This window comes from Barbus barbus (genome assembly GCF_936440315.1).
Source record: "Barbus barbus genome assembly, chromosome: 12".
NCBI classification, from domain to species: domain Eukaryota; kingdom Metazoa; phylum Chordata; class Actinopteri; order Cypriniformes; family Cyprinidae; genus Barbus; species Barbus barbus.
The window spans coordinates 2682122-2826300 of NC_136740.1; the positions used below are offsets into that span (position 1 = coordinate 2682122).

The 144179-nt window shown below is 38.1% G+C and overlaps 5 protein-coding genes across 6 annotated transcripts; 2 read left to right on the plus strand and 3 right to left on the minus strand.

Annotated features, from left to right (window-relative positions):
• Positions 1-22908: 22908 nt before the first annotated feature.
• Positions 22909-48160, minus strand: ube3d (ubiquitin protein ligase E3D). Of its 2 annotated transcripts, none has more exons than XM_079430450.1 (10): positions 47959-48160; positions 46372-46574; positions 45111-45201; positions 44775-44988; positions 42920-42995; positions 39898-40000; positions 39707-39815; positions 37111-37280; positions 31719-31857; positions 22909-23550 (listed from the first exon to the last, which is right to left on the minus strand). In XM_079430450.1, exons 1-10 carry the CDS (start codon positions 48033-48035, stop codon positions 23530-23532), a joined length of 1203 nt encoding a protein of 400 aa, XP_079286576.1. In that variant the 5' UTR covers positions 48036-48160; the 3' UTR covers positions 22909-23529. The 2 variants fall into 2 exon arrangements, with proteins under 2 accessions (XP_079286576.1, XP_079286577.1); XM_079430451.1 differs by having other exon boundaries at positions 42920-42992; positions 47959-48157.
• A 631-nt stretch (positions 48161-48791) lies between these two features.
• Positions 48792-72768, plus strand: LOC306878235 (replication protein A 32 kDa subunit-like). Its single transcript, XM_079430452.1, has 9 exons — positions 48792-48953; positions 49043-49125; positions 51251-51352; positions 58175-58288; positions 59947-60021; positions 60398-60514; positions 68018-68137; positions 68436-68530; positions 70958-72768. The coding sequence occupies exons 1-9, from the start codon at positions 48941-48943 to the stop codon at positions 71043-71045; spliced, it is 807 nt and encodes a 268-aa protein (XP_079286578.1). The 5' UTR covers positions 48792-48940; the 3' UTR covers positions 71046-72768.
• LOC306878233 (protein THEMIS2-like) lies at positions 71127-84882 on the minus strand. The gene is made up of 6 exons (XM_079430449.1): positions 84527-84882; positions 77251-77391; positions 76285-76710; positions 72745-73910; positions 71626-71740; positions 71127-71507 (listed from the first exon to the last, which is right to left on the minus strand). Exons 1-6 carry the CDS (start codon positions 84624-84626, stop codon positions 71419-71421), a joined length of 2037 nt encoding a protein of 678 aa, XP_079286575.1. The 5' UTR covers positions 84627-84882; the 3' UTR covers positions 71127-71418.
• A 195-nt stretch (positions 84883-85077) lies between these two features.
• Positions 85078-96958, plus strand: LOC306877590 (nuclear inhibitor of protein phosphatase 1-like). Its single transcript, XM_079429439.1, has 7 exons — positions 85078-85220; positions 85491-85551; positions 90796-90949; positions 91030-91247; positions 94649-94793; positions 95503-95567; positions 95651-96958. Exons 1-7 carry the CDS (start codon positions 85171-85173, stop codon positions 96002-96004), a joined length of 1047 nt encoding a protein of 348 aa, XP_079285565.1. The 5' UTR covers positions 85078-85170; the 3' UTR covers positions 96005-96958.
• Positions 96959-100916: 3958 nt separating this feature from the next.
• Positions 100917-112889, minus strand: cyp4t8 (cytochrome P450, family 4, subfamily T, polypeptide 8). The gene is made up of 12 exons (XM_079430527.1): positions 112652-112889; positions 111856-112000; positions 111716-111760; positions 111423-111550; positions 110360-110484; positions 110127-110281; positions 107460-107566; positions 107132-107322; positions 104765-104898; positions 104115-104179; positions 103143-103225; positions 100917-101854 (listed from the first exon to the last, which is right to left on the minus strand). The coding sequence occupies exons 1-12, from the start codon at positions 112835-112837 to the stop codon at positions 101677-101679; spliced, it is 1542 nt and encodes a 513-aa protein (XP_079286653.1). The 5' UTR covers positions 112838-112889; the 3' UTR covers positions 100917-101676.
• Positions 112890-144179: the final 31290 nt, after the last annotated feature.

Here is a 144179-nt window from a genome sequence, read left to right on the forward strand (position 1 = left end):
TAAGCTGAATTTTTAGCATCATTACTCCAGTCTTCACAGTGTCACATTATCCTTCAGGAATTATTCTAATATTCTGATTTGCTGCTTAAAATTATTATTATTATTATTGTTATTATTGTTGAAAACAGTTGATTATAATTTTTCAGGTGTCTTTGATGAATAGAATGTTCAGAAGAACAACATTTATCTGAAATAGAAATCTTAACATTAAATGTCTTTATCATAAATTATGTTCAATTTAAGCATCCTTGCTAAATAAAGCACCCACCCCCCACCTGCCCACAAAAATTAATAAATAAATAAATTAGTGAGCATGTTGATAGGCTTATTAATAACTATATTATTACATTAGCAATCACCAATATTGCCCACGTGATTTTATAAAAAAGATGCACACATGCTTTGCATGTATTATCATACAATAAAAAAACAACATTTTATATCTGAAAAAGTAAATTATTATCGTTAAGCTCATTATATCATAACATGTTTGAGCAGGTATTTGCAAGCAGAGTAGGCTATTTCACAGTAAAGTTTGGTCTAGACTTTCATTAAAAAAACATTACTTTTATATAATTGTTTATAGAACATATATCCTCACATCGTGCAGGATGTTGCACTCGATTTCACACATTTTAGTCTGGAGTTATAGTTTGGGAAAAGTCCAACTAGTAAATGCGTTCAAGTTTATGTCACAACAACAACATTATCTAATGCCAATAAGAAAGATTACTTGGTATAAAAGATCTCCTCCGCTGGCTCCAGCTGCATGTTCTGTATGTGAGGCTGACCTTCTATCACTGCATGATGGCGCCGGTGTGCATGGCTGGCCGTCTGGTACCTGGTTTATTTGTTTTTATTTTGTTTGTCTCACTTCTGGTCAAGGACGCAACTGCCATTTTGGTTTATGATCGTCTCACGCTGATTAACATAAAAAAAATCCTGTGGATATACAGTTTGAGCAAGATCATGGAAGACCATGCTCACCCCTTCCTCCAGTCCTGTCCGAGGTGCCGCCGGCCCTGTGTCGGCTTCCCTGGCCTCTTTTGCCAAAAAAGCGTCGAAGAAGATGTGGAAAATGAGGTGGGCTTTCTGTCAAACTTAAGGCTAAACTGCTGTTGGCGTCGACCGACTTCAATCACCATGGTTCCAAAGGCGAGTGAGCCTATCATCGATTAGTTTATCAGCGTTCTCTGGAGCTGGCATATGCTTGGATTCGTCCAATTGCATTGGAAATCTCCACAGAACATCCTATACACCCTCCACTGAACATTCTATCCGCAGAACATCGTTGGATGTTCTATTTGTGACTGAGACGTGGCAATCCTCTGGCGATCTAAATCCTTTTGATGACCTGGCTCCCTTGGACTGTAAATTCATTAACTCTCCGCGGGTTTCGGGCAGGGGCGGAGGATAGCCTCAATTTTTAAAAACAGCTTGCTCTGGCGACCTGTAGAGTTTGAACACTTCTCTAGTTTTGAATTGCAAGCCTTTAAATTGGATTTGGTGGAACCAGTGTTGTGTGTGCTGGTTTATCAGCCACCCAAATTCAATAAAGACTTCATCCATGACTTTTCTGAACTGTTAGGGGACATTTTATTGAATTTGACAAGTTTTTAATTGTGTGGGATTTTAATATTCATGTGTGCTGTCCAGCTGACCCCCTGGTGAAAGACTTTTTGAATCTTATTGACTCTTGAACAGTCTTTAAAGGTTCCTACATATGAATATGGACATACATTGGATTTAGTTTTATCTTATGGTATTTCTTTGGGCTATGTGAATGTTTGTGATGCAACTTTTTCTGATCACAATCCAGTTATTTTTGGGGTTTCTCTCCCATGTTGGTCTGTTAGATCTTGCCCATCGTCACGTTTTTGTCGTATGTTGAACTCTAGTGTTAATAGTGAGTTTTCTAGGGCATTTTTGAAACATCATAATATTTCTACCACCGAAAATCCTCCATTATATCTAGATCCTGAGCCTGTACTGAGTTATTTTAACTCTGGTTGTTCAACTATTGTAGACTCTATTGCACCTTTGAAGGTGAAACGTGTAAAAACTAAGGCAGAGCCCTGGTTTAATGATACTACACGAGCTCTTAGACAAACAGAAGAGCAGAGCATAAATGGTGAAAGGACAGGCTCCAGGTGTCTTTTGAAATTTTGAGGGACTCTTTGCATTCCTACCAAAAAGCAGTTAAGGCAGCGAAGGCAAAGTACTTCTCTGCTATTATCGAAAATAACTGTCATAGATCCAGAGTATTGTTTAATACTATCAATTTTGTTATTAATCCATCAAATAGCATTGGACCTGAGATTTAAATGGAGGCTTGTGAGAATTTTATGAGTTTTTTTTTGTCAAAGATTGAAAATATTAGATCTCAAATACCTCCTGTAGCTGGTGATCCCTCTGGTCCTTCTTGTTGCCCTGCTGTGTTTCATCGGTTTGAACTTCTTCAACTTTCTACCTTGGCTAAAATAGTTGATCAACTGAAGCCATCGGATTCCCCTCTTGATGTTGTTCCATCAAAACTGATCAAACAAACTTTTGAGGTAGTTGGGCCTAGCATTTTATCTATAATATATAGCTGCCTTGCATCAGGGATTGTTCCTGCATCTTTCAAGCATGCTGTAGTACAACCTTTAATTAAAAATACTAAATTGAATCCAATGGATTACGCAAATTACAGACCTATTTCAAAACTGCCTTTTCTGTCAAAGGTGTTGGAGAAAGCTGTCCTTATTCAATTGCAGTCTTTTTTTAATAAGAATTCTTTATTTGAAGTTTTCCAGTCAGGGTTTAGGGAGCATCATAGTACAGAGTCTGCACTTTTGAAAGTTCTCAATGATATTCTGCTAGCAGTAGACTCTGGTCATACTGCAATTTTGGTGTTAATTGACCTCAGTGCAGCTTTTGACACCATAGACCATGAAATTCTTATTGCTCGACTTGAACGGGTGGCAGGGATTCATGGTACTGTTTTAAACTGGTTTAAGTCCTATCTAACCAATAGGAGCTTTTCAGTTACCCTGGGGAAATTTTCATCATCATTGACCTCTCTTACATGTGGGATCCCACAAGGATCTATTTTGGGACCTATTTTGTTTTCATTGTATATGCTGCCAATTGGATCTATTTTTAGTAAACACGGCATATCGTTTCATTGTTATGCTGATTATACGCAGATTTATGTACCTGTAAAGAAGGAAGGCAACTTTTTAGAACCCCTTCTTGCATGCTTAAAGGACTTGAAAACATGATTGGCTGTGAATTTGCTGCACCTAAATGAAAGTAAAACTGAAACTATTGTTTTTGCACCCTCCAGTGCATCTGGGTCTATTAATATTGATTTAGGCCCGTTATCTATCTATGGTAAATCCATGGTAAAAAAAAATGTAGGTGTAATTTTTGATGATGCCTTGAAATTTGACAAACAGATCAATAGTGTTGTTCGATCTGGCTTTTTTCAACTAAGAACACTGGCAAAAATTAAGCGTTTTTATGCGAGTGATGCATGCTTTTGTGTCTTCTTGACTGGACTACTGTAATTCCCTGTATGTAGGGATTAGTCAGTCCACCCTGACTAAGTGTTGTGTTTTGGGCTGCACCAATGAACATATAGGAGCTCCATAGACTCACTCCATCCGAGCCGCTAAGGACACTGTGGTTAAGCTTAATTTTTGAAAAAATCAATAAAGTCATGCCAATCATTTTACACCGGACTGCCTCACAAACAAGGGTCATTTCAACGCTGGATTTTCGCAAAGTCTGATTCTGAAAGAGGGATCAGTACCAACGCTTCGTGCACCAACGTCAGCTCCAGATAAAGTAAGTGCTTCATATTTTGTTTTCAGTGATCACTCAAATTCCAGTGACATGATTACGTACAGCATTATCGGACAACATAGTAGAACATCATCACTGGAATTAATAAGCAACAGGCAGGACCAATATAATTTTTATATTATTTTATATTCTCTTTAAACACATTGTTCTGTTACATGTTCTTACATAATTTCAGCCGAATATTATAATTGATAATTAGATGTGTTTATTACCTGTCTAGCGATGTTTATGTTGAAATATACTAAAAACGGTCTGTCTTTTCAAATGTCATTATATCTCGTGTCATTATATTTATCGAGTTGACTCGTGTGGTTTATGTTTCACGCTTCAGAAATGTGACATTATTTCCGGTAAGGGAGCATAGTGAGCGCCGATGCTCCCTAGTTTTTGCAGTGCATTGTGGGATTTTTCTGGGAGCGAACGTTCCAGTGCACTGGAAGGATTTTGCGATTGAGACAGCCCTTAAAATGGCTGACTCCCTGATCAGTGCCCTGACTACTGAACAAGGGAGCTGATTGAGATGCACCCTAACTGTTTTCACCGATGTTGCCTTCACATGCTACCAGAACGATCGTAAATGGAAATGTGGTAGTTAAAAATAGCATATGAAAGCAATGTGAGTCGATCGCTTGAGAGTTTCTGACAGTTTCAGTGCGTGAGATTGTTGTGTGTTGCCAGTGTGCTGGCGGGAGCATTAGCTTTTGAAGCTCCGCCCTCTTCTGAAAAGGGGAGCACCAGCTCATTTGCATTTAAAGGGATAAAAACGGCATGTTTTGGCTCATACCCTAAAAGTGGCAACTTAAGCTATAAAAAATGATCTGTGGGATATTTTGAGCTAAAACTTCACATACACTCTAGGGATGTCAGAGACTTATTTTACATCTTGTAAAAAGGTCCCCTTTAAGTCTCCCAGAAAATGTCCAAATTTGAGAAAATGATGACAGGATGGTCATTTTAGTTGAACAAGTCCAATAAAATGCTTTAGCAGTAAATTCCCATGCCACGCTGATCTAGGGACCAATAAAACGAGGGGCTCCAAAATGGTTTGCAATATAATCTTGTTAGGATGCTTTTAAGTGGGACTCGCACTGACTGTGATGGAGTGTGTAGTGCACGCCTGAGCTGTGGCATTACGACTAATGGCTTCTCTCACAATAAATCATGAGCTGGACTCATTCATTACTTTGCACTTGTTCAAGGTCATGCTGTATTGAGAAAATGGATATCACTCTCTCAAATCCTCATTCATTTGTCATTGGATTTGAAGAAGAGACAATCAGCATCACTTCGCTCAAGCTCTTTACTTTTAACCCTATAAAGCCGACTGTGTCATGTGTGATACGCATAGGCCTCAAAATGATTGGCATGATCAAAACTTTGCTGTTAAGCCTGTTGCACACAATCTACTGCATGCCTTCTGTCGTCTGATTAATAGTTTAGACTGTTTTATCAAGTAAAAGCTCTTTTAGTATAATTGTACAAACATCCACCTTCAGCTTGTGCTTCACGAGTCTGTTTCCTGTCAAATCTTTACTGATTTTATAAAGTAAACGTATAACTTTGATAGAGTTAGTAATATTTCCAGATGAACACTTACTGGACTACTGAAGCAGCTTTGCTTTACTTGATTATCTAGATATAATTTTTTTGAAAAATCATGTTCAAATGTAATTATCAAGACAAATATAGATATAGAGTGTTGACTGGACGTGTAAGCATCTGCTATACTTTTTATAAAGATCTCATTGATTTACATTACAAGCATCAGAATGTCTTCATATAAATATCAGCATCTGCAGCAAATTGTGTATTTTCAAATTGCAAATTGTAACACTATCATATGAGCCATAAAAGCAAATATGATGTATTAAAAATATGACACATTTTTTTTTTTTTATTCAATTATTGAAATAAATTGTGAGCGAATCTCCATTTTAAATCAGTGGATGTTATCTATTCAGACAGCAAAGCTGCTCACTGGGGTTTGAAAAACAGCTTCTGTCTTTTAATACTTTGACATAACATCTCTTCGGTTGATAAAACCTGTATCTAATTCCCTGTCCAGTTTGCACAGCTTGACATGTTGATGTTTTAAAGTGTTCTGGGTCTGTAGGTCTCTGACAGGCATGCGTTTGAGCAGGTGAGCCAATCCCTGGATTACAGCTTCATGCATTTTGAGCGTGTTTTGATATGGTTACAATCACACTGCCCTGCTTCGTAAATTGCTTCTCTTCAACACGTGTCTTGTAATTTACCTCCATCCTGTGTGGCACAAAATAGTCTTTACTGAAGTGGTTCATTCTGTACTCTCTGATGTTAGAAACACATTCATAAACATGAATTTTACATGTTAGCAACTAGTCTTTGTGCTGAAACTATAGATAATATTATAAAGAGGTGACTCACTGCTGGCAAAATGGACTTTTAATAAAATGGGAATAATTGGTGAACATGATAGAGATAACAGAGAAAAAGGATTTTTGCCAAAAACTTCAACACACACCGCCCCTCTGTCAATCCGGATGTGGGAAAACAAAACAAGTTCGATCTGTAGTTTTTCAAAGCACTGGGGCTGTCAAATATCCAACTGGATGACACAAAATGGCATGTTCTTACAAATAAGTGGGCAGATCTGTGTGCAGGTAACTCAGAGAAGGAGCAGGCCTACACATTGTTCTGGTTGAAAATCAGCAGACTCAATATCTCAGAAAAAAAATACAAAATACCTTTACATCTTTGTACCTTATTTACCCTTAAACAGTGCACGTCAATACTTTAAATGTACATTTTAGTAGCCTACCTCAAGTGTACATATTATTATCAAAATAGTACAGATTAGTACATTTTGAAAGGGTACTGCACCAGTGACAGCTTTTGTACCTTTTTTTACATAGAAAACAGAGAAAAGTGTAACATAGAAAAGTTCACAAGCCATGTAAAAAGCCATTATAATTATCTTGGAATTAGAATGACCAGCCCAATCTCACGACAATTCGTACATATTTTACGAGGTGGCTAATTTTGCCAAATCGTACGTATTTTATGAGTTGCACAATTCGTATGAATTGGTAAGAATGACCCACTAACCCCGTCCCTAAACCTACCCTTCACTGGGGTCTAGACAAATCGTACAAACTCGTACGAGTGAGGTCGTATGAATTCGTACGAATTAGTCACCTCGTAAAATACGTACAAAATGGTCATGAGATAGCATTGGAATTACTAGTAGAATCATACTTGAAGTCAGATAATAGGAGGACAGCTCACAAAAATAGTTGCACCGAGAGAAAATGAGTGCCTACATGATTATATAACCTGATTATAGATGATCTGTTATTGGATATACTCAACCTCAACTAAAATTATTATTATTTATAATAAAACTTTACCTAAACTTCATTGTAATAATAATTGCAATGTCTTTGAAAGAATGATCTTTTCCTGAAAATGCTTTGCTCACACAGAGCATAACAACTTTCCCCCTAAAAACAAATATATTTTGTACTTTTATGGATTTTTTCCTCCTTGCTTCACTTGTGTTCGTGGTCAAAAATGACTGATCTGCAAAAAACCCCCCCAAAAAACTGTTTTTAGAGATTTTTATTTATTTTTTGGAACTGATTGATCGTAGGTGATTAAGCCGGCATTTAACCGGATTTTACCGGCACTTCTTTTTTTCCACTTCAAGCACTGGTTGGGACTAACACATTACAAGTAATGCGAGTTACATAATCAGATTACTCTTTCCAAGTGAGTAGTAAAGTAACACATTACTTTTAAATTTACAAGACAATATCTGAGTTACTTTTTCAAATATGTTACGCAAGTTACTTGTTTCCCCATGTATTCACTAACACGTCACCTGTGTTGAGAGAAATTGTGACTAAGTTCAGAGGAAGAGGCACTTCCTTCAGCCTGGGGCTTATTCATTTCACTTTTGGGCCTTTACAGTTGCCAAAAAAATAACTGGCCCAGATAAGCAGCCCAGATCAGGTGACCAAAACTAACACAAAAGTCACGTAATGCATTGCTTTCCATAAAAAGTAATGCGATTACTTACTTTTTTGGAGTAACTCAATATTGTAATGCATTACTTTTAAAAGTTACTTTCCCCAACACTGCTCACTGATCTGGACTTATGCACCTGTTTTTAAGTGAAAAAAGCATTATTTGTCAATGGTTTTGGAAATATTCACTCAAAACCTGAGGTTGGTGATAATGTGGCATAATGAGAGATTTATATGAGATTTACAAGCTCATTTTTGACTGGGAACACCAAATTAGGTGAAAGATTTTCAGCACAGCACAAGGGTTAGCGTCTATCTCTATCCCAGAGTATTAAGAATATTAAGTCCTGCATCGATTCTGTCTTGCATGTATTGCATAGCAGATGAATTTGTATCATCAGCACTGGACACCACAAGGATAAACTGCACTTTATCTCTGTGTTTGGAAGCATATTTTGTGAATCAGATGCTGTTGTTTGTAATCCTTAATGCACCAGATCCCCTAGATGTGCCATTTTCAAAAACAGGCTGACATTTAAATGTCTATATAATACATATCTCATTAAATGATAAATCACCTTACTTGTGTCGTGCTGGCAAATTAAAATGGTCAAATTTGGACAGCCGCCCACACGCAAAAAGACCCTTGTTCTGCATGAACCACATAAGCTAAATGACACATTTTGGCTTCAAAATGACAAAATTGCTCCAAAAGGCAATGACTTTTGGGCCCTATTATGTTTGAATTGATAACTGTGGAACTTATCAAATGTAAATGTTTTTTTCTTTTTAATTCTAAATACATTTGGCTGAAAAAGGGGGACATCTTTACACAGTTTGTTGTGCATTCAGTGATTTTAATGCACAAAGAACAAATAACCAGTCAATGCAAAACAACCTGTTTAACTCTTGAGAAAGTGTGTAAATTGTAAAAATCTAAACTATGGACTAGGCAAGGCAAGGCAAGTTTATTTATAGAGCACATTTCATACACAGTGGTAATTCAAAGTGCAAATTAGCATTTAAAGCTACAGACACAGAAATGGCTCGTCCAAAGGAAAGCTCATTGTGGGATTGGCTCGTAGTGGCTGAAATTCTGCACCAAGGCTGAATTTTGGGAAAGAGAGTTCAGATACAGTACTAGCGACCACTTAGGCCTATATAAAAGCATCCAAAAAACAGCATGTCATGGGACCTTTAATGAGTGCTGTCTCTGTGCTGTGATGTGCTCGGTGTCACGAGTCCGGGTCCTGCGCTTCTCCCTGTCACCACAGGAGGCCGCCATCTCCCGTCCTCCCGGACTCATCTCCCGTAAACACATACACCTGTCACATCACACACACCTGTCCCACTCATTACACCCACAGCTGTTCCCCATTGCCACGCACTATTTAGTCTCCCCTCTCCCATCACTCTGCCTGGTTTCATTAGATGTAATTGTTATTTGTGATTTCATGTGTATGTGTGGTAAAGGTAGTTGTTTTGTTTTTTTGTGCCGTGTTGGCCTTTTTGTTTCTATTAAATACCCTCACCTGCATTTGGACCCAGACTCCGTCCTTTCCACGGCACCCTCACAGCGTACCGTGACACTCGGAAACCAGATTGAAAATAGTCCAGGTTTCCATTTGAGTTTAAGTAGATGTTCAGCTGATTTAAAAACTACCTTTTATGCAAAACGTAGTATGCAAAACTTCAGTAACTTTTCATGTTGTCCTCAGGGGGGAAAATGGAATAAGGAAAAACCATCTGATATGACTCCATTAATGTTCATGCAGAGCCAGTGTAATTTGTGCTTACAGAGAGCGGCCCATCTGAAGCTTGCTCTAATTAAACAGTGCATGCCGTCCTGTAACATGGAATGTAATATTGCTAAAGTGGCGTGAAACCTGAGTGTGCAGTATAGATAGCAGATGTGTGGCGCTCAACTGTAACACTTCCCTTCATCACGCTGCTGATAGAGCCAATTACTACTTCTCTGGTTACACTGCCTTTCTGAGTGGGGGGTAATTTTCATAAGTGCTTATTGATACATGTAATGAGTGACCTGACAAATTCACAGTCTCCTTTTTTGGCCAAAAAGGGCAAGAAAGCACCATAAAAGTAGTCCATATGACTCTTGCACCATTTCTGACATCATATGATGGCTTTGAGACAGACCCATTTTTAAGTCATTATTCACTGATTGTCACCCTCTATTTCGAAAGGTCTAAAACAGATTTTGCAATTGCATTCAGATTAAAAATGGTATGTAGACACCAGGTTTGACTTCATTGACATCTAAGCTGCGAAAAACATGATGCACCTGAAGAGCTGCAGCGAAGACAAAAAAAAAAAAAGCAAAGAATGTTCATTTTCAATAAATAATTGCTTTACACCCAGATTACTGATTTGTTTAAGAATTAATAATTTGGTTCCTTTAATGTTTCTCGCACATGCATTCTTCCACTAATGTGAACGGAGCACTGAATCTAGTGCAAAACATACAAGTCTGCAGGCTGATTCGATAACAAATGAGTCTTATGATTCGGTTCTTTATTAGTTTTTTGTTCCGTACTGCTGTTTAATTGAAAAGTCCAATTATTACTGAATAGCATTTATGCCACCACTAAAAATTCTGTATTATTCATATATTCACATATTCCAAATGTGTGTGTTTTTTTTAATAATAACAACATTTGGCAATTAAATTGTGTTATTTATTTTATTTTTTTTCAAATATTTATTCTTTTAAAGCACTAAAAGAATCATGGAACTGTTAACATCATTACGATTCAAGTGTCTTCAGATAGAAAGGGAAAGCTGTGATGGTTTTAATGGCCTGTTTTCTCTGTCCATTTATTTCCACTATTCTCCATTGGGCTGTTTTTCTCCCTCACCTTCAGCAGTTCTCTGTGTCGAGTGGATACGGGCCATTTTACATACAAAGAGGAAAGAAACAAAACCTTTCTTTGGCAAATGTGGCAGGTGAACGGTCTAATTAGGGAATGCAGCAGAAAGGGAGAGAAAGAAAAGAGAGCTAGAAGCAGCAATAAACTACAGAAGAATGGAGAGCAGAGGAAGACACATCTGCTGTGTGTTATATGCTTCATATATGCTTCAAAATAACAGAAAACTGCATTGAAATTCAAACGTGTTTAAAACCCAACTGAAGAACTATTAATGCAATGATGTGAGTGTACATCTAACACTAATAATTATTAATGATAATTTATTAAAAATATTTAATGTGTTTCATCTATGGAAGATTGTTTCTGCAATGGGATAATATAATAATAATAATATATATTCAAATATAGTAACTGAGTAATTGCAACTTCATACTGGAAACTTTGAATCCCGATTTCTAAAGTTAACAAGAGAATTGTATAGAGTTACTACAAATTAATTTTTAAACAAATTCAGTTAACACAGAAATTTGAGTTTAAATTACAAACAATATTAAGTTAATGTAATGATCAACATTATTATGTCAACAAAATGTCATGTTACATGTACTTACTATTATAATTACAATAAATTATGCATAATTACATGCAAGTAACCCTAAGTAGTTAATTACTATTACTCAGTACTTAAATGTATAATAACACTGTAACAAGGACACCTTAAAATGAAGTGTAACCAAATGTTTAATTAAATTATTAAATTAGATTTGAAATCCGGGGTGTTTTTCACTTAAAGAAATGGGAATTATAGGAATTATAGGAAATTTTAGGAATTATAAAATAAAAGCACAGGTGAGAAGAGCAGAATCTCTCAGTAAAGGCTCGGAAAATCATGACCGTGACAATAATGAAGCCCAAGAGAAGCAAAGACAACACTTTCAGTGTCTAGTCTGGAGATTCATTAATAACTTCATATTTGTTGGCAATGAAACCCACGTATATGCAGAAATACAGAAAGAGAGGGAGAAAACTAGCCCACGGCTACGGCTGAATCTTATTTGATTTCATGCAGAGATCTCATGAAATAATCAATTGAGTGAGATATTGCTGCCGAGTCCTCAGGCTCTGTGTTCAACACAAAACAACAGATAATTCAGTGCTGAACTATGGAGACAAACTCATTTTTCTGATGATATTAAATCACACACAGCCGCTCGCAGAAAGCATTCAGGCCCTTAACTATTTAGCTCATTTAATGAATTACAGATCCGCATGTGAATCTCTCTGAGATGTTTACATTTCAAAGCTAAAGCTCAGAAATTATTTTAATCTGATAGTAAATAAATCCAGATTTCATTTAATGTTTTGTATCATCACTGCTGTAGGAATTACGGTTTTCGTCTCTAAAGCATTTGCTGCTTTGCAAGCTGTTCAGGTGTGATTTTGCTGATTGGTCGATTGAGATGCTGTGTGTTTGAGATGATGGGGGTTTTGCTCATGTCTTGGTCTTGGAGCAGGCAGAAAGCCAGGAGGCCGGTGGCAGGAGTGTTTTTCTGGTTAAATTGGGCTATTTATCTTGGCCGTGTGGAGGCAAACGGATCGGCTCCTGCCTTACTGTCCATCTATCATTACCAGCTCCTGTGTGGAGGTCAGAACAGCATGCTGTATACTTCTACTGACCCCTTGAGTATTAAAGAGAGCATGATCTTTTTGGAAATCGATATACTATTATAATGCCGCAGGCATCCTGTATTATGGAAAAGCATCAATGCATGGAAGTCTGGGTGAATTACAGATGGGAGTTTTTGAGAAAAGCGTACCCGTTTATGCTCTTTAACATGCATACTAGAAAGGGTACATGAAATTATCATTTTAAGAAAATTGGGATGTCAATTCAACATATTAAATTATTTAAAAAACAATAAAACTGATATAAAAGAACATGGACGCACTACTGTTCAAAAGTCTGAGGTCTTTGCTTCATGCTCTGTGTGCAGCTAACAGGCTTGTTATAGCGCCTGCATATCATTGCTCTTTTATTGATTCTGATTGCTTCTATTGTCCTCATTTGTAAGTCGCTTTGGATAAAAGCGTCTAAATTACTAAATGTAAATGTCTATATATAGGAATGTTTTCAAAAGAAGTCAAGACTGCAAAAACAGTAAAAACAGTACAATTGTGAAATATTATTACAGTTCATATGAATTGTTTTCTATATGAATATGTGTTAAACTGTAATTTATTTCTGTGATCTGCAGCTGTATTTGCAGCATCATTACTCCAGTCACATGATCTTCAGAAATCATAATAATATACTGATTTATGATCAAGAAACATTTCTGATTATTATCAATGTTGAACACAGTTGTACTGCTTTTTTGTTCAGAGATCAGTTTGAAGGACTCTTGTATTATAACCCATTATAAAAATCACTCTTTCTGCAGGTATGTTTTATACATCAGCGCTAAACTTTGTGAATCATTATTTGATCTTTCTGCCCTGACAGCTCTTTCATTTTCTTTGTTAGTCATTTTCTCTGAATGCACCGTAGATACCCGAAAGACCTTTTACAGACAGATCATCAAAGAGTTGAAGCGCCCCAGCCTAAACGTTCTGCAAACTCATTCATATTTATTTACTGAAGTAAGAAATTGGAAAGTTCTCACTACGGTGCTTCTGCGACCCGACCAGGACGGGTTTAACTTCACCCCGCTTACTCTGCAGGTTTGTTTCATTACGATGTCTGTTAAAGAAAAACCCCTCAAACCACTGCATAACAAAGCTGGATTCACCGCAGACTCTGCCCGCAGGCTTGGCCATTCTGTAGGTTCAGCGGCGCAGCGGTGTGGAGCTCCTAATGAGACACGGGGGACTGGCGCTTAGAACCAGAACTTTCTCCGTCATGAGAGAGAAGAGCTGGAGACTCTCGTACAGGATTTGAGCAATGAACAGGACCGGCTGACAATGGTGCTGCTGGAAAGTGCAGTGTAAAAAGTCTAAATCTGAGCCATCTGCGCTGGGGAGCGATGTGATTTTGTAACACTCGACTCCAGAAGTAAGAACACAAGCTCTATTCCAAAGCCTAGTGAGCTGCCTATCTAGACAGCATGTTAAAGACCCCTAGACCCCTGACACCAAACTAAAACAACCAACAACATACAATAAAATCAAATGTCAGTAAGATTTGAATGTTTTTGCTCAGCAAGGCTGTATTTATTTGATCGAAAATACAATAAAAAACAGTACAATTGTGAAATATTATTACAATTCATAAGAAATATTTTCTGTGTGAATATGTGTTAAAATGTAATTTATTTCTGTGATCTGCAGCTGTATTTCCAGCATCATTACTCCAGTCTTCAGTGTCACATGATCCTTCAGAAATCATTCTAATATACTGATTTACTGATCAACAAACATTTCTCATTATTATCAATGTTGAAAACAGTCGTGCACCTTCATGTTTTTGTGGAAACTGTGATAGATTTTATTTTTCAGGATTCTTTGATGAATAAAAAGATCAAAGAAAAGCATTTATTTGTTATAGAAATCTTTTGTAACATTATAAATGGTGTTACTGTCAATTTAATGCATGCTTTGTTAAATAAAAGTATTAAAAGTATCATTATTTCTTTCACATACATTGCATATGTTTCATTTTGGTATTGTTTGCATGCAGTCAACATAGGATCACATATAATAGCACTGTTACAGCTGTTCCTCGCTGACTACCTTGCATGCTTGTTTGATTTTTTCATCAACTTAGCATGCTTGCATATGCCAAACTATTTTAATTTTAAGAAGACAAATCAATAAGAGGAACGGTTTATTTTCATGAAACAACAATCTGTTCGCAATTTAAAGAGGAGCAAGAAAATTTTAAAATAGAAGAAAAAAAAGCTAATATCTTTGCAGGATTGTGATGAAGATACTAATATGAATGTGCACATAGATGATGACAGATGAAGGGAAATTACTGCAATAAACATAAAATACACAAAACACAAATATTGCCTAAAATAGTCATTTTTAAATGTGAGTCTCAAATCTGATCATCAGGCTTTTGAGGAATGTTTATTTGTTCTTCTCTCAGTCATCATTGCATTGCATTATATGTTTTGATTATTTAAATTTCATGTAACATCTGCTTATGATCCTTTATTTGTCGTTGGGACTTTATGTCTTAAGAGACCCCTTTTAGCCTTTTGACATTTGCATATAATTCACAAACCTGGTCCCACATTCTACCTTTATATGGGTGCTAAATTGCCAATGGTTGTACCCCCACTGTAAAACGATGCTAAACAGATGCTGTTCTCTCCATGGGACTTCAAACACATTCCAAAGAGAAATAAATGACCCTCGATACCAGGCCTGGCTGACCAGTGGGCTACCCCACGATTATAAGACACATAACACACACACATAGAGACATTTCCTTTATTTAGACCATAACTAATCAGTTACAAAGGTATCTGGTATAGGCATGTGTTGTTTGTATTTTCCCTTATTAGCCTAGTGACCACTCGTTATATGTATTAGTAAGCTCTAAGCACTCATAATCAGGTGTATGAATGTATCTCTGGTTTAATATCTTTTAGATGTCTCTTTCTTGATATCAAAATAATCTGCTCTTTATTTCTCAATGATGTACACTATGTGATCGTGAAATGCATCATACGATTTTTACTGTACTGTGGGAAGAATTACACCGATCGAGCAGAACAGTCATAAATCATGCAAATGAGGTGTCAAGTGGGACAAAGAAACACTTTCCCACTGAAACTATGCGCCTTGTTATTGGTCAAACTAACTAAAATGGGTGTTACAGGGAAACCAGATAAAAGTCTTCTCTTTACTTTCGGTGCCCTGGAGACACACAGATCACCTTGGAAATCTCGCGACTCCCCTTTCGGGGGGAGTCCAAGCTTCTGGCAGTTTTAAGTCCAGTAACTTTGTCGATTCACTTCGGGCCAATCAACCCGTGGCTGGAATGACGAAGCGTTCACTCCTAAAGGAATTCATCAAGAATCTACGCATTATACATGCAGCAGGACACTTTACTCAGCATCAACAACCCAGTGCAAGTAACCGCTTGTTAACTATTAGATGCGCTTCTAGGCTTCGACCCCTTTTGATTAAGGTGATGTGATTCTCTGATGGTTCTTAACAGGTTGTGTTTAGCTGATGTGCAAATCCTGCCATTACACTCTGCTCTCTCTCTCTCTGTCTCCCTCTCTCTGTCTCTCTCTCTCTCTCTCTCTCTCTCTCCATGGCTTCCTTCCGTTGGCATCTATGTTTAATGCGTGTATGTTTGTGTCTTAGATGTTGCATGTTCCCCTGTAGTGTAGTTTAATAAACATCCATATGTATTCACACTTGGTTGTCTGTGTCTGCTGCTCACAGAAGGTCACTTTAACGTTCTGGTTTTGTTAAATGCTCTATGAGCGATGTAAGGAAATTATTTTTCGTGGCCAGAGAAATAATTTTCCTTAGAGTCAACAGACGATTAAAACGGTCCGTACTCCAGAAGAACAAATAATTTTATTGTACTATTAATGCTACAGTTAATTCATGAAGATGAATATATAATTGATAACAACCCGTTATGATTAATTATGTTCATCTCACTTTGAGCTAATTTGCTACACATGAAAGACATTATTATTGGAGATTTAGAGTGATGACTGATATTTATAAAATTTTATTTACGTAGTGTTTTTTTACCTCCTTGAATATGAGCTCCAAATTCTCACTATATCAAACTATATGAACCATAAAAGCCTGATGTATCAAATATTATACTGAACAAATATATATATACATATATATCTAAAGGTTCAATATATGGTCCAATTAAAAAGGTTTTACACTACTACCTCCTGCCAATAAGAGAGAAAAACAAATGCACTGTTATTTCTGAAACTAGTTGTTCTATGCAGAGATGTTCACACGAGCTGTCAGGTTTTTGGTTTAAATATGGTTATACACACTTTGTCAGAAGTGTAACACATCTGGTGGATGCATGTGAAAACCAGTGAAAACAGGAGTAAATAAGCCTGCTGTGGAAGCAGCAGTGATATTCAAAAGCATTCGTGAAGATTATATCACAATATACATTTACAGCAGAGTGCTGCAGGGATGATGTAATCCAAAACCCAGAAATGAGTTGCATTTGAACACTTCTAGTTCTCAGCCTCGTTGTGTTTATAATTGCGCTCTTGAAGCTATTCTAACTCAAACTTTCAGGAAAATGTTTTTAAATAAACTTTACTTTTAGGTTTTTACCTCGGTCGATTGTATTCAAAATTCATTTGTGAAGATTATCATGATAATAGTAATAACCTCGGTTACCTGAGATAAAGGAACGAGTACTGCATCTGCTAAGATGCTATGGGAAAAATGTTTTTTTTTCTCCTGAACTCAAACCTTTTTCAATAACGCAGTGTAACTGCATGGCCATTGGTTAGCAGCGGCTTGGCTTGGCAGCGGTGCTGCTCGAACCTATGGCCACGGACCAAAGCCCACCAGAATGGGCGGGGCCATCTGCCTATATAAGCGGGCGTTTCGCCATAGGATTCAGGTTACTTCGACTGAAGCGACTACTGAGTTGCGCAGCTGCATAGCACGGCTAGCAACGCAGTACTCGTTCCCATATCTGAGGGAACTGAGGTTACGTTAGTAACCGAGTACGTTCCCTATTGATACTCGTACTGTGTCTGCTAAGACGCTATGGGAACCAGTACAATCACGCCGTGTTATGGCAGAGGAACAACTACATATAGTATATGACCTTGCCTTAGGCATCTCAGGGCCCAAAGGGACAAGAATAGTAAACACTTTTCAAGATGAACGGGCTAAGCTCACAGAGGCCACGCCTGGCCTGAGTGATCATCCCAGAAGACTCACACAGCCTCGGCACCCCAGGGGCAGAGAGCGCACAAATAAATAATCTGTTGGGTTTGAGCGTGTTACGGCCAAACTGCTGCTCAGAAACGGTACGGAGTAAGCAGGTGCGTGTCAGCTATGCAGAAAGAACCCTAACTTGCAAGGCAGGGACATCCAGGTTATAAAACCTAGCAAATGTGGACGACGAGCCCAACCGGCCACTGCACAAATTTCCGCGATGGACACACCACTATACCACGCCCAGGAAAAGGCAACGCCTCTGGTTGAGTGGGCTCGTCCTCCAATGGGGCATTGTAGGCCCAAGGAAGAGTAGGCTAGCATAATAGCATGAACTATCCACTTAGAAAGTCTCTGCTTCGTGACCGGATGCCCTCTAGCGCGGCCACCAAAGCAAACAAAGTGCTGTTCCAGCTGCCTAAACGGGCGCCCGTTCTGCCTAAATTCTAGGCGCCCTGACGGGGCAGAGTAAATTCAACTCTTGTTCCTCCTCTGAGGGAGGAAGCGCAGAGAGTGTAATGATCTGTTCCCTGCATGGAGTGGAGAGCACCTTGAGTATATAACCATGCCTCGGTTTCAGGACAACTTTAGAGTCGCCAGGCCTGAACTCCATGCAAGTAGGGCTCATAGAGAGCGCATGTAAGTCTCCCATTCATTTGACTGATGCTAATGCTAGCAGCAGAGCGGTTTTCAATGACAGGGACCAAAGGTCAACAGAATGCAGCAGCTCAAAGGGAGAGCACTTCAGGGCCCTCAGAACAGTAGGCAGGTCTCACGTAGAGAGGTGGATTTAGCCTCGGCGGATTTAGCCGTTTTCTACATTTAGATTTAGAACTGCCCCACTATAGGGATATGAGAAGCTGCTATAGCTGCTACATTGACTTTAAGCGTGGATGGGGAGCGCCCTTTATCCAGCAGCTCTTGTAGGAAGGACAATATCACTGATACGTCCCAGACGGACGGGTCCTCGTCGCAGGTTAAGCACCAGGCGGAGAACACAGACCACTTAAGGGCATACAGGCATCATGCAGAAGGGGCTCTAGCCTGAAAAATAGTGTTGAGAACACACTGTGGGAGGCTTGCAGGCTCCCGTCGAGTAGCCACAGGGGCAGAGCCCACAGCTCGGGCTGGGGGTGCCATATTGTCCTGTTCGCCTGAGAGAGGAGATCCCACTTCAGGGGAATGGGCCACGGGGCTGCTAAGAGCAGCTGCGATAGCTTTGATAACCATTGCTTGTTTCTCCAGAGCAGGGCCACCAGGAGAACATTGCGTTCTTGTTTCCTGATTCGCCTGATTACCTGGGATCAGGGTGATCGGGGGAAAAGCGTAAAGAAGGAGGTTGGGCCAGTCGTGGGCCAGGACCTGTCCTTGGAATAATAGATTGGGCAATGAGAATTGCCACATTTTTTGAACCGTCTGCGGATGGAGCATCCAGCACAAAGAGGCGCCTCGAGGAAAGCCCTCCCTGCCGATATATTTACCTACAAGGCCCGACATACCGCCAGCATTTCCAGACAGTTGATGTGAAGACCTTCCTCCGCTTGCGACCAATGGCTGAAAGTCGGGTTTCCTTCTCACAGAGCTCCCCAACCTGTGTTGGAAGCATCTGTCAAAACCATCTTTCTCCTGCAGACCATTCCAGGGGGGTCAGGCTGTTACACAGGCCTGGTCTACCCTGACGAGCAGGCGTCCGTGACGCCACGCATGGGATGGAACCTGTGGTTTCAGCCAGTACTGAAGGGGGCGCATACGAGGTAAGCCCAACTGTAGCATTGGAGACGCTGCAGCCATAAGGCCCAGTATCTTCTGAAACGCCTTGAGGGGGCGAGAGGCTCCGAACTCGAAGGAAGCTGCGAGCTGCTGTCCTTTTTTAATTAATAATTTTTTTTTAATTTTTGTATAGTTTTGATGACTTTACTACATTCAAATATGTAGAAAATAGTCATAATAAATATCTAAAGTTTCTGGTAGTGTTAAAAAAAAAAATCTAATAATAAAAAAAACAATTACTGCAAACTAGTTCCCAGTGCATTTTGCAGGCGTATGTTGGAAGCAGTAAGTTTGGCTCCGGGCTGTTATTTGTCAAAAACACAAGTGCTGTCTGGACTAACTGTGTTACTCTGTGGAACTGAACACCCGTCCGGCTCCCGGCAGCCCCACAGACAGCAGCGGTGCTTTGATGGAGTGCAGTCTGCTGGCAAATGCAGTTTCCCCTAAATTAGGCGCCGAGTGAAGCGCTGCAGTGCATTTGTACAACCGCGCAGGAAAAGGCCAGGGTGACAGTGGTCAACCAAATATACAATAAACAGGACTGTAAATACGTTTTTATGCTATTCTGCACTGCTTTCCAAAATTACAATGAGATGTTCATGCATTCTTCTGACGTGTTTGAATGATGTGCAACACCTGGAATATAGTGCACTTGCAGAACGAGATTTGTAATAGATTCATGCTGCTTTTGTCTTTTTTTGGAACCTGATGATAAAAATCAGCATCCACCGTCAATTTGTTGAAAAAAGCAGCTCAGACATTATGGAAAAAATAATTCCTATTGTGTTCCTCAGTGTAATTTTAGTATTAAATAGATAAATTAATAGATTTTTAAATAAGATTTTGAGGTAACACTTTACAATAAGGTCTCATTTGTTAATTATTTGTAGATGCATCAACTATGAACTAATAATGAGCAATATATTTTTATAGCAGTTATTAACCTATTCATTCTTAATGTTAGTTTAATTTTTGTTTGTTCACAGAGCATTAAGCTAATGTTAAAAAGCAATTTTGTATTTGAATAATGTATTTGTGCATGTTGAGATTAATATGAAGTGAAGTGAAGTGACATTCAGCCAAGTATGGTGACCCATACTCGGAATTCGTGCTCTGCATTTAACCCATCCAACATGCACACACACACACAGCAGTGAACACACACACACACACACACACACAGCAGTGAACACACACACACCGTGAACATACACCCGGAGCAGTGGGCAGCCATTTTATGCTGCGGCGCCCGGGGAGCAGTTGGGGGTTCAGTGCCTTGCTCAAGGGCACCTCAGTCGTGGTATTGAGGGTGGAGAGAGCGCTGGACATTCCCTCCCCCCACCTACAATTCCTGCTGGCCGGAGACTCGAACCCACAACCTTTGGATCACGAGTCCAACTCTCTAACCATTAGGCCACGACTTCCCTTCGAACTAAACGAACTAAAACTAATAATAATAGTTCATGATAACTAATGTAGGTAACTAAAGTTTACAAATGGACCCTTATTGTAAATTATTACTGATTTTGAATTAGACTTTTTTTATTCCATTTTCTGTTTAATTGTGTTTATTAATATTATTATTTTTGTTAAGCTTTAGTTTTCAGATATTTTAATATTTCAGCTGAACACAAAAATGAGAAATGTTGCCTTGGCAATTATGTGAAATAAAATTAATTTATGTTTTTAATATTTCAGTTATTGTTTCTTTTATTTCAAGTGATGAGAATGGCTTACAATCTCTGTTCCAGTTAAAGCCAATCATGGATTGATATGTTCCCTGCTGTGTGCACGGGGCCACAGTCATGCTGGAATATAAAAGGGCCTTTCCTAAACTCTTCCCACAAAGTTTACAGCATGGCATTGTCTAAAATGTCTTGGCTTGCTCTTTGCTGAAGCATTAAGTTTCCCAGTCACTGAAAAACAGCCCCCTCCTCCACTAAACTTTACAGTTGTTGTCCTGATCGACTCACCAGTCAGACTGTCATACAGTGAAGTGTGATTCGAGTCCAGTGGTGTCTCACTACATCAGACGCTTGCCATTGTATTTGGTGAAGTGAGGCTGGCATGCAGCTGCTCAGCCATGGAAACCCATGAAGCTCTCGCCGCACAGTTTTTGTGCACATATTAACAGTTGAAATTAGGAGCTCTTCATCTATGGAACAGCAGAGCGTTGGTGACATTTACGCACCGTACGCCTCAGCACTCGGTGACTCCGCTCTGTGACTTTACATGGTTTTCTGCTTCGTGGCTGAGTTGCTAAAACACTACCATTTCTAATACCACTTACAGTTGACCGTGCAATATCTAGCTGGGATGAAATTCATTTCCATAATTCCCTGGGTGACATTTGATGCTATTTCATTTATATAACTGCATTTCTTTTTATCAGTTACTTTCTCTTCACCACCTGTGTTATTAATGATGTTTGTCAGCAAATGTAAAAGATACAAATCATGTTTAGTAGCGGTTAAATTTTCATAATAACCCTGGACGTTCAGTCCTAATAAAGTAATGGAATCATCTGAAAGACAGAGTGGCAGTTCAAATTCAACACTAGAGGGATGTGATTGATGCGATTTAGCTTTTTGAGGATAAAAGTTGCTCAGTTTCCTCATTGCAGTGTGTTCAACAGTGCAAATCAGATTTCATCCATCTCTCTTAAAACTGAAGGATCTACAGCACTTGAAAGAATATCTATCAACACAGGATTGAGAACTATGAAAGCATTCAAGAAGCATCAAGCCAAACTCTTCCATTAAGTTCCTGATATATCATCTTTAGTGTGTTTTTCAATAATTTGATCCACTCTGTTTATATTATGCTAGCGGTCCTAATAAAATGTCAAAGAAGAGTTTGTGCCATTTCTCCTACAATTAGTGTAGGCCTGTCACAGTTCACCAGCACATGTGCTTAATTAGCTTATCCATCCCTTCAGTGCCACAGCAGCCCTATGCAAAATATCACCTCACTGTACTTATAAATACACACACTCACCTCCCTTACACAGCATGATTTATCAACATCTGATGTTGGTTCTGGAACAACATTCCCATCAAACACAAAATCAACCCTACACCTACCTACTCGTACACTAACCCTCAGATGATCAGAGGGAAATCAGGCTGTATAAACAAAATTAATCAGGAATTAATTAATCATAAACTTCTATTTGAGTTTTTCAAAATATTTCTGACTCTAACTCCTCTAAAGCTTACAGACTAAATAGTAAATACACTTACTCTTGTGCTTACACGTGATCAGATCAACATTGTCCTCATCTTATGTTTGTTCTTAAGCCTGCATGTGGCAAAATATTTTTCTTTTTCTTCTTATTAACTCCTGCCTATATTATTTATTTGTAGCTCTCAAATTTGGGAATTTTAGAGTTTGAGCATTCAGATCAGGCCTCAAAATTCTTCACACTGCGTTAAAATGACAATTCATTAAAGGTTTTAGGGGGGAAATCCTTTCAAATGAATAACACCAGAAGATCTTATGCTGGTTTTAATATAAAGCAATGTAGATCACATTTGTGTGCGTTTCACACAAAGCGTAGGACCCTGATGACATGCAGACGTTTGTAAAGGTAAAGTGTGTTCCCACCTGTCATCATGATATGTGATGAAGCACAGTGAGCTCAGAGCATATTCAGGAAGATCTATGAATATATTTACTCAGTCACGTCTGGGAACACAGTGTTTCCCGACACTCACTGGATCGCACACTGCTACGAACTCATAAACTCTGGAGAATGCGCACTTTTCCTAAGACAGAAAGTGAACATGTTTTAAGAGTGCTTGGAATGACATTTAATGTGCTCGTAATGAAGCATGATGGGTAGTTGCACTTTTACAGGTTGCTAGACAACACCTGTCATCAAAACCCCAATTAGAAAGATATATAAGTCACTTCATTCTAATATCATGCAGACCTTGGTATACTGTAACCCCCCCCCTCTCCAAAAAAAAAAAAACACAACTCTTAAAGGTTTTATATATATATAAAAAAAAAATGTTTAATGTCTTGCATTTAATAGGTTTTCATATCTGACTTCACGTGTCGCTGCACTGTGATGATAACCTGCTCCTGTGCTTTCTGAGCTCAATGCATCACATCCGCATGTAGGCCACCTGTAGAGAGAGGATGAACAGACTGTGTTTAGATTTATTACTCTCGCAAAGTCTGCAGTAAATACTACAATATGTACACTGTGCAAAAAAACAGAGGATCTGTAGGACCTACTACACGCCAAAATATGAAGTATATGATATTAATATACAACTTAATGCATGAAATATTGCAGTGGAATGTTTTGCAAAATTGGTTTAAAAATGCAAAATAGTTATTTCCAAGATGACAGCAGGTCTAAACATACAACAATTAGTATACTACTTTCTTTCACTGCAATGCACTTCATTGTTTGACACAAAGGCTGACAATAACAAAGTATTTTTAATGCTTTCAAGAAGTCTGATTTTGGTTCACATACACTACCATTTAAAAGTTTAGGATCAGTAAGATTTTTAAAAATCTGCATTTGACCAAAAATACTGTAAAAACAGTAGGGGTGTCCCCGACTAAGGATTTTCTTGCCGATATTCAACTGATAGTCGAATCATGTTTTGGGGGCGGGGCAAAATACATTACCAGGAGTCAAGTCAGACATAATTATACTGATGTTAACACACAGGGAAGATGTGTAACGGACGCCTCGCAGATACAAACCGGGTAAATAATGTTTTGTGTTTTGATTAAAAGATAACATTAAAAGGTCAGCAAAACCCTAAGAATTCACAACATATTTTACATTAGTGCTCTCATTATACCGTTATGTATATGACAGTAGTTATTAATGAACTCTTTTTGTGGACGCGTTCTTCATGCAACGTGCAGAAACATGACAACTAAACTCAAAAAATTCACAGCGTTTTATTATAATAGTGTTCTCATCATAATGTTATGTATATGACAGTCTCAGTCACAGTTATTAATATTCTGCAATTGCTGTTTGTACTGCTCGAGCTGCGCGCTGAAGAGAAATTAATCACCGTACCACAATAAAGCACTTTACTGCAACACAACTCCACCAAATGCATCATATACGAGATAAATAATATCTAGGCGATATATAAACCGGCTGAAATGTTTAGAAATCACTTGTACCCTACCTGATCCAAAAAATCCAATCTTTCACTCTGCCTGTGTCAATTTGAGTCTCGTTAAAGATTTAAATCCTTTCTCCTCTGTCCGTCACGGATTATGGAAAGTGAAACTTAAATATATAGGGGTGGTTGGATTTACTCACACACGTTAAAATATTTATTTGAAGCTTCTTTCTTTTCAGATTCTTATTTATAGCATTATTTTAATAGGCTGTATATTAACTTATTGGGAGAAAACTGGTAGTTTTATGTGAAATCAAACATTTGAGGACCCCCATATAGCCAAAATGGCATGATCCTAACACCCCGCGAATATTCAACTGTGAGATTGGGAGTCGAATCAGGCTCCTCGTATCGAAGCATCGCATCATCGACTATTCGGGGTCACTCCTAAAAAACAGTAATATTGTGAAATATTATTACAGTTTAAAATAACTGATTCCTATTTCTACATGAATATATGTTAAAATGTAATTGATTGCAATGATCAAAGCTGAATTTTCAGCATTATCACATGATCTTTCAGAAATCTATTTTTGTGGAAACCGTGATACATTTAATTTTTCAGGATTCTTTGATGAACAAAGTTCAAAAGAACAGCATTTACTTGAAATAGAAATCTTTTGTAACATTATAAATGTCTTTACTGTCACTTTTGATCAATTAAATGTATCCTAGCTGAATCTTAGCATACATTTCTTTAATAAAAAAAATCTTACTGACCCCAAACTTCACCTCTCAGACATGTTTAATTTCAAAAACAGCAGCATTATCATGTCCAACTGCTGAAAAATGCTGTCTAATTCTGGGATCTTTTCATTTACAATAACAACCTGAAAATGAAAAAGTTAGCCACAAATGGCCACTTAACTTAGAAAGCATAATGTAAAAAATGTGGCAAACAGACAGGAGCGACATTTAACCAAATCAGCTTCATGCAGCCTTGAGTCCTGTGACAGTAGATGATAAACTCTGGCTCAAGGATTCGTCCCTGCTGTGGGTTTCTCACAGCCTTCAGCGAGCTTACTTCCATTAACTCATGCACAACATCAAATAGACTGACAAGCCGGCAGCATTTCAATTACATGCATCAGACTTACGGCTGAGTGGTCCTACATCAGTGTAACTGATATACCCTAGCGTTCAAAAGTGCACGATCAATATTTTTTCTTTTTTTTGGCAAGAAATTAAATACTTTTATTCAGCAAGGATGCACTACACTGCTCAAGAGTGACAGTAAAGACATTCATAATGTGACAAACGATTTCTACTTCCAATAGGCTAAACGCTGTTTTTTTAAACTTTCTATTCAGAGAATCCTAAAAAATAAAATGTATAACAGTTTCTAAAAAAAATATTTTGTAGCACAACTGTTTCCAGCATTGATAAAAATCAAAAATGTTTCTTGAGCAGCAAGAGTTTCTATTTTTTGCATATTTGTCACACTTGAATGATTCAGATCATCAAACTAATTTTAATATGAAACAAAGATAAGCAGAGTAAATACAAAATGCCCTTTTGAAATAATGATTTTATTTATTAAGGGAAAAAAGCTGTCCAAACCTGTCTGGTCCTATGTGAAAAAGTAATTCCCCCCTAAATCTAATAACTGGTTGTGCCACCCTTTGCAGCAACAACTGCAATCAAGCGTTTGTGATAACTGGCTATTAGTCTTTCACATCGCTGTGGGGGAATTTTGGCCCACTCTTCTTTGCAGAATTGTTTTAATTCAACCACATTGGAGGGTTTTCAAGCATGAAAGGACTGTTTAAGGTCATGCCACAGCGTATCAATCGGATTTAAGTCCGGACTTTCACTTGGCCACTTGCTGGTGTGTTTGGGATCATTGTCCTGCTGCATAACCCGAGTGCGCTTGAGCTTGAGGTCACAAACTGATGGCCGGAGATTCTGATATTTTCTGATAGAGTGCAGAATTCATGGTTCCATCAATTTTGGCAAGTCATCCAGTTCCTGAAGCTTCAAAGCAGCCCCAGACCATCACACTACCACCACCATGTTTGATTGTTGGTATGATGTTCTTTTTATGAAATGCTGTGTTGGTTTTACGCCAGATGTAATGGGTCATGATTGTTGAATCATGAACACCTACCTCACTTGCCTTAACTGAGGCAAGTGAGGCCTGCAGATGTTGTTCTGGGTTCTTTTATGACCTCCTGGATGAGTCGTCGTTGCGCTCTTGGAGTAATTTTGGTAGACTGGCCACTCCTGGGAAGGTCCGCCACTGTTCCAAGTTTTCTCCATATATGGATAATTGCTCTGACCGAGGTTTGCTGGAGTCCCAAAGCCTTAGAAATGGCTTTATAACCCTTTCCAGACTGATACATGTCAACTATTTTGTCTCTCATCTGTTCTTGAATTTCTTTAGATTGCGGCATGATGTGTTGCTCTTTAAGGATGCTTCACTTTGTCAGACAGGTTCTATTTAAGTGATTTCTTGATTCAACAGGTCTGGCATGACCTGTTCATGATTTAACAGTGAAAGTGAAGTGAAAGTGACGTGACATACGGCCAAGTATGGTGACCCATACTCGGAATTCGTTTAACCCATCCAAAGTACACACACACAGCAGTGAACACACACACACCGTGAACACACACCCGGAGCAGTGGGCAGCATTTATGCTGCGGCGCCCGGGGAGCAGTTGGGGGTTCGGTGCCTTGCTCAAGGGCAACTCAGTCATGGTATTGAGGGTGGAGAGAGCGCTGGACATTCACTCCCCCCACCTACAATCCCTGCCGGCCGGGGACTCGAACCCACAACTAGGGATGCACCGATACCGATACTGGTATCGGGTCGATACTGAGCTCATGTACTCGTACTCGTTAAAATGCCCCGATACTAAACTCCGATACCACGCATGTGATCAGTGCCATATTCGGACAAAGAAACACCAACAACAGAAAAACAGACAGCATAATGTAGTTATTAGAGATTAAGGATGTCTAAAAATGTACATGCAATGAATATAATGTTAAACATTCAGTATTAATGCCTGTATAGCTGATGTGAGCAAGCTGATAAGCAAAACACGCTGAGTGGATCCAGCGCGCGGCTATCAGATATCACTGGAAAGTTTGTACTTCGGTCGGAAATGTCAAAACGAGTAAGTAAAACAATGCACAAGTTACTTAACAGTAGGGAGAGAGAGCGATAGAGAGAGCGCGCGCGCGCACTTCTGTGGTGTGATCTTTATTGATGTTCGCTCAGCACGCATCATTTGAATTAAAACTAAATCGTAAATATATGACAACATATAGGGGCATTCATTCACTTTAAACATAATTTATTTTTAACCTTAAGCATTGAACACGAGTGAAACACAAGTGAAACTATCAGCCTGTGTGAAATGCGCTAGGCTGTTCTTACTTGTCCCTGTCATCTGCTCCGGTACACATAAGTGCGCGCGCTGTGCGTGTTTTCCTTGCTTCATGCGTGTTTCTGCAATTATATGGCTTTGAAATCTAAATCGCAGCATGTTTCAGATGAAAAATAAAAATTCTATATCTGAAAATGATTGATTTATAACGAGTGGTTCCCTGCATAATTACAGCAAAAAGCGTGGTTACAGCACTGAGCCGCTGCAATGGAGCAGCTCTAATGCTATTTAAGATGATGTACCATAGAGCAAATAAATAAATAAAAAATGAACAGTGAAAGTAACAAAAAATTGTAAATGATATTTTAATGGGCACAATTAAGTGTGAAAAATAACCGAAGGATATACAGTCAAACCAAAAATTATTCAGAGACCAGATATTATTATTATTATTTTTTTTTACTAGTGGGTGCAGGACACTATAGTTAATTTAAGTAACTGAGGATAGCAAAATAAAGTAAACTGTGACAAATTATACCCAAAAATTCTTCATACAGTGGACTATCAGTAAAATTTATGCAAAAGTGAGACCAAAAATTATTCAGACCAAGTAATGGAAAAAAAAAATTAAATTCAGGCTTTCATGAAGCTGGTTGACAGCATGCCCAGGAGACTACAGGCTGTCATTAAGGCTAAGGGTGGGCCGACAAAGTATTGATAGTTGTGTAAATATTGTCATACCAACAGCTGTCTGAATAATTTTGATTGATTGATAGAAAGGTATTATCAAGCTAAATTTGTTCTGACACAGTTTAACTTGGAGTTCTTGTAATATTTTATTAGCATTTTCTAAACTATAGCGAATAAAATGTGAGATGTTGAAGGTGTCTGAATATATTTTGGTTTGACAGTATCTATTTGATAAATGAAGTTAATCAACTAACATTTTACATACTCGTTTGTTTTCTTTACCCAATATTTAAAAAAATGTACAAATACAATAAAAGCATTGGTATCGGTACTCGGTATCGGCAAGTACCAAAAATTTAGGCATCGGTATCGGGCGAGTACTGGAAAAAGTGGTATCAGTGCATCCCTACCCACAAACTTTGGATTACGAGTCCAACTCTCTAACCATTAGGCCAGGAATGGGGAAATTAACAGGAGGGGGCAATTAATTTTTCACATAGGGCCAGGTAGGTTTGGAAAGCTTTTTCCCTTAATAAATTAAATCATCATTTAAAAAAATTATTTTTGTATTTGCATTATCTTTGTGTAATATTAAAATTTGTTTGATGATCTGAATCTTTTAAGGTGACAAATATGCAAAAAATGTAAAAAAAAAAAAAAGAGGAAGTGGGCAAAACTCTTTTCACAGCACTGTATAACATTTCTTTAAATTTGATGCAAACACTGTAACATATGAATGTCAATTCTGGCATCACTGCTAAAATGGGTCTCTATGCTCTGATCCTTTCAGATATGAGCTGTATCAACTTCCCACGAAACATTGGAAAACATCTATTCATGTAAACCTGATCAACGATAACCTTTTATATCTATATAGGTCAGTTGTTTGCATGTGTCTGCTTGCTCTCAGCACAACAAAGGCATTGAATGAACTGTATGCAGCATTCCCAGAGGCACGTGTACTTGACGATGCCTGTCTGCCATTTTATCATCAGAGCACTACAAAAATTGGCAGGATAAGTGATAGTTTTCCACTTGATGGAGAAAGTTCAATGCCTACAACAGCTACACAGAGCAAACACATGTTGCTAGCATGAGAAACAAGGTCAAAATAAACCACGGCAACAAAAGAAGTACCAAAAAAAAGTTTTTTTTTTTATGTAGCCCAAAGCTTTTGACTTGTAAATTTCCCTATAAATGACCTGAGATGAACAGGCTTACATTGTTGATTGAGTTGCTACCTTTGAGTGCTCCAAATTGTCCACTTATTAGGTTCTGTTTCAGTTAGAATGTGGTTGTTGATTTGTTTATTTATTTATTCATTGATACATACATATATACATACCCAGCAACCTTCCAAGGGAACATTATACACACACACACACACACACACACACACACACAAAGTTATATTTTAAAAATCCCAAACTCCACATGTACCACATAATTATTAATTAAATTTTGATGGCAGACTTGTTCCCTCAAAACTCATGTGTTACAGACCTTACAAAAAAATTCCCTTTTCCCAAAGAATTTCTGCTCACCTCTTGTAGATGTTTCCTCTTTATCAGCTTATTTTTCTCTTAAGAAGAATGTAAATGGGTCTAGATTCTTTCCCTGAAACTCTTCACAGTGAGGTGGGGGAAAAGACTGCCAGGCCACAGCCGTTTTGCTTCCTTAATTGGGAGCAAATATGCTGGAGAAACAACAAACACTGAGGCAAGTGTTTCAACCAGGCTATCTGCCTGATACCAATGCACATCTGCTTCAAAGAGATGCTTTATTTTGTGTTTATGTATTAGGCTATAGAAAAGCATTCTTCTTTTGCACTCAAAGGCATTTCAGTTTAAGCAATGCAGACAAGATCTACTGATGTCAGCTCAGCTGAAGGTGGGCAATTAAAAATACTGGCAAATGGGGTGATGGGTAGCAAAACTTTCAGAAAAAAACTATGAACAGTAATATATAGGAGGTAGTAAGAACAGCCTTGTTATCATCCATCCTTATTCTGCTGGATCTGTCTGCATCCTTTGTGCAAATCACCAGGTGATCCTGTCTATCCTCTTGACAGTGGCCATTATGGGGACAGCACTTGCTGGTTTAAGTCTTGCCTCATAGTGAGATAATTCAGAGTATTTTGGTAGGAAGAGATGTTTAAGTCACATCAGCTAGCCACTGAGGTACCTCAGGGCTTGGTATTTAGCCCCCTTTTCTTTCTCAATGTACACTACTTTGATAGGACATTCAGGAACATGGAATTGTCTACCACTGTTACGCCAACATACATCTTTGCTGAGGCACCCAGTGACTGTATGGATCACATAGCTCTTTGTATTTCAAGTCAGCCAAACAATTTAACAACTTAACCAGAATTCCTCCTTTACTCTTACATCATTAAGAACAACATGACTAAACTCACTATATCCACATTTTCCACCGTGGAAGTAAGCTATTTTCTGTGAATGACTATTCACCATTTTCTGTGCAAGACTTCAGATTTATTAGAAGCAATATGTAAATAACTAGACAAATAAATAATGCAGTAAATATTAAAACTATTTTTCCTTTATTAATTTATGATTGCTAACAAAAAGTATTTGTGACTTTTTCTCTCACAATTCTGACTTTTTCTCTCATAATTGTAAGAAAAAAAAGTCAGAATTGTGAGATAAAATGTTGCTATTACTGTGGTAGAAACAAAAAAGTCCCACTTTATATTATATGTCCAACTTTTCCTGAGGCTCTGGATTACAAGTAATAATGTTATAAATAATGTTCAGTTTCTTGCACAGACCAATCGTTTCACTGCATAGCGGGTGGTGATGGCGCAGTGGATAAGACACATGCCTTTGGTGTGAGAGACCTGGGTTCGAATCCACTGTGAGACACCAATGTGTCCCTGAGCAAGACACTTAACCCCTAGTTGCTCCAGAGGCGTGCGACCTCTGACATATATAGCAATTGTAAGTCGCTTTGGATAAAAGCGTCAGCTAAATGAATAAATGTAAATGTATTAAATATAATGTAAATAAAGAGCAAGAAATAATGAAGTATAATGACTAAGCAGTCCCATGTTTTGGCATGCGTGTGGTCAGAGCGGTATGTGACCTGATATGAGTTCATGCAGCGCTGGAATGTAGGCAGTCTGGAGGTGCTGGACATCAGAAGCTTCTGGAGCTCCTCACATGAGCTCTGAGGCAGCGGCAGAGGATGGACACTAATGTCCTTCTCCCAGACATCCACAACACTAGAAAGAGAGGAGGAAAACAAGAAGATGAGTGAGAGAGGGAAATGAAGGCACACATTTCTCATACTGCTCCTGCCAGAATAATTTCTCAAATCTGAGTTAAATGAAGCTGGAGTCCATTTACATGACAAAGAGTGGGTTTCACTTTTATTATCATCAGAACAGTAAAAATAACAATATCACTAATTCACTTACATTTGATTAGTGATCTGAAATAGTGCACCATCTTAAATAGTTTTTATTTATTCTTTTCTTTACCTGTTGTCTATTTTCAAGTTTAAGTGAATAGAAAAATCCACATTTTCAAATTAGTACACAAAATGCATAATGTATGAACAGTATAATATATATATATATATATATATATATATATATATATATATATATATATATATATATATATATATATATATATATATATTTTTTTTTTTTTTTTATTATTATTTATTTATACACGCACACAAGTTTCAAAGGTTTATAATATTTTTTATAAAATAATTTACACTATCTATATATTTACACTTCATCTATAAATGCTATCTTTATAAAAACAAAAAACCATTAAACATCAATACATATGATTGAGGCTATTGTTTAAAATGCATTAGAATGTTATAGCCTAATATTGAGATGATTGTAACTAAACGTGTATCTGTTATCTTCTGTACAGCTACTTTATAGCTGAAATTTATGAACTTTTTAAACACTATTATTGAACTGGATTTTCAAGAACATTGAACTGACTTGAGCTGAATAACAACACTTGTCTGCTGTAGAACTACTATACAGATGAGTTTGTTTCATAATTGACTAATTGCCTTTAACTTTAACATTATTTTCCTGTTTATTACTGTGCTGCTTTTCAACAATCTGTATTAAATAAAGCAGTATAGAAATAAATGTGACTTAATAAAGGAATAAACTGTTCTGTATTATATTAGTTTAATTTTTCTTTGTCAAAATGGCACAGTGGACAGCTCTGGTTCCACTGAGTGTTTCTGCTCAGGCAGATAAAACTTCTGACCAGGTTTTGGTGAGCTAGAACAAAAATGATCAGGAACACTGACTGAAGGTGAAAACAGAGAGCGTTACTTCCTCTGTGCAATAACTCTGCACCCGCAGAAGCAGCTGGACCTTAAATTACATTAATCTGACAGTTTGAAACATTACTGTTTTAATCATGTCACAGTAATCTGTCAATATGCTGCACTGAAGACAGCCGAGCGAGCGGAGAAACGGAGAGACTTATGTCCTGACACACATTATGGAGATGATCTATTCAGGACATTTCCCTGACATTTACCCATCTGTGCTGTAATTCCACAGAAAGCGCACATGCAGCTCTTAAAGCAGAAACGCCGGAGAAGCCCAGAGAGAGAAGCATCAAACACTACTACAACCAGGGTTTTTCCTCAGTCAGACACTCTTTTGTGGTAGTTGGTCAATTACATAACAGTAATTAATTCTATTAATTACTTTTGATATCAGACACAATATTCTACTTCAAAGTGCAACGGGAAGTCTGAGCTAGAACTGTGCTTCGAATGAAAATGTCGCTCCTTTACAGGACCTTAATGATTTAAGTAATCTCTTAAAGGAATAGTTCACCCAAAAATGAAAATTAGCTGAAATTAAAATGTTTTTAACTTCAAACCGTTGCTTCCGGCTAAATATGAGTTCTCTGTCCATAATAAAGCTTCCTTCAGTGAAAAGGTTGTCTTGCCTTAATCAGGAGAGAAATCTGCACAGATCAAGCACCGTTAGAAGCAAAAACAGTCCAAAACAGCTCTAAACAAATACGTGGGTGGATTCTGATGTTTGATGACAACAGGAGATGGACTTTTGCACTGGAGGAAGCATCATTATGGATTATGGACTTACATATTTTGACCAGAAGTGACAGTTTAAAGTTAAAACATCTTGATGATGGATTTGTTTCTTACAAACACGCAATGCTAAGTTTCCTCTAAAATATCTGAACAGAGTGGTGTTCACATCAAAGGACAGATAGCTTGGATCATAATTTACAGAGGTCCAGGCTCAGCTACAGCCGGAAGTGACCCAAAATCTCGCTGGAAGGACAGGAAGAAAGTGAAAGAAAAATCGACTGTAAGGAAAACAACTAGCAAACCAATCAGCATTTGTTGTGGCAAAGTCCTTCCAAAATCTCTTAAAATCTTGCTAGATGGAAAGGAAAAAATGAAACGGACAGTGAAGAAGACAACTAGCAAACTAGATTTTGCAAGACTTGTGTCACTTCTGGACATAGCTGTAGCCCTTCTAGCCACAACTGTGCATTGTTTGTTGACTGGATGGTGAGCTTGAAGTCAACTATAAGAAAGGGGCGGAGTTAAAATGCACTAAATTATTGGAGAAGTCCCATATGCATCACTAGAGAGAACCTGCCGTTTCACAGGAATAAAAATGAACATGCACAGATTAACTGTATACCATAAAATTCATAGCACGCATTTACATATACAGTATAGTGAATTTTCATTTCATACCAACTTTAAAATTTCCAAAGCTAATACAATGAGCAAATGAGCAACTAGTCACTAAATTTAGCCAAAGTTCATAGCATTAAAGTAAATTAAATATTTAAATATATAATATTGGAAACTGCAATGTTTGTCAACCAGTAGTGATTCCGCTTTACTTCTTATACTTGCATCTGATGTTATAAAGTTCATAATCTGACACCAATTAGCTTTAAAAAACTGACAGCAATCAGCAAACGTGAACATAACCTCCAAGCTGTGTCACGGATGAGTGTAAAGAGCTCTGCTGATTATAATGGGCTCATTTAGTGTTTGTTGTGTTGTGATGTACTGCTGACGTCCAGAACAGAGGTTATGTGACTGTAGGTCGTTTGTGGATGCCGTCCAATGCTGCAGCTTGCAGTGTGCTCATATATGTATTGTAGGTCCCACTTTAGTTTGGGGACCAATGCTCACTGTTAACTATGGCTTTTGCCTCAAACTCAAATCAAATTTGCTGCTTATTAATTTGTAAGATAGTTGTTTAATTTAAGTATGGGGCAGGTTTAAGAGATCTAAAATATAGTCATGCAGATTAAGGCGTTAATATGTGCTTTATAAGTACTAATAAACAGCAAACATGCTAGTCATATGCATGCTACCTATTTAATTCACTGGATGTCACAACCTTGCATCTTGAAAAACAGAAATTATGCTGATTTAAAAAAAATCTATTATCTCATTTGATTATGCTGAATACAAAATATCAATAATAACTTTACATCATGTACAGTTTTTCCACAAAATAAGAATGAACAGATTTTCAAATTACATTTATCAGCTTTTAAGTATTAAAAATATATTATTCAACTTTTCAAAATAAGCTTTTTGTCCACAAAATGTGTAATTTTCTGTCATGTTTGGATGTAGTACAAAACCTACAGAAGTAGCAGAAAACATTTGGCTCATTTTTGCATTTTCTTCTGTCACTGGCCATAATTTTAATTTTGAAATCAGGTGATATTATTAAAATAATGATATGATTTTATGCCTAATTCTGACATGTGAAAATGGGCTGAGAATTGAACAAACAGTTGTATTCTGGGTCAGGAACCATGTCTTTGTGGCAGTTTTTCTGCTGATTAAGGGATAATACAAGACTTCACCTTACAAATGGTTGTCAAAAGCAAAAATGTTTTGTGAGAAAGTGTGAGCAAAACAGACACTATTTTCAGCATTCAGCAATATGATGCAGAGCGGTGTTATTAAAACCATTTATTGCTGGATTATACAACATTAATATGGCATAACACTGCTCTGTTAGTTCAGTTTTTTATATCTGTCAGTCACTTGCTGTCTAAATGAGCAGTTTTTGGCCAGACTAAACTGTGATGCTAAGCAGACATTATGTGGGTAGTCAAAAGTCTGGTTCCTGTAAGACTATCCTTTATTTAGTATAACTGCTCGGGGCCTGTATCTGAGCGCCATGAATCATGTTTGATCCGCACCTCTACATACAGCGAGGAGGAGAGAGCATCTCTTTGCGCAGTGTAGGAAAACAGGCAGAATTAATGTACACTTGAAATAAAGGTGAGCGAGACGAGGTAAGAGGAGTAGAGAGTCGTGACGACCTTCTGGTGTCAGAGACACAATGAAGTGCAGAGCGCACACCCACAGTCCCTCTGTGATTCAGCCGCCGATCCCAGCATCCCCGGCTCCTCAAGCTCTTGCCATGGGAACATTACACATCTCGAGGAGGGATGAGAGCAACTATGCCAGCTTTTCTCTCAGCTTGTGCATTTACAGTATTTTCCTGGCTACTAGATGCCATACTTTAACCATTTTTATAGCTGCGGTTCCTTCAATTTATTATTAACATTTCTGCAAAGGCAAAGTGCAGTAACTGCACATTTTGTTAAAACTGTTATGACTGAAATAGTCATTTTTACATTTACATTGAAATAATTTATTTTGTTCAGGGCTTAATTTAGCTAAAACAAACTTGTTCTTAATTACTTGAAAGCTGTTTTATACATCAGTAAATAAAGATAACACATTTATGTTATTACTCCTGCACATAGATCCACGGTTCTGCCTGCATTTCCTCACGCAACATATCAAAGCTTATTTTATTTCAAGTAATGAAAGTGTCTTTTATATTTTTAGTTTTAGTTAAAGCTACGCTACGTAACATTTAAAAAAAAGCTATCAACGAGTGAGTGCAAAACAAATCCATCTTTCAAACCTTTCAAATCTTTACACTATGGAAGCTTGTTTCCACCATGAGATAAAAAATAAATAAAAAGGGTCTTTTTAACTCACAATTCAGACTCTCACAACTGCAAAAAAAGCAAGATATAATCTCAGAATTAATAATTGTGAAATAAGTATGCAATTACCTTTATTTCTTATTCTGTTGTGCAAACAGGCTTCCATATTACCCAGATACACTTTGATAAACCTAATAATGATTATTATTTTTTATTGTGGATAGGAGTTACCTTTATTCTCTAAAAACAAGGCATTGAAAATATATGTATTTTTCTTGTTTTAAGGTTAACAAACTTTAGAGATGTTTATGCTTTATGTTGTCCTAATATTGTTTTACCAAGATTTAAAAGTGGTGTACAAAGATATTAACACAGGGCTCATCTATTTCTAAATTAGACTACAAAACCCATGTGATTTCATTTGCATCCTGAGGTGGAATCTGATTAGATATGGACATTAATATGAGTAATAAGCGCAGATGTCAGGGTGAACTATGACTTACTCTTGGAGTTTGCTGTCAGAGCAGAGGATGTACAGCACTTTGACTGCTTGAGCGGCCCGGCATGACTGATGCTCTCCGGGATGAACCTCATCTGCGGATATGAAGCTGTCGCCCCTCGCTGCTGCGTCAGGAAATGAGGCGACCAGAGCATCCGTGTTCAGAAGCCACAGCTGATAATTAAAAGATAAAAAAGATTACCTGAAGAGCAGATTTAAAGGGCACATAATGTGTTAAAAAGTCTCCAGGTTTCAGAGTTGTCTCTTTTGGATCGACTGCTGTCATGGCAGAGAAACAGTTAAATTAACTAGACGAGTAAAGTGTGTAAACAAACTTTGACGTTGGCTTGACAAAGCCTTGTTTGTAAGTTTGAAATAACTTTCATTTGAAGATTTTACTTTGTCAATAAAATGTTATTAACATGTTTAAGCAAGTTGCTAACATGATTTAACACGCTGCTAACATGTTTTAGCACAATTGCTAGTGTCAGTCGCTAGAGCGCCACTTGAGATCGGGGAGTGAGGTTTTACCTGCACAGCACTTACCCGCTGGCCTCTGCAACACTTGCATAATTTAACATGTTGCTAACAAGCTTTAGCACACTGCTACCATGAAATAGCAAGTTTTAACAGTTTGGTAGCATGTTTCAACACATTGCTAGCATGATGTAGCACATTGCTAGCATGTTTTAACACGCTGTTAGCAATTTGTACATGTTTTAACACAATTGCTAGCATAATTTAACATGTTGCTAACAAGCTTTAGCACACTGCTACCATGAAATAGCAAGTTTTAACAGTTTGGTAGCATGTTTCAACACATTGCAAGTATGTTTTTAGCACATTGCTAGCATGATGTAGCACATTGCTAGCATGTTTTAACACGCTGTTAGCAAATTGTACATGTTTTAGCACAATTGCTAGCATAATTTAACATGTTGCTAACAAGCTTTAGCACACTGCTACCATGAAATAGCAAGTTTTAACAGTTTGGTAGCATGTTTCAACACATTGCAAGTATGTTTTTAGCACATTGCTAGCATGATGTAGCACATTGCTAGCATGTTTTAACACGCTGTTAGCAAATTGTACATGTTTTAACACAATTGCTAGCATAAGTTAACATGTTGCTAACAAGCTTTAGCACACTGCTACCATGAAATAGCAAGTTTTAACAGTTTGGTAGCATGTTTCAACACATTGCAAGTATGTTTTAGCACATCGCTAACATGATGTAGCACATTGCTAGCATGTTTTAACACGCTGTTAACAAATTGTACATGTTTTAGCACAATTGCTAGCATAATTTAACATGTTGCTAACAAGCTTTAGCACACTGCTACCATGAAATAGCAAGTTTTAACAGTTTGGTAGCATGTTTCAACACATTGCAAGTATGTTTTTAGCACATTGCTAGCATGATGTAGCACATTGCTAGCATGTTTTAACACGCTGTTAACAAATTGTACGTTTTAACACAATTGCTAGCATAATTTAACATGTTGCTAACAAGCTTTAGCACACTGCTACCATGAAATAGCAAGTTTTAACAGTTTGGTAGCATGTTTCAACACACTGCAAGTATGTTTTAACACATCGCTAGCATGATGTAGCACATTGCTAGCATGTTTTAACACGCTGTTAACAAATTGTACATGTTTTAGCATAATTGCTAGCATAATGTAACATGTTGCTAAGAAGCTTTAACACACTTCTAACATTAAATAGCAAGTTTTAACAGTTTGGTACCATGTTTTAACACATTGCAAGTATGTTTTAGCACATTGCTAGCATGATGTAGCATGGCTTTGTCAAACCAACATAATTAAAATGAGTTGAACTGTTAACATGTTGGCACAGAGGGAAGGAAACTCCAGTATGTTTTTGACTAAAGCTCAGAGAGATGGTGCAAAATGTTCTGTAAGACCCTGAATAACTCTGACTACGTTACATGCACCCTCATAATGTGATCATAATGAGATATAGACAATATTATAACATTTACGTCATGTTAACGCAATACTTTGATCAAATTGATGCGATTAAGCTCATATAGCAACCATAACTGCAGTAAAACAAGTGGCGTATGCTGATTTTAACAGGCATGTTAACACTTTAATCGCTTCTATTCCACTGTGACCCAAGTGTGCATGTGCTTGTAAAGTACACAGTACAATTAAGGAATCACATTTTTGAGTGGTTTTTTAATTGAATGCAGTATATTAATGGTCAAAAACATGACTTGCATTGGGATATGTGGATACTAGCGGTAGAATAATGAAAGTTGGAAAACGGGATGCTAAACATCTGTTAAGTCCTTGCTCTGATTATTGGAAATAATCACATTATATTGCACATGGAACAAAATTAACCTTTTTGTTCACTGAAACATTTTGAAATGATTTAATGAAAATTTAGAAAATAATTTTTCATTCAAAAATTGCTAGTAAATTTAAATAACATCAATGTGTATTTTTTTTTTGATGCAAGACTAAAAAAGTATTTTATTGTAAAACATACTCCAATTAATCTTTATTGTATTTACATCTTCCAAATTTTTTTTTTTTTTTTAACAGAGTATGAGGTTTTAATGTCTGTACCAAAATCACAGCTTTGTCATCGGGGGTTTGGATGGAAAAGCGAAATATACTCTGTGCCGATGACAGCTCGACCAGCCGGGCCGCTAGAGTTCGCTCCAGGAATCTCTGCCTGTATGAGACACAATAAAAAAACGCTCTGACTGAATATGGTCTACAGATGACAACAACATAAATCAAATGAACTTGCTAACCTTTCTGAATTAGGCTCGGACACTAAACTGAGCTGTGCTATATCACACTCTCCATCCTCACGTGGCTTTATTAATATTTCAGTTATGTATAACTTCAGTACCTCTGAAACACAAAAGAGTGAAATATATTAAACACAGAAAATTGCACATTATTAACAGCTGGAGGTGCAAGATTATAAGAAATTACCTCTTAGATAATATGTGCACCTTCAACATTTCATAGAAACACAGAGCTTTCTCGTAATAAAAAACAAAGTTAGAATATAATTCTGAGCACAAGAATTGTTTTCCAGGCCAAATATTAAAAACTATTTTAAGAATGGAATTGAGTCTTAACTGAATATTGTGTAGAAAACAGTATGCACACTATAGATGCATTAGATGTTGTTTAGAGCAAAAACCTAAATCATCTCGACTTGTACTTTAGCAGACTGGTGTGTAATTCATTACATTTGGAATATTTAATTCTGATTGATTAATGGCAGCATTCTACAGTCAAGTATTTTGCATACTAACTTAACTGTTTAATTGACTGTTGTCAAGTCATACGCATTTATACAGTGCTTTATAGAAAACCGCTTCAAAGCAGTTTCACATTAATAAACAGGAAAATACAATACAAATGTTTTAGACAACACATGTTTCAAAGCAGGATAATAGTGCTGTAATATTATTCAATTATAAAACAAATTCAATTTCAGCTATAAGGCAGCTCTACAGAAGATAATAGTGTCATTTACTTCAGTGTGGATTCAATTCAGTTCAATAAGCTACACATGCGGGGCTATTGTGATTTTGATCAAGTGTTTGACCAAGATCATTTGTAGCACTTCTTAATATTTGTGTAACATTTAGCTGAACACTTTTATCCCGCAATACAAGCTTGTTAAAGTGTAGCAAAAAATAAATAAAAATGAAGCTGCATCATGACCAGGGTTGCCAGGTCATTGATGAACAGAGGCGTGACGTGCGTTCTTTTCAGCTCATTAAAAATGAATCTTGCTGCCGCATTCTGGATTAATTGTAAAGGTTTGATGGAATTGGCTGGAAGACCTGCCGATAGAGCATTGCAATAGTCCAGTCTGGACAGAACAAAGCTTGAACAAGGAGTTGTGTTGCATGTTCCGGGAGAAAGGGCCTGATCTTCTTAATATTGTATAAAGCAAATCTGCAGGACCGGGCAGTTTTAGCAATATGGTCTGAGAGAGTCAGCTTATCATCAATCACAACTCCAAGGTTTCTGGCTGTTTAAGGAGTTATGGTTGATGTGCCTAACTGGATGATGAAATTGTGATGAAACGATGGGTTTGCTGGAACCGCAAGCAGTTCTGTCTTGCTAAGGTTGAGTTGAAGGTGATGGTCCTTCATCCAGCAAGAAATGTCTGTTAGACATGCTGAGATGCGAGCAGCTATCTTCGGATCATCAGGATGGAATGAGAGGTAGAGTTGAGTGTCATCAGCATAGCAGTGATATGAAAAGCCATGTTTCTGAATGACAGAACCTAGTGATGCCATGTAGACAGAGAAGAGAAGTGGTCCAAGAACTGAGCCCTGAGGCACCCCAGTAGTTAGATGTTGCGACTTGGATCCCTCACCTCTCCAATATACCTTGAAGGACCTATCTGAGAGACAAGACTCAAACCACTGGAGTGCAGTTTCTGAGATGCAGTTTCTGAGTCCTATAGCATTGCAATGTTCACATGTTGTATGTTAGTGATGTTTCACTAACATACAACATTCCACATGGACAGCGTATAGCATAAATGACATTACAGGAATTGCAGGTGATGGAATTTTTATAAATATGTTTTTGCCTGTTCTAGGATGTGGAAAAGATTTCAATCTCCTGGTGTACTTGAGTACAATTCCCACATTTGTAGTTACCTGGAGGAATTGCAAATGGTAGAGGATTAGAGGGACTTGTGCAAACACCGGCCTTAATTAAAGAGCTCTTTAAACGTCTTGCTTTTCAAAAAGACATTGATGGGGGATGTCCAAACATTTTGGAAAGACTTGGGTCTGATTGTAAAATATGCCAATATTTCCGTATAATGTTAAAGAGTATTGGAGCTTGGGGAATGTATGTTGTAACGACTTGTACAGAAAAAAATCCTTTTATTGTTTTGAGTTTTATTAGCCGGAGTGAGTATGTTCCCTTTGAGCTACTTTTAATTTCTCCTCTGCACAATCCAACCACCTATCTTTAAAATGCGAGCTATAAATATGAATAACACTGTCACAATGTGATATGCTAACAAAGCCATCCATAAATACTATGTCTATAGGCTAGTTTATACCCTAAAACACATACTGTCCTTTCACTTTCCCAATTCTTTTAACACACTGTAGTCTGAATACATACAATAAAGAAAATACAGTAAAAACTGATATTTTCTGATCTCAAGACAATTATTCATAGCATACGCACTCTTTTCTCTTCACTCACTCCACATTCACTCCTGTTTTGTCTGCACACAAGTATCAATGTGCAATTAATCTACAATGCTGAACTCAATTAACCCGATTTAAAATTCCAGATGTGGGCGAAACTCATGATATCTCTAGTCTAGTTTGTGAAGTGGCATCAAATCTCAATATGTGTAAGGATGAGTTCATCAAAGAGGACATATTTCAATGCAGAAGACATGAGTTCATAAAAAAAACAAAAAAACATTAGGATGAGTAAATGCATATTAATTTGTGTGTGCCTTTAAAATACTGGCAAAACTCACAATCTTACAATCCCTAAAAATAGACATTTGCAAACAGATAAACAGACTATTTTTGCTTCAAAAGCACAGCACTTTTATAAATACCCAAGGGTCAATAATATAACATTTTAAAGCATATTAAAGAGTCTCAGGCTGTTGCTAATGGCAACAATGAATGGCCGATATGCATCATGGGTAATGTATGACATCATGATTTATATATAAATAAGCTCTGGTTTTCTTCATTTGCACGCATGTAAAATGACTCAATGGTGTGTTACCACATTATTCTGCTGCTTTGCTTTCCATACCTGCAGTGACTTCCTCACCCAGCGCCGCAGAGCAGCTCCTGCAGGACACCAGCACACGCTTGCTGCTGCGCTTCTGCTGCGGACACACACAAATACTACGGTGAAAGGCAAACCACAGGCTGCTTTATATGGCAGTGGTTACAAGGTAATACATATTACAGGTTGAGTCAGTTCACTCGGCAGGCATATTCATAACACACTCAGCTGAAAACAGCAGCTATTTAAAAGTTCTTCATACTTTTGTGTGATTTAAACCTTTTCTATTGTCAGCTTCAGATGAATAGTTGAATGGAATACTAAAGTTCCATTCCATTTTTTTGTTTTGTTTAATTTTTACTAGTACTGTCAAACGATTAATCGCATCCAAAATAAAAGTTTAGATAATATGTGTGTGTACTGTGTATATTTATTATGCATATATAAATACACACACACATGCATGTATATATTCATGAAAAATATGTTATGTATATTTGTTAAATATATTTATATATAAAATATAAGAATATAAATATATGCACGTAAATGCTGGATTTCTACCATTCAACACGATTATGAAAGTTATTCTGGAAAATAAAAAAATAAAACAAATATAGTCCTTAATTTACAGGACATATAAACTATTGTTCAAAAGTTTGGGGTCAGTAAGATATTTTGAACAAAATGCATTATTTTATTCACCAATGATGCATTAAATCGATCAAATGTATTTTAGGATATTTATAATCTTAGATGAAAAAGATGTTACAAAAGCAGCACAACTGTGTTCAACATTGATAATAATCAGAAATGTTTCTTGAGTAAATCAGCATATTAGAATGATTTCTGAAGATCATGTGACACTGAAGACTGGAGTAATGATGCTGAAAATACAGCTGCACATCACAGAAATAAATTACAGTTTACTATATATTCACACAGAAAAGAGTTCTTTTTAATTGTAATAATATTTCACAATATTGCTGTTTTTATTGTATTTTTGATCAAATAAATGCAGCCTTAATGAGCAGAAGATACTTCTTAAAAAAAAAAAATCAATCTTACCAATTCTACACTTTGATATAAATGATAGCTTAATTCAAAATCTCATTGGTTAGTTTATGAAGAACTGCAAACCCATTTGTGGATGGCAAAATAACTAGCCTAGCTTATTTTTTAAGCTAAATCTGCAGTCCTGTGACTTGCTATGTTGGTGACAGGCTTGGAAAATTGCAAACTTCATGCAACACGAGCAGAAAATAAAACATTCTCATGTAATGTTTATTTTGACCTCCTGAGGCTGAACACTTCTTTTCACTAAGCATTTGTTTTAAATAGTGTTTCACACTTCTGCACAAAAACTGCAAGTCATTTTTCAACTTGTTTTCAAACTTCTGCTTCGACTGTATGCTGAAAATATTTACAAAAAAAAGAAAATCAATAAGAAAACCGACGACTGTGTGCTCAAGTCATTTAGGATTGAAAAAGTGCTGTAAAGTGTGTTTTATCTCCTTGGCACGGCCACGGGCTACACACAGATTGAGCTTGAGAAAGAGAATCAATCCCTCTTAAAGACATGAGCGGCTCTCCTCTACAGCTCGGCCGAGCGTAATGTTTTTAAGAGTGGATTTCCTCTCCGCCTCCTCAGCCTTTATTGTGATGAAAGGAAGCCATCTGCCTCCTCTGTCAACCCTCAGGCTGTGTAAGTGAGATCTGTGCACTACTTAGGGTGGAAACATCACAACTGTGTGTGTCTAAGAGCTCTGAAGCTTCACTGTTTCGGCACGGAGGAATCAGACGTTCAACACTCAGTTGCATTAGTAAGAGTGCTAATTTTGCTTAATTTAATCACGCATCTCTAAACTCCACAGCTTACCTCTGCAGAGGTTTTCTGAAGTGAGCTCTCTTCCCGTACGAGGGTTTGCTCACAGCTGCTGTCCTGAGCCAACAGAAGAAACGTGTCACCGAGCAGACAGTCTCTATCTCGTGGGAGCAGCTTCCTGTTTGCGAAGGGATCGGGGTGGCAGCACCAGTCGTCCACTAATGCATTCCAGTTTCCATTGGGCAAAGGAAGCACTCGCCCAAAAGTCCTTTGGGAGTAAGAAGATAATAGCTGAATACTGAAATAATGTGTCTGACAGTGAATGTATCACTATCCTTTGATGCACTACTTCACCAAATCAATATAAATCAAAAAAGAAAGAATAATAACCTGTCTTGAAGCACCATGGACCCACAAGATTGGCACAGGAAGGAGAACCTCACATTGACCCGCAGCTGTCCAATCACACTGCAAGGAGCTTCTGGAGAAAGAAACACCAAACAAACAAAAATAAAGCATATCAAGAGATGATACTTGTTTGGATAAGCAATGATTCATCTGATGATACTGAGTAGATAGGGTCAGAAAACACAGGCATCTGTAGAGAGCGGAGTATTATTTATTCATTAGAGTGTTTATTAAAATGTATTTTATTTCTTATTTCTAGTGCTGTCAAACGATTAATCGCATCCAAAATAAAAGGTTTTGATTACATAATATATGCATGTGTACTGTGTATATTTATTAGGGGTGTCCCCGACTAAGCATTTTCAGAGTCGAATCGCAATTTTCCAATCTTGCCGATATTCAACGGATGTCGAATCATGTGTTTGGGGGACGGAGCAAAATACATTACCAGGAGTGAAGTCAGACACAGTCATAATTACTGACTTCAAGACAAAGGGAAAATATATACTGTATGTGTGTGTATTTATATATACATAATAAACACAGTACACATGAATATACTATGTAAACAAAGTTATCACACAGATAATGCAATCATGCAGTTAGTTCACTCATTAGGAAACTATTTGATCATAGTATTATGAAAAAGCCATTTTTTAGTATATGGAAAAAGCCATTTTTTGTATACCGATCAAGAGTTTTGTCATCATCATATGACATAAAGAGTATAAATAATATGCAAAAAAAAGAAGTACTTACATTCAGCTAATTTATTTTCATTTCAGTACTTTTAGTGAATTGTCAAATGCAATATCAACATTTCTAAATTCCATTAAAGTGCTTTTCCATCTAATATTTATATTTTATGTAAGATTTATTTAAATGAACATTTAGTTTTAGTTGACAAAAACAACATTGCTGTAGTGTAGAGCATTGCAAAAATGGTCAAATATAACACAAATAGTATAAATAATATGCTCAGTTTAAAAACATCTAGCTACTTAAATGAGATTTGTGGGATAAAAAGTTAGCTGAGTCGGAGTTGTTCTGACATGAAGTAAGCTCAGGCTCAGAGCAGCAGGTCACGCTACTGTTAATCTGCTGTGTGTGTGCAGCTCATGCACTCATTACTCACATTCCTCAAGGAAATCCAACCAGAATCAAATAAGAGTGACTCTTTAAGACCTCCAGATGCTGACCTGGGTTTGGTGAGAAGTGCTCATGGGTAATGATCAGCGTGTACCTGTGGGCTGCTCCACCTTTAGTCGCAGTCTGAAGTGTGATCCGTGTTGAGTGTCTCCTGGACTCCTCTGGCACGACGTCTCCCGCAGACTCACACCAGGCGGCAGCTTCACCTGATAGGTCCTGTCAGGGGTCTGCACGCTCAGGAGGGAGTCTTGTTTGGACTCGATCTTCACATCTGCATCATCTCTGACGACGTCACTGCTGAGAGGTCAAAGAACAGGTCACTGGTGAAACACTTATGATAATAAACTAGATTCCAGAGATGTCTGTGCATGTAAAACATGCTGCCGAGGGTGTTGAAAAGTGTCCACTCAAATCCCTATAATATTCTTCGGTAACACTTTATTTTAAGGTGTCCTTGTTACAGGTACTTACTATTATAATAACATTGAATTATGCATAATTACATGCAAGTAACCCTAAGCCATGTACATGTAGTTAATTAATATTACTCAGTATTTAAATGCATAATTACACTAAAAATAAAATAAAGTGTAACCTATTCTTCTTTTAATAAATAAGTCTTTGCATTTGAATCATTCACGCCACGCAACTAGTATTTTGTATTAACTTTTGCCAATTATTCTTTTTTTCTGCCTTAAAGGTGTTTGAGCTGAATAGAGATCTCAGAAACGGTTCCTCATACGATGTGTTACAATGGTTGGATTCACCCATCAAAAGATTTACAAACAAAACCATATTAAATGCATCACCTTAAATTTAGTCAGTAAACCATAGGGTTGATTAAAAGCAGAGATTGCAGAGATCTCCAGAAAGCAGTTAATACTTTGTATTCTTAGTTAATACTTCTACTTTGTTGCAGTTTCAGCTCAACACAACATTTCACATCTGAGATTAAACCAAACAGTTCACTCAAGTACACGTTCAGAAGGCCACATACATATACAAATAATACACTAGTCAGCATTTGAAGGGGATCAAAACCTTTCATCAAAGTTGTCCTAAAACCTAAAATGCGTTCTTGTCTTAGGACAAGTTTGATCCACTTCAAATGTTGACTACAACATAAAAAGACCTTAAGATAAATACTTGTTAAATTTATAGAGTTGAGCTGAAATTCAAAATATTTGGTCTAATAGTAAGTAAAAAAAAGTCAGTTTTCTCTTTTGACGAATCAGAAAAGATTCACCATGGACTGCTGTATTAATTGTCCACATTATTATATAATTATTATGCATGCAAGGTTAATAAGTTCATATTAATTGGCAAATTACACAAGATATTTATGTTTTTATAAATCTATTTCTGACACACGAGGATAAAAAAAAAATAAAAAATAGGACAAAAGTGAGCTGTGGTCAAAACAACGCATTAAAACTACTTTTTTATTTTAATATTCATATACAGTATTTGCCGTAAAACTATCCGAAAGGCTGTGCAGTAGAGCCATCTGGTGTCCAGTGTCTGTCAGGAATGATAAACTGCACTGAATGTGTTAAAGAGTACAGTAAACCAGCTACTGACAGACATTATTATATTATTAATATTCTCTGGATCCGTCATAGCGTGCATTCTGATATAAGTTATCTAAATAACTGAACAGAGAAATAAAGCCACGCTTTACCGAAGGAACAAAAGGCCACTCTGCAGCTTCTGTCTGAGCTCAAGAAACACGAGGTCTTGTTGCGAAGTCTCTTCCATTTATATCCTTTACCAGGAAAATATATTTATATTACAGAACTGATTCATTCATCGATTCTACTGAGGAGGAACCCACGCGACTTACAAACACAACGTGACAACAAATATCCGCGACGTGTCGTGACGTCAGGAAATACGATATTTCAAATTAAAAGTCTTCAATAAACCGTTTTAATCGAGATATATATATATATATATATATATATATATATATATATATATATATATACAGGGGTCAGTCTGTGTATATGAATTATATATCATTCAAAACCAAAACAAATAAAAAGCAATGCCTAAAGAAGCTTAATATATATATATATATATATATATATATAGTTGCGTAAATAATACTAGATACAAAGTATATTATTAGGAAATTAGGCAGTTAATTGACACTTACATAAAAATACACTGTCCAAACAGTAGAAAGACAGATATTAACTAAGTAAATAACTAACTAATTGTCTAAACACACTAGAAGTAGCGTGAATACCTTTATGCATAATATAATATAATACAATACAACACAATTGTATAGTTCACGAAATTAAAATGTATAAAAAAATCAACTTATTTTTTAGGCTCTTTTATTAGTTAAAAAATATTGAATTGGGTCAGAATATATGTTGTTATTGTTATTTTTATTATCGGTGTTTTTGCTCTGTCGCTGTCATTCTGTTGCACTTCTGTCATGAAAACTAATTCCTCGTATATTTAAACATACCTGGCAATAAAGCTCGTTCTGAATATGAATATGAATATGTCTCGTGTTGTCTGTGAGCGGCAGTGCTGGACTGCGCGTGCGTGCTTGTGTTGTGACGTCAGCGGCGCGCGATCAGCGGTGGCGGGAGATTTTGCAGTGTTTTTGATCTAGTTCGTATTCAGAAGAAAAGCACGCGAGTAAAATGTGGAATCAAGGTATGTGGTTTAGGAGTTGTGTGTAGCTCGCTTTGGCTCCTGGTGTACTGAGGTGTGCTAGCTGGCTAATGAGAGTGAGTGTGTTGCAGGTAAATACGGCGAGGCGGGATATACACAGTCTCCGGGAGGATTCGGGTCTCCAGCCGCCTCTCAGGGAGCAGACAAGAAAGGGGTCAGTCTGTCTGTGTATATCAATTACAGTCAGGTCCATAAATATTGGCACATCGACACAATTCTAACATTTTTGGCTCTATACACCACCACAATGGATTTCAAAAGAAACGAACAAGATGTGCTTTAACTGCAGACTGTCAGCTTTAATTTGAGGGTATTTACATCCAAATCAGGTGAACGGTGTAGGAATTACAACAGTTTGCATATGTGCCTCCCACGTGTTAAGGGACCAAAAGTAATGGGACAGAATAATAAATCAAACTTTCACTTTTTAATACTTGGTTGCAAATCCTTTGCAGTCAATTACAGCCTGAAGTCTGGAACGCATAGACATCACCAGACGCTGGGTTTCATCCCTGGTGATGCTCTGCCAGGCCTCTACTGCAACCGTCTTCAGTTCCTGCTTGTTCTTGGGGCATTTTCCCTTCAGTTTTGTCTTCAGCAAGTGAAATGCATGCTCAATCGGATTCAGGTCAGGTGATTGACTTGGCCATTGCATAACAGTCCACTTCTTTCCCTTCAAAAACTCTTTGGTTGCTTTTGCAGTATGCTTTGGGTCATTGTCCATCTGCACTGTGAAGCGCCGTCCAGTGAGTTCTGAAGCATTTGGCTGAATATGAGCAGATAATATTGCCCGCAACACTTCAGAATTCATCCTGCTGCTTTTGTCAGCAGTCACATCATCAATAAATACAAGAGAACCAGTTCCACTGGCAGCCATACATGCCCACGCCATGACACTACCACCACCATGCTTCACTGATGAGGTGGTATGCTTAGGATCGTGAGCAGTTCCTTTCCTTCTCCATACTCTTCTCTTCCCATCACTCTGGTACAAGTTGATCTGGGTCTCATCTGTCCATAGGATGTTGTTCCAGAACTGTGAAGGCTTTTTTAGATGTCGTTTAGCAAACTCTAATCTGGCCTTCCTACATCTTGTGGTGAACCCTCTGTATTCACTCTGGTGAAGTCTTCTCTTGATTGTTGACTTTGACACATATACACCTACCTCCTGGAGAGTGCTCTTGATCTGGCCAACTGTTGTGAAGGGTGTTTTCTTCACCTGGGAAAGAATTCTTCGGTCATCCACCACAGTTGTTTTCCGTGGTCTTCCGGGTCTTTTGGTGTTGCTGAGCTCACCGGTGCGTTCCTTCTTTTTAAGAATGTTCCAAACAGTTGTTTTGGCCACGCCTAATGTTTTTGCTATCTCTCTGATGGGTTAGTTTTTTCAGCCTAATGATGGCTTGCTTCACTGATAGTGACAGCTCTTTGGATCTCATCTTGACAGTTGACAGCAACAGATTCCAAATGCAAATAGCACACTTGAAATGAACTCTGGACCTTTTATCTGCTCATTGTAATTGGGATAATGAGGGAATAACACACACCTGGCCATGGAACAGCTGAGAAGCCAATTGTCCCATTACTTTTGGTCCCTTAACAAGTGGGAGGCACATATGCAAACTGTTGTAATTCCTACACCGTTCACCTGATTTGGATGTAAATACCCTCAAATTAAAGCTGACAGTCTGCAGTTAAAGCACATCTTGTTCGTTTCATTTGAAATCCATTGTGGTGGTGTATAGAGACAAAAATGTTAGAATTATGTCAATGTCCCAATATTTATGGACCTGACTGTACATGTAAAAATTTGTAAAAATATTATTTATTTATTCACATGTGTGTCTGTGTGTGTATATATATTTACATAAATAGACACAGTGTACACACATTATGTAAACACATTTTTTTTATTTTGGATGTGATTAATCGTTTGAATGCACAAATTATAATACATATATTAGATGAAAACTGAAAATTAGGAATGTTGCAACTACCTGAAAGAAATACTAACTACTAGTTAACTACTAAAACAGAAATAAAAGTTGATCAAAGCTAAATAGAAATATAAAAAAACTACTAATAAAATTGACAAAAGCACTGTTTCAAACATTCATAGTTACTACAATAGTATATAAATATTAGTGAAAAGGCATTACTTGTGAATGTTTACAAATTGTGTTGTCTACTACTTCAGTTTTCAAGTCGCGTTTCATTTTCAGCCTAAATGCTGTAGTCGTTGAAGCAGGGAGACAGTGAAGTCTGTTGTGTGTGTTGTGCAGAGGACTCGAGCGCAGCAGATCGTTCCCTGCACCGTGTCCCAGCTGATGTCTGCCGTGCAGGCGGAGGACGTCTTCAAGGTGGGAGAGGTAGAGATCGCACAGGTGAGTCTGATAACATACATTTACATCTGCATTGTGCCATCAGTCAGGGAACACACACCTGTTTCATGATCTGAAGAGATATCACCCAATAGACCTTTATCACAGCGGAATGGAAGCAGTGTATCGATTCCTCCTGTTATGGATATTTTCCAATGTGCTGTAATCACCTAGTTGGATAAACACCTGTTAAAATGAGCATCTGCAGAATCAATTCAAAATCCAGACATTTTCAGAGACGTGAAGAGATATTATGGTGATTACGGTGCACAGAATTTTCCAAACTCAACTGAACTTATAGTTTTAATCCAACTTAAGCAGATCTGAGAGAGCCGTGGCTGGTAAACGTGAGAGATGATTTCACCACACAGTGTGTGTGAGGCCTGATGAATAAGATCAGAATGAACGTATCTATTCATTTGTATTCAATTTTAGCCATTCTCATTGACAGTAATTTCACTATGTAATTCATACATTTATGCCAAAGCTCTTAATTAATATTCAAAGTCACGCTGCCAATGCAGTTTTATTTTTCTCCCTAACTGAAATTATGCCTTTTAAATTTGAATATTGAATATTGACAAGTGTTTTGCATTAAATGTAAATAAATTAAAACAGCCACCAGTAGCACACCGACTCTTTCTGGGTCCATCATTTGTGCTGTGCAGTGGGGGATGTGAAATAATGACAGTAAAAATATAACCACATTTCTTAGCGTATCATAAGAATAATGGAAATTGCATGTAAACGGGAGCGAAGAGCTTTGCTCTTGATATTTAAACATCATAATGCGATTAAGTCCTTACTCTGATTATTGGAAATAATCACATTATTCATGCGCATTACACTAATGCAGCAAACATGTCTGCAGTGTGGAAGCATTTAAAGCTGTCCGAGAAAAGCTCAAAAATCATTGCAAGCACCCAACAGCGAGAGACGGTTTAGCGCTGCATCTCATGTCATGGTGGTTGCTGCTGGTTACTATGATGATTGAAATTAGGGCTCTGCGATTTGGGGAAAATATCTAATTGTGAATTTTTAAAAAAAAAAATTTGACAGAAATTGCGATTGCGATTTTTTTTTTTTTTTTAAATTTGCAAAGTCAAGCTTCAGCTCAATATTGTCAATAATGTGCAGCACAGTATGAGTACCGTTACCCTGCTGAAAAAAAACCCCCAATAGAAACCATCACAGAAATTCTTATAAAAACTCTTATTCTTTCCATAAAAAACCTTTTTGTTTTGGGCATTATTCCAGTAGGAATTACTGTTGTTCTATTGGTTTCCATCTGCTAGATTACATAGAATGCACCTATACACCAATAGAATGCATCAAATACCAGTAGACACCATTATAGTTTACATTAAAACCAATACAATTCCCATTATAACCCTTAAATCCATTACACTTTCTATTGTGTTTTGGGAGGGGGTCTACTGTTTTTTTTTTTTTTCTTCTGCAGGGAAGATTATAATGGTATTACTACTTTCACAGAATTATTTCACAGGAAAGATTTGTTTATTTTTTATAAATAAAGAACTGGATTTCTTTAGTCAATTATTAAAGTATTACATGTTACACGGGCTGATTTATTAATTTTTAAGTATTTGGGATTTTAAGAACAAGTGGGAAATGTGCTGAATGTTTAATTTCATCCAAGTGAAATTAACAAGCAGTTAGACTTCATTTACATTTGTTTTAAACGCGGAGCCAGCCGCGCGTGGACACAGGTTGCGTGTGTGCGTCAGGTCTCGTCCATATTGGCAGATGCGCTCGTGGGAGACTTGTGAAGCAGAACCGGGCGCAATACCGTGAGTATAAAAGAGCATTACGAGACTGCGTGTAAAAACAATGCAGTCATCAAACATTAAACAGCATCTAAATTAAAACTGCCTTACGTTACTGAATGAATTGTTGACCTAGGGCAGGGGGTTTCAACCTTTTAGGACATGCCCCCCCCAGTTTCTCTAATTTCACTTGATTTCTTTTTTTTGTAACATCCAAGTTAAGCTCATTTTCCGTGAGAAATTCATCCAAGGTCGGGAACATGTCTAAATTTCCCCCATCAACCTACCCCCTCCATCGCTCCAGTTTCCTCACAAACCCCACAATTTTATCGGACATTGTTAGTAGGTTTGAATTCGGGCCCTGAAGAGACAAATTAAGGGTATTAAGTCTATAAAACATGTCAGACAGGTATGCAAGATCTGTGAGCCACTTAGCATCAGTAAAATCATTTGCAAAAGAAGATCCATAATCAAGCAGAAAAATTCGCAGTTCGAGCAGTTCGTCGTCACACAATGAAAATATCCGCTGCAACAGTAACGATTCATATTCTGACCCCATTTCTTTGCATAACAGGCCAAACATTCTTGATTTTTGTGGGACGAGTTTTTATGAAATTTCCAATTTGTGTTGCTGTTTGAAGCACTGCGTTCAGCTCTGCAGGAAGAGTTCATTCAGCTTACCACTGAGTTTTTCAAAAATATCTCTTCCTGTGCATGTTTTTTCCATTGATGAGCAAAATAGCAGATCCTCAAGCAATTTTCTCTCGTGACGGTATCGGACAAATACAAGTAGCTGGGAGGAGTTTGAGATGTCTGTCGACTCATCTAATTGCAATGAAAAAGAAATTCCATTCTTTATTCTTTCAATTAGCAGACCACTCTTTACGATCTCTTTTAGTAAATCAATCTCACAGGCTTTAAGAGCAGAAAGACCGTCATTTTCTAGAACTGTAACTATTCTATCATAGAACCACTTCTCTAAATAACTACCCTTAAAATACCACAGTGCCACAGGGTGTGTGTGTGAGTGAGAAGTGTGTGAAGTTATGATGCTCCGAACAGATCACACATGAACAAACCCACCCCTTTTATCAAATGTATTTTTGCACGTTTTAAAAACAAGCAGGTAGGGCTGCACAATGAACCTTTTTTAATTGTGATTATGATTTCTGCTTTCCTCGTTGACGCATAACTGCCTGGAATTATTTTCACACTGGTTATATCCTGAAAACGTTTCATTTTACATTTGTGTTATCTTGCATTATTAACAAGCCTCCACAAGCGTTGCGGTTTACAAATATCGAGAGTTGAAATCCCCTAATAAGGCTTTTCTCTTAAAGGTGCAGTGTGTGTAATATTTAAAAGGATCTATTGACAGAAATGCAATATAATATATATACAACTATGTTTTCAGAGATGTATAAAGACCTTGCATAATGAACCGTTATGTTTTTATTACCTTAGAATTAGCAATTTCTATCAACATACACATACACTACATTTTGCGCCGCCGTCTTTCTACGGTAGCCCTAAAAGGACAAACTGTTCTACAGAGCGTGTTTCATCACTGTTGTTTTTGTGAATAAACACAATGATGAACAAGTAATAATAATATTTAGTTTTCTGAATAATTATAATTCCTTAATCTAATTTAATTTATAATTCCTTTATAATTCCTGAATTTATAATTCGTGGGGAAGTTGTGGCCTAATGGTTATCAAGTCGGACTCGTAATCCAAAGGTTGCGGGTTCGAGTCTCGGGCCGGCAGGGATTGTAGGTGGGGGGAGTGAATGTCCAGCTCTCTCTCCACCCTCAATACCACGACTGAGGTGCCCTTGAGCAAGACACCGAACCCCCAACTGCTCCCCGGGCACATTTTCTGCCCAGTGGTTTACTGAATCTTCCCAACCTGGCAACCATGTGCCTGTGCTCTCTCTACATCAGGGGTGCCCAACCCTGTTCCTGGCGATCGACTGTCCCGCAAAATTCAGGTTTTAATCCAAGAAGTCAAAAAGTCAAGAAAGTCAGTTAAAAAAAAACCTGACGTATTTAGTCTAGTTTTAGTCGGTGGAAACTTGACATTTTAGCAATAAGATTATTACTAATTAACCGTACAGCAGTATTAAAGGGGTCATATGATGCTATTTCAAGTTTTCCTTTCTCTTTGGAGTGTTACAAGTAGTGATCGACCGATATTGATTTTTTATAACTGATACCGATACCAATTATTTGCATGTTTATGTGCCCGATAACCGATATCCAGAACCGATATTTATAATAAATGAATAAAAATAAATAAATGACTGCATGAAGTAAGTCCATACTTCACTTTGGTTTTTCCTCCTTTCAGTCATCTTAACAAAAAATATTTTGAGAATTAGCAGTTTTTCATGCAGGGCTCTAGACTCATTCTTCCCACTAAACTCACTTTTGCGACTAACTTTCTCAGTTTTCTGCTATTTTTTTGTTTTTTTGTTTTTGCTACAACATTTGATTAATCAACGCATGCTGATTAACTTTTATCATAGTTTATAGTTATATGGTAACGAAAGTGTTCAACATTCAACTCGTTCTTTTTCATCGGTATATTTGTGATTTAAATTTTGTGAACAGGAATTGCTTTTTTCGTGCGCTTTTTACTTTCAAATTTGCGATCTTGGTGTCACATTTTACAAGAAAAGATCATTGTCTGTTTTGCTTATATCTAGACACCTTTCATTTTTTAAGACTAAAACAAAAGATGGATTCGTTGTTATTCTTAATTAAAAAGCACAATAACAATAAAACAGTACGTTGACAATGACAAACTAGCTTGCATAACATTTATCAGCAAAAAGGAATAAGATGAGGCATGGCACAGGACACATCACGTGCTGTCTTATATACCGACTATATTACAGAATGTTTAGCAAACTCTGAGGAAGCAAATAAATATATATATATATATATATATATATATATATATATACATATTTTTTTTTTTTTTTATTAAGGAAAGCCTCCATAGCGTAACGTGAGGTAAACAGCAAAGATAACAAGCTTCTCAAAACAAAAAGTAAAACTAAACTGGCTGTCACTGACAGGACTTGCATGTTTTTTTCTACAAGAACATCACCATGTTCACCTTCTCTGGTTTAAGAAATGGTCTTTTACTTTAGTTTGAAAACAAAATCCTCCGTTGCGCTCCGTCCGCGACGCGCACCTTCGCGCTCGTGCTGACGCGGCGAGTATAAACCAGGCTCTACTGAAGCACTCGTGCTGAAAGCACCTCTCTTCACGTGATCAGTGAAATCCGACTCCTGCTATAATGTGCTGCGGCTGGCAGTGCGCGCTGTATGAAGCAGACGCTTTGGAGCAGCGCAGACCTGGCACTCCTACAAATGCGACCACGTCAAATTTGAACTCGCAAAAAATTATCATGTTAAATGATACATGCCCTGTCATGTTAAATTTAATCTTCGTATTACAACAATAAAAAACATTTTTATTTATAAAAAGCTTTAGCAGCAACACTAATATTAGCAGTAAGCAAAATGAACGTAGAATGTCTAATGTTTTCAAATGGAGAACATAAATAAAGGAGTCATATCAACTTTATATTAGGTTTATAAGCTGTTTAATAGGATAATGTTAATTCACGGAATAATATTCTCTGGAATATTGGAATATAACAAGCATTGTATTTTATTGCATTTCTCAACTGGCATGCTCTAAATTATGCTTTTCGGTTTATCTATGCGTTTACACAGAACTATAGGCTACTCAAACTGCCATCGATCGCGGAGATAATAAATAATTAATTTCCATAGAGTTGTATTAATTTAGATGTTTATAAACGAAATAATGGTTATATAGTAAGTGTTAATACAATTTAAGGTGCTTCAGAAAAGTGAATCTTGTTAAAAGTTACATGCGGTGGCCGTGCTGAGCATTTCTTGAGCATCAACCGCTGAGTGAACTGCAATCGTCTTCACGAGACTAATGATGAGCATATAGACCACAGAGAGAGCATTCAATTCAGTGCTTTATTTCCATTCATGGATGTGTTATTTCAGGCAAAGTTATATCTTTATAGGGACAGGGCTTGACAGAGTATCTTATTTATCATATTTCTTAGAGCCAAGTTGCATAAACTACATATCAGAATTGAAAATACTCGAAACGTCATAGCATTTCCACACCGGCGATGACTTGCAGCATATGCCTCCATGCATCATATACGTCGTCACGCATTGATGTCATCAAATTGCGATCGGTTCGTGAGATCGGCCAAATGTATGCAATTACATTTTAGAGTTCACTAATTTTGTACAACTATTTCTTAGTGTTTTATAAAGTACACAATCCAGATTTCTTTGCTGTGGCCCATGCAGCATCTCGCTCTTTAATAGGAGAAGAGATGAACTCATTGAACAAGGGATTATCTCTGCCTCTTACCCTGATTCTTTTAACAGGAGCATGTTTGTTGCATACATTTAAAATACTCCCTTGCTAAATTAACATCAGGTATCAATGAGACCGTAAATAAATCACTCTCATATCATCAACATCCCGCAAAAAAGCTTGCTCATTAAAATGTTTAAATTGACGCCTCAAAATAATACATGTGAATTTTTTAAAATTCTACAATTTCTCACACATACTATTGCACAATGATCACTAACATCATTACAAAAAACTCCAGTTGCAGAAAATCTGAGGAGCATGAGTCAAAATAACATCACTTAGCGAAGATTTATTTGGTTCTTTTTGATTTATCCGGGTTGGAGAGTTAATCAATTGCTCCAAACAAAGAGTCACAAATATCCTTGAATGGATCAGATGTTTTGATGACCAGTCCCAGTTTAAATCCCCAAGTTTCTATCTGAAAGTAAACACTAGGGTCATGATGGTGAAACGGGAAAGTAGTTGTGCATGCGGTCATGGCTGAATGGCTGATATACTTACGCAAGCATTTTCTCTAATATGTTTACACACAGGCCCTTTATTTTTGTGTTGTCAAGTGACTTGATGGCTTTTTTGTCTGGATTTGTCTAGGTAACTATTGTTGGTGTGATCAGAAGCACTGATAAATCCACAATCAACATCCAGTATAAGGTGGATGACATGACGGCAGCCCCCATGGATGTGAAGCAGTGGATCGACACAGAGGTACGGCTTTAGATGGATTTGAGCGCTGTTTCGAGAGTTGTAATCATATGAAATTTTAAATATACTTGATAAATTTATTTCCGCTAGTTTTCATTTAATTTAACAATATACTAAAATAACAAAAATTATAATTGAAATCAATTAGGTGCATTGCATCAATCCGATACTCAGGATCGGTATCGGCTCCGATACGGTCATTTTCTGCGGATCGGGGATCAGTCAGACGAGACCGATCCAAATCCGATATTCTGCGTATACTATTGTGTTATTCTTAAGCCCCACGAAAGGCACAAAAACATTATAAAGCACCATGAAGTTTCGTGCACTATATTTCAAGTGTTCTGAAGCTGTTCCATAGTTTAATCTGAGGTCCAGATGAATATTTAAGTCGTTAAATTCAAGTTCCTGTAAACTCTTCTCTCCGCTGCGGCTGTCTGTCATCGTTGCGTGTCGCGTTCGGTTACTACAGTCAAACTCTCTTCAAGAGCGCACAGTTACTGAGGTTTAAAACTGTTAAAAGAAAAGGCTTAATAAACTAATGCACAGATTTAATACACTACGCATCAATATCTCTTCCCTTTGTGCTTTGAGCTTTTCTGTGAGGACTCGGAGGGCTGCGCTGTGACTCCGTGCCGCTTCAAGCGCATCATTCTGCACGGGATGCCCATAAGCGCTTTGTGCCGCTCCGTATTGGAGCCTTTCTAATTATATTTATTTTGCACAATGAAAGATTATTAATAGTCTTTCTTGTTCTGTCTATCTATCATATGTTGCTGCCTTCATTACTGTGCTATAGATTTAAAAGAAATGTCTTTTATTTTTATAGTGTACAGGTCCTTTTCAAAAAATTAGCATATTGTGATAAAGTTCATTATTTTCTGTAATGTACTGATAAACATTAGACTTTCATATATTTTAGATTCATTACAACACAACTGAAGTAGTTCAAGCCTTTTGTTGTTTTAATATTGATGATTTTGGCATACAGCTCATGAAAACCCAAAATTCCTATCTCAAAAAATTAGCAAGTATTTAAATATATATTTTCCTCCCTGTGCTTCCTTCTTGCTGATGAGCCGTACTGTGAAACAGCCAATCAGAGCAGAGCTCATTATTATTCATGACCCTGCCAAATAAGCCAATAACAGACCGTTTCATTCTAGGGAGAAATCCTAGGGTTGTAAATGGACATGTAAAATTGTTTCTGGAGATTTTTTGCCCTTACCTAAGCCACATACCTTCTGTGTAGATATCAAAGAACAATTTAAAATACTGTATCAATGCATTCTATGGCACCTTTAAATGCAGCGATCCAAAACAGTCAATCTATTCATCATTCAGACAAAACTTTGCTTCAAGAATGAGCCACATTGCTGACGTGATCTAATCGCTAGCACACCCTGAGCACATGCGAGTTAACCCCTTCCCCTTATCGGCAAGTCATATCGGCATAATTTTGCATGTCAGGCCGATGCCGATATTTACATTTAAAGTCATTATCGGCCGATTTCGATATCAGTCCGATAATATCGTGCATCCCTAGTTTAAATGTCTTTATTTAGAAACCAAAGTCATGGAAATTTACTAATCAAAACGTTTGGGAACCCCGAGCTTAATAACCTTCATATATTTATTCATAAATGTTTTTGTTTTTCCAGGATATGGGTGTGGATAACTCAGTCATTCCTCCAGGCACTTATGTCAAAGTCTCCGGCAACCTCCGCTCTTTTCAGGTGAGAACTCGTGTGCGAGTCTAAATGAAAGTGCTGTTTTATATGCACTTACATGCGTAAGTTGAATTGTGGATGGAGTTGTTGCACTATTTAATTATTAAAATATAATTTCCTGTGCATTCTGCAGTTTGAGAAATGATAGAATCTTTTTTTTTTTACTTCATGCAATAAAGATCAACGGTTATATTCTTCTGCTGGAAGACCGTTAGTGAGCAGCAGGTTCATTACTCCCTAGTGCACTATTTAAGTGTGTATCTTCAAAAAAAAGAGTAACTCTACTTGCCCATTGGTCCATCTTGGCTCCCTAAACATCTTCAGTAATATATATGTGAATAGTGTATAAAACACCAACCAGGAGTGTTTGGTCTCATTGCAGAATAACCGGTCATTGGTTGCGTTCAGCGCCCGAGTGCTGGAGGACATGAATGAAGTTACTTCACACATGCTGGAGGTTGTGAACGCTCACATGCAGCAGAGCAAACCACAGAGCATGGTGAGACTAGCATATCCTTCTCACACTACACTTCTGCTTTTCTCTTGCTCACACTGCAGCTCATAGATGACATTTATGATATGCTTATCTGTGCATGATAGGGATGGTTATGAATTAAACTAATACAGGGTTCCTGCAGGTCCTATATGTCTTAGAATGTACTGCTCAGAATTTAAGCCTGTAAAAAACCTCATGGTCATTTGCTTTCATTTGTGTCCTGAGACCTTAAAGGGCTAGTTTAAAAAATCCCAGGATGTCTTTCGAAAAGAGTAGGGGTGTGACCTCGGCATCCTGGCCAAATTTCCCCATTGGTCTCTGACCATCATGGCCTCCTAATCATCCCCTTACACTGATTGGCTTCATCACTCTGTCTCCTCTCCACCAGTAAGCTGGTGTGTGGTGGGCGTTCTGGCGCACTATGGCTGCCGTCGCATCATCCAGGTGGATGCTGCACACTGGTGGTGGATGAGGAGACACCACCCCTCACAATGTAGAGCGCTTTGAGTGCTTAGAAAAGCGCTATATAAATGTAATGAATTATTATTATTATTATTTAGTTCACCCAAAAATGAAAATTCTGTCATTAATTGCTCACCCTCGTGTCGTTCCAAACCCGTAAGATCTCTGTTAAACCAAATGAAATCCAAATTTCTATGAAATACTTTTTTTAAAGCAAACGTGCAACATAGAGTGCAAGAAGCAGGTGTCCATCTCATAGTCCAAATCACTGAAATCACAGTTCAGTATTACAGTGTAAGAATGACAACATATCCACCTGTTCTAGTCATAATAATAATAATTCAATTATAATCAAAAAACACTTTTTAAAGAAGTATTTACCAGAAATATTATTTACCAGAATTTATTTAGGAGAAAAATGTAAATGTGCAGTATTTCTGAAAAAAAATAAAAAATAAATATATATTAATAATATTAAAAAATTGCAATAATATTATATATATATATATATATAATTGCAACTCTCAGAAGGGGTGCCTGTCCCCTGCCATTCCTTTGACCAACACGTCTTCCTCGTCTTCCTCCCACCACTGCATGACCTCCATTGTGACCTGGATCACCTGCTGGCTCCATGTTACGCATCACTATGCTCTTGCAATTGGATCCCAATCAACTCTTTATATACTCATTCCACAATGTGCACTCAATCATCAGTAACGAGTTGGCAGAATTGGACAAGCAATTACAAGGGCCTGCATCTATACAGTGCAGTACTGTCAATACTGTAAATAGTCTGAAAAGGTGGTACAGTATTTGGGACCATAGACAGTGTCTGATGAAGCATTATGATAAAATATTAGGCTACATCCATGGATATTGTAGTCTAATTGGTTCATGCTCCACGCTAATTGGTGACAATGAATCTCGTTACAGTATCTTGAAACTTTCATGATTTAAACATGGAAGATTGTTTGTCTGTTTCCATACAACTATGCATTCTGAGTAATGGAACAGTTACTTATCATTTTGAGCAGTTGTATCAATTGATAGTTAGATCATTGTAAGGAAATGAATAGACACTCATTTGAAATGTAATGTGTGAATTGCCTTTTGAGATAGTAGTACTTTGATGTTAAGTTGTGTCATATTGAACAGGTGATTTCTGTTGAATGAACAAATGATCGCAGTTTTATGTGTATTGTATCCAAGCAATTGAGAAAAGGGTTAGAGTTTTGAAACGTGCATTTTGATCATTGCTACTATTTTCAGAACCTTGATGTCATTTTTCACAACTCTAGACACAAAACTCACAACCAAAGTGATTGTAAAAAACTGTAATAAAATTGTATTTATCCATTAAAACAGAGTATAGAAAAATTTATTTGGAAATAAAACGGATTTCATAGGGCCCTATAATTATTAGTATTTCTTTTTGTGGTAATAAAAATGTAAGTGAACAATAGCCTTTAAAATGACTTAAAAATACATATATAATAACAATGAGGCAATAATTAGTTCAAATAAAGTATCAAAAGCAAGAAATCATATGGTTTTATTGCAGAAACCTGTTAAAATACATAATGTATTATAAACAATAGAGCTAATGTAGATTACGCATCACAACAAAGGCCTACAGGGGCGCCAACGGCCTCACGATAGTTTTTACACATTACTGTGCGATCTAATCCATGTTTAATATTGACAAAGCACCATTTAATTCAAATGTCCACTTAATCTTTAATATTTGGACTTCTTTATGACAGAAATGCTATAGCCACTGTAATTACATGAATATGTGGACATCAAACCGCGTAAACTCAGAGTGAGGGTTTGAGCTTTTATTTTGAAACTGATGTATTCTTGTTCACGTAGATTCTTGCGTTCCCAGATGAACGTTATAATAAACCCAAACTCACAACAGCATGCAGAGATGAGTTTGAGACGCTCCACATGTAAATAAATTTTGCAGCACAAACCAATCAAGCAACAGCAATGAAAGACTTCGACCAATCAAGAGCGCTGGGTTCATTCCCCATCTAGCAAGTGGGATGATTGACAAATGCGTAACCTATCATTAAAAAGAGACTGCAAATAGACAGCAAAACAAAATCCAGCTCGGCCGCTGTTACGTCCCCCATAAGTCTAGGGATAAATGTGGACGTAACAACAGTAAAAATATTTTAAAGAGCGTTAATCGGAGTCCTGCCACAGCACCACAAACAACAAATGTCCAGAAAAAGATTTTATTTCACAGCTCGTGGAACAAATACAAAAAAACCCAAAAGGAAGCAATAGTTTCAGGAGAGGACAAGGCCAAAATAATAAACAAAAGACAATCTAACTGGAATAGTTTACCTCTAACTAAACTAACAAAGAAAAGAAAAGAAAATAACAAAATTGTACCCCAACTCCCTTGCTAGCCCAAAAACAGGAGAAAACAGGGTTAAACCAAATGGCATCCACCTCCCTACAGCTTCCAAGTAAAGCTAATAAGCAAAACACAAAATAAGCAAACATTTAAAGTAGCTGCTAAAAAGGATGTTAATAATAGCAGCTGTAAATCAAACAACAAACTAAAAGGTGAAGGATAATATAAATCTCTTTAACTAAAATTAAAAGCATTTGGAAAATATCACAACGAACCAATAATGAGAATTGGATTGGATTGGATTGGATTCAATTTATTGTCATTGCACATGTAGGTACAAGGCAACGAAATGCAATAGAGAAGAAGAAATACAGCATAACATGAGGAAAGAGAGGAGAAAAAAAAGTGTCCTCGCACTGCGTTCTTGGAAGAGAACGCAGCGCGAGAACAGACAAAAAACCTCAGCATAAAGCACAGTCAACACAGGAACATAACTTGCATAGTAATCCTAGTTCAGACGAAACAGCCATCCGGCCAGCCGCCATTACAGCGCAAACCCACGGACCCGTTAACGCCTGACAGGATGAAGCGACGAAGGCGTGGGATGGGGTTAGGGAGGTGTATGAGTGTGTGTATGTGTAAGTTCGTGTGAGTTCGTATGCCTTGAAATCCGTTTCGCCAGTACTCCAAACCAGTCGACTCAGTTCGCAGGTTGTGATGCGACATAGCAATTGCCATGGAAACGTCCTTGGACAGAGCACAAGCGCCCGACAATAACAAGGTGTTTTTGGGAGGAGGGAATGGAAGAAAGAGCGTCTCCCTGCAGTATTCACCGGAGAGTTGATACCAGAGCGGCCTTGCCAAGCCGTTCTGTTGTGGGAAGCCGGAAAGAGATAAGATTGTTTTGTCTTAGTGCGAACAGCTGTCTTCCAGTTTCACAGCTAATTCTCATTGTCCATTCTGATCTCCATGTCCGTCGATTTTTCTATCCAAAGCCGAGAGCTTAGCCGTGATTGAATCCATATTGCGGTTAATCGCCTCAGTCTCCGAGGCAACCGCTCTGCCTACAGCCTCAATCATGACGGGCAGCCGTGAGAGGTTTTGGACAGCCAGTCCCGTCTCCTTAATTTTCTGATAATTTAGGGCAACGCCTAATCCAAATAGCAGAAACCCAGTTATCATTGTTCCGAATAAGAAGATGTCTTCAATGTCCTCCACGGAGAGAGCCGCCAGACACACGATCCGCCATCTCTCCCATGCGTCCATCGTGTAGCCAGCAGCAAACGTCCCAGCGGGACATTCCGGTTCTCCAGATCCCGCTTTCCTAGTCGAGAAGATGGTGTCAATTGCATTTAGAGACCAGTTGATCAGATCCATAATTTCGGTTTTGCAAATAGTGCAGCGAGAGTCTCTTAAGAGGACAGGACAATACAAGAGAGCAAGCAGGGAAGTTCAGGAGGGAGGGAGGGAAGAAAAATGCGACCGCCTTCGAACAGAGCCAAACGAGAATGCTACAATACCAAAATAGAATAGGCCACAGCTCAATAACCACCAATTGTAACTGCAGCAACGGGCTGGGCAGGAGAAAGACAACGCTCTGGAGAAAACCCTTGGGGAAACGTTTTCACACCGCTCTGCTTTTATGCTGGCTCACTCGTAATTGGTAAGCAGTTACAGCTGGGAGCAATCAACTACCTGCCAGACAGATTGAGCAGAAAGAGCCAAGAAAAACAGGACATATTAGAAAAAAATGTATAAATCAATAATTACTTCATCTCTGGACGTAACAGTCTCGTACCTTTTTTACTCCCGCCGTCTTATTTCTTAAAAGAGGACAGTACACATGATACTTACAACTAAGGTAAACGGGTTGGGGTGGATGTGGAAAGTTACAATACTGAGTTGTTAACTTAATCCCCTGGAGTCGACCTGATCGCATTGATATTCTAGACGACTGTGAACAGAATAAAAGCACACATTCATATTCAGTCAGATCTGCTGCGGTTTGTTTGTGTTCATATAGGCGCACTCACTGAACAGCGTCCCAATATTAGGGCTTTTAGGCCAAAAAAGTGCACGTACTTGGATAAATACTGCTATATTTGCACTAGAGCTTCGCCCGTGTCTAATACACCTTTAATAAAGTCTTACCTGAACATTCAGCTGCTGACAGAGCAGACAGTTACCATGTTTGAGTAACAGCTTCACAAACAGTCTTTTCATCTACACCGTATTATTTCTGTATTACAGTCATTCATAAGTTAATAGTTCAGATATAAACACTGATGTTTATGGTAGCGATCAAAATAGACCTTGAAAGTTAACTGGCGCTTCAAATAATGTTTGTGTCGATTGCATTGTTTCGCCACCTACATTGGTCAGTACTACGTAAATGGGTTTCTTGCAAGAAGGCAACCTCTGCTTTGAGCTGTCGAAGATGAGCAAGAACTCTGCTTCTCTTCACCAAATGATTTAAGCCCTTTACATTCCCACTCATAAATCTCAACGCTCTACCCATTAATGTAGACATTAGAGGATTGGGAATGACAAAAATTACAAAAAAGAAACCAAAACACAGCAAAGAAACACCGATCACAGATGTAAAATCAACCCAACCCCCAAAAAACATTACAATAACAACAAAACTACCTTCAAAAACAACAACTGAGTCTTTTACACACTTCCTAATTTCTCCTTACCTTATATAGTCTCTGTCCCTTAAAACAGAATATCTTCAATATAAGACATAACACATCAAGTAGTAGGCTTAACATATGAGTAGAGCCATGGCATGACGATCCATTCAAATAAAATAGAGTAAACCAAAATGAATGAAAAACAAGAGTTTTCCCTAGAACAGCCAACAACTGTAATCAAAAAAAAAAAAAGACGATTAGTACATTTAACATATCTTACTCAACACAGGAGCAATCAGATCAGACACCACAGCACAAATGTCCGTTTGACTCAAATAGAAATGTTCGAAGTCTGTAGAACTTGTAGAAATGTCCACTTGACTCAAAACTTTACAAGTGAACAGAGAACCATCCTTTGACATTCAGAAGGCCCAAAAACGCCCGGTGTTGTAAGGTCAATGATGTACAGCCGGCCATCTCACGACATAAACTATATGGAAAAGAAAAATAAACGGCTTGTGTAGATCCACCGGTCAAGTCAACCAAACGGCCAACGTTACCTTCTAAGAGGCGTTACGGTGAGCTGTTGAAAAGTTCTTGGCCTCATCCACCGATGCAAGCAGCTTTTGTTCGCCTTCCTTGGTCACGATCCTCAATCTTGCGGGGAAGAGAAGGGATGGTTTAAATCCCAAAGAGTAGAGCTCTGCCATTACCCCAGGATATTGAGCGCGCTGCTCCAGGACTTCTGGACTCTAGTCGTCGTAAATAGCGATCGGCTTGCCACGATACTGCAACGATCCTCTTCTCTTACGAGCCTCTCGTATCACTGCCTCCTTAATCTGGTACCGGTGAAAACAAACTATAACCGGCTTCCCTCCCTGCTTTGGCTTCGCCACAAGAGCTCGATGCGCCCTGTCGAGTTCCGGAGGAGACGGCAGAAGCTGTTCGCGCATGACTTCCGACAGCATCTCTGAAAAGAGCACAGTGGGTCGAGGGCCCTGAGGCCAATAATCCTGATATTGTTACGCCGACTGCGGCCCTCCAAATCAGACGTTTTGGCCTTGAGTTTAGTATAGTTCTCCGTTAACTCGGCGCATACCGCTTCCAATGTGTGAATTTGCTCGCTGACGAGGTCTGCATTAGATCTAGTGATGTTATTCGTGAACCATGGTCCGACACCGCAGCTTGGACGAGATCAAGTTTCGCCTCCAAAGACGTTAAAGCAGTTTTAAATTCAGTAGAGAGCGGCTCTGTGCTCTTCCAATAAACTTGTGAAGGCCGACATGCTATCCTCACTGTGAACCGTCTTTGGCAGTAGTATCTTTCTTTGCTTGTTTGGCTGATTTAGATGCCATTTTCTGCTTTCTTAAATGTTAAATATGTTTTCCAATTACATTCAAAAATATTGATCTGATAGAAGATTGTTAACTGAAAATAAAAGAAATCGATATAGGGACCACGAGGTAGACGCGTCTACTCCATTCGCGTCCAGAACCGGAAGCCGGTTTTGTTCATTTATTTTGCGTTTTTCTGGTTTAATCACAATCATATTTTTTCTAGATCCTGCATTAAATTTATATTTTGACCTCGCTATTTGGGGAACAGACACAGTCTGTATAGATTGGACAATGCAAGTACTTCTATCTTTTAAGTGGGTAGAACAAAAGTCATCATAGCAGTTATTTGAGAGTTGGCTTACTAGTCATATGGAGCGTAGCGTCCTGGAGATGTTGTCCGACAGGAGTTCCCCTCCGACTCTGCTGGGGTGCAGGCCATCAGCACGGAAGAGCCTAGACTTCTTCTGAAGAGTAGACTTTTGCACAGTAATGTTCACAGACTCTAGTCCATATCATGACTTAATAGTACAGCTCTGTTTCATTTTATTCATCCAAAATCATAGGGCCCTAAATATCAAATATAATATTGCAACTGCCATAGGGGAAAACCGCAAAATGTCGACCTGTTCATTGTGTTTGCATTAGTTCTTTTTCTCTAGTGTGACTGTAGTGTGTTTGGTAATCGATGCTCTTTCTGTTATAGATGGGAGGAGGTACAGGAACGAACCTGATGCCCACGGCACATACTAGCATGAGCTCCACAGGAAGCTATTCTGGTGCTGGTATGATGTTAGTCAATGGTTTGAGTGCCAACCAGAATCAGGTGAGGGAAAAATGCTTCATTGCACAAGAGTTGGATGGGTCGGTGTGTGTGTGTGTGTGTATTTGTTTATGCATGCTACCTTGTGGGGACCAAATGTCTCCACAAGAATAGTAAAACCTGAAATATTTTTTATTTTTATTGATAAAAAGTTATAGTAAAGACCTGAATTGATTGATTTCTAAATGCTGTTCTTTTGAACTTTTTATTCATCAAAGAAAAAGTATTTTATTCGCCCTGTAAAAGGTATCACAGATTTCAAACGTGTGTTTTTCTGATGCTGGTTCTGGTCTTTGTGCAGGTTTTGAGTCTGATCAAGAGCTGTCATGAGCCTCAAGGCATCAGCATGCAGGACCTCAAGCAGAAGCTGAGCAGCATGAGCGTCACAGTCATCAGGTACAGACCTCTCCCGTCTCTTTACAGAAAGGGCTTTTTTAGTGAACCTTAACCCAGAGAGGAATTTGACGTTGCTCTTCCTTTTTCTTAGTTTCAGTTTCTCTTATTTTAAGCCGAATGAGCTTTGAGAATAACACGTCCTTTATTTCCCTGAAGAAACTTCCTCTATTTTTTGTCATAGTAAGGTATTCATGTGAGATTTTGCAAAATTCTGATAATATGTTCGACTAGTTGGTTTGTTTCCCAATTTATGAGGCTGATTCTGTTCTTATGTAGAAATGGTATTTCAGGTTTTTAACAAAGTTATCACAGTTTTGCAATTAATTTCATTTTTATATTTGACACTGTTTTCAAATTGACTTGAAATGTCAGTGTAGCTTTTGCAGTGGATTTGAAAGATAGTTTCATTCTTTTAATGCACATTTGTATTTTATTGTTAACCCTCATGTTGAGTTCCACTCATTTTGACCCAGAGAGGTATTTCATTTTCCTGAAAATGCTAGGTATTGCAGTGGACTAAAACTTACTGAATTTGCTCAAAGGTAACAACTTCCAAAAAGTTGTTACCTATTTTCTTTGTACTTTTTGTTGCACTTGTGGTGTTCCCAGTCAAAAATAACCAGCCTACAAAAATTGCTTCTGAATTTCTAATGCTATTTTGTTTCCAAATCATGATTCAATCTTTTAGTTTTCTTTCCATTAGCACAGGTTTTGTATTTCCTTTGGAACTGCTTGATCTGTGGCTTCATTGATCTGAACGTATCTCAGCTTGAGTGAACATGCCACAATTATCCACAAATAATACTTTTTTTCCACTCAAAAACTGAGGTGCATGAGCTCCGATCAATGAGGCCTACGATTAACCAGTTCCACAAAGAAACACAGAACCTGTGCTAATTTACATTTAGCAGACGCTTTTATCCAAAGCGACTTACAGTGCATTCAGGCTATACATGTTTTTTTTATCAGTATGATATGACACGAATTGAAAGAAGTTGACAAAAAGATTGAATCCAGGATTTGGTGATAATACAACATATTGAGATATTTACAAGCAGTTTTTAAAAGGCTGGTCATTTGTGACTTTGTGTGTTAAAAGATTTTCAACAGCACAAGGGTTAAATAACCACTTGACATACAGCACGTAGTTATGTCTAAAGTAAGCAAAACCTTTTAAATATATAGTCCTCTTCTAACCACAAGAGGTACGTGCGCATCAGGAAGGTGTTTTTATAAAAATAAACTGACCATAAATAGCTCTTCAGTGCTGTGTTTGGAGGTACATCATCTAAAACGGTCCAGCTCGACTCAGGAAACTCACCACTCTCTGTTTCAGAGCTGGTTATTCTGATGGCCGGCTCTACCTTTAGCTCCACACAGACTGTATCAGTTAAAATAACCATCTCAGTAGATAACAATGAGGAAAACTACTAAAATTACTAAGCCATCTGTCTGGCTGATATTGTAGTTATGTTGAAGCAACAGTCCAAAAAAAAAAACAGTGGTGTAAATAAATGTGACAAATGTGCAAAAAAAAAAAAAAAAGTGCAATGCACAGTTTGCATTCTGACCCATTAGAATTAGTAACAAGTGTGAGATGATCTTGTCAGCAGATATGAGCGCTAAACTGATGATAAAGTCCCACCTGCGTGAGAAAACTACCAGACTAAGTGAATCCGCTCTTGTGACCAGTCACATGCATTATAGTAAGGTTTCTAATAACTGCTCGTCTCATTGCTTACGGACGTGTTCTCTTGCATGACACCCATCCCAGACAAACACAAGTGGCTTTCTGTGTAAAGGAGTTTTTTGAGTAAATTTAAAGTGTCAAAAACAGCAATAAATCCGTGAAGCAGCATCTACTCGTCCTGAGCTGATAACCCATAACCCACATTACAGTCTGCTCACCAAAGCTGCATTTATTTAATCAGAAATACAGCAAAAACAGTGATATTGCAATAACAGTGATGCAATTTAAAGTAACTTTTCTATTTTATTGTTAAAATATTTTTTTGCTGTGATCACAATTTTCAGCATCATTACTCCAGTCTTCACCAATTGATGATAATTGAGGAGCAATTACTAATAATGCCTCGTATTATTATAAATTAAAAAGATTGTTGGCTGCCTAAAATGTGCGTGCAAACAATGTTTTTTTTCAGGATTCTTTGAATAAAAAGTGAACAGGAACTGCATTTATTTGAAATTGCATTTGTCACATTTTTAACCACCAGATGTTTCAGAGATTGCAATATGAAAATGCTTGTCAACACTTACTATTTAATGCTGAACTAAGACAACTGTGAAAAAGCCATGTAAAACCACAACCCAGGCCAGAGTCTAATATCTGTGTGCTGCACTTAGACGTCGTCATTACTAGTTCTTTTCACTCCGCTTCGATTCTCACATGCCTTTAACTGTTTACAGGCTAATTGTGGATTTTCTCAGCAACGAGGGACACATTTTCTCCACCATTGATGAGGACCACTTCAGATCAACAGACAATGAAGCCTAATTACCTTTTTTTGTGTATTGCCTTAATATGCCTGTTTCCTTATCTACATAGTGTTCATGAAAAACAAAAATAACAGTTTCAGTTAGTTTTGGTCATTTTAATAAAAGCACACTCATTTCAAATTATTTTCTTTCAGCATGCCATAAAGAAAAAGCAGTGAAAAAGACTTTAAGACTATTGTTAAACCTTGCATTGTCTTTGAGTTTTGAGACACAGTGAGAAGTATTTCAGACTAGCATTAGGTGTAGGTGCAGTGGAGACCCCATATTAGCTTTGATTTCTTAGGCACATCTTGCTATGAAGACAGCAATGCAAAGTAATTACAAAAAGTACACATTGCAAATACAAAGACAAAAATACAAGTGTCCTTGAACTAATAAAACAAGCTTTCATGAGGGGTTTTAATAGTCTCTTCAATAGACTCATAGTCATGTTCAGAGTCGGAGTCAGAGAGTCTCTTTGCTGTTTTTGGGGGAAGAAAAGGAAAGAATAGATTAGTATACAATATTTCAGCTCCCTGATGGGCTATTCCAAATATCTAGCTAGCAACAAACGTCTTAAAACGCAAAGAGAAACGAACCTGATTTGCGTGTTACTGTTGGGGTTTTCACATACGTGTTGTGCGCACTGACGCTCTCAGCTATTGATGAGCCTTTCCTAGGCAACAGTGGAGGGGGCTGGTCTGACTCTGGAGTCTAATGGAGTTGCACAGGAAAAAATAAAAATCATAAGCTGCTGAGCCAGCTAAACAAATAAGAAAAGATGAGCATGTGACTAGTGTGTTTCTGTTCAGTTATACACACACACACACACACACGCATAGTTACCATCCAACATGGTGCTTGCAGCAGACTTTATACGCGATGAGTTATGCATGCACCAATAGTTCACCCAAAAATGAAAACTCAATCATTTACTCACCCTTGAGTTGTTCTAAACATGTATTTGGTTCCACCAAACAAAATAAATACATTACATTTGCTATTATGAATGACATGCTCTTGTTAATACAGTGAAAATGAAGGAAACCGACAAGCTTCGATGAATGTGCAATGCTGTCCGAAGCTGTATGTTGACTTTGTACCATAACTGACCACAGTGATGTAAATCTGCATAGTGAAAATTAATCATTTACTGTCAATTACGCTGGACACCCCTTGGGATTCTCGAAGCAACACACTGGAGTTTTTATGCTTCAATGCATCCGTGCAGCTTTTCTGCCAGCTCTCCAGTGTGCATATGGGTTTTGTTGATATACTGATTTTATTTAGTTGGTAACAGTCCTATAGTGTCTTATTATATATGAATTCATTAAATGTAAGAATTTGACATTCAAAGATGATGTGTTCAGTGAGGTTAGAATTAGAGGCCGCATTAAAGGTCAATATATAAGTTATTTCTGTCACTAACAGTAGGAAGTCATTCTTAATGGCCATTGTTAAGTTTGTTATTACATTGATTTATAGAGAAATATCTTTATCGATCTATTATGCTGTGCATAGACATCTATGTATGGACAACATAATATGTTTAAATAAGCAATAAAGAAGTACTAGAGTTTCATATTGAAAAATTTTGGAAAAAATAGTAATAGATAATCCGGTAATAGCCGATCTAAAATGACTCATTATGAAACCTAGACATTCATGTTTGAATTCTGCATTTCTGTTGTAGTGGGTGAATAAAAGCTGATGCTTACATCATCTGGCGGTGGTGGAGCAGGAGCCCGTTTTCCCTTTGTCTGACTCAGCGAAAGGTTGTCAAGCTGTTTGGTCACAACACTCCTCAAGTTTGGTGATTTAGATTCAGACTTGGAGGACTTCTTAGGCACTTCTGAACTGGATGGCTTCCTCTTTGGTGGACGAGGAGGTGGTTCCTCAATTTTGCTTATGAGTTTATGATATTCATAGTAGAATTTCTCTGTCACCTCAGTGACTGTCTCTACATGACGTTCTGGGGACTCGGACCACGGCAAATGATCGGAGGTGAAACAGAGAGACATCTGTAACCAGCGTACTGGCAACTCAAAGCACCAGTCTGGTTTATTCGGTAGGCTTGTCAACACCACGGTCTCCGTGAAAGTCTCCTCAAGCTTAAGTGCTTGTAACCCCATCAGGGGATCTTTTTCTAGGTCTTTATCCCGACTCACAACTTTAACATCCAGAGGCAAAGAGCTGCTTACTAAATCTGTTAATTTATACTTTTTGTTGTCTGAAAGCTTTTCCACAAAGTGACCTGTCATAAACAGTGGCAGAGAGATTTCCTCGCTATCCTCTTCCTCGTCGTCTTCATCGTCCACCTCCATAGTCCGTTTGCAAATTAAACATTCTACTTTCTGAGCAGCTCCAGATTTATCCCCGAGTCCATCCATCAGCATCATTCCCAAAACCTCCAGCTGTTCTCCGACACTGAGCGCAGGCATTCCCTCTTCCTCCACTGCCTCGCAGTGCCGAGTCACGCTTACTTTCAAACCTGGAGACTGAGAGGATGCCAAGTATAGCTCGTACACTGATTCAAATTCCCGCGCCCTCCTTCTCATTCGTCCCCCATACCCCTCTGAGATGATGAAGTACTGTTTTCCCTTCCTCCCCTTTGGAGTTGAGGCTAATATCATTGTGGTTGTGCCATACGCATGTAACACGAGCCGCCTGCCACTTTGCAGTTCTTGGAACCAGCTGCAATTAAAAAACTGGTTGCCTTGTGGGCCATCAATGATCTCTGCCATAGTCGGGAAGGACTCCGTTGGTTGACTCACAACTTCAGTCATTGAAAATGGAGTTATGAAAACTAAATCCTGCTCCTGTTCTGTCACGTCCTGGACATCCACTTCCAGGCTGGATGGGAACTTGACAACATTCTTCCTCACTATATATATAAAAAAAAACATCATTAGCAAACATTTATTCCAAGACCATTTCCATGCATCAAGCCTCTATGATTAGGGCATCCAGTCCTGCTGCTGGAGAGCCAGGGCCTCATTTATAAAATGTTGTGCAGAAACCATTCTAAAATGCTGGGATAAATACAACCCAATGCTGGGTAAATATTGGATAGAACCAAGCGGCAACCTCTCGCTCTCTCTCTTGAAACCAAAACGGAAGTGACTAAAACTGCAATTCATCGACTGGCCGTTAGACGCTGGCTCCAAAAGGGGGTCAATCCCATAGACCCCCCATGTGAAAATGCCCAAATTTACAGCAGAAAAAAAGTGTTTACAGCCTGGTACAAAAAGTGGTTTTGGTCTATATAGCTAATTTTGCCCTTCATGACAACTGTGAGGGGGGTGAATTTATTTCTAACTCATCCATTTAAGCTATATTAAGCCTTAGAGTTCTGCATAATTAAGGGCGTGGCCACTTGAGCGACAGATGGATCGCCGCTGCTGTCAACACTGTCGTGCTGGGCGGGCGTGGTTTCAGCAACCAGCTCCACCCACCTCCTTGCCCATTTTTGATTATCCGGTAGTGATGCGCTGCCAAGATGGTGACAGCCGGCTCCGCCCACTTTGAGCTTCAAAAATGCTCTTTAGAAACCTACGGGTGTCGTCATGGACACTACGTCCATGGTTTTATACAGTCTATGGACAGAACACATGCTGGGTTGTTTTCAACCAACAGTTAGGTTAAATGTTTAACCCAACCTTCTGGGTAGTAACCCAATCGCTGGGTTCGTCCATATTTTACCCAGCGCTGGGTTGTATTTAACCCAGTATTTTTTTAGATGTGTAGAATGAACGTACGAACAGAAAACGCACGTACGCGTCTCTTTCAGATGTGAAATCTATGAATTGCAAATGATCTTGAACTTGCACGCAACAATGGTTTCAGCTCTCTGCCTTGTAAACGACTCATAACTAATGTCATTAACATATAAAAGACCACCAATCATCATAATTTAGAACAGCGAGCTGCAAGAACAGCTTACATTTTCAAAAACCTGCAGTACTCCAACTAGAAAAAGTGCGTACGTCTGCTCAGATCCTGACGTGACGCTAAGCACTTTTCCACGTCAGACAGTTTTTATAAAATGAGCGCTGGTGTGGATTTAAGCACGCTTTATAAATGAGGCCCCCAGTGTCCTGCCGAGTTTAGTTCCAACCTGCCCATACACACATGCCTGGATGTTTCTAGTAATCCTGAAGACCTCGATTAACTGGTTCAGATGTGTTTAATTAGGAATGGAGCTAAAATTTGCAGGATAATGGCCCCCCAGGAGCATGACTGGACACCCCTGTTCTGTGACAGGTGTGCTTAGTCCCAATCATGGAAGACAGCAATTCTGCTCCAAAATATTGGCCTGTAGTTTTCAGGGAAACCCAAAGACCTTGATTAGCTGGTCCAAGTGTGTTAGAGTTACAACTAAACTCTGCTGGGAGGTGGACTTCCAGAAGTAGCATTGAGTGATGACTGATAGCCCTATTCCACCATCATGGTGCTTGACTGGGGAATCTGCAAACCACTCTTTGAGCTTGCTTTCATTGACTTGCCAAACAATGATGTACAGTAACCGATCGTGTGTTGCAAGTTTAAGAACATATATTAGTACCAAACGTAATTTGCAAGTCCTTCGGATAGTTACTCCAGGAATGCAAAACCACCGCCTATCTACTTAGATGGGGAAATACCAGAATCTTAAACACTACTTGCATCCTTTCAAATAAGCAAAAAAAAAAAAAAAAGACGTGCAATATTTTCTTATCAAAGAGCAAGTTGGTCCAGCCAATAGACACCCAATGCATTTCAGGACAATGATGGTTTCTATGGGAATTGGAGCACCTTTTTTATAAGGTGAAACAGAATGATGATATGTTTTTGTAGGCCAAAACCTGGAAACAAGTTCACATTTTAGATGTGTAACAGCCTAGAAGTGCAGCACTTCTGGTTCCATTGTTCTGAAGTCAGTGGTTTTTCTGAATGGGTAAACGGCTGAAATAAGGTCTGTGGTTCACACAAGCGTAAGATATTTTCACGTTTCATTCTACAACATTTTACTTGTCTTTTAAAATGGCAGTTGCTAACAAGTGGCTAAATGGACTTTGAGAGGTTGGGCACGGCTTAATTTCTGCAACAATCCAAAAGCCAATGGCAAAATCCTTTTGGGTTTTTGTCGAGGGAACCAGGGTGATACTAACTTAAAAATACATCATCAGTGCAGCACCCCTTGTGCTGGATAATTATGTATCTGGCTTTGACACCAGCAATCTGTCGGTGGGAAAAGGACGTAACACTGTTGTACTTACTATGCATGAGGGCACTGATTTCATACACTGGGCTGAAAATTAATGAGCTTCCACTGTTGCTCTCAATTGTATTGCGGAAGCGACGGCAGCTCAGTCTGGATGACGACATGATTTCCTGTAGGGAGTAACCACGGTCACTTTGACACTCGTAAAATTCTCCTTTGAGTGCCAGAGGAAGGAGGATCTCTGCAGAGGCCATGTTCTGCCCCACCACCTGACACCGTGCCAGTCTTTCTCCATCTCTGACAACCTCCACTGACAGCAGGGTCAGCTCTTTTCCTGCAGGTAGTGTGAAGCGGTCTATAGTCAGCTCGTTTTGGCATTTGAAGGTGAAGGAGCCACAGGCGTCCACTCCAACAGGACACAAACCCACAATTTCCTCTATTGTATTGTACGGTAGGTCCTCAGCGATGAGACTAAAGTGACCTAGAGAGATGCACAGTGTGTTAAAATCAATAAACATGCCCAGTACGTTAGTTTTAAGTACGTTATGGAAGTGCACTTTTTTTTCACCTGGGGTTTTTATACTTCAATATTTACATTTAAATATTTTTTGTAATAATTTCTTCTTTCCCTTAATAATTTGGTTATAAATGCATGATCCCAATTTAAGGCATTGCTTGGTTTGAACATCCAGGCACAAAGTAATGATGGATGGATAGGATAGGATCTGTATGTCTGTCCAATGGCTGGGAAACCTGTTTGAAAATTATCTTTATTTCTTTGGAATTCCATTTGGTGGCGTTAGAACTGTAGAAATAACACATTATGCCTGTAGATTATTTTCAACAATGGTTTAAATGGAAAATACAGCTAAATCTATGTGAATCCTGTCCCAGTAATCATGCTGTTATTTACTCTATAATCTAAACATACTGCATGTTTAATACCACAAGAAGAGGTTTCACAAGGTCCAAATACTCCACTCTAGTTTATATTAATTTACTTGGAAACACCTTGGCTCACCTGGATATCCAGTAGGCAATTCAAATGAAGTTCCAGTCTCAATCTCCTCACAAGACACAGACAGAAGCTCTAAACCAATGACCTTCACCAAATCTCCAGTAGATAAACACACTTCGCTTCCCGAAATCTCATAAATGGAACCTGAAAACAATAACACATCATCATCATGCCATATTTGCATAACTTCCTGTGTTCGTTCCTGTAAAATGTTAAGATGACGTGACATACGGCCAAGTATGGTGACCCATACTCAGAATTAGCACTCTGCATTTATCCCATCCAATGTGCACACACACACCGTGAACACACACACAGCAGTGAACACACACACACCGTGAACACACACACAGCAGTGAACACACACCCGGAGCAGTGGGCAGCCATTTATGCTTTGATTGCAAAGTCAAACATGCCATAGCCTGAGAACAATAAAAGAAAAGTTGTAAATTTCCTCTTTTTACATCATTACAAAAATGGTATATTCAGTACCAGTAAATCTTTAGTTTCCATTTATTTTTATACCATTTGTCCTCTGTAAAACAAACATGAGAAAAATGATAGAGAACATTTGTATTTTGTATGCATACTAGTGCCTGCATTTAATAGGCGTTTAATAGAAATCAGATTTTCAGGTCTTTGACAGCTCCAGGACACTTGCACCTCAACCAAACTTTGCACAAAGATTCTCAACCGTGGTATGATTTGATATGCTATTTTACTTTACACAATATGAGAGTAAACATGGCCAAACTGGCTTTGCTATTGTAAACAGTGTATGGTAGAAGTTCTGATATGCATATTCATGTGTTATTTGGGCAACATGTAATGATAAATAAAATATATAAAGTATAAATATAGCTGCAAGCAGTGATTATTGGGGTTCGAGCCTTAAGGCCTTAATTTAGGGTCTAGGCCAACCTAGATGTATAGCTGACAGGCTCTTTTGCCTTTTTTCAAAATGATTTAATATTGTTTGTTCTTTTATGTAAATTAGGTGTTGTGAACAGGAGTTCCGGGTGCCGTATTCAGTGACCCAGTGCCTACTGTGCAGTGAGATATTTAAAGACTGCACGCCTGGGTATGTCGAGAATGGCAGGAGGGGAGTCCTGCATGGGTTTTATTCATTCAAAGAATCTGAGGGCTACTGCGCGGTTGATTGTTTAATCAGTGATGGAGGCGAATTTCAGAACGAGTAGATGCAATATATGTTTTGCTTTCTCATGTGTCATGTTTATAGTCTATATCTATATTTGTATATACAATAATATTTTCTGTTTTGTTCTTTGAAATAAAAAAAAAAAGATCACTGTTAGTCTTTTTTTTAGAGGCACCACTGAAAATATACTGTATGTAGTCAATTGAACTTAAAACTACTTTATTGGCTTAAATATTTCACATGCAGAATTACCAAAGCAAAAGAAAAATTTCTAAAATTATACAAAATAAATAAACAAGAACCATGACAGAGGAAAGAGTAAAATAAGAAAGGCAACGGCTATTTACACTGTTAAAATAACAGGATTTTCTGCTATTTATACTACTTATTGCAAATAGTGGCAATTATTTGCACCTCAGTATTGTAGTACATTATAAAATAGTATGCATTATTAACTTATTGAGTGTACATTATAATTTTACTTCAAATTATTAAATGGATGCCATCTTATTGGCACAATAAAGCCCTCCCTCACAACTTTTTGATTATTTCCTTCATTTTTATTGAAAATAAATGCTTTTCTGATGTCATTTGAAATTTGAAAAAACTTCGGCAAAAGGCGGATTCGGACCCGGGTCGATCGCGCCAAAATATGACCGACACACTTTTATCATCTGCGTCACTGGAGATGACGACTGGTCGCTGTCTTTTGTAATGTTGACAATCATAATAAGAAATATATAAGTTGCTGTAAGGTGTAATATTACAATATACACAGTGAAGTAAAGTGCAACAGAAAGTTAATAAACTAAATAAAATACTACACATATATTACAGAATAAACTCTGTAATTCTGTATAATTTTGAAACATTACACGCAAATTACACACGCATGCGCTGTCACCATGTTACACGTTATAGACATACCATACGTCACTTTGCGCATGCGCGGTAAACACATACGTCACCGCGCTACAGTCTGCAGCGAGGGGTGTCTCGATAGCGTCTCCATAAGAAAAATATGAACAGTACTGTTTTAGAGTTTAATGAGCCCATTAGTGGTCTTCTGCTGCTATCTAGTGGTTAGAAATTGCCATTTCTCATACAACACTGTTTTTTAACCTTTATAACTGTTACAGTGTTATTTTCTGCCCAATGTCTCTTAAATTTTGCATGCTTCTTTAGAATGAAATTATGCACCATTTTACCCAGTTGTGAGAGAAGATGTGGGGTTTCTTTTAGGATTTACACGTCTTTGGGTACCCTCTGTAAAGAGCATATTATAAAATGACAGATTTATAGTTGTCCAATTACATATGTTCAACATTTTTGGATAATTATTGACCTAGAGAGTCTACAGTATAGTACTGCACTGATTTTATTGATTTTGATTTTAAAAGTCATATCTAGTTCACCAGTTCAAGTAGTTTTTTTTTTATATAATTTAACAAAATTAAAAAAAATTTTTTATATATAATTATTGATCTAGAGAGTCCAGAGAATTGTTCTGTAGTGGTTTGATCGAGCGAAAAACCCAAGACTAGTTCGCAAAAGTAGGTTTTTGACATATGTGTGAATATTTAATGAACAATTTGATTGACAGTATAAGTCCCAGAGGCAAAGTTGCTCAGAATGAGGAGATCTATCAAAAGATATGAAGATCTAGTGTTTGTGTGAATATATGAACATGTTATACAATTTGAGGAACAATTCGAAGACACTGCATACCAATATTCAAGTCGATCAGACCAACGGTTGCCTAGGGGTTAGAGAATTGGACTCGTAATCGAAAGGTTGCGGGTTCGAGTCTCGGTCCGGCAGGAATTGTAGGTGGGGGGAGTGAATGTCCAGCGCTCTCTCCACCCTCAATACCACGACTGAGGTGCCCTTGAGCAAGGCACCGAACCCCCAACTGCTCCCCGGGCGCCGCAGCACTGGCTGCCCACTGCTCCGGGTGTGTGTTCACGGTGTGTGTGTGTGTGTGTGTGTGTGCATTTGTTCACTACTCACTGCTGTGTGTGTGCACTTGGATGGGTTAAACGCAGAGCACCAATTTCGAGTATGGGTCACCATACTTGACAATACGTCACAAATTCAAATTCAAATTTAGTTATAGCCATTTATATGTTTGTTCTGTCTTATAGCGCCCCCTAGTGGCAGATCTGCACAATATTTTTTATTTGACCAAAGATTGAGCTCGTACAGTTTGAGAGTTTGGTGAGGATATCTCATTCCGTTCAAGAATTATACTTCAAATAACATTTGGCTAACGTTAGCATAGATGTAAAGTTTTTCAGTCTACGACAAACGGTTTACGAGCTATGGCCAAAAATGTCTGAAAATGTAGTCTTTTGCGCTGTAGCGCCCCCGTTAGGGGCGAGCCTTTGTATCTGACGAGAAGGCGGACTACTACCATCTGACCAAGTTTCAGCTCTCTGATAAACTGTCGTGATTTGTATCTGTATAGGTATTTTATTAAGTTTTAGTTTTATTTAATTTGAGTTATTTTAATACTTCAACAAACTAAATGGAAATGAAAGGATATATATACACAGTGCCCTCCATAAGTATTGGAACAGTAAAGACAAAATTGCTCTGTTGGCTGTGGAGTCAAGACATTTGCAAATATGATTAAAAGATGAATATGAGACAAAACTACAGAATGTCATTTTATTATTAGCCGTTTCAACACATACATGTTTTACCAAATAAAAAGAACGGCACTTTTAGAGTTCATCCCACTCATTGATGTGAGCATAAGTATTGGGACAGTTGAACAGAAGGCAGATATAAAAGATTAAAAGCTATTATTTAGTTGCAGATCTCTTGCACACAATCACAGCAGTGAGTCTGTGACCCATAGACATCACCAGACTCTTGCTCTCATCCTTTGAAATACTTTTTCCAGCCTTTAATGCAGCCAATTCCAATTGTTGCTTGTTTTGGGGAGTTTCTGCCTTTCCTCTCCTCTCCAGCTGGTGAAATTCATGTTCAATCAGATTTACATCTGGAGATTGACTTGGGCAATCTAACACTTTCCATTTCTTTGCTCTTATAAACTCCTTGACTGAACTGGCAGGGTGTTTTGGATCATAGTCCTGATGCAATATGAAGCACTTCCCAATGAATCTGGTGGTATTTTCTTGAATATTGGTAGGCAAGATGGTTTTGTACCCTTCCAAATTCATTCTGCTACTGTCATCATACATTAAGTCATCAGTAAAGTTGAGAGGGCCTGTTCCAGAGACAGCCATGCATGCCCATGCCATGACACCACCTCCACCATGCTTTACAGATGAGGCTGTATGCTTGGGATCATTGCAGTTCCCTTTTTTTCTCCACATTTTTGCTTTCCCATCACTTAGATAAAGGCTAATGTTTGTCTCATCGGTCCATAAACACAGTTCCAAAACTCTTCTGGCTCACCTTTGTGCTTTTTTGCAAACTCTAATCTTGTCTTTCTATGTTTGGTGCTGGTCAGAGGTTTGCATCTTGCTGTAGCATCTGTAATTCTGTGCCAAAGTCTCCTGAGGACAGTAGATTGTCAGAGCATCACCCCAGCTTTCTGGAAGTTGTTGGTGATTTTACAGACATGCCTTTTAGGGTTCATTTTCACAGCTTTTATGATTTGTCTGTCATCAATTACTGTTGTTTTCTCAGCCGATCAGGTAGTTGTTGGTTGCTCTTGATTTCTCCATGCCCTTTGTTTTTGCTAGAGCTCTAACTGACTTCCTCTTTTCTTTTAGCATCCAAATAGCTTGCTTTTCTCTCAAAGTCAGCTCCCTCGTCTTCATCCTGGTTTGAGTGCGTCATCATCGAATGCAGGATGCAGAATACAGAAGTAATGGATATAACTTATACGACACATTCCCTGCTTTTAATATCTGAAGAATTAATGCAACAGGACACAGCTGATCTCTTAGAATGACCTGAGAGGCAACTGCTCCAATACTTATGCTCACATCAGATAGAGGGATGAAACTATAAAAGTGCTGAACTTCTTAGCTGCTAAAACATCTATGTGTTGAATCACCCAATAATAAAATGTGACATTCTGTAGTTTTGTCTCATATTCATCTTTTAATCATATTTGCAAATATCTTGACTCCACAGACAACAGAGCAGTTTTGACCGTACTGTTCCAATACTTATGGAGGGCACTGTATATACTGAATTTATAAATGTGTATGTATATATATTGTATGTACGTCTGTGTGGTTGAACATATATATAGTTGTTGTTGTTTTTTTGGTGTTTGGCTTAGTGTTATATTAGAATCATTATTATACTCTTATACCTTTTGTTCTTTAATATTTTGAATTGTTTTGAATTTATTTTTTTGTTTTTCATTTAAATGTTAAGTTTTGAAATTTTGTATGCATTTGTCATTTTTAATTTCTTTTTAAAATGTGTATGCGTAGTATTTATAAAGTTTTAGCTTTGCATCTGTTTTTAGTTGTTTTAATACTACAATTGATTGCTTCTGTTGTCCTCATTTGTAAGTTGCTTTGGATAACAGTTTCTGCTAAATGACTAAATAATAATAATATAAAATCTCATATTTCATAGAAATATTGATGTATAATTTATTTCCCTAATCACTTCTTATGTCTAACTAAAATGCCTCTACAATAGACATGTATGAAAATGATGCATGTCTCACAACAGAAATTCATATTCTGCTCTGAAAACCCAGTAAAAGATGTCCTGAGGTATTCATTTAAGCAAAACAATTTGAAAATGAGTCTGAATATGATATGATCTTCATGTGTGATGAGGCATAGTTCTTATTATAGTTAGGATCCTTTCTTTTATTTTACTTCAATATTGTACTTCAATCAAATGAACAACATCCTCTTCATTTAAAGCAGCGCTTCTCCGGTTGGGTTGCAGGTTTGTTGTGTTCAGCATGGGGAAAGTGTATAGGAACAACCAAAAATCAGGAGAAAATCTATTCCTTATATATTAGTATGTTAGTGCAAATACATTTGTCGCTTGGCAAATGCCAACCTGGACGGGCTGTGTGACATTCCCTTATCTTCAAAAATACATTTCAATGCATTTTTGATATTTCTTGTATTACAAACAACTTTGATACTGTGCTGGAGTCACTATTTGAGATTAAATGTAAAATCTGACTCCTGACAACCACTGATTTAAAAGCACACAGTCATGACTTTTGCAGTGGTATGCATGTTAAAGCAGATTTGACAGATAAATATACCTATACTGCATAAAAATCTGTAGTATATGAATCAAAATTATAGTCACATGCATATCCTGACAAATAAATAGCAGTGAACTACTTATGTTCGAATTTGATCTGAGATCACTCTTTATGAGAAACAATCTTTATAAACTATTGGTTTTTGAAGCAACACATGAGACTAAAGTCGACTGCTCATTCGGTCTCACATCTACTTGTCCTGAAGATACACAGCGTAAACCACACTGACAATGAAAAAAAAAAGGATCTTAAACCTCATGTCCTGTTTGGGGTTGGAGAGACCCCACAGCCATTTCAAAAACACAAAAGCATATAGTTTACGCTGAAGTAACACATTTTAACTTGACAAATGTTACATAACTTTGGTTTAGGGTTTCAGGGATCCCAGGCATAAAATATAACAATGTGCATTCAGGTTTCATATGCTCATTGTCTGTTTGTCAGTTTTTAAATGTAAAAATGGGTCAAATCTAATCAGAAACAGCATCATATACTGGGCAAGTCATGTTTCTAAAAAAGCACATGCCTATTTAATACAGGGGGCCGCAGCTCCATTAAAGAACTAATAAGAGTTCAACTTCAAAATGTCATGAATTTTATATCATTGTACATCTCTGGGAATAAAATCAAACTCTTAACAACATGGCCATAAAGAAAACATTCTTGTTCCTTATTTTACAAAATGATGATGGTTGCAAGATAGAGCCTTCATAAAACTGGGAGATTTATTAACAATCACAATGCAAAATAAATGTATGGACACAGTGGAACACAATTAAAAATAAAAAAGCTTTGGGTGAAGACCAGTATATGATCTTGTTTTGTGTTTTTATGCCTTGAGAAAGTCTCATACAGAATATGCAGAAAGAGAGAGTAAAATGATATAAACCTACCCTGGAAATAAACCCCAGAGGAGATCTGCAGGATGCGGGGTAGAGACTGTTGATCCAGAGAGCTGATGAAGTCTTTGAGAGACTGGAGGAGGTCTCCCATCTCTCTCTCAGCTGCAGACACTCACACTGAGCTGATCTCCTGCGCGAGCACTTCAACTATAGACCAGAGAGGAAGTCTGGAGGGACTCACCCACAGCACAAACACTGCACTCACTGTTTATTCATTTAAATAGGTACATTTCAATTCAGTGTCAATTATTATGCATGTACTTTTTGTTTCAACATAGAATAGCTGCGTTAATAATTCGTGTTTATGCGGTTTCACTTGTGTTATCCTGTCCATACAAACGTTCTCCAGGAAGGCGAAGTTCCAAGTCCTTATATGGCGAAGGCTAAGCTCATGAATATTAATTAAGCGACACTGCTATTGGTCACTCGCGTCCGTCATTCACCACCGAGGGATTCGCTAATTCGCCAGTTTAGTGACGCCCACTCACTCACATCAGCCAATCAATCGCGAGTTTTAAAGGAAACTCGCGATTGAAAAAATTACTGTTTTAATATTTATGAGCCGGAAGACGTTCAGTTTGAGTAAATTACCCAAGATGCTCGGCGTGCTTGTAGCAGGGGGGGAATGAGTGACAATGGCAACAAATACTACAGCAAATAACCCATCTTTCGACTGTCCATCATGGTAAAAAACACCCCAGCGCTTGCTGGATTTAGCGCATGAATAAGCTAGGCTTTATTGTGTCTAGCACGTGTTACAGCGGACTGTTAGCTCTCGTGCTCTTTAGCAGATCTACCGCCACGCTTTGGAGCTCAAACCTGTTTTACAAACTGCATTCTTTGTGTATATTGCATTAATTTAATCAGAATAGACCCCTCAGATGGGATGTGCTTTATTTATAACCATGTTTTTAGTAAATGCAGGCTGGTTTAGTTGATTGCTGGTGTATTTCAGGGCAGGGAAGCCTCCAGCAGGACTGCATCTGGACGTGCTGAAAGGAGACAAACTTGTGGAGGTATTACATTCAGCTTTAATATCTGATCATAATTTGACCGGTTTGCAGATTTATAAACTATTCCACGTATTCCTCTTGTGTTGATCCATACCTCTGTGCTGTTATTGTTTTAGTGTAAAGAATTAAGGAATCTTAAAGCAGCTCTATTCTGTGCAAAGTCACTAACCATAATCCCGAGATTAAAAAGCACAGGCACATAAAAAGAGAGAGAAAATAAATATGGGTTTATTTATTGGGTCAGGCAGACCTGTGATTGACGGCTTGTCCAGACTGGCCGGGATGCACCAGATACTGACCTGTCCGCCTGCAGCTCAGTTGAGTTTCTCATACTGATGCATGCCTGAACGTGGCTGCTGGGTCCAAATGGTGCTACAGAAACACAAGACCCTGAGATTTAAGCTCTGAGAGGGGAGTCGCTCCCTCAGGTGTTATAACTCAGGGCACATTAACACATATTGAGATAATAATGCCACCGGGCAGGGACACCGGCAAGGGATAGTAGTAGCTTTTTATTTAATTTTTTCATTGATATGTTTATTATTGAAATGTTGTTGTTATATGCATGTGTTAATTTTATTTAATTTCTTTATTTTCTTAAATATGTGGGTAGATAGTATTTATAGAGTTGTAACTTTTTAGTTTTAGTTACTTTTTCTTATTTGTAAGTCGCTTTGGACAAAAGCGTCTGCTAAATGACAAAAGTAAAAAGTAAAGTAAAGTAATGCTTGTGCATGTCACTAAAATACGGTTGCCATGCTATGAATCATTTTATATCATGGGGACCGTAAGAATAAGTGATGAGGACGTTGATAAAGATGTTTATTGCAGCATAGCAGTGCCAAAGCACCTGTGTTCAACGGAGTTGGAATGAACCCCCGAACATCCGAAGCTCCTGTTATTTCAGCTGTGGTCTGTATGTTAAGTTCGGACACCCCTCTGTCTGAGGTAGTTCTCGGTGACCCACACCTGCTCCCATTCTACAATTGGTGACCGTTTGCTCAAGATGTGATCATCCCAAATGGTCTACGAACAACATAAAGGCCCCGATATACTTCAAACGAAATCGAAGAACGCACTGATAGGACGTCATTTCGAACTAAATCGTTTCGGCAGTTCCAAACAGCTGACCAAAGCGCACTTTCTGGGCACCTTTGATCTACCATTGGTCCGTAGCGCCGCCTTTGACGTGGTTTTTATTTTCTTTACCTGGTTCGTTTCTCATTCAAAGGTCAGGCAGGAGAACAGCTTCTCCAAGTCACTACATAAATACTAGGGGTGTAAATCGAATGGTTCGTCACGATACGATATCGATTCTCATACCCAGCGATTCGATATTTGCCGATACCGCAAAATAATTCTACGATTCGATACAGGAGTATATCGATCAATATTTCGATATTATGATATTATATACCTATTTTAAACAACCATCTACATTTTTATTGATTCACAAATGCTACCAAAATATATTACATGAACATTTATCCTGTACCCCAATTGGGACAACAACAAAAAATAGGCCTATACACTTTAAAAAAAAATAAACAATTGGAAAAACAATTCTGACTGCTATGGGCTCAGTGCTAAAAACGTTTTAGATTTATTTTATTCATTAATATATGCTCGAGAACAAAACATTTATAGCTGCCTATAAATACCTTACGACATCTCTTGAGTGCATGAATGTTTGTATAAAACTATTTGTATTAGTAGACTTAGGTAGGGTCGGTAAAATGTTCACATACTTGCAAATTATCCTATACTCAGTTTGTCTGTTGAGGAACCATCAAAATAAAGTGTTAGCATACCGTATATTCAGCAGACACACTATTAATACTCTCATGACTGCTAGATGACATGTAGTTGCAGAGTTACTTATCAACGGCTGTCTAAAGGGTGCCATCAAAATAATCAAACTGATATTACAATAGAAATGGTTCAAAGCAAATGTGTGATATTACACATTCATCTGATCAGATATTATTATTATTACTTATAAATGGTCTTTGTCTGCTTTAAGTAAAGTAACATAAGTAACGTTGCAAGGTATGAGACTTATAATTCATTATAACTATGAGAAATATAATCCATTGTAACTTAAAAACAGATGGATCGTATTCATTGTGTTATAAATCATCATACTCTTAAAAGCTATAACCACAAATAAGTAACTATAATAATACATTAAAACTGTTCTTATGAATATTCTTGAGATGATATAACGTATTATAAAGTTATTTAGAATGCATTATGCATTCATTATAATGCCTTAAGAATACCTTTATTATGTATTATAAATACTGGCTTCATAGAAAGTCTTACCATAAATAGTATATATTTATTGTTCATGTTAATTAATATAGTTAATGTTAAAAACTATAATTTTGTAACACTTTACAATAAGGTTTCACAGTTTTATGTTGTTCTGAGTGTGTGTGTTTCACAGTTTGGCTTGCTGTTTGGATGAACCTTTTAATTGCCGTATCCCTTAAAACCAAACTGCCAGAGGGTTACTGTAATGCATGTGCTCGCTGGGCACCGTTTTCCTGATGCCACCGGGGGTGGCGGTTGCACTGACGGCTTGGGCCCGTCATCGCTGCTTGCAGCTTTAATTATTAGTTTCCTTTCACTTTAAGAAGAAAGCAGCTCGGATTTAATTTACTGATGCACACAACGGTTTACGTTAAGACATATGCCTAACCGACTGTGTTTGCTAGGATATTTGCCAAAACGTGCATTTTGATGTAATTTTGTCTGTATTTATTCATCCATGCACAAAAAAGCGTAAGGGAGCTAAATTTAGTATTCGCGTGGTGTGGACGCGGCTGTCTGTGTGCGTTCGCTTTAGATGTGTGCGCAGAAAACTTCTCACACAGCGCTCGACTGTTCCGCCAACAATCCCGAGCGTCTTTTATGCTCACCTTGTGCCTTCGGGCAGTCCTTATATCGAGTCCTGAGACGTGAGTTTGAACGAGAAAGCATGCGTTAGTGGTAACACACAGACCAGGCATCCTCAAATCTGGCCCACTCCTGCAGAGTTTAGCTCTAACCCTAATCAAACACACCTGAGCATGCTAATCAGAGTCTTCAAGATCGTTAGAAACTCAGAGGTAGGTGAGTTTGATCAGGGTTGGAGCTAAACTCTGCAGCAGATTGGCCCTCCGGGGAAAGATTTGAGGAACCCTGGCATAGACGGACATTGCGTGAAAATGTGGACAGTGCCAAAATAAAGGTGCCTATTTATACTACAGATATCGATATTTTACGCGTGGCATCAATGCATCGTATTGTCAGACATTGTCAATGTATCGATCCATATCGATGAATCGTTACACCCCTAATAAATACACTGTGTCGAATAGCTGGAGATGGTCCTCACTGCAGAACACAAGATCCAGGGGATGTGGTTGGATCTAGATCCAACTCCTCCCACCTTACCTATACCTAAACCTACCCGTCTCCACCCCCTGATCCCTAAACCCACCATATCCACCCCCTAGATGTAGATCCAACCCCGCCCCCTGGATCTTTGTTCTGCAGTGAGGGGCTACTGAATAGCTGACCTGCCACAAATATATCCGCACCTGTACGATCGCTCGTAAAGAGACTTTAAAGATTCAGAGAAAGCATTTCATTCCTAGAAAGAAATCGCAATGAAACTTAGTGTCGACGACCCGGAGTTATGCAAAAAGCGGCGTAGAGAAACCTCAGATGCAAGTTTTCCAAAGCCATGAAAACAATGAAACGAAAGAGTAAAGAGATAATGTAGCAAGTAGCAGATACATGTGTTTCAAATAAATGTTACACCATACTGCTGCTGTTGTTCTAACAAGCGAATTTAAAAGGAATCCAATAAATGAAATGCCAAAGGAACATATAATAATAAACTTTTGTTTTTAATCAAATCATGAAACCACATAAAACATAAAAGCATGTAGTAATTTATCCAGTTTAATAAAAGACCTAGATACAGCATCTTTGCATCGTTGTTGTGTTTAGCGCATACGCACGAGCGTCGCAAAACGTTTGCATTTAATCTCCACCCCGCCTCCAGCAGCGCAGGGGTGTTGGGATGTTCGAAAACAATATACCGTCGCTCAGCCTTTTCGAACTTCTTTTTGCCCCCAAACAAAAAATAAAAAGGAACTTTGTTTAAAGTATATCGGGGTCTTAACTGTTGACTTCCTCCTCCTCTATAATAATTAAGCCATTTTGGGAAATGAGCATGATCAAACACATATCGTGGAGTGGAATCTGGGTCGAGGCAGACTATAGTTTCTTAAAAAACTTGGCTTGTGGTTTCTATAGAGTGCCATCCAAAGTGGCACCTGAGAACATTTAATGCAACACGCTACAGCTGAACAGGGTAAAATGTTTAAGTAATGGATATCACTAATTTTCCTAGTGGATTAATCACAGGTCATAAAGACGATGCATTTTGTATTGGTAGTTTTCTGAGATGTTTAAATACACAAATTATGCACGACTTAAAAAAAGAACTCATTTGCATAATTTCCAGCACAGAAATCTGAGCATTGGATCAAGCTGGGTTCAAAATTCTTTCATTTTATTATGTTTCATTCTGTTGCCATTTTAAAAGAGAAATCCAAATTTCACTTTGTATAACTTTATAAATCAGAAAATGCTTTTAACAGCAGGGGTGTATAAAGTAGGTGAATATGAATGAATCCCTCAGTAAAAAACTTCAGAGTAAAACTGAAGTTTGGTGTAAGTGCTGCTGAAGAGGAGAAAAAACTCTCAGCCTTCAAGGATTTATATTGTATTTAAAATATACAGACACAAATAGATTAAGTATAATAAAATAAATGCTTACATGTGTATTTTGGATGTTTTCTTTCCACTAGTCTGGAAGATATTTATAAAACCAAAAATTCTAAATTCACTATTGTACGGAGAAAAAAAAATCCTGTAGTATCTCGCTGTAATTTTGCTTCAAATTTTAGACGACTCAAATCTTTTCTGTACTATTTATGTGTGACAAACTGAATGTAAATAAATGGGAAAAATGCTAAATACAAGCATTTTCATCCGTAGGCTCAGGCTTACGCCAAATAGAAGTGGATAGTTATTTTTCCTTTCCTTGGATGCAACCCTAAAAGAGAAGATTTAAATCAACTTATTTCTATCCCATTTTCTGTACTCTCACAACACCCCACTTGTATATGTGTGTGTTAAAGTACTTTAGTTGACTGCAGACAGCCTACTGAAATGCTCTCTCTGCAGAAACTGATCATTGATGAGAAGAAGTATTATTTGTTCGGGAGGAACCCAGACATCTGTGACTTCACCATCGACCATCAGTCGTGCTCTCGCGTGCATGCGGCTCTCGTCTACCACAGGCATTTGAAAAGAGTGTTTCTCATTGACCTCAACAGCAGTAAGTGCATCAGACAATCATGATGTATCATACAGATAAGAGTATACGGGTAAACCAGCATGTATGTTGACTTCCTGTAGCACATGGTACGTTCCTCGGACACATTCGCCTGGAGCCCAACAAGCCCCAGCAGGTTCCCATCGACTCCACCATGTCGTTTGGCGCATCCACGCGTGTTTACACCATTCGGGAGAAACCTCAGAGTCAGCCGGGCTCCGGCGGCGGGGACAGTAAAACCGGGGACGACGAGGAGCTGAAGGGTCTTCTGGGACTTCCAGAGGAAGAAACTGAACTGGAGGTACATGCATGCTCTACTAGTTGAACTAGGGGTGTAACGGTACATGTATTCGGTACGGGTCTTTCGGTTCAGTACGCACGTGTACCAAACAAATCATTACATTCTTTTCAGGAAATTCAGACAATAAATGCCGTTTTGGCGCTCTTAGATGTGGCGTGACCGATCACTGTATAAACGCCTCAGTTCTGATGCCAGCACGGAGCCAGTGCGATCATCCCTTCATCTTTATTACTGGGGTTTAATGTGAAATAAACATGAATTAACATCTCATGCCTCATGTAGTCGCACAATCAGTGTTTAAATAACTCGTGGAAAGATGATTAAAACGGCTTGTAAACAATGTCACGTAGCATTTCATTTACCTCAGACAAGTCATCAGTGTCTACAGCTCGTCAGTTCACTAGAGAAGAGCATTTCGCCAAATATTAGACCATATACTCATTATATTTGACTTTACCTGTTAGGGATGTCTTATTTAATGTAGGCTATATTTAAAAAAAAATATATATTTTATTATGACAGAGCTACTGTGTAAATGATTAGCCCATTTCAACAACAAATATAATTTTTATAATTTGGAAGTTAATTTATAATGCAATTTACATGTTTGCATTTATTTATACAATTATTTTTTTTGGGGGGGGGGGGGGTGTTTATTATAGTTAAAAATAAATAGTAATCAAATTTACGTTTGGGCTCTGTTGTTAATTGTATAGTTTAAAGCAGAGGTAGATTTTTAAAGATTTCAAAAAAGAAAGGGAAATTTAAAGAATTTTAATTCTAATTGAATTGATTTAAAGAGCAATTTGTTCAGTAAAACATTGTTTAATTAAAGTGCCCCTATTATGGGTAATGAAAAGTTCATGTTTTGGGAGTCCCCAACCAGGTTCACATGCATGCAAGCTCAAAAACACTTTCATTGGCTTAAGCCCAAAACACACTGCACGATTTTTGGCTGTCCCAGATGAAAGATTAGCATTGTGAAACAATCATAGCGATTTCTGTAATCATGGCTCCTAATCGGTGCTCTTATGTCGCACAGTGAGAGAGGTTCAAAGACGGCCGTTGTCACGATCTCATGACCAAAGATAGCCTACGATACAGCGTGATCCTCGTACAGTGTGTTTGCTGCTACGATCCACGTTTACTGACCATCCAGTACAAATGAGACCTGGTCGGCGCTGATATCTAGTGGTTAGTGCGCCGACATATTAACTGTGCTCACGGCGACCCGAGTTCGATTCTCGTCTCTAGGTCCTTTGCCGATCCTGCCCCCATCTCTCCACCGAATACTTTCCTGTCTGCATTCCACTGTCCTATCTAATAATAAAAGGCATAAAAGCCCCCCCCCCCCCCCCCCCCCCCCCCCCCCCCCCCAAAAAATGCAACATGGTGCTAAAATATAAAACTGCTTACCTCAAGCTCTTATCCTTTCATCTTTTGCCTCTTTTTTTCAGAACACATAAAAACTACAACTGCTAAAGTGATTTATCATGCTTGTTTTGTTTACCCATTAGCGCATGCTGAGGACGTTTTATTCTTCTATAGTAACGTGCGTCGTTACGAGTCTACACACGTAGCCAAGTCTATTAGATCCATGTTGGTCGAGAGACAGTAACTTTATACACCGTGCACTTTCAGATTTAAAGCTTTGCAGGATGTTTTCTTTCACTTAGAGCTGTTACACACTGCATGAAAGCTCATCAAAAATCCATCATAGGGGCACTTTAACAGAATATATTATGTTTAGTATTTTTTCCTCCTGCTGTACCGAAACCATACTGAACCCTGACGTCAAAACCGAGGTTTGTACCGAACCGTCCTGTTTGTGTACCGTTACACCCATAGTTTGCACCAACTTATTTTTTTACTGTTATTCTAAAGTCATCAAAACTGAATTAACACAAGTATGGGAATACTACAGCGAAAGAGCAAATTAAAACCCTAGTGATGATGTCTCGATAGTGAACATTTTCAGTAGTCGGGTACCACACACAATTGTACAGTTACCAGACCGAAGCTGGGTACCATAGTAAATCCTGTTGGAAATTTGGAAAGGAAAAAAAAAAACAGTATGAGATTAAATGAGTTGTTAATGCTAAAGTTTAAAATGGCAGGTAGCCTTCAAATAATTTTCAGAATTTTATTAAATTTATTTACATATGGCTTTTGCATTTACACTCCACAAAAATTGATCTATTTTCATGTATTTTTTTGTCCTGTTCATTACTATGGTTATTACGATGTCAATTATGCCAGCTCGATCATACTAAAAGTGTTTTTTTTGTTTGTCAAATATTGAAATTACAGTTATTCAACATAAGAAATAAGGTTGATGTGATAGATTTTATATACTAGTGAAATTTAAATGTTCTCAACAGCAATTTTGGTATCACAGCAAAAACAACTACTAGGCTAATCAATGTAAATAAAAAGTAGAAGAACTGTTGAGACTTTGCATGCTTAAGGGAAACTTTTTTTTTTTTTTTAATGCAAGAGCCACAACAAGCCCTTAGAATATCCCACGACAGCTGTTGGACCAGATATAATCCACTACCAATTTTGAAAGAGTCTACCTCACCTTTTTCTGAAAATGCTTCTTAGAATTTTTAACTCTGTGGATATCAGGAAAAATCCCATTTTCTTGGAATGGAGAGGATCTAATACCATTCCTAAACCAGGAAATGACCATAATGAAAGCATTAGCCATCACTCTATAGCTTTAACTAGTGCTCATGCAAAACAGTGGAGAGGATAGTTAATGATTGCTTGGCTTGTGTACTGCAATCTGAACATCAAATAACTAATGCCCAGTGTGGATCCAGGACATGTCGAAGCACTACGGATCATCTTGTCTGTCTTGAAATGTATATTTGTGATGCTTTTATTCTGAGAGAACATGTTGTAGCTGTCTATTTTGAGTAAAATAAAACAGTCTGTATGAATTAGCCTCACACTCTGTCAAGAGAAGTGATTTTCACTTTTTCCTTTGTGTTTTAAGACATAAGTGTTATTTTTAAGACTTAATGCATAGACCTTCTGGTACACATCCAGCTGTTTTTGTTCACTTAAGACGACTGACTGTACGTCTGTTAATAATCACCAGGACCAGCTATTTGACGTTTTGGTGTGTAGCATCACTGTGAAACTGAATGCGGCACAATCAACAATTACCGGATAATCTTGATTCTTGTTTTCATAACTGTTGGAAGCCAAAATCAAATTTGAATTTGATTGTTTGTCTTGACTTCCCATATTGCCCCATGTATCCATATTGCTTGTTTTAGGATTTTTACGAGAGATTCACACACGCAAAATTGGTCTGCAAAACTAATTCCAGGTGTTTCAGGCCCATTGCAATGAATGAACAGCTCTCGAAAAAAACTTTTTTTTTTTGGCAGAACCTTACTGAGTTCAACACCGCTCATAACAAGCGCATCTCCACCCTCACCATAGAGGAGGGCAACCTGGATATTCAGAGACCCAAGAGGAAAAGAAAGAACTCCAGAGTGACCTTCAATGAAGAGGATGAGATCATTAACCCAGGTAAAGTGATCACCCTTTAAAAAAGAAAAGAAATTCACCTGCACCTCAATCAACCACTGGTTCATCTACAACAGATCATAAGCAATCGTTATTCATTAATTGTTGTGAACTACTCTGAAACCACAAGCTTGTGAAACATGCAACAATGCCACGCTTTGACTTTGAACAAGCAGTGATCATTTAATTCAAAGCGTGGCATTGTTGCATGTTTCACAAGCTTGTGGTTTCAATCACTTTTGAAATGTAACCGTTACACTAAGATGTTCTGCAGTTGTTGCTTTTCTGTCCGCTAATTTAAGACCACTTACAAATATAATTAATACCTTTTTCTTAATACCTTTTTAAGAGATTAGTTGTGCTATTTTAACATTATTTAAATGCTATTACAGTTTATATTAATATTTTGAATTAGATTTTATATTTTCAGTTGATTTAATTTTCATTTTTTTTTTGGTTCAGTTTTGTTTTTATTTAGCTTTAGTTTGTTTTTATCTATTATTTGTATCTTATTTCTGTGTTAATGACATCAAACCTGGCACAACAGGTTGAAGTTCCCTTTTTTCGGTGGAGAAAGGTTGTGATTTATCATCAAAAACCTCCCCCGCCATCATTCAGAGCTATTATATGACATAAGACTTGGCCTTTAGCATCCCTCACTACTTTTGTGACTTGAGGCTTTTAACAGTGTTTGTGTTGTTAACTCTTTTAGAGGACATCGACCCCTCTGTTGGACGTTTCAGAAACATGGTCACAACAGCTGTGGTTCCTATGAAGGTAACTTCTCAAATAAGAGACATGAAATAAAAAGAGAGAGATTGATTTACATGTTTACATGCTTGTGTTTGTTTACCCAACAGAAGAAGAAAATGGGCGGAGGCAATGCGCTGGGAATCGAGGAATCCATGACCCGACACATGCACATGTTCCCTTTGCAAGGTGGACTCTACAGAGACCTCCCCCCTGCGAGTCATGAAGCTCAATCCACAGGAGCGCCCGGCGGAGCCACAATCCTGGGAGGACTGCCGTTACCCCTGCCCAACCCGGCCCCGGACGTGGACCTGGCCCAGGAGGTCCCGCCGCCTCCGCTCGTGCTCAACCCCACGCCGTTACCCGGCCCCTACGTCTCCGACCCTCTCAGCGAACCCCGCAAGAAGAAATACGCTAAAGAGGCATGGCCTGGCAAGAAGCCCACGCCGTCTCTGCTCATTTAGCTGCGTGTTACTAATACAAGACTCCTCTATACTCATGAACTCTATCTTGATGAATCTGGCAAATGGACTTTGATTTCAACTGCGCTACAAGAATCTGATTTCATGCAAGAAATTTGTGCGTTTTAGATCTTTCCGCCTAAAATGAGCATTGGCTCACTCTCATGTCATTCCAGATGCATAGTACTTTCTAAATTCAGTGGAAGGCAAAAGGCAGAATGTCCTCATCTGCACAGTTCAGTAAAAAAAAAAAACATTTTGACTTATTTCGCTGTTCCTCACAGAATAATCTGGTCTTTTTTCTTTCTTTTTTGTCAAAAGAGCTGCTTGGACATTATGCGTTAGATCTTTTGTGTTTAATAGGAAGGTTGCAATGACATGAGGTTGAGTAAATGCCGTAATTTAATGCATTTTGATTGATCCGTTTCTTTAAAATGCCAGCTTGAAAGTGAGAACCTAATGAAAAGCAAACACAAGTACATAACCTGATCCAAACAGCAAAATGTGTCATGTTTAGCCTAAGATGGCAGGAGGGTTAACTTTTTATAGTGTATTCTTTTTTTTTTTTTTATTACTATTTATGTAAATGTTCTGAAAATTGGCCACTAGACAGCAAGTTGTTTCAATCTTGCAGTGCAGGTGATAGATTTGGTAGATCTTTCACAAAGCCTGTATTTGGTTTCAAAACAGATGAAATTCTTCAATGTTGTAACACTTTACCTTCTGAAGATCTCTGCGGTTTCACACTGCATTAGTTTCATTCACGCGTTCCCCTAAATATAGAAACTGCGGGCAGCGGCGTTTCAAATGAACTGTTGGTTGATGGTTCACCAGGGCTCAATGTATACGGTCTTCACTGTTAAAGAAAAAAAACTGTTTTATACTCCTGTTCTGTTTGGTACATTTGATGTTTGTACATATCATTCACAATAAAAGCCAGTGTATTTTTATATATTTAAACTGATGCCAGAAGTCTTTACCTTCGAATAGAGGGTGGCTGTTCATCCTATTTTATATTCATGACTGAGCTCATCAACTGGTTTGACTACCAATCAAGATGTCAGCAGCCATGTGATTTCTGGTTCAAGACCATAATGCTGATTATCAGAAGTTGTCCATTCTGGCCTTTCATTGCTCCAGCATACCTTTACTTCACACAAGCACCTTCCTGACAGGAACACAGACTGATATTTTTACATATACAGCTGTAAGCAGCAGTTATGGGCCTAGTGCAATACACCCACACCAGAAAGAGTAGTTTACAATACCAGCGATGGATTTAGGTAGTTATCTTTGAACTTACCGTCACAATCGGTTTAACGGTCAGTGTCGATATATAAAACCTGTCTCACTTCCTGTTCTTCGTCAGCATACTTCATTTCTGGAAACTGATGTCAAACCCAAACCTGCATTTGGTGGCTTTTATGAGGCTTTGGTTTGTCTATGAAAGGAGACACTTTCAATTTGACATGTTTTGGCAAATAAAATATAGAAATATAATACTTTTTTCTTCTGCGTTCTGTATACTTGTGTATTAAAATACACAAATAAATTGATTCCTTAGGTATTCCTTCAGGTCAGGTGAGTTTGCTGGCCAAACATGAAGTGCTCTAAAATCTCCTGGTAGATGGCTGCGTTGACTGTGGACTTCAGAAAGCACAGTGGACCAACACCAGCAGATGACATGGCAGCCCAAATCATCACTGACTGTGGAAACTTCATACTGGACTTCAAGCAACATGGATTCTGTGCCTCTCCACTCTTCCTCCAGACTCTGGGACCTTGATTTCCAAATGAAATGCAAAATTTACTTTAATCTGAAAAGAGGGCTTTGGACCACTGAGCAACAGTCCAGTTGTTTTTCTCCACAGCCCAGGTAAGATGCTTCTGACGTTGTCTCTGGTTCAGAAGTGGCTTGGTAGCTCTTTTCCTGAAGACGTCTGAGCGTGGAGACTCTTGATGCACTGACTCCAGCTTCAGTCCACTCCTTGTGAAGCTCTCCCAAGTGTTTGAATCAGCTTTGCTTGACAGTATTCTCAAGCTTGCAGTCATCCCTGTTGTGTACCTTTTCCTTCCAGTCAACTTTGCATTTAATATGCTTTGATACAGCACTCTGTAAACAGCCACAGCTTTCAGTAATGACCCTCTGTGACTTACCCTCTTTGTGGAGGGCGTCAATGTTCGTCTTCTGGATCATTGCCAAGTCAGCAGTCTTCCCCATTATTGTGGTTTCAAAGAACGAGATACGCTGAATTTATACTGTAGAGATGGGCATTAATTGAAACTCAAATGTAAATATTCTAATATTTTGAGATGCTGATTTTTGACATTCATGAGCTGTAAGCTCTAATCATCAAAATTAAAACCAAAAATCTGATCGATGTCTTGAGGTGTGGTAACTGTGGTATAAGCGGAATAATTGACTCTCCTCAGAAATAATCTAAACTCATTTTTTTACAGTCTTTGTGTTACTGCTTAATTATTTAAATTGTGAATAATTGGCAGGATGTCATGTTTGACCACATTTTCCTTTATAGTATCCTTAAAGTACCTTATATAAATGACAGGTCCTCGCAGAAATTTCTCCTCAGCCTCCAGGAAGGACAGATTTTCCACAAAATCCGATTTTCTATCCTACGGTGTGTTTTCATTAGTCTTATTTCACCACACCATCTGTATATTTGATAAAAGCTTCCAGACCTCTAGTGATCCTACAGATGTCATGTTTATGTGTCCATAAAAAAATAGTTAAAATGTCCAATTTTTGTTATGTTTATAGTGCATTGCACTGTGTACTAGACAGCAGTGTAATATATAGCTCTGAAAATGACAGAGAAATAAAGATTAAAGTAAGCCAGGTGCAATGGGACTTCAAGATACTGATACTTTTAAGATACTGTCTTATATCAGCCTTCAGTGTCAGAAAAGATTGAGGCTCACTGGTCAAATAAGGCCAGTAGGTGGCGGTATGCACACAATGTAAACTGCCAATAAACTTTAACATAAAAAAGGGTATAAAAAAAACAAAGAAAAAGAAATCGCTCAGAACTGTATAAAATGTTATAACAAAATGCATGATTCAATGGTTTAACTTTAGTCTTTTCTGAGTCATTTACCTGTAATGTCTCATGTCAACTTCATGAGTCCATAGAAATAAAATGGTAAATGTTCTTCAAACTTTACATTTTTTTTTTATCAGCCCATTGTGTCATATTTAATGCATCCGAGTAAATTTTTAACTGATTTTAATTGAGCTGATGGCACAATAGACTTCATCTGTTCATAATCACGTCAGGTTCATGGGTTCATAAAATGAAAACAGCACAGTTCAAATTCTTCAGATTTTGTGTTGTGATAGTCTAGAACACTATATATTAGCCTTTGTAATATTTATAACACCCCTCAAAATAGCATAAAAAACGTGCTTTAAAATTATTATTTGAAAGCCAAATTCATCTCATTTATATACAGGTGTTTCTGCAACTACGGGCGCTTTTGAATTTTCATTTTAACCATCAGATCTTTTAATCTTTGCCTTCAAAAATTGGTCAGTTGATGTTATCTCATGAGACAGGAAGAGAAGCTTTGGATGAAAAACTTTGTGAACTTTGGATTCGGACGTGCCTTGATGCCTTGCAATGCGTCCTCCGAAGGTTTGCTGATGGGGGGTGATCTCTGTGAATCAGGCGAGTTCACCCCCCCACCGGTGAACCATTGAACCAGCGTCTATTTTTACCTGATCTCAGATCAGTTTCATCAGTTTGTAGACATTTTTAACGAGACATCTGTGTAATTAAAAGGATCAGAAGTAGTTAAGAGTCTCTTATTGGCCTCTTTACAAAAGCTCTCCATAAAACAAACAAAGCAAGCCCTGCAAATTGAATATAAATGTTTTAAAAAATACATATTATACACTTCGTATTTAATGGTATTTTATCATTTATATTGCATTTAATGTATTTGAACTAAAATGGCTTTTAAAAGCTGTTTTTATGCATGTTTTTCTTTTTGCACTTCCAGCTTTTGACCAGCAGGCGCTTCGAATCAGTGAGTCATTTTGCGAATTAATTCGAAGCTTCGAAAAGTTTGGATTCTCCAATCACTAATGAGAACATACTTTCACACAATCTTTTGCTATTACATATAACCAACCGCACAATTATATATCTAACAGTCATGCAACACACAACAGCCAATAATACAAGCATAGAATATCACAATGACCTTGAAAAATGAGTTTCAAAGTCACTCTGATGGTACTCTGGCTTCTAATAAGATGAACGGCTTCTTTCCAAAAGTCTGTTCTGGAAGTGCATAAGTGGCGTGCAGTTGTCTAGAGTTTTTGAACCCCTAAATGAAAATGTAAGTTGTGGTATTGGATACAGCTAAAGACAGACTAAAACGTATAGTGCATATATAAAAGTATAGTCTAGTATTAAAGTATAGATTATTTATGTGCATTAAAGTTACTGTTTTTCATTGAATATAACAGAACAAATAAAATGGCAGACGACTTCTGAACTAGTGCATACTTGAGAAACAGGGCCTAAAGCTTGTCCTAAAGATACGGTTAATTCTGCAGTTTTCATGATACATGGAATGACTCTTCTTACCCTATTCATTTTTCATTAGTCTGCATAGAGAGCATACTTTGGTCAGATCTACTTGTATCATTTATTAGTTTACTTCCTAAAATATTTAGATGTAAAGTTTTCTTGTCCAGGAATTTTATTGCATCATACATTGTGGCACTTAAGTCCTACTTAATTTTATAGTTTTAATCTCAAAGACATGACCGTTAAGTGCTTATATCCTTCAATAAGGACCCTCGTTGAAGACAGGCTGGCTTCAACTCTTGAAAGCTGTTGCTGTTGTTGATGGTCAGCAGAGGGGCTTCATACACTCTTGCAAAAAATACACTGAACCACATTGAATTTTATTGCATGCGAGAAAAATAACACTTTCATAAAATATCTTCTTTTGTGTTTCACAGAAGAAAGAAAGTCATGCATTGCTGAGTGAGAGTCATAAATTGTTGAGTAAATGAATGCATTTTTATTTTTAGATTAAGTATTCTTTTAAGGATCACCTCAGTTTAATTCAAATGATTTTTATTTAAAACGTGTAGTGCTGATGAGAGTAAACTATTAACAAAAAGCACTAAAATAGTCATTATACATTACAAGGCAATGCACTTTTTAAAAAAGAAGAAAAAAGTGAATTAATAAACATTTTTTTAAATCTTTTTTTGCACTAGTTACAAATCACAAGATTTCATCTGTATTTATTCCATATGATCTCTAGTTTTAGAATTAATGTAGTAATGTAGCTGAGGCAAAAGATTAATTCAGTACATCAAATTAATTCATACTGCTTGGACGTTTTTCCTTATATTTTTTAAACGCTGTGTTGTAAATACAATCAAGCCTCATTTACACTGCCAGTGAATAATTAACGAGAGCTGGCGACTTCTGGTGCCATGAGTAAAAGAGACCAGTGACAAAATTTGTTCATAGTGATGGTGATCGGGGGTTAGGACCGAATTCATTACACAGTTGGGCCACTTTAGTGTATGGTATCTACTAACCATCCAGTTTCCAGGTGTTAAATGTGTATTAAATATTTAAATGAAGTCATTAAGGCAAACGCACCTCCTAGCATGTCAAACTAGCTGATCATGAATCCTTTTCTACTGGTTTGATCTTGATGTGAATTCCGTTGAGTGATCTGAGCACGACTTGAGGGATCATCTTGGGGATGTGCTGGGGGTCTTTAATCAGCCGGTATTTCTTCAGTGTCAGCGCCACTGCGACTTTCATCTCATTCATGGCAAAGTTCTGTCCGATGCAGTTTCTGTAATCAAATACACATTAGAAGCTTCATTAGTTGTTTATCCATAACTGTTACATCATTTTTTCTTTAAATAAGCACAGTAGCAAATATGTTTGCATTAGTACTGAGAACTAAACATTCGATCAAAAACACTTGTGAACAACTCTTTTGGATATATGGATATATATATTTTTAATTTGACCTGTTTAAAAAGTGCACTTAAGTAGACTTTCATTTCATTAATAATATATTATCTACAAGTACAGTTAGATATAAGATATTTTTTTTTTATGTAAGGTTTGAAGTACACTGCAAGTGCACATTCGGTACAATTAAGCACATTTCTTTTTCACAAGCATAGCCAACTTAGTAAATCTCTTCCAACAAAATCATTGTCAAAAGGACCTGCTTTATCAGCTGCTTTATAGCTGTTTGCTCTAATCAGAGTTGAATTGAGGTCAAAGACACAAACGCATCAAGCTGCAGGCATGCAATGGAAGAGTTCTGTTCTTCATGCAATCATTTTCCATAAAACGGCAGTTCATAGTGACATGTGTTAAACTACTGGAAGGACAAAAGACCCCATGCATTTATCATGAACGTAGTCCACAAGAGAAGTGTGCAACTTTCTAAGTCTTGAAATACTAGCCTTCTGTGACGAACAGAGCAAAAGTTGTGATTCACTCAAAATCTTCCCATATGCATGCATGCAGATACCAAAAGTGATTCTGATGGCACATACTTGCTTCTTGCAATTTTTTTTTTTTTAATATGCAGAATGACAATTGAGCAGAGGGGAAGATGTTTTGTGAATAATGACTTATATAGTAGTAGTACTGTAGTAAACAAACTCAAATTTAAGCACAGAAGAGTCAGGGCTACTATCATTGCAATTTCATATTTTTTGAAGCTTGACAAAGTGGTTATTATGAACTGTCATTGTACAGAAATTAGTACCTTGAAGAATCTTCCTTTTCTGTTCAATAGAAAAACTTTTTCAAATTCTGACATTTTTCCTCACAATTTGGACTTTTTTTCTCAGAATCATAATTGTGAGATTTAAACTCAGAATTCCAAGATATAACGTCGGAATGCTGAGCCCAAAAGTCTAAATTATGAGGATTTAAAAAACAAATCAGCATTGCCAGCATAGCCAAGTCTTGTTGCTGTTTGCTCTCATGAGGGTTGAAATGAGGTCGGAGGAGCCACAGACGCTCCAAACTCCAAACCAAAGAGCAGCTCTGGTCTGTGTGGCTGAAATGTGAGCGAATGACCCACTTGCTAAACCGCTCATGTCTCTTTAACAAACCTGGGTCCAGCAGAGAAGGGCACAAACGCATGCGGCGACCTATTAGCAACGTTCTTCGGCAGAAACCTCAACGGATCATATACCTGTAGACAACACAACATATTAAATACATTTAGAAATAAAATTATTATTTTAATGAAAATAAAACATCAAAGACTTTTTTTAAATACATTGTAAAAATTGGTAACCGGCAATTGTTACCTTCTATGTCTAGTTGATTTAAGCCATATAATTTGGGTTATTTCTGACTTGAATAAAACCAGTTCATGATGTTATTATTTCAGTGGCTTTTTAAATATATTTATATATACACAAACATTATAATACTACATAATATTATGAAGTCTTATAATATTGTCCTGTGATGAGGAATATTACAAACATAAAATATAAGGTTTATGATTAAAATATGATTTTTTTCATAAACCACATAAAATATAATCTTCCATTGTTTTGCAGATGTGTATTTCAATTATATTACAGTGGGGTCCAAACTGAGGAGTACAAAATTATATTTAAATTTGGAAATAATTTATTATTTAGATAAATTGTTTTTAGATTAAATCTATGAAAATATGTCTATGATTTCACTATTTCTAAAGAACTAGTCAGATGTGAGTAAATGATTGTCATTGATCATGTGACTCTTTGTGCAGATGGTCATGACATCTCAAATCAGGCTGGAAAACATGATCATCAGGGTGTTAATGCAGCTCCAGTGCATTCAAATAAAATACAAACAGTAAATACAAAGACAGTGTTTGTTCATTTTCACTTAAAACTGTTTTTCTGCTAAATATTTTGTAATAAAAAAAACTAACCACAATTATATGCAAATGGTGCACTTTCACAACTTTGGACTCCACTGTAAACACTCCTTTTTAAAATGATTATTTTCCAGTAATTATTCAGTTTTAACTGAGCTGTGTTATGTAATGAGTGATATTTCTGATATAAAGAATGCACAAATACATATGGATTCTCCCAAACTGAGGCGTTCATGTGGATCCCGTAAATGCTAACTCCAATGGTACAACCTGTGGAAGAGTAAAGCAGTGTTTTAAGGCATGCACAGTGATGTATTCAGCCTGCAGTACATTCACTGTTTTGTGATGAACTGATAACATTCGGTGTCATATGCCAAGCAACTGAACAACAAGCAGCCAGGTTAATGTTTGATCAGATGTTCTCTGAGTTAGAGGTCATCATATCTGTTTGTAGGTGAACAGGGCATAAAGCAGTGGCAGCAGTCTGTCAAACTTCATACTCACTGGAGACCATTAAGTGAAATATTATATCAATGACAGCCTTTGCAAGTGTGTCCATGTTGGCTAATGCTGTTGTTTTTCACAAAATGTTTGGGGTTTTATGTCTAATGCATTTGGGGAAACTATATGGTCCCTTTTTTGACCAGTAATGGACTTGATCATCCAGAAATGTAGATTCTGTCATCAACTCATTTTCAAGTTGCTCTAAAAATGTCTTCTTGCAAAGAAATTGAATGGTAACCAATGACTATGTGCTTCAAAAGGACAAAAAGTGCCATAAAATAAAAGTAGTATGTGCACTTTTTTAGTCTTACGATAGATTTGTGTGAGGAACAAACTGAGATATCAGCCTACCTTCAGGTACAGTCCGTCCATCAAAGAAAGTCAAGGGTTTAGTCAACTTTCGTGATATTCCCGGGACAGGAGGGCAAAGCCGCAGGGATTCTTTAATGCACATTGTGGTATAAGCAATTTTATTGAGGTCTTCCCTGAAACATTAGTAGAGAAGAACAGTCTCAGAGAAATATACAGTGAATATGGCATTACCAGTGTCTGAAACTATTTGCTAGTTGTAACATTAGTGTGCAGGATTTCTAATTGTTATGTAGATGCTCATGAGAGCAATGAAATCAAGGTGTAATGAGTGGGATTTCAGTTGATGTGCTATGCATCTGTAAAGTCTGAACATAGTTGAGTCATTTGGCCTCTGTAGTGTATACTGTATATAGATTAAACAAGACAAAAATATCGACTTTGTCAGTGTTTTTTTGCTGTGAAATGCTTTGATTCTTAAATCGAAACGAGATACAATACCTGCCAATTAAAACATTTAATTCATTGCATTATTAATTTCAAATATTTATTTTCAGTGAATTTTCTGGAGGGAAAAAAATGTATTTATATATACCAGTTAAAAAATGGTTTTAAGTAAGTTATTTCTATCTTTTGCTGTAGTTTTGTCTGGCAATAGGCAGTGCTCCACACAGAGATCTGATCTGATCATCATCAGTCTGTCTGGAATGACATGAACAAACTGAGACAGACTAAATCCAGAAGAACTGTGTCTCCCAGATGCTTCAAGAAACCTACCTGCAAAGCTACAGTGCTGTTCAATGTTTTAGGCACTTGTGTAAAAATGCTGTAAAATGAGGATGCTGTCAAAAATAATGTCATACATAGATTTTCTTTATCAATTAACTTCTATAAACTAAATTAAATCAAAATTTGGTGTGAGCATCCTTTGTGTTTAAAGCAGCTGTTGCCCTCGATGCACTTGAGCATAATTTTTCAGGGAGCTTTGCTTGAAGCGTCTTGGAGATGTTGCCACAGTTCTTCTGTCTCTAGTCTGTCTCAGTTTGTTCTGTTTCTTCATGTCATTCCAGACAGACTGATGAAGATCAGATCAGATCTCTGTGTGGAGCACTGACTTTTTTTACTTGCATTACTTATATGTTACATTAGTTTCTGCTGTTGTATCCAAATTGGTATCGAGAATTGTGAAATTTCACTGACATCAAAAAATTTGATACCTTGGCAACCTTATTTCCAGCAAAATGTACAGTACTCAATATTTGTCACTTTATTAGGTACACCTGTTCAGCTGCTTGATAATGCAAATATCTAATCAGCCAATCTCATGGCAGCAACTCTATGCATTTAGGCATGTAGACATGGTCAAGACGATCTGTTGAAGTTCAAACCGAGCATCAGAACGGGGGGAGAAAGGTGATTTAAGTGACTTTGAACACGGCATGGTTGTTGGTGGTCTGAGCATTTCAGAAACTGCTGATCTACTGGGATTTTCACGCACAACCATCTCTATGGTTTATAGAGAATGGTCTGAAAAAGAGATAATATCCAGTGAGCGATAGGAAACTAAGGCTACAGTTTACAAACGCTCACCAAAACTGGACAAGAGAAGATTGGAAAAATGTTTTGATTTCTGTTCTAGGTATCTAGATGATAGTGTCAGAATGTGTCATAAACAATATGAAAGCATGGATCCAACCTGCCTTGTATCAGAGGTTAAGGCTGTTGCTGGTGGTATAACTGATATTTTCTTGGTGCACTTTGGGCCCCTTAGTACCCATTGAGCATCATTTAAACACCACAGCCTGCCTGAGTATTGTTGCTGACCATGTCCCTTTATGACCACAGTGTCCCATTTTGAGATGCTACGTCCAGCATGATAACACACCATGTCACAAAGCTCAAATCATCTCAAACTGGTTTCTTGAACATGACAATGTTTACTCAAATGCCCTCCACAGCCACCAGATCTCAATCCAATAGAGCACCTTTGGGATGTGGTAGAACAGGAGATTCAATCAATGACAAATCTGCAGCAACTGCGTGACCATATCATGTCAATATGGACCAAAATCTTTGAAGAAATTTTCCAGAACCTTGTTGAATCTATGCCATGAAGAACCGAGGCAGTTCTGGAGGAAAAAGGTGGTCCAATCCAGTGAGTGTATCTCGCTATTGTGAAAAAAGCTGCTTCATATAAGATTCTAGTCACATCGCCCACTCCTAATCATGTTAAATGATCAGCATTACAATATTGACCAAAATAATCATTATAATCAAGCAGCCATATATGTTACTGTGACTTAAATAAAATGTTCCCAAGATCATACCACTATTACCAACCCAGGAGCCTACACTCCACATCAACTGTCCAACTCAAAGTCACATGAGTAATTACAGTAGTGACAGTACCATTCCACTGTGTCTTTCCCATCCAGAACCTGCAGGATCTCCTCTCTGCACTTCTCCTGGTGCTCAGGGTTACAAGCCAGATTGTAGAAGATCCAAGATATTCCACTGGCTGTGGTGTCATGGCCTTCAAACATGAATGTGTCCACTTCAGCCCTGATATCTTCATCCGCCAAACCCTGCTCATGCTCGTCCTATGAGCGACAACAAAAATCTCTAACATCAGTGATAGATGATACAATGGCACTATGCAATATGTAACAAAATACCAGCTATTTTCATTGATTTTCATTAAATTTAAGAATTGTGTAAGTGCTTGAGAATATCATACTCGGGCAGACAGAAGAATATCCAAAAAGTCCAAATATCGTTTGTTTTTAACAATGCCCTGTTCCTTCTCAATCTTCAAGACTTCTTTCCTCTTTCTGATAACTTCCGCTAAAAAATATTAAGAAATTGAAATGACATGATAGCTTTATAGCTTCGCTTGTTACAGATTTACACCTCCGTTAAAAAATTTGGGGTTATGAGATTTTGTAATGTCTTTGAAAGTAGTCTCTTCTGCTCACTAAGGCTGTATTTATTTGATTAAAAATACAGTAAAACTGAACAATTTTCAATGTGAATATGTAGTAAAATGCTATAGTAAAATGTATTCCTGTGATGCGCAGCTGAATTTTCAGCATCATTACTCCAGTCTTCAGTGTCACATGATCTTCAGAAATCATTCTAATATACTGATTTACTGCTCAAGCTGTGTAATATTTTTGTGTAAACTGCTCCATTTCGATTCTTTGATGAATAGAAAGTTCAAAACACAGCATTTATTTTAAATAGAAATCCTTTACTGCCACTTTTGATCAATTTAATGCAATTCAATTCTTGCTGAATAAACGTTCTAAAATAATAATATAATAATAATATAATAATAAAAAGAATAGAAAACATCATACTGACCCCAAACTTTTGAACGGTAGTGTACAACCTGAATTCCGGAAATGTTGGGACATTTTTTAAATTTGAATAAAATGAAAACTAAAATAATTTTAAATCACATGAGCCAATATTTATTCACAATAGAACATAGATAACATAACTAATGTTTAAACTGAGAAATTTTACAATTTTATGCACAAAATGAGCTCATTTCAGATTTGATGCCTGCTACAGGTCTCAAAATTGTTGGGACGGGGGCATGTTTACCATGGTGTAGCATCTCCTCTTCTTTTCAAAACAGTTTGAAGACGTCTGGGCATCGAGGTGAGTTTCTGGAGTTTTGGTGTTGGAATTTGGTCCCATTCTTGCCTGATATAGGTTTCCAGCTGCTGAAGAGTTCGTGGTCGTCTTTGACGTATTTTTCGTTTAATTATGCGCCAAATGTTCTCTATAGGTGAAAGATCTGGACTGCAGGCAGGCCAATTCAGCAGCCGGACTATTCTACTATGAAGCCATGCTGTTGTGTAATAGCTGCAGTATGTGGTTTTGTATTGTCCTGCTGAAATACACGTCATCTGGAGGGGAGCATATGTTGCTCTAAAACCTTTATATACCTTTCAGCATTTATAGTGCCTTCCAAAACATGCAAGCTGCCCATACCGTATCCACTTATGCACCCCCATACCATCAGAGATGCTGGCTTTTGAACTGAACGCTGATAACACGCTGGTAGGTCTCCCTCCTCTTTAGCCCGGAGGACACGGCATCCATGATTTCCAACAAGAATGTCAAATCAGCCTTGGCCCACAGGGCACGACAGCGCTTCTGGACCATGTTCACATGTGGCATCCTTTTTGCATGATAGCGCTTTAGTTGGCATCTGCAGATGGCACGGCGGTGTTTACCGACAGTGGTTTCTGGAAGTATTCCTGGGCCCATTTAGTAACGTCAATGACAGAATCATACCGATGAGTGATGCAGTGTCATCTGAGGGCCCGAAGACCACAGGCATCCAACAAAGGTCTTGTCCCTTACGCACAGAGATTTCTCCGGTTTCTCTGAATCTTTTGATGATGTTATGCACTGTAGATGATGAGATTTGCAAAGCCTTTGAAATTTGATGTTGAGGAACGTTGTTTTTAAAGTATTCCACAATCTTTTTACACACTCTTTCACAGATTGGAGAGCTTCTGTCCATCTTTACTTCTGAGAGATTCTGCCTCTCTAAGACGTACCTTTTATGTTCAGACCTGATGTCAATTAACTTAATCAGCTTTTTTTCAGCCCTTTGCTGCACCCGTTTCAACTTTTTGAGACCTGTAGCAGGCATCAAATTTGGAATGAGCTCATTTAGTTGATAAAAGTGAAACATTTCTCCATTTAAACATTTCTTATGTTCTCTATGTTATATTGTGAATAAAATATTGGCTCATGTGATTTGAAAGGGTAACACTTTATTTTGATTGTCCACTTCAGACATTCTACTAACAGTAAGTAACTTTGTAACTCCATGTCAATTAGAGTATTAGTAGACTGTCAGCTTAATATCTTCTAACACTTTATTTTGATGGGTCCACGACATACAACATACTGAGTATGAGAAACTTTGCAAGTATATGTGAACTTATTCTACTAACACTAAACCTACCCTACTGAGAGTTAGTAGACATGTAGTTGCAAATTAATGAGAATTAGTTAACAAGTAGTTGACTTGTAGTTACAAAAGTTACTTATAGTTAGTAGAATGTGTAAAGTGTAACCTTTGAAAGTCTTTTAATTTTCATTTTATTCAAAAAAAGTCTCAACATTTCCGGAATTCGGGTTGTATATTCTGGTTTAACTAAGATACATAAGCACATGTGTATATAATAATAGCCCATGAGCAAGCCCAGACTATGTAGTCTATGGAGTTTCATAAAATATATATTTTATTATAATATATTTGAATTATGATTTTGACCATAATTCAGATGGTCTAAATCACAATTATAGTTAAACTAATCGTTGCATGGTTGGGCCTGCTCATGAGGTGCATGACTGTGGCTTAGCAAAGAAACGACACCTGTATGATTGTGTGCTATTCTGGCCGCCTTCCTGAATTTGTATCCATGTGGACTGAGATGAAATATGGCCTCGCTGTGGTATGGAAACATTCTGAACCTGACGTTCACCATGTGGCAGAGGTCATACACCGCCTGGATGTACGGGTTGGTCCCACTACAAACAGATCAGCAAGGTTACACTGAAAGGTGACGGATGTGAACTACAGGATGAGGTAAAGGAGTATGAACTGACCTATCTGTCTGACAGTTGCTGTTACAGCTGAACGCACATTTCATGATGCTGTCCAGCGTCATCAGACTTACATGCTTAAATAGTTCAAATGACTCTCCTGATTTGGCATAAACTTCCCACTTATCCTGAAAGACAGAAAAATAAACGACTGAAACTTTAACCAAAACACAGCCAGCTTTTTAAATAATTCTATAAATGATTCAAGTAGTTTAAGTGTATCATGTCACCCAGCAACACTGTAAAAAATTATACGATCAATAAGTCATAGAGGCATTTGCTTTTCCATTGCTTGAACTCATCAATTTCAACTTAATTTTTTAGAACGTTTTACAAGACTCTGTTTTTAAAACTGAAGTGTAAGGCGATTTTTTTAAACAGTGAATAAGAAATTACAAAAATAATGACTGTTGTCAAACGGGTTTCTCAAAATATCATTTGATCATTGGACAAACAAATGTGACCCTGGACCACAAAACCAGTCAAAAGGGTACATTTTTTATACATAATTTGAAAGCTGAATAAATAAGCTTTCCATTGATGTATGGTTTGTTAGGCCAAATAGGACAGTATTTGTATAAATACAAATAGATACAACTATTTGAAAATCTGGAAACTGAGGGTGAAAAAATCCAAATATTGAGAAAATTGCTTTTAAATGAAGTCCTTAGCAATACATGTTACTTATCAAAAATTAATAATTACAGTAGGAAATTTACAAGATATTTTCATGGAAAATGATCTTTACTTAATATATATCCTAATGATTTTTGGCATAAAAGAAAAATCTATAATTTTGACCCATACAATGTATTTAGGCTATTGCTACAAATATATCCATGCTACTTAAGACTGGTTTTGTAATCCATTGTCACAAATAGTCCTGCCCCAATATTACATAATTGGTTGTGAAAATGTTGCTGCTTCGGGTTGGTTGAGATGATAAAAGAAGCAGAGAAATTTTTGCAGCAGTCTTACAGTTGTGCACATTAAGCTGGGACAGGATAAACTGTTTTAACATAAAGTTTGAGTAAATAATGACATTTTAGATTTTTGGGTCACATACAAGCATGACTTTGGTTGAATCAGAAACAAGTTTCACATAAGGCTTCAGAACATCATAATGGAAACCAGGAGTGAGAAGCCGTCTGTGCCGAAACCACTTCTGTCCAGTAGACACAAGCAAGCCATCGCCTGAGGAGACAGTCAAGAGCTACTCTAGTGATAATAGAATGCCATGGTGAAAATGAATGATGGTAAAAATGACATTTATGGACATTGTTAATGGATAAATTAAATAATCTAGAGTGTGAGAAATTTTTTTTTTTGAAAAAAAATTAATTTTACTTGTGATCTTACCTAACCAAGGGATGAAAAACTTGTATGCATAATCATCTTTGGGTTCTGAAAATAAAGCAAGAAAAACAATTCTGGTTTTGGTTGTTAATATTTGAGAAAGAATGAGCCTGTAATATAAATCTTGTCAAACGGATGAGCACCTGTAGTGGTGAGAAGGCTCTTCACATAGGATGGGTGGTGGATGTTCAGAATGGACAGTGACGGGCCAAACCACAGCGGAAAGGCAAAGGGATACTGTCCACTCCACTTCAAAATCTTTTCCAAATCATGTCCATCCTGGTGAAACTACGAATATAAAATCTGTGTAACTGCTATGGACAATAAAACACGTTTCAAGAACAAATTGCGCTCTCAATTTATTAATTTCACAGGAATTCTTCCAACTGCTGCTGAAGAATGTGAATGCAATGCAAGGCTGTTGGGTTTATTGCTGCACAATATAATTATGTAATTGTTTAGTTGCAGTGAATAGACAAGGGCTCAGGGCTTATCCCTCGAAGATAACCAGGACAAATGCCTATACTGTGTAGTATCACTGCAATTAAGCGATTTTTCAAAGTTGGAATTCAAACTAAAATTACTGGAGAAAGTTTTACAAGAAAATATAACTTTTATAAATAATTTTGAAAATTACCAACAATTTCTGAGTGAAAGTTGTTTCTACACTAATTATTTTTTCCACTGTACTCATGAATAGACTGTTTAAAATGGCAACATAACATAACCGTGACAACTTGCACCGACCTAACAGTCATATGCATCAAATATTGCCCAAAAGATATAGTTACATTTTTAGTAGGATAAAACTCAAAAGTTATTCTAATTAAATAACAGATGTTCGAAAGCAACAGAAAAAGCACGATTGGACTACATGGACTCCAAAGCTTAGCTACAGAGACAGCCACTGTTTATTCTAGCTGTGGTTGTGTTGTTTACCTCCTTGACGTGTCCGATGAGCCAGTGTGCAGGTGGCCCTGGAAAAGGCTCCATAGTTCGAATCCCTCTTCTCCTCATAACCAGTAATTTAACCACTATCGCCAAACACACAAGCACGGGGAGTGCAAAGACATGAGTCATGGAGAGCGACCCCAAACTCAACAGGAAACTCGCGTAAAGCTGCATAACGTGAGGAGCCTGTCTGCTCGGGCTCCGCTGACACTGAGCTAGATGTGGGAAGAGGAAATGATAAGAGAGAGAGAGAGAGAGAGAGACAGGGGGGAGGTTCTGGACTTTCTTCTGGACAAAACAAACAACCTTTTATACTACAAGAAATAAAGACTTCTATCAGGTTTCCTGAGAGCTAACTTCCCTCAGGTAACTTGCAAAATGTGTATTATCACTGAATCTTATTTTAATTTTTTTACCTTTAACTTAATTTGGATAACAAAAGTAGCCTATTTTAAGTGTGTACTAAAATATACGTCAAATAATTTTTAATGAAACGTATAAGTAATGTATTTTTTTAATTTATAGGCTATTTTTAGTAACATTTGTAATGAAGGCGAAAATAAAAATTCATGCAAAATAAAAGTTACAATTATAATCAAGTACTTTATATGTAGGCTACTTAAGTATGCTAGTCAACGCATCAAAATATGCATAATTGTATAAAGCACAACAAAAGATTATTAAAACATGATTTAAAATGTACTTTGAGTTCATTTTTAAATGTGATACTATTGCAAAGTGCACTTTTTAAATGTATACTTTTAAGTACACTTAAGTGACTTTTCATTAATATTACATTATTTGCAAGTACACAGTTTTTAAGAATTTAAGACGCTTACCATTGAAAGCACACTAACAAGGGGATCCTTGAACTTGTTTATTCTGCAAATAAACTTCCATCTCAGGGCAAATAACGCTGCCAAATACACTTTGCAATAATAATAAAATGAATCATTAAGCTATCAACATCATTATATAATGCTTCTCAGAGCAGAACTTTGTTAAGACATAATTAAATGTAATTATATCTTGATGTTGTACATTGTACAGTGTTATAATGTTCGATGCTATTCATTTAAAAGTGTTATCAGAATGAACTGAGTTTTTTTACACACTCGTTCATTCACTCATGAATAGACAAACATAAAGACCAAGAGTCTAACAGCAGAGCAAACTGTTTTATAAGTAAGTTTCTATAAGTCTATAGCATTATCTGATGCACCAAAGCAATCCAGACACCTCTGATGTGGCAGAGAATTCATCTGAATTGTTCAGTTGTCTGCTCACTCACAATGCTGCACTTAAGCTGTCGTGTCTTCTCTTCTTCCAGCTGATGATTCTCTTGATGTTCTGGCGTCCTGGTGTCTCTATGAGCCTGTGATAGGTCTGCATCATGCTGAGGGCACGAGAGCTGCCCGCACACACCCGAGCCTTCTGCAGCCTGTCCACCGACTCCAGATTACACGCAATCTCATACGCACATCCAAAATGTTCATGAGCGCCATCATACTGCTTCTGTGTACGGAAATAAACATGCAGATACACAGGAATCCTAAAACTCTATAAACACTCCTAAAATGCACAAAGACCTCATGCAACACATGCTAATGATGCCTTAAAATGCTCTCTAGACAGGCAGATCACTAGGGTTTGGGACACAAATTCTTAAGCCATATGTAGATTTAAATCTAAGCTCTCTGTCTCTTTACTCTCAAGCTGAGGATGTTTCCGAGGCACATGCAGGCTTTCTCAAGGTTTCTGTCCTGTTTGCAGTTTAGAGAAATCTCAGCAAACTTCTCCAAATATTCAGTTGCCTCTGTTAGTCTGCCTTCACTGTAACACACAAACACACAGAAGCTTTAGCTGATCAGTTATCAGGGTCAAAGTACCGTAATCCCATTGTAATTGACCAAAAACCACTGACTAACAAGTCATTCTATTAAAATAAACTAATTTACGTTCACCGTGTTCCTGTACTGCCACCTTCTGGCTAAAGTCCATACCTTACAGCAGTCAAAAGTATTGACACTCTCAGTACATTTTTAAATAATAGTCTTATGAAATATTAAGCCACATTTAAAAAAAATAATGTTATGAAATGAAAGTTTCAGTGAATTTATGAGAATTGGCGTCACCAAAAATGCAAACAAAAACTTGCATTTGAGCTTCTTTGTCTTTATTCCTGCTCTGCTTATTCTGGACATTACAAAAATTTATTATGTTTTGTCATGTAAGTCTTTACTGGAGGAAGTAATATTATGGACAGAGGACTCCATATTTTAGCCATAAGCAAAGGTTTGAAGTTATCTTGATATATTTGTTTCTCCAAACATACAACTTTTCACTTCACAAGACATTAACTGATGTGGATTATTATTGTGATGTGTTTATCAGCTGTTTGGACTCTCATTCTGACGGCACCCATTCACCGCAGAGCATCTATTGCTGAGCAAGTGACGCTATGCTACATTTCTCCAAATCTGATGAAGAAACAAACTCATCTCCATCTTGGTTGGCCTAAGGGTGAGGGTGTTTTCAGCAAATCTTAATTTTTGAGTGAACTAAGCCAGCTTCAGTACAGGTGCACCGGGAGGCTTTTTAAAAAAGTATTGAAGGAGTTTTAAGATCACTAGAAACATAAATTCAGTCAAGCATGTACAATATTTATACTAGTAGTATATGTCAAATTGCCGTCTTTTAATAAAACAGGCCACTATCAGATAAATTATTTGTCCAGGTGCAGTCGTACGGATCTAAAAATCAGCATGTTTTTGATCATTTATTTACTGGGGATCCAGAAAAAAATCTAAAAATTCAGGGAGGAGTCATTGCACAATAAAATATATTTTTCTTTTTAAATTTAATATAATGGAAATGAATTTGGAGATATCTAGGGAATGAGTTGTTAATCTAGATACAACACTTGTTTATGAGCCATGGTTCATGAAATCTAATCACAAAAGTCCACATATCTAATTTTCTGCTCTACAGCAACATCAACAGTCCAATGCATTTTTTTTTATTCCATGAGTATTTAGTGTTCAATATTTTGACATCTTTTTTAGGTGCCACTTGCCGTCGGGCTCTTTGGTCTTGGCCATAGTGGAGTTTGGAGCGTGACTGTTTGAGGTTGTGGACAGATGTCTTTTATACTGATAACGAGTTCAAACAGGTGCCATTAATACAGGTAACGAGTGGAGGACAGAGGAGCCTCTTAAAGAAGAAGTTACAGGTCTGTGAGAGCCAGAAATCTTGCTTGTTTGTAGGTGACCAAATACTTTTTTACCGAGGAATTTACCAATTAATTCATTAAAAATCCTACAATGTGATTTCCTGGATTCTTTCCCCCCATTCTGTCTCTATAGTTGAAGTGTAGCTATGATGAAAATTACAGGCCTCTCTCATCTTTTTAAGTGGGAGAACTTGCACAATTGGTGGCTGACTAAATACTTTTTTGCCCAACTGTATATAAAAGCAAAGGAAAGTCAGGTGGAAGAGAGGGAAAACTCCAACGAACTTTGTAAAACCAAACTGTTTTATGCAACTCGCCGACATTGTGTCTGTGGCCAAAATAAAAATTAATTATGCCTCTGCGCAGCGCACACACTCGGAGCCAGGCATATGATGCAGCCGTGCATTTACCAGGCGACCAATGACAATGCCCGTTCTAGATGGATTGTAAATTAAACCAATTACATTACCCATTTTCTGAACAAGCGAGCTAGATTAATGATTTTGTTTTGAAAGAGAAAAAAAAAGCACATATAGCTGGACTCGGTCGAGACCAACTAGAACATTTGGCAAGTCCAATGACCAAGTCCGAGACAAGTCCGTGTCCAAATACCAACAAGTCCAAGACAAGTCTGAGACGACAGAAAAACGTAGTTCGAGACCGGACTCGAGTACTACAGCCCTACATCATACATCATACAAGAGATCAAGAGTTTTTATACAGCAGTGGTCGACAACAGGCGGCCCGCGGACCAAAATAATATCTACATGCCCGTAGCCAGATTATTTAGATAGCGGCTGGTTCTGAAATAGATCTGTCATGACAGCAACAGATACTCACAATCAGAGTATGTGAGCGGAGCGGAGTGATTTTGAATGGAGCGAGGAGCGGATTTTTTAAAAAGTCGGAGCGGTGTGGTTTTCACTCGCTCCAAGAGCACTCCATGCCAACGACCCGTAATATAACTGCATATTTAGCAAGAATTTAGCTAGCTAGATAGAAAAGGATCACTCAAATCAGAAAGAATGTGAAGGCTATGATGACTGCAGTGGACATGAGCGGGAAGTTATATTTGTCAAGGAATTTATTTGTTCCTTTTGAATATTTTCAGCTAACAGCTGACTTTTTTTTCTGAGAATTGCGTGATTTAAACTCGCAATTGCAAGCTAAAAAGTTATAATTCTGAGATATAAACTCGCAATTCTGAGAACATATCAGTCTTTTTCCCCTCCTTTGGTGCATTTTTTTGAAAGCCCCTAAAAGGAACTTAAATTACTCTGTGAGTTTTAATTGTACAGATAAGAGTAATACATCAGTAAAGTATGTAAAGCATCTACTTTTATTTTGTATACACTCATAATAACAACACAACTTTGTAATTTTATAAAATAAAGAAATCAAACAGAGTGTGCTCTCTGTCTTCTCCGTCTCCATGAACTGCATTTAGAAAAGCGTCTCTAAAATGAACTGTAACTCAGCAAATACTCAATACAGAGACATGAGAGTTATATCTATAGAAAGCTTGAAGTGTCTCCTTTTAAATGAAGTCATATCGAAAACAAATATTCTGTGATGAAGTAATCCATATGAAACCAACACGATGTTCAGTCTTTCCCGTCTAACTCATTATTTCTAATGCATCCCATCCCCTCGCGGCACGCGCCGTTCATATGTAAATAACCACGTGAGCCACGCGCACATAGAGACGCCAAACATAAACACAGAGTGAAGAGGTTGTTCATCGTGGCTACTGTTCGTTTCTGGAAGAAGACGCGCTGAGTAAAGGCTGGATTTCCCTCAAAACAAGACCAAGAGTTCATCCAGAAGAGGAGATCGATCTGATTAGTAAGTAATGCTTCTTTTTTGCATTAGTTAAAACCTGTTACCAGGACGCCGGCGCACTGAACGCTCTTCGTTTGCACGTGTCATTGTTTACGAATAGAATAAATGAAACGGGACAAAGTTCATCTTGACAAACTATATATCATTTTGAAGCTCTAAGCCTCAAGCTTTGATGATAGATCGCTGTTTTTCGATTGAAAACTTATAAGGAATGTATTCACATGTACGACACCTGATGTTCAACTACACTGATATTCTATGGTAAAACAAGATCCTTGACTACTGATTATGTTTTTTTTTCTTCATGAATCCATGGAAAGAAGCAGAAACACTTAAACAACACGTAAATATATACACGTATATATTATTGTTGCTGCCGCCGGCGCCATGTCCTGGAGACTCTGTGTTTCATGTGAAAGCAAAACTACTTTGTTTGGGCTTCCAAAAGAGGACACAACTAGAAATCAGTGGTTAAGTTATACTTACAATACTGTTCCAGAACAGTTCAACCCAAATATTAGAGTGTGTGCAGCGCATTTTACGGAGGACTGTTTCCTGAACCTGGAAGAGTAGCCTACAATGTGAACACTATATGAATGGCTGTGAACACTATAAAGTGAGGCAATTCCAACTTTGCAAGGAGAGTCTGGCGCTTCTGACTCACAGCCTGTAAGTATGTATCAATATTTAAAGAATTTGCTACTGACTATTCAAACGCGAGTTTTGAGCAGTGTAGAGCAGTGCTTGTTTGGCGATTCTCCGATCACAAATGCAGACATGGTGTTATGTTTACGCTGTGCGGCGCAATGCGTAAAAAGACCATATGAGTCATTTTTAGCAGTAATTATGTCCTCACTGAATGCAACATCAAATGCCTTGTTTACAATGGGTTTTATTGTTTTTAGTCTCGTCACATCACACGCTTAAGGTATTCGGCCAATCACTGGATAGCTGGCCAATCAGAGCACACCTCGCTTCTCAGAACAATGAGCTTTGTAAAAATCAGCGCGTGTCACAAAGGCGGGGCGTAGAGGAGCAACAATAATGTACAGTATGTGGAAAATAATGTGTTTTTTGAACCTTAAACCACGTAAACACATTGCATTACACCAAATACACAAAATAATGTTCTTTTTAGCAACATCATATGACCCCTTTAAATAAAAGCAAACCTTCGTCACAGAGTTATGCACTCAAACTGTAGACCTTCACTGGTTATTATTATTGAGAACTAGCATAAAAATTACCACCCCAAATGAAAATAATATTTAATCCCTATTTAGTCAAGGTCAGTTTCTATTAGTGGCCTAATTTTTATGGGATGGGTGGTTCAAGCTGAACTTTCGCCTTTAAGTCAATTAGTGGATAATTTAAATTTAGCTGCCTCTCCATCCTTGTGACCCTGGGAAGAAATCGGCAACTTGAAAGCATCACTTACCCTTTTTGTCATTCAGGTTTAATTGCATTGTCTTTACCAGATCAGCACTGGTTGAATGAGTGGTAACTTGGGTCCAGACTCATTGGTCTGCTTTCACAAGCTGTGAACCATGACGAACTCAAAGATCCGTCCCAAGACTATAACAGACTGTGTCATTTATGCCGTTTGGTGTGTGTGTTTGAGTGTGAGGGTGGGTTGAAGGCCAAGGCATGAAAGAGGGCCACGATTTCACCCCTTTCGTCACCTGTGGAGAAACCCCAGGGTGAGAAAATAAAGACTAACCGTGGATTGGCTGTGCAGTGGTAAACCCACTATGTGACCACTTTTAGTAGCTCCACCCATCATGCCACCCTAGAAGGTCTTTCAGTGCATGAGCTCTGCAGCCATTCAGTGGTCTGACGGCTGAATAATGTGGTGAAAAAGAGGATTATCATTGCTGAATGCACACCGTTTTGGTTGTAAAATGTTCGTAAAGACATGCTTGCAGAGATGAGCATCCCTGACTACTTTCAATGCATTCAAAAGGACTCCATGTTAAGGCAAAGGGTAGATACTGTAAAAACAAATTATATATATATATATATAAAATAAAATAAAAAGACGAAAAAGTTTGTAAATCATAAAAACGTGATCAACAAATGTAATATATTGTGTGAATGCAGCACAGGACCGATAGGGTGAGTGGCAGACCTGGGCCATCGAGCCATCCTTTATTTTGCAGCCCTGCATTCTCATTCACATTATTTGTTATGTCTGATCTCCCACTAAATCTCAGAGGTTCATTGCTCATATATAACAACATATACAAAGGCATATATATTAGTCAAATATTTCAGGCTGACCTCGTCTTTGTTTCAGAGTCCAGGTGGCATTTCATGAGTGATTCTGGGTGCCCCTTTTGTTCAGGGGTTCCAGTGTGTGCCAAGAAGACTGGGTAGATTTCCATAGGCAGCTGACCCATGAGCATGGGGCCCAATACAAAGCAGGATTTATGAGGCTGTGCAGAGGAGAGGGGACAGAGCAAACCCCGGACCAACAGTTCACTTACTGATCTTTCAAAACAAATAAAATGAGGCTCAGTCAAGTTTTAATTCTAAATTGTATTATTGAAAAAAAAAAGATAAATTATTCATAAAAATACTGATACAAAATAAAATATTAAGTAATGCTTAACTGAAGCAACTTTTTGTAAATTGCATTCTCAATTCTGTTTGGAAGCGTCGCTGCAAATTTAGACTTTTTGGAAAAATTTAACAAATTCCATGGTATTTACTTAAAATATGGACGGCAGCTTATGTATACAATTTAAAGTGCATGGTGATTGTAGTTAAATAAATTGCTTATTGCTATTTGATGTTACTGTGACCCATCTAGTAGTGTGTACTGTAATTTTTAATTCGCCTGAAGAATTGCATTTTTAAGCATTAAATCCAATTTTGTGCAACAGGAAATCACATATGTTCCAGCACATCCTTAAATAAACAAGAAATAGAGAATTAAGAGTGTAACTCCAATGGGACTTTTATGTTCAGGACATTAAACACTGGATGTGCCGTGCCTTTGTAGACGTTTTAGGCCATTAGGGGGAGACGTTAGCCTGTTAGACATCAGATGCTAGTCAGTTTATGCTTTTATCCCTAACTTTTTATAGTACTTTGTACAGTAAATGCATACATTTTAAACCACTTTACACTAAAGAAGCATAGATTAACTTGTTGTACAGTGATATTTTATAATGCTAGTTTTGAAATTGTAGTTTACAGTGGATCCCACAAAGTTTACAGCTCATTAAAGAGGTCTAAATTTGATAACGTGAGAAATACAGCTTGTCGTGTTCTTATATCAACACAGAAGAGAGCTTGTTCTTTCTTTTATTGCTGTGGCTTCACACCCGGCTGAGCTGGATTTGTTACAGCTGTACCATTTTAACTAGCATAGCACAAATGCAGGCATCATCCTTTTCCACACGTGTGTTAGATTTTACTACAAAGTGCCCCATTTGTATATATGCTTTTAACCTCCGTTTTATTTGAGTCAGCATGACATAACATTTTTACAGTTTACAGTTGACTCTTAAAACGAGCTAAATGGACCTTTCGGTTAATTAGATTGGTTATTTGTATCTCTTTGACAAAGGAAATTTTATGACCGTGACAAAATAATAATACGATCTAGTCTAATGTTTCTCAATCCTGCTTCTCTGACCCTAGGGCTTCTAGTAACAGATCAGATAATGTTGCATAATCTGTATTTATTCAGTGACCCCAAAAGTATCTGGCCATTTATTCCACATGTGTATGAAAATCAACTGTGAATGTCTGCATTAGATATTTTATATCAAAGTATGTGGCATTTGGCTTAAAGGGATACCCAGGTTAAAAAAAAAGTACACTTCCATAAGTGCTCTATTTTTGCGCACTAATTTTGTAATTAATATACTAAAAATTATTCTTAAGATAAACTTAAGCTCAACTAAGTGTACTCAACTGTGCTATTTTGGGACACCATAATTATTAACTAAACTGCACTTTTAACATACTATCTTAATCTTATAATCCTATCCTATGTAAGAAATGTATTTAGTCACCACTTGTAGTACACTTGAGTGTACTAGTATATGAAAGATGGGTTCAAGTGTACTACAAGTGGTGACTAAATACTAGGGATGGGCGATATGGGCTTAAAAATATATCATGATATTTCTGGTATTAATTGCGTTAACAACATCAATGACGATAATTCAGGGAATCCTGTTTCTTTAGAGAAAATTTAATTTTTCTTATTTTTACCCAAAATAGGGTGTTGTGAGCATTATTACCGAGTAGCCTACCCTACACACGTAATGTAATGACTGTTTAATTCATACTGGAAGCCGGAGGGCAACCTTGCGCAGAAACTCCACATATGCATAGCAGAAGTAATTCTACTGACGACGGGTTGTGAAGGGATACAGCTCCAACCGGAAACGAACTATGAAATTAATTTTCTACCTATTAGATTGTGTTTTATTAACGCCTACACCTACCCCAACCCTAAACCTACCCCTTACAAGAATGAAAAAACAGCAATTATAGTTGTACTGTGTGTAAACATTCGATTGCACAAAAAATATGGTTTATCTGTGTTCTTCAGTCCAGTGACCTGGTTCGAACAGTAAAATAAAAGCAGTGCACTGGCCGTTTAGAAAGAAAGCAAGACTTTTGCCAGAGTTGCACAGATAACTCATTGAGCATGTTTGTCAGGGGTGTGATCTGCGTAATAATGGTGATTGGACTGTCTGTTGTGACTGACAGCTTCAAGTAGACAGGGGTTTGCTTGCACAATGGGTTTTGGCCTGAAACAATAAACACATGTAATGAAGGTTGAGCAACTGTGCAGTAGGCTGTGTTCTCATGAAACTCTGTCCATCGTACATCCTTTAGTTCCTCTGAGATGCCCCCTGCACCCTCTGCAGAGTTGAGTCATCATCTTCGGTTAGTCCAAGACCCTGTCATCACTATGATGTTTTGAAGACTATAAAGATAACAGGCTGATCTCTGGATGATTGCACATATGGGGTAATTAAAGGTTTGTTCTTGTGATGTACTGAGGAGCTTGACATTATGTTGCACGGCTCTCATGTGAACTTTAAAAAGCTGCCTGTTATCGGAGGCTCACATTGTACACTTTCAGATAATATACGTATGAATCCAGAGAATGGCAGCTAATTCAAGATGTGAGAAAAAAAATCGGTTTGGTTTTATTTGCCAGTGAGTGGCCATATATCTTATTATTTTCTGGCATTTAGTCAATAGTGAAAATCAGACAGTATTTTGCTGTGGGTTTCTGGGCTGATTTAGGCCTGTTGTGCATTGCTGAAAGGTTTTCATATTCCTTATATTCTTTGGAGTGGTCAGTTCATAGCAGCCACAGAAACTAAATCTGCTCTCTAAAGTTGATTTACAGCTGCATTTTACCTTTATAAGGGAAGTTTTTCAAACCTTTTAAATGCATGCATCTTCTTTAATGTAAAATTCTTAAATTTAATCCATAATTTCCATGAGAATAACACATTATAGGGCTGTTACCAATCAAATAATATAAGTATCAACAAAATCCATCTTTGCACTGTAGAAGCTGCATCTGAAGTGGCATTTAGATGTGCAACCCGAATTCTGGAAATGTTGGGATGTTTTTTTAAATTTGAATAAAATGAAAACTAAAAGACTTTCAAATCACATGAGTCAATATTTTATTCACAATAGAACATAGATAACATAACAAATGTTTAAACTGAGAAATGTTACACTTTTATCCACTAAATGAGCTCATTTCAAATTTTATGCAAACTTAATATTAACATCTTGCTCATTGAACTGTTTTCACATTTCCAGTAGTGCTGATATTCAGGAAAATGTTATATTGCTTAACTTTCATATGATTCAATAGGGATGTAACGATTCACTCAACTCACGATTCGATTCAATTCACGATTTTGATTTCACGTTTTTTAACAAAATGAGATTTAAGACAAATTATAAATTAAATGTGTGAAATATAACACTATAATAATATACTAATATAGCACTTGCATATCATTGCTCTTTTGTTGGTTTTGATTGCTTCTATTGTCCTCATTTGTAAGTCGCTTTGGATAAAGTGTCTGCTAAATAACAAAATTTAAATATAATGTAAATGTAAATAACAAAACTAAATTGAAATTTTAAAACAAGGCCCAATCAAATAAATAACACGAATAAAAGAAATCTCTTCATAAAAACAAAATAAGGCTTTGTCTGTGCTCTTTCCATTTAAAATTAGAGGCAACCACTGCATTTTAATCATGATCCAAACAAAGATGCTGCATACATGCAACATGGGAAGTTTTTAATCTAAATTAGATTGTATAATTTCGAAATTTGAAGAAAAAACAGAATGGTCTGACTTCAGTTTTGTGAAACTATACATAAACAATATCTGCATGAAACAGAAACAGCAGACGTGCTGAATGAGACGCAGATTCAGTCTCTGCCTGCAGGTGCTGCCTTAAGCATTTCCTTGGTTTCCGCTGTAAACAAAGCAGCGCTGCACTTATAATATGCATTATACAGAGGCAAGATGAAAAGAAAAATTACCATCTAAACTTTTCTAAAGACAGTAAGTTTCCCTCAGACATACATTCAAATAAACGCCTACCCCTAATTGAATCGCGATTAGTTTAGCATCTCAACCGATTTGAATCGTCACATATTTGAATCGATTTTCAACCGGCTCGCGGTTAACAGTTACATCCCTTTGATACAACTATAAAAGACAAAACTGGGCATTTATTATCTCCATGTCTTGATTTTTGGTGACATTTTAACTGCATTTTAATCGATTACATTACTCAGTAAAAGCATGCGCTCTAAATGCACACCTGCATTTGTTATTCACACAGCCGTATTGTACAACGTGAGATAAGTCAAGCGGTTTACAAAATCAGTGCTTATTACCCCTGGTGTACATGTCTTCATTTACATTCTGAAGTGTCCCTCAGTGCACTATAAATCAATGACATCAACGATATACCGCTCCCCCCACCTTCATCAACAGAGCCGATAAGAATGACTGCGTGTGATTGATTAGTCCCTGCAGTGCATGTCCGCACCTATCTGCTCTTCGCACGGAGCTCACACAAAGATGGGGTCGGTTTGTTCTTCTTGGAAGCAGATGTGATGTTCTGTCCTGGGAAGGAGACAGCACGAGCACGGGCGGCTCTCCAGGAACACCTCGCAGTTTTCTTGTCCCATGTCATTGCAACCCATACTCGGCTGCACTGAAAGTTTCAAGTTGCTTTCTACACTTTAAAGGCAGCACAAAAGTTGCATCTTGAAGCAGTGTATACCACAAAATGGTGCGCTGTACACTTGACAGATGCCACGTCGATTTGTTCAGCTTTGAAAAAACATCTTTTAGACCTGTGCTTTCTGTTCTCATCAACTGCTTTTGAAAGTTAAAACACATCCTGGTACTTCAAGCTTGAATGCTCAGCTCCTTTAGATATTTTTTATTACAAAATTTTACCTAAATCTTATAACTATATATAATTTACATATTTTTGGACGTATCAAAGGTACTTCAGCACAGACTGTAAAAAAAAAAAAGAACGAGTACCTCATTGTACCTCTACATTGTAAGATTATGTACCTCATTCCATGTTCATTTCAATGTGTTACTTGCCATTTGAACTATGATCTTTATTGAAAATTGTGTAGGACTTTTTTTTATAATGAATTGCTCATCACAAATGTTTTTTTAGCTTCTGCAAAGTACACTGAAAAAAATTGTTTGGGATTTACTTTGAAACAGTTTTCACTCAGAAATCGCAAGTAAATTTCACAAATAATTACAAAGAAATGGAAAGTATGACATTGAATTAAACATGAAACTTTGAAGTAGAAAAAAAATAGAATTTTCTGTTAAATTTATTCCAATATTTTTGGGGTTTATTTACATTTATTACAGTGTTTTGCCTAAATTACAGCTAGATTACTAGATGATTCTGGACATTTAAATTAATGAAGTGCATTCTGGTATTATTTTTAAATCATTTTGAAGGCTCTTCCTTTACTATCCACTCCAAATGACGAACAAATAATAATAATTATTATTATTTAGAAAACTAAATGTATTATAGCTTTTGTTTACATATCTACAGTATCTCACAGAAGTGAGTACACCCCTCATATTTTTGTAAATATTTTATTATATCTTTTCATGTGACAACACTGAAGAAATGACACTTTGCTACAATGTAAAGTCGTGAGTGTACAGCTTGTATAACAGTGTAAATTTGCTGTCCCCTCAAAATAACTCAACACACAGCCATTAATGTCTAAACCGCTGGCCACAAAAGTGAGTACACCCCTAAGTGAAAATGTCCAAATTGGGCCCAATTAGCCATTTTCTCTCCCCGGTGTCATGTGACTCGTTAGTGTTACAAGGTCTCAGGTGTGAATGGGGAGCAGGTGTGTTAAATTTGGTGTTATCGCTCTCACTCTCTCATACTGGTCACTGGAAGTTCAACATGGCACCTCATGGCAAAGAACTCTCTGAGGATCTGAAAAAAAGAATTGTTGCTCTACATAAAGATGACGTAGGCTATAAGAAGATTGCCAAGACCCTGAAACTGAGCTGCAGCACGGTGGCCAAGACCATACAGCGGTTTAACAGGACAGGTTCCACTCAGAACAGGCCTCGCCATGGTAGACCAAAGAAGTTGAGTGCACATTTATTTTGTTCAGATGGTGTCAAGCGTGTGTGGCGGCAACCAGGTGAGGAGTACAAAGACAAGTGTGCCTTGCCTACAATCAAGCATGGTGGTGGGAGTGTCATGGTCTGGGGCTGCATGAGTGCTGCCGGCACTGGGGAGCTACCGTTCATTGAGGGAACCATGAATGCCAACATGTACTGTGATATACTGAAGCAGAGACTGGGCCGCAGGGCAGTATTCCAACATGATAACGACCCAAAACACACCTCTAAGATGACCACTGCCTTGCTAAAGAAGCTGTGGGTAAAGGTGATGGACTGACCAAGCATGTCTCCAGACCTAAACCCTATTAAGCATCTGTGGGGCACGCAAGGTCTCTAACATCCACCAGCTCCGTGATGTCGTCATGGAGGAGTAGAAGAGGACTCCAGTGGCAACCGGTGAAGCTCTGGTGAACTCCATGCCCAAGAGGGTTAAGGCAGTGCTGGAAAATAATGGTGGCCACACAAAATATTGACACTTTGTGTCCAATTTGGACATTTTCACTTAGGGGTGTACTCACTTTTGTGGCCAGCGGTTTAGACATTAATGGCTGTGTGTTGAGTTATTTTGAGGGGACAGCAAATTTACACCGTTATACAAGCTGTACACTCACTACTTTACATTGTAGCAAAGTGTCATTTCTTCAGTGTTGTCACATGAAAAGATAATAAAATATTTACAAAAATGTGAGGGGTGTACTCACTTCTGTGAGATACTGTAATTTTGAGCATTTACAGTAAGCTTTCAGATTTTGAGATCTTATGAAACATTTCAGTCAGGTGTGTCCAAGCTTTGTATTGTTGGTGTACCTCTTAAAGATATCGATGAACAGCCAAAATTTAAGACACAAAACCAGACACAGAATCCTTGTCAGGCCAAAAGCAAGGTTTAAGGCAGCCCCAAGATGCTTCACAGAAGTCATTCTTTTGTATGCAAGAGCTGATAAAATGTAAAAACTGTAACTTGAATGCAATGTAAGTCGCTTTGGATAAAAGCGTCTGCTAAATGCATAAATGTAAATGTTATGTAAATGTATGGTTTTTATGCCTCCCTACTTTGAATTTGGCAGCAGGCTGCAAAACCCGACATTGAAAAGAAGTCTCAAGATGCCAAGATCTCAGTAGCAGCTCTCAAGGGAATTTGCTCAACAAGTTACTCAACTAGAAGTGCAGAGAATGTTGCAGAGTCTGAAAGGAAGGCTGATCTCGGTGGAGAGGCTACCGAGACGGGCAAAGAAACGGTTATGAAAGCTGAATGTTAGGCAAGAAGGATACTGTCAGCCCGCATCACTCATGCCGGGAAGATAAGGTTCAAAGCCCTGTTATCAGCCTGCTGAGAGGAAAAACAGCCCGCAACCTCTCCCCACGCTCTCCAGAGGAGACACCGTCAGACACACTGCTTCTGTAGACAGCGGAGACAGACGTCCGTAAGGATGCTGAGAGAACGTCCTGCTTACCAGACTTGTGCACCATTCAGAATCAAATCAAAAATGGCTTTTAAACTCTGATTCCTATTCTGAATTGCAAAGCTGCAGTTCAAATGTGATTGTATGAAGTAGAATTAGAACTGAAATGAAGAAAATACTGTAAAATTGTAACTAGAAAAGATACATTTGTCAACCTTTTCAAAGTTTGCATGACAAATGTGGTTTGAAAGTTTTGAAAAATGTTTAAAAAGCCTTGAAATGTGAAAGTTTATAGGCCTCTCATACAGATCAATGTTTAAAACTGCCCACTATAAAAAGTTGTTTTAAATATATTTAATTAACTTTTGTGTACCCAAGTGGGACCCCCCCCCCCAAAAAAACACCGCTTAATTTCCCACACGTATTGAATTTCTTATCCTGTCGTTATGATTTAAATTCCAGTTCAACTACTATCAAATTCACACACATGATTTGAAAGTTATCATCTCATTTAATTGTTTTCTCTTTTTGTTTATTGATTGATGTAAACCAGTGGTTCTCAATCCGCGGCCCGCCACAAATGCAAATGTGGCCCATAATGCAGACCACGTAAAAAAAAAAAAGACTTAATTACGTATATTTTTTTGTAATATAAAATAATTTTTGTGATCATGTACTGTTTTCAGACATGCGCAGTACTGACGCAACTATGAACGTGCAATTACACAATTGACGCACACAATTACAAGTGCACTCTGGCAGATTTAAAATAGTCTTCAATTAATGATCAAAATGGACACAGTTGTTATTAGAGGAGAAAAAAGATGTGAGGAAAATATTAATGAAGGAACATGCAAACAAGAAGAGTCGCAGCATCAGCAGTGACGGTAGGAGAGTCCTTGAAGAATGGAAGAATCAGTTTGCTGTTAACGAGCGAGATGGACAGCCTTTCTGCTTGCTCTGTAGTAAAATGCTGGGTGTATGCAAAACTTACAATGTCAAAAGGCCTTTCGATACCACCCATGAAACTTTTGACAAGACATATCCACCTGGATCTCAGGAATTAGCTCTCAAGATTACTAGTCTTGAAAAAAAATGCCATTGCTAATCAGAATACAATGCGAGCTAGCTTAAAAGTGTCTCAGGCCGTGACATTAGCAACGATCAAAATTTCCTGGCTCCTTGCCAAACACGGCAAACCATTCAGTGATGGGGAGCTAGTTAAGAACTGTTTTCTGGAATCACAATGTCTGTTTGATGATCTGAGCAACAAGAGCAGTTACTTGTCGAATTTCTGAAATGTCTGAGAATTTGACAGAACAACTAAAAACTAAGCTAGCCACTGCTTCAGCACTCAGTTTGGCAGCGGATGAATCGACAGACTTCGGAGACCTTGCTCAGCTTTGCATTTGGGTGAGATGTGTGAATTCATAGACTTTTGAGGTTACAGAAGATTTATTGGGGTTGAAATAGCTTCATGAACGAACAAGGGCCGCGGACATTCATAGAGCACCTAGTGAAGCATGCAAAGACATGAACATACCAGCATGCTCAGTTGTCTCCATCATTACTGATGGTGCGCCCTCAATGAGGAGAAAACACAAGGGTCCCGTTGCTGAAATGCGAAAAATCTCCCCTGACTTGTTGGCATTTCACTGTATTGTGCACCAGCAAGCACTATGCAGCAAGTTAGTCGATTGATACTTTGTGGAGTTTATGGGCACCGTGGTCAAGGTGGTCAACTTCATTCGAGCGCAGCCTCTAATGCACCGCCGTTTTATTGCGTTGTTGGACGAACTTGACAGTGCCTACGGAGACCTCATTCTGCACAGTGAAGTGAGATGGCTAAGTCGGGGAAAAGTCTTGCATTGCTTTCTGGCTGTTCTCCCCGAGATAGTTCACTTTCTTAATAACATCGGTGAGGAAGAACGATTTCCAGTCTTCAGAGACAATGAGTGGCAAACAAACGTTGCTTTTCTTGCAGACATCACAGCTCACCTAAACAAGCTGAACCTGCAACTTCAAGGTGAAAGAAAACATGTTGATGACCTGTTGGGCTGTGTTGAGAGTTTCATAATGAAGCTATGAAGAAATTTCACTTTCACTTTCCCTGTGGAAAAAAATCAAGGACTTGGCTGCAACTTCCGGTTTGCCCCGCCACGCACTTGAAGATGAACTGATGGATGTTCAGGCAAGAGGACACAGCCATACCACGCAGCAGTCATCCTCAGTTGCAGAAATGTGGTGAAACATCTCTGGACAAAATCTCAGATTATTAAATTCAAAAGGGCTTTCCATCTTTGGATCAACATACATTTGCGAACGCACATTTTCTGCAATGACACGCATCAAGTCAAGTTTCCGTGCACGTCTTACAGACTGCAACTTACAGTCGCTTCATTGTGCTGTTACTCCTTTTGAGCCGAATTTCACCAAATTGGTCTGCTCCCGACAGCATCAGGTGTCCCATTAATGGTAAGTAGAATTATACTATCTAATAATAATAATAAATCTAATTGTAATCATTTAGATACCTTAATATCTGGTTAGTTTGCATTGGTGACGTCATATGTAAATGATATGCGGCCCATGAGACTTGAACTTGGACAGTGCGGCCCACTGAAAAAAAAGGTTGAGAACCACTGATGTAAACCAAGAGATGAAGTCAGACATATGAAATGCATAATTTGTAATTCGTGCAAAAACAGCAACATTACAGTTTGTAATGCTTGAGTGAAAAAACAAAGACTTAAAGGGATAGTTCACCTTCAGTTGGTCCCCACTGACTTGCATGGTGTTTTTCTTCCCTTTTTCCATATTATGGAAGTCAAAGGGAACCAGAGACTGAAGGTGAACTGTCCCTTTAATTATGCATCATACACCTTGTTTAAAGTTTTCTGTTTGGCATCACTGATATACCTTGGGTTGAACAATGTAGCAGAATTTACCAGGTGACGCATTTCTACCATCAGATGGAATGTGCAGTTATCCCGTCCAGTCTAAGTTCAATGATGTATTAGAAGAAACTGCTGGTGTTTGTTGGCACTTACGTGTAGAATGAGTACACATCAAGAAGTCACTATGTGAACCGTGACTCATTGGGTGGGTTTGCATGAAAAGACATTTCCCTCCTGGGGCTACACTAATGAATTGTTTAAGCAATGTGAACAAAGAAAATGAAAACAAAATTAAGCTCTATTTAGAGGAAAGATGCTGACATTAGGAACGATCAAACAAACCTTGGAAAGCATGCTGGCACTTTGGAAATCAGCTTGACACATCTAACCAGTGCAGGAGACACTGAAGCCTTATAGGAAAGCTATCTGCTCTGGTGAATCCTTCAGAAAGTTTAATGTTTTCTGAAGGTAAAATTAGCTTATTTAAATTACAGCTCAAAAAAGAATCTGGATTACGTATTCTGTTACTCGCTATTAGTGTTTATCAACTAATCAAGCCGGCCCACACAGAATCTACGCCCACAGAACGCACTGAGTTCCACGACCTTTGCCCTTTGCGTGATCGCTGATTAAATATTTTGGCTGAACTGATTGTGTTCAAATCTAGCAAAATGTAGCAGTCTCAGTTACGCTGTTGAGCACATTTCACCAAGTTTAAATGAATGTGTCAGATTTTCCCATTATTTAGCTTCAGTAAAAAGCATTAACAATCTGTTTGTTTGCCTCTCCTTTCCTTCGAACCACAGCTGGAATTGGTTCTATTTCAACTTCCCTAAATAGGATGATAAGAGTTTGTGAAGTTGTAATGTTATATAATGTAAATAACTGGACCTGGGTTGCATTGCCCAAAAGCATATTTAGCCATTGTTTGCAAGATCCATTGTTACCAACAAAGTTCAAAGATTTGGTGTTTCCTGAAATCATAGTTCCAACATTCGCAAACAGCAGCACAAATATACATGGTTGGAACTATGAATATTCTGTTATTAATTACTCACCCTTATGTCATTCCAAAACCCATAAGACCTTCGTTCATCTTTGGAACACAAATTAAGATATTTTTGATGAAATCCAAGAGCTTTTTGAACCTGCATAGACAGCAACACAACTGAAATGTTCCCAGGTCCATAAATATATTTAATAGTCCATGTGACATCAGGCGTTCAACCGTAATTTTACGAAGCTACAAGAATACTTTTGTGCGCAATGAAAACAAAAATAACAACTTTATCCAACAATTCTTCTCCTTCTCATACCGTCTGCAGCGGCGTGCCGCCATTGTGGAGAGAGTATCACGACGCATACGCAGGCATCCTCTGTGTGTAAACAACACATGCTGTTACCTGTGAAATTATAACATTAACTTGGAACTTGATTTTGTCCTTTATTCCACTAGTGCAGAACTCACCTCGTACACATTTTGGTGATTGTTGTTGTTTACTTGTAGTTTAGAATTTGTGTACATTCATATGTGCGGTCAAACTGTAAACACAAAACAGTTCACAATTAATATTTAGTAATGTTTCACATATCACATTTGCATTAAAGGAAAACGGCACCGTTTTTTCCATATTCCAATATGTTCTTCCCTCAACTTAGACGAGTTGATACGTACCTCTCCTGTCTCAGTGCGTGCACTTAATCGCTTTAGCGCGCGGCGCCACTATGCTAGCGTTTAGCTTAGCACTATTCATTCCTTAGGATCCAAACAGTGATGAATTTAGAAGCCACCAAACACTTCCATGTTTTTCCTATTTAAAGACGGTTACATGAATAGTTACACGAGTAAGTATGGTGACATCATACTTTCATACTTTCATGTCAAATCATTAGAAGTTCAACAAGCTACAGCAGAACAACATGGCCTTTCTCTCTCAGCTGCTTACAATGAACAAATATGCGATGTGCCTTTTTTACGAGCAGAGGACAGCATGCACATGTGTTGATTACATGCAGAAGAAGCCCGCGCATGCATCGTGATACTTATAAATATCTTCCTTAAAATATCAGCATTAAATTTATTACACATAAACGAGTTAACATAAACTATGGAAGATAAAAGAAGATAATTCAAGAAACATCTCATTTTTTCATAATTTTTTGTTCAGTGGAAGTGAATGGTAACCAAATCAGCTTGGTTACCAACATTCTTCTTTTTCTTCTGGTTATCAACATTCTTTATTTTCTTTTATGTTCCATAAAAGAAAGTATGTGATACAGGTTTGATTGACATGAGTAAATGATGACAGAATTTTTCTTTTTGGGTGAATTTTATCACTTTTTTTATCTATCACTAACCCAGTGGTTAAGCCTCTGGAATGGTAAGTTTGCTAATTTAGAGCCTATGAACTGAAGAGATACTGTTACCATCATGTGAATGTGAAAAACACTCTATTTTAGATTGTTCCCGGGGGCAACTGATCCTGCTGCTGTACTAAATGTTTTATTAAAACAAAAAGTTAGGCTAATAAATAACACCATACTTGTCTTATTGTCTAAGTTACAGTTTCCTTGTTTAACTCCTAGAGTGAAATAGATCTTAATGTCATGTTTTGGTTTGTTGTGTTTTTATATTTTAGTGTTCATAAGAGGACTCCCTCTGTTAGTTGAAACGGCGGCAGAGACAAAACAGCTTGCGTTATGGGTGAGTACTGTCAGGGAGCTTATAAATCATCTAATGCATATAAGCCCCAAAGCCCACCGGTCTCTCGCATCATAGCCGCTCAATTACAATAACGATCATAACATGTGCATCATAAAGACTCCAGCATTACTCATGGCATGCAGTCATCCAAGTTAAATCTTATTAAATCTTCATTAGTTTGTTAAATCATTCTACTCCTGTTACTTGCAAAGAGCCATAAGACTGCTTATTCCCGAAATGCTCCCTTTGGACTTCTCTCGAAAGGCCCCCACATACGCTTGCTGTAATAAGTGCTCAGAAAGAGTAAAACACACAACCCCAGGGTGTTTGAACTGCTGTCTATGCTCTGTCTAGTATGAACTGTAAACTAAAGCTCAATTCACTCTTTATTTAGAGTGATGGGCAGTGTAGCATGGTAATACAATCCAGAACATTTTGCCACAACACGAGTTAAGACCATCAACACTGTTAACAACCGTAGCGAAGCTGCACTGATGTCATTTTGCATTGGGAAAACTCATATCTGAAGGGATTTGGTTTGACAACAAATGTGCCAAAACACAATTAGATGTTACTGTTAGTTCATCTGTGCATTAGCACTTTAAACTAATTATTGAGTAAATGTTATTAAGAACAGGTCCAACACATCATAAAATGTAACCATGCAATACTCTAACTCAAGCATTAAAATGCATAGCACAAAAATATTGGTCAAATAATCCATTTTAATTAACGAGAACAATATATTATTAAGTTTAAGCACTGAGTGGAATATACGTTTATTTATAATCTGTTACGGTCTGGTGGTTGTGGAGGAAAAACGGCGTCCAACAAAAGTATAAACAAAAGAGTAGTATTTAATAAACAGCTTCAACACACACATGACACTTAGTAAACTCAAGATCCGACCAACATAAAAGGCAGAACTGAGGACTTATAAAGGGAGAGGAACAAACGAGGAAACAAGATGATTAAATCAAACACAGGTGATGGGGATCATTAATTAACAGAACTAGGACAGGAACTAAAACAGGAAGAACCAAATAAGGTAGAAACAGAACAAAACCAAAACTGACACGTTACAGTATCTCCCCCTCCCGGAAGGTGCGTCCCGCACCGTAACAGTAACATTGGGGAGGGGGGGCGGGCGCCCTGGAGGCTGGAGCAGACCAGGACAGGACAGGGAGGAGACAAGGGAAGCCTCCAGGGCGGATCTGGAGACTCGGGAGACCATGGCGGATCTGGAGACTCGGGAGACCATGGCGGGACAGGAGACTCGGGAGACCATGGCGGGACAGGAGACTCGGGAGGCCATGGCGGGACTGGAGACTCGGGAGGCCATGGTGGATCAGGAGACTCTGCATGCCATGGCGGATCAGGAGACACGGGAGGCCATGGCGGATCAGGAGACTTGGCATGCCATGGCGGATCAGGAGACTCGGCATGCCATGGTGGATCAGGAGACACGGGAGGCCATGGCGGATCAGGAGACTTGGCATGCCATGGCGGATCAGGAGACTCGGCATGCCATGGCGGATCAGGAGACATGGGAGGCCATGGCGGATCAGGAGACATGGGAGGCCATGGCGGATCAGGAGACTCGGCATGCCATGGTGGATCAGGAGACTCGGCATGCCATGGTGGATCAGGAGACTCGGGACGCCATGGCGGATCGGGGTCCTTTGTGGCCTTGGCCTTTGGCCTGGCCACACAGACTGAGGCTATATGGCCCCCCCCCCCCAAAATTTCTTTGGGAACGTTCCCCTCTGGCGGCCATATTGGAGGAGCAGGTTCATGGGAACGCTCAGGAGGAGAGGGCTCTTGGGGGCGCTCTGGAGGAGCGGGCACTTGGGGGCGCACGGGAGGCGCGGAGCTGGACAGGACCAGCGAAGACGAAGGAGAGCTGGACGGGATCAGCGGAGACACTTGAGGGCGCTCTTGCAGCGCGGACACTTGAGGGTCGGGAATGGCACTTCTGGCCGTGGTCTGAGAACTGGATTCTCGGGATTCGGGATCGACTCTCCTGGCCGTGGCTTGAGAACTGGATTCTCGGGATTCGGGTTCGGCACTCCTGGCCGTGGCTTGAGAACTGGATTCTCGGGATTCGGCATCGGCACTCCTGGCCGTGGCTTGAGAACTGGATTCTCGGGATTCGGGATCGGCACTCCTGGCCGTGGCTTGAGAACTGGATTCTCGGGATTCGGGATCGGCACTCCTGGCCGTGGCTTGAGAACTGGATTCTCGGGATTCGGGATCGGCACTCCTGGCCGTGGCTTGAGAACTGGATTCTCGGGATTCAGGATCGGCACTCCTGGCCGTGACTTAAGAAATAGATTCTCGGGGGCGCACTGTAAGTGCGGATTCAGAAGGGCGCTCTTGTTGCGCGGAGCTGGACGGAACCAGCGGAGACGAAGGCTAGCTGGGCGGGACCAGCGGAGACGAAGGAGAGCTGGGCGGGACCAGCGGGAACTCAGGTGGGCTGGACGGGACCAGCGGGAACTCAGGTGGGCTGGACGGGACCAGCGGGAACTCAGGTGGGCACTTGCGAGGTGCAGGCACTAGAGGGCACTGGCGAGGAGCAGGCACTGGAGGGCACTGGCGAGGAGCAGGCACTGGAGTCCAAGACATCCCCTCATATGTTATTAGCACTCCTACCGGCACCCGAATTTCCTCCCTCGGCGGCTCTAAGTGAGCCGTAGTAGGCGGCGGAACCCTCTTCGCCACGGACAGCGCACCGTTCTTCGCCTTTTGCGGCGGTCTTATCTTCGCCGCGGGCGGCGGAACTATAGGGTTGGGCAGGCGGGAGGAGCCGTTGGCGAAGTATGTGGAGGATCCCGGCGGGGAATGAGATGGGGAGACGCTGTGCGTTCCTGCTGGAGCAGAATGACGAGTTTGGGGAATCTTCTCGACTTCTTCGTCGAGTCCATTGAGGAAGAAGATTAGATTAATGAGTTCGACCAAGGGAAAATCACCTGTGGGAAGTTCACAGCGAATAACCTCGTCATTCAACCCCAGCAGGAAACGCGCACCCAGAGCTGCGTCGTGCCGGCTCACCCGGTTGGCAAGCTCGAGGAAAACCTCCACATATCGCGTCAACCTCAGGCCGCCCTGCCGCAGCCCGTACAGCGTGACTTCAGCTGGAGACATGATGTTCGTGGTCTCCCGCGTTCGTCTGGCTTTCTGTCGTGGTCGGATCTTCTGTTACGGTCTGGTGGTTGTGGAGGAAAAACGGCGTCCAACAAAAGTATAAACAAAAGAGTAGTATTTAATAAACAGCTTCAACACACGCATGACACTTACTAAACTCAAGATCCGACCAACATAAAGGCAGAACTGAGGACTTATAAAGGGAGAGGAACAAACGAGGAAACAAGATGATTAAATCAAACACAGGTGATGGGGATCATTAATTAACAGAACTAGGACAGGAACTAAAACAGGAAGAACCAAATAAGGTAGAAACAGAACAAAACCAAAACTGACACGTTACATAATCAACATTTTTTATTTCATCAGCCATATTGGATTCACTTTTTTATTGAACTCATATTTTTTATACTGTGAAGGACACAGATCATCCTATTTTAGATCATCCTTCAGCATTGTACTTAGGCTCTTAAGAAAGCCACTCTTAAGAAAAAGAAGTACACTTTAACTGTCACAGTTGTCTTTGCAAGGAGAATGCAGGAGACACAGAGTAATCCTCAATGGTCTTTAATAGATGAAAACGCAAGAGAATATCCAATTGAATTGAAGGGCAAATTGAATGTAATGTTTTAGACATTTTGCCTGTTAATTTCAATTAAATGAAAATGTATTAAATGTTTACATTTATATTATATGGAATAATCTGAATTTAAAGACTGCATGGCTGGGTTGACAATATCAATTTCTCCATTTTATCTTTATTTGAAATGATACCACTTTTTACATCCCAAAATTGACCTTTTGATACATGAACAAAACTTCACATTATTTTTGGTGCACTTCCCATGCAATAATCACAATATGAAACAAAGATCAAATTCTGTTCATTTTATCACGAAATTCAAACAATAAATGTTATTTTGATGCTCTTTAATGTGCTGTGAGAGATCGCTGTAGCGCCTCAATTCAAGCGGCATGTGAACCGATCAAATTCTTTTGAAATCAATTGTGGGCCCTATCTCCTACAGAGGTGCTGCTGACATGAAGAACTCTATCTGTAATGTGTTTTTAAGCAGTGTGTTGAAATGTGATGCTGCATATGTAGGATGTAGACAGCAAGACAGCTACTCTAAGGGCAGACATACAGTGTCTCGTATGATTTATGGTAAAGGCCTACATGGCCTAAAATGCTCTTAGCTCTGAACCGAGCTGATATGCACATACATACCATCTGGTAAATTCTATTCATGTTTCTTTATTAGTTATTCCCAGCATTTTATAAAGGTTAAGCTCTTTGATGCCGTTCCTCCAATTACTCTGGAAAGGGTTTGTCTTCGAAATTATTTTCACCTGTTCTCCAGATATCTTCATATGCATCCTCCCCCACCACAGACAGAAACTGAATCCTCAAACACTCATGATACACAATAGACATGATGAAATTAGTTGTTTTCTACCATCATGTTATAGAAGCATTGTGACCAGACAAAAGAACAAAAAAGCACTCGCCTCTCCACCATAATGACTTTAACCAGGGCATTGTAGGCAAGCACAGTTAAGAGCCAGCCATAATGACATGCTGTATGAGGTGAGATTTGATTTGGTCTGATGGCAGACACAAACAGCTGATGTGACCCAGCTGGGACAGAACAGCATAGCTGTCACATTGAGGAGGTTTTCACAATCAATATTCGTCATTGTCAAACTAATGAATGGTTTGGACATAACAGGGAGACCGGATGCTTGATTGCTACCCTGATTGAATTTGACACCTCTGATGCTTAGTAAATAATTGTAGAGGTTTAATTCCATATGACTTCAGATCTATACAGTATGCAACTCTCCAAGTAAAACATGCATATCTGTGTTTATATAATGTAGTTTTACATGCATGTCACTGCTATAAATTGTCGAGAAAGCAGTACTGTAACTTACCCTGCTTTTAATCTTATTTTGATATGTATTTATATAACCTAATGTTTATTAATGGCTTGCCAGAAACATAATGAATAATAATAAAATTATAAAAAAAAAAGTTGAAAATAACCCAGTTTGGGTAATTTTGACCACCCTGGGATAAAAAAAGGATGAACCCTATATTGTATTGACCAAACATGCTGGGCTGTTTTTTGTTAACTCAGCTATTGTTTAAAGATGACTATACTGCTGGGTTTAAATAAACCCAAAATTAAAATTACATTTACACACACATAATGACTTTAGTAATAACACAAGCTATAGTAACAAAGAAAGGGTGAAAATTTATTGATAAACCAAAGCACTCAGAAATAGACAAAATAAGCTAGTAAAAACAACAGCAATGTGTGTATGAGTGAGGAAGAGTGTCGAAAAGAATTGCAAACATTTACACAGCTTAAACAGTTCAGAGTTCAATGAACATTGCATAAATACTAAAAAAACGGGGAATATTAGTTGTATTAGAAATTGCCACAAGAATATTGTACTTAAAAAAAAGTAAAAGTTTGCCTTCAGTTTTTAATTACTAAAAAAAAGAAAGAAGATTATAGATAAATAGAAACAAAAGTACAAAAGCACACAATAAGTGTCAGCTGTCAGAGGTGGAATGGTCCACAGGAACACATTCAGTCTTCTGAACATTTGTAACAGTCGTGCTAAGGCAGATGAATACAATGGAGAAATTCCAATAATCTTGATTTAATCATAGATACAAGTAGCTCAGACAGGAATTACACAACCAAACATAAAGTAGAACGGACAAAGGCTAATGGAGAACTGAAGGTTTAAGTAGGAGAGCAAATTAATGGGTAAACGAGTTAATCAAACACATGTGAACAGAATGACAATTAGGAGGCTAACGAAAACTAGGTCACAGGAGAACAGGCTAACTGAAAAACTCAAAACTAAACAGAACATGCACATAACATATCGCCTGGAGGCGGCGGGTATGAGTGGGCCGCGGACGGCAGCGTACTTGCAGTGGCCGCGGATGGCAGCAGGCTTGCTCGAGTTTACTGAGTCGTGGACGGAGGCGTTGATTTCCCTGCGGACAGCGGGCTTGAGAGAGCCATGGATGGCGGCGTTGCTTTTCCCGCAGCCGAAGGGCTTGAGAGAGCCGCGGACAGCGGTGGGCTTGGCTTCCCTGCAGACGGCGATTTGGGGTTTGAGACAGCGATGGCTGGAGATTCGGAGCTCGATGAGGGAACGGCTGGTGGAACTGGCTGAGGAGTGGCGGCCACATGTGATGACCACAGGCTGGACTCCGCGTCGTCCATGGTGAAGGCCGATCCGGTGATCCACAGCGCGAAGTTGATGTAATTCCTCAATAACCAACACATGACGAGGCGAATATCTTCCTCCAACCCGCACCAGAATCCCTCCATTAAAGTATTAGTTCACTTTTAAAAAAACTTTTGCTGATAATTTACTCACCGCCATGTCTTTCTTTCTTCAGTCGAAAAGAAATTAAGGTTTTTGATGAAAACATTTCTCCATATAATGGACTTCAATGGGACCCAAACGGTTCAAGGTCCAAATGATAGTTTCAGTGCAGCTTCAAAGGGCTTTAAACGATACCAGATGATGAATAAGGGTCTTATCTAGCGAAACGATCGGTCATTTCAAAAATAAATAAAAAAGTTAAAGCTTTATAAGCACAAATGCTCGCCTTGCTCTGTTCTGTGATGCGCGTTCGTGACGTCACGTAATACGCAATGACGTTGAAAAGGTCACGGTTGACGTAAAATCCAAAATTTTCTTTTAGGCTTTTTAATATTAAAACACCAAGGATACGCACACGAAATGGGCATTTTAAACGATAAACTGACACAAAGACATTTGAATATGTGTATATGGTCCTCCTTCCGCACATTTGTAAACACTGACTCGGTACTTCCACCTACATCAAGCGTGACCTTTTCAACGTAATTGCGTATTACGTGACGTCACGAACGCACATCACAGAACAGAGCAAGGCGAGCATTTGTGCTTATAAAACTTAAACTTTTTAATTTATTTTTTAAATGACCGATCGTTTCGCTAGATAACACCCTTATTCATCGTCTGGTATCGTTTAAAGCCGTTTGAAGCTGCACTGAAACTGTCATTTGGACCTTGAACCGTTTGGGTCCCATTGAAGTCCATTATATGGAGAAATGTTTTCATCAAAAACCTTAATTTCTTTTCGACTGAAGAAAGAAAGACATGGACATCTTGGATGACATGGGGGTGAGTAAATTATCAGCAAAAGTTTTTTAAAAGTGAACTAATCCTTTAAGGTGAGCTCATCACATATGACGAGCAGGCAATAGTCCACAAACTCCGGCACAAAATCCTCCAGGTCTCGGCCGTCCTGGAATATGAAAATTGTGGCTCCTGAAGGGCTATGCACACCACCCTTCGAAGCCACGTTAATAGACGCCAACTCAAGTCTCATCTTCTGTATAGGCCCATTCTTCTGTAACAGTCGTGCGAAGGCAGATGAAGACAATGGAGAAATTCCAATAATCCTGATTTAATCATAGATACAAGTAGCTCAGACAGGAATTACACAACCAAACATAAAGTAGAATGGACAAAGGCTTCTCTGAGACTGTAAACTTTAACCATTTTCATCGTGAAACTGGCTAACTAGCACATTATAAGGAAAGGCGATTTGCAAAATTCCTTAAAAAAAAAAAAAACTTCTGGAGGTGAAGCTGATCACAAACGATTCCCACGAACATAAGACACATTTACGTAGATCGGGGCGCATTCCCTTAAAAAACAAAGCTACTCCACTGCGTCTTAAGTGACTCAGATGTCGGGAGTAAATGACGACTTCTATTTTCATTATTACAACCAACAACAAAACACCTCAATCGCTTAGGAGACATTCTTGCCTACACCTGCTCCAGCAGTGAAACAATGGTGGACTGTCTACAGCTCAGGGCGGGTCAATGCTTAAATGCTAGTGTCAATCAACAGTCGTAGGAGGGGCCTTGGCCTGTGTGACATCACACAGCCAAGAATCTGAGAACAGCTAGATTGTAGAAAGGGGTCACGATTTATCGATATTTAAAAAAAAAAAAAAAAAACACTAGGTGAATTTTATTATAATAGGGTGGTTGTGAACACACACTGCCAAGACACATTTCAGTTCAAACAACACGTAAAAGTGAATTTTGCATCCGATGACCCCTTTAAAGGACTCAGTAATTGTTATACATTATTGTTATACAGTTTACACATTTTACTTGAAAGTGATAAAGTGTGAGCACAATTATGCTCTTTGCTGATCAGTAAAATACTGATCAAAAATGGATTATCTTTTTCTTTGATGAAACTAAAATGACAGATAAAGCCTCATCATGAATGGACTGCTTGTTTTTAATTAGATCTAGAACAAAAGCTCTGCCCTGTAATAAAAGACAGAGTTTGCACGACTATTTTACTCTACAAAATGTAGAAGTACGTCTGGAGTTTGTAAGCATGTGTTTGTGAATGGGTTTTGGACTTGTATCAGTGAAAGTAACTTTGTGCTTATGTAGGATGCCAATGAGTGAACCTTACAGAGGAAAAAAAAAGAATATGCATGGATGACTGCAAAAGGAAGGGAAGAGGAAGATAAAACAATAAACAGAAGTGAGTCTTAGTTTATGTGAGCTTTCCCTGTTTTTGACCACCGTGTACTCTGTTGCAATCCAGCAGTTGCACAACAAAGGACTGAGAACGCTTTTGTCTGTTAGACGTCTTGGGCCACTTAAGTACTTTAATACCTCCATATTTATTGTATTTTGTATGCAGTATTTTTTAATTGATGGTGTATAAAAATGCGTCAGACACGTCTGACATTTGGCCATTGCATCATGTGTTTTATGGCATGAGTTCCATGGTTTAAAACACTGCATTAAGTTAAAAACAAAAGCTTGAGGCCCTGTGCCCTGCTCAAGTATGTTGTGCTCCATCCAATGATGTTAAAGGAAAAATTCACTCAAAACTGAAAATTTGCTGAGAATTTACTCAGGTAATTTTTTTACTCAGGTAATACAATATGTATAGATGTAGATTTCTTCATGGGAACAGATTTGGAGAAATGTAGAATTACATCACTTGCTTAACAGTGGATTCTCTGCAATGAATGGGTGCCATCACAATGAGAGTCCAAACAGCTGATAAAAACATCACAATAATCCATTAATGATCCACAGCACTTCAGTCCATCAATTAACATCTTGTGAAGTGAAAAGCTTTGTGTTTGTTATCCATTAACAAATCCATCAAGATGTTTTAACTTCAAACTGTTGCTTCTGGCCTAAATACAAGTCAATAATACAAAATATTCCTTTCTTCAATAAAAATGTGTCTAGTCTGAATCAGGAGATAAATATACACAGATCAATCACTGTTTAACTGATATGGATTATGGACTTATATTTTGGCCAGATGCGATGGTTTGAAGTTAAGACGTCTTAATGATGGATTTATTTCTTAAAAACACGCAGCTTTTGGCTTCACAAGACTTTAATTGATGATTGCTGATGAGTCATGTCCAGTCAGCTGTTTGGACTCTTATTCTGACGGCACCCATTCACTGCAGAAGATCCACGTGTGAGCAAGTGATGGAATGCTCAATTTCAAATAAACTGTTCTCCACATAATAAAAACAGTTGCTCACACTTGTGTGGTGCGACATTACTGTTGGATCCAATATAGTCAGCACAGCATTGTCTTTTAGTTTCAGCCTCTCTGAAAATCCCGCATTTAATTGCTTCTTGTTTGTAAATGAATCAATGGTAAAACGAAGTGAACAAAGGACCGATTTCTTACTGATGCAGTCTGGAGCTTCATTAAAAATAAAGTTCATCCACTCTTTCCCAACAATGTGATCAGAAGGAAGGCAATGCAAAGACTCAGCTTGTTGCCACAGCTTGGCACAGCATCTTGTTGTATTTGGAGCGATCTTTATCGTTTGGTTTCTGAGTAGACCAAAGGGGTGTTCCAGAAAGCAGGTTATATATAGTTGTATGATATGTAAATTATAAAGCACTAATATAAGTAAAATATAAGGTAATCTATTATAATATGGTTATTATATTTATTGTAAATTATAAAAATTATAAAACACTTTTATGACAAGGTAATGTTTATTTTTTTATTATATATGTTTGTTATATTTTATTATCATCTCACACATCATAGATCTGCATTTTCTATAATGTATTTCTATAATAAAAATACATATCTGATATGACTTATATAAATAGCATCAAACAAACAATACAATTCAAGGATTAAAGATTAAACATAAAAAAAGAAAAAGGATTGCACAACCACCCATTAGGTGGCGGTATGCACTAAGTGTGCAAATGGCCTTTGAACAGAAGAAGAAGCAGTATGGTGCACTTTTTGTTAGCGTCTGTTTCCATAGTGACCCGTCGATTAATCGCTCTATTGAGAACGTCTTGTGTGTTACCAGGAACATACTCTGGGTGAATGAACTTACTCCTGGACTCGTTTTTGGAACCAACATGCCTTGAGTAAGCAAGGTTTGGGTTGATCAACTGAGAGTTCAGGGTTTAGCAGATGGTAAATTAACCCTGCTTTCTGGAACACCCC

Excerpts from the sequence above, each read along its gene's own strand:
- ube3d (XM_079430450.1), bottom strand. The coding sequence starts at position 48,035 with ATGGAAGAGACTTCGCAACAAGACCTCGTGTTTCTTGAGCTCAGACAG. Across the intron at positions 37,281-39,706 it reads ATGACAAAGCTGTGATTTTG|CTGTGGCTTCTGAACACGGA; the intron begins GTACAGACATTA and ends TTTAATTATCAG. Across the intron at positions 23,551-31,718 it reads GCTGCATGAACTCATATCAG|GTGGCCTACATGCGGATGTG; the intron begins GTCACATACCGC and ends CTCTCTCTACAG.
- LOC306878235 (XM_079430452.1), top strand. Across the intron at positions 60,515-68,017 it reads AGAGCAAACCACAGAGCATG|ATGGGAGGAGGTACAGGAAC; the intron begins GTGAGACTAGCA and ends TTTCTGTTATAG. Across the intron at positions 68,531-70,957 it reads ATGAGCGTCACAGTCATCAG|GCTAATTGTGGATTTTCTCA; the intron begins GTACAGACCTCT and ends AACTGTTTACAG.
- LOC306878233 (XM_079430449.1), bottom strand. The coding sequence starts at position 84,626 with ATGGGAGACCTCCTCCAGTCTCTCAAAGACTTCATCAGCTCTCTGGAT. Across the intron at positions 76,711-77,250 it reads ATTGCCTACTGGATATCCAG|GTCACTTTAGTCTCATCGCT; the intron begins GTGAGCCAAGGT and ends GCATCTCTCTAG. Across the intron at positions 71,508-71,625 it reads AACAGTAACACGCAAATCAG|CAAAGAGACTCTCTGACTCC; the intron begins GTTCGTTTCTCT and ends CCCCAAAAACAG.
- LOC306877590 (XM_079429439.1), top strand. The coding sequence starts at position 85,171 with ATGGCAACAAATACTACAGCAAATAACCCATCTTTCGACTGTCCATCA. Across the intron at positions 94,794-95,502 it reads GGATGAGATCATTAACCCAG|AGGACATCGACCCCTCTGTT; the intron begins GTAAAGTGATCA and ends TAACTCTTTTAG. Across the intron at positions 95,568-95,650 it reads CAGCTGTGGTTCCTATGAAG|AAGAAGAAAATGGGCGGAGG; the intron begins GTAACTTCTCAA and ends TTTACCCAACAG.
- cyp4t8 (XM_079430527.1), bottom strand. The coding sequence starts at position 112,837 with ATGCAGCTTTACGCGAGTTTCCTGTTGAGTTTGGGGTCGCTCTCCATG. Across the intron at positions 110,282-110,359 it reads AGCAACTGTCAGACAGATAG|TGGGACCAACCCGTACATCC; the intron begins GTCAGTTCATAC and ends ATCTGTTTGTAG. Across the intron at positions 107,567-110,126 it reads AATAGCACACAATCATACAG|CGGAAGTTATCAGAAAGAGG; the intron begins GTGTCGTTTCTT and ends AATATTTTTTAG.